At 35.2% G+C, this 107,233-nt stretch overlaps 10 protein-coding genes and 2 long non-coding RNA genes across 12 annotated transcripts; 7 read left to right on the top strand and 5 right to left on the bottom strand.

The window, feature by feature from the left end:
- Nucleotides 1–6,846: 6,846 nt before the first annotated feature.
- Nucleotides 6,847–7,578, top strand: LOC123662485. The gene has a single exon (XM_045597328.1). It carries the CDS (start codon nt 6,847–6,849, stop codon nt 7,576–7,578), a length of 732 nt encoding a protein of 243 aa, XP_045453284.1.
- Nucleotides 7,579–20,922: 13,344 nt separating this feature from the next.
- LOC123662008 lies at nt 20,923–25,805 on the top strand. The gene is made up of 3 exons (XR_006744426.1): nt 20,923–21,414; nt 25,360–25,439; nt 25,537–25,805. It is a non-coding gene; the product is annotated as an uncharacterized LOC123662008 (long non-coding RNA).
- On the top strand, nt 21,373–21,996 carry LOC123662006. The gene is made up of 2 exons (XM_045596904.1): nt 21,373–21,673; nt 21,770–21,996. The coding sequence occupies exons 1-2, from the start codon at nt 21,460–21,462 to the stop codon at nt 21,916–21,918; spliced, it is 363 nt and encodes a 120-aa protein (XP_045452860.1). The 5' UTR covers nt 21,373–21,459; the 3' UTR covers nt 21,919–21,996.
- On the bottom strand, nt 21,897–29,345 carry LOC123662007 (protein salvador homolog 1). Its single transcript, XM_045596905.1, has 10 exons — nt 29,080–29,345; nt 28,790–28,958; nt 28,512–28,593; nt 28,291–28,401; nt 28,036–28,165; nt 26,234–26,344; nt 25,531–25,708; nt 24,905–25,041; nt 24,544–24,676; nt 21,897–22,372 (listed from the first exon to the last, which is right to left on the bottom strand). The coding sequence occupies exons 1-10, from the start codon at nt 29,162–29,164 to the stop codon at nt 22,300–22,302; spliced, it is 1,209 nt and encodes a 402-aa protein (XP_045452861.1). The 5' UTR covers nt 29,165–29,345; the 3' UTR covers nt 21,897–22,299.
- An 8,907-nt stretch (nt 29,346–38,252) lies between these two features.
- On the bottom strand, nt 38,253–46,303 carry LOC123662484 (protein PFF0380w-like). The gene is made up of 6 exons (XM_045597326.1): nt 46,132–46,303; nt 44,877–45,084; nt 44,773–44,777; nt 43,120–44,240; nt 39,827–40,730; nt 38,253–38,418 (listed from the first exon to the last, which is right to left on the bottom strand). The coding sequence occupies exons 1-6, from the start codon at nt 46,301–46,303 to the stop codon at nt 38,372–38,374; spliced, it is 2,457 nt and encodes an 818-aa protein (XP_045453282.1). The 3' UTR covers nt 38,253–38,371.
- Nucleotides 46,304–47,519: 1,216 nt separating this feature from the next.
- Nucleotides 47,520–75,646, bottom strand: LOC123662387 (serine/threonine-protein phosphatase 2A 56 kDa regulatory subunit epsilon isoform). The gene is made up of 8 exons (XM_045597233.1): nt 75,002–75,646; nt 73,534–73,730; nt 69,978–70,172; nt 56,424–56,614; nt 55,090–55,303; nt 53,892–54,011; nt 53,504–53,733; nt 47,520–49,139 (listed from the first exon to the last, which is right to left on the bottom strand). Exons 1-8 carry the CDS (start codon nt 75,138–75,140, stop codon nt 49,031–49,033), a joined length of 1,395 nt encoding a protein of 464 aa, XP_045453189.1. The 5' UTR covers nt 75,141–75,646; the 3' UTR covers nt 47,520–49,030.
- LOC123662388 lies at nt 57,545–68,134 on the top strand. Its single transcript, XR_006744491.1, has 3 exons — nt 57,545–57,944; nt 61,260–61,269; nt 68,123–68,134. It is a non-coding gene; the product is annotated as an uncharacterized LOC123662388 (long non-coding RNA).
- Nucleotides 75,647–77,492: 1,846 nt separating the features above from the next.
- Nucleotides 77,493–81,218, top strand: LOC123662385 (rap guanine nucleotide exchange factor 2). The gene has a single exon (XM_045597231.1). It carries the CDS (start codon nt 77,493–77,495, stop codon nt 81,006–81,008), a length of 3,516 nt encoding a protein of 1,171 aa, XP_045453187.1. The 3' UTR covers nt 81,009–81,218.
- A 377-nt stretch (nt 81,219–81,595) lies between these two features.
- On the bottom strand, nt 81,596–84,998 carry LOC123662386 (diphthine methyl ester synthase). The gene is made up of 5 exons (XM_045597232.1): nt 84,741–84,998; nt 84,220–84,402; nt 83,596–83,767; nt 83,028–83,162; nt 81,596–81,921 (listed from the first exon to the last, which is right to left on the bottom strand). Exons 1-5 carry the CDS (start codon nt 84,873–84,875, stop codon nt 81,740–81,742), a joined length of 807 nt encoding a protein of 268 aa, XP_045453188.1. The 5' UTR covers nt 84,876–84,998; the 3' UTR covers nt 81,596–81,739.
- Nucleotides 84,999–85,223: 225 nt separating this feature from the next.
- Nucleotides 85,224–86,236, top strand: LOC123662554 (polyglutamine-binding protein 1). Its single transcript, XM_045597397.1, has one exon. It carries the CDS (start codon nt 85,329–85,331, stop codon nt 86,172–86,174), a length of 846 nt encoding a protein of 281 aa, XP_045453353.1. The 5' UTR covers nt 85,224–85,328; the 3' UTR covers nt 86,175–86,236.
- Nucleotides 86,237–88,151: 1,915 nt separating this feature from the next.
- Nucleotides 88,152–88,777, top strand: LOC123662483. Its single transcript, XM_045597325.1, has 2 exons — nt 88,152–88,348; nt 88,630–88,777. The coding sequence occupies exons 1-2, from the start codon at nt 88,152–88,154 to the stop codon at nt 88,775–88,777; spliced, it is 345 nt and encodes a 114-aa protein (XP_045453281.1).
- Nucleotides 88,778–91,103: 2,326 nt separating this feature from the next.
- LOC123662033 (cystathionine beta-synthase) lies at nt 91,104–104,849 on the bottom strand. Its single transcript, XM_045596922.1, has 11 exons — nt 104,759–104,849; nt 104,540–104,652; nt 104,356–104,462; nt 104,102–104,272; nt 103,438–103,619; nt 102,623–102,862; nt 100,388–100,520; nt 98,493–98,670; nt 95,500–95,640; nt 94,138–94,328; nt 91,104–91,648 (listed from the first exon to the last, which is right to left on the bottom strand). The coding sequence occupies exons 2-11, from the start codon at nt 104,599–104,601 to the stop codon at nt 91,554–91,556; spliced, it is 1,500 nt and encodes a 499-aa protein (XP_045452878.1). The 5' UTR covers nt 104,602–104,652; nt 104,759–104,849; the 3' UTR covers nt 91,104–91,553.
- Nucleotides 104,850–107,233: the final 2,384 nt, after the last annotated feature.

Here is a 107,233-nt window from a genome sequence, read left to right as displayed (position 1 = left end):
CATCACGGGATCTTTTCTGAGAGTAAATAAACGCTGGTCGGAGATATTGGCCATAAACTAAAAAATAAGTTTTTGTAGAATCGGTCAACTTGAATTGTATTAAACCCCCATAGCTCGAGACAGACTGGTTACTGCAGATTGTCGGACGACTAGCTCAGCGTGACGTTTTAAAAAACATGCCAAACATTACCAATGAAACTAATAAATTTAGTTAAAAACGGATAAGAAGTGAATAAAACGTCACGCGGTGCAATGTCATATCACAATTAGTTTGCCATCACGGAGTCCTTCTTTTACTCAAACAAACCACCCCTCCCGCGCAACTCATTCCGGAGATATACAGAGTGCACTCACTTAACCACTACGCACGGTTACCCCTAATTACTCCACCGAGATCTAACAGAAGATCGAAGATTATGTTTAATAGATAGAACCTGTGAACAGTATCCCGCAGTCACAGGCTAAAATCGAGCTGTGCAGTGTGAAAAAAGTATTTAAGTTTTGTTTCTTTTTTTGTATGAAAGTTTTTACCTTACAATAGAAAAAGACAGAAAACATTTACATACCTACATTTTATATTGAGGAGAAATTCTGTTATCAGCAGTCATTATCTACAGTGAAGAAGCATGGTGTTCCAATTTTTTTTCCTTAATATAAGAAGCGTTTTAACTTAGCACTGGGAAGTATGTTGGTTTTTTAAGTGCTATTGCGTTATCATCATCATCATCATCATTCCAGCCTATTGTAGTCCACTGCTGGATATAGGCCTCCACAAGTTCGCGCCAAAAATGCGTGAACTCATGTGTGTTGCCCATAGTCACCACGCTGGGCAGGTGGGTTGGTGACCGCAGGGCTGGCTTTGTCGCACCTAAAACGCTGCTGCCCGTCTTCGGCCTGCGTGCTTCAAAGCCAGCAGTTGGATGGTTATCCCGCCACCGGTCGGCTTTTTAAGTTCCAAAGTGGTAGTGGAATCTTGTTATCCCTTAGTCGCCTCTTACGACACCCACGGGAAGAGAGGGGGTGGCTATATTCTTTGGTGCCGTAGCTACACAGCACATGTTATTGCGTATCTACGTGTAATATATGTCAGGATTTTAATAAACCTTATAACTGATTAGCACATGTAACTTATATCTGTAGGTAAACATTAAAGCAAAACTTACAATATATACTTTAAGCTTGATGGACAGTAATATCGAGATCGGTGTTTCAGAAAAGACATAGTATTTATTCAGTAAAGTGTATAGAAAATGTCAAATCATTGTGACAACAATTAAGTAGATTGTATTTTAACAATCAATTTTTATTTTCCTTTTTTGTATTCAGACTAGTTAACCTGAAAATAATAGAAGGAAATAGTGTCATTTGCTCAAATTATTTTTTATACCTCTGACTTTCAAGTGTGAAACTGGCAAGATTAATAATGAAAAATATACCGGTACAAGCATTTCTTTCTTAATGAAAAAAGAAAATCCACAAAAATGTATTCGTCATATTTATAGAAAACTAATGCATTTTAAAAACCAGTAATACACTGTCACTGGTTTTTAAAATGATATAAACATTTAGTTTATTTTTAACATGATAATTATTGTAGTACATAATAAATAAAGTCTATCTTTATAATAACACCCTATCTTTGTATCACTTTAAAAACCTAATTTTATCCTAACCGAGTACTTGAATTTATCGATAATGCGTATCGACAGTTGTTACAACGACGGCTGTAAGCAACTTGTCAGTGTAGTTGCGGCATGTCATTATACTGTAATGCCACAGAATATATCTATGTGTGTGTGAAAAATGTATGTGTGTTTTTAATTTAGTATGTGTGAGGTTCGTAGTGACAGACGATTATTTTTGTGTGGAAATTAGATAAAGTGTGCGTGTGAGCGATTTCCCCCCCGCAAAAAATGACGGACAGTTTTGTATTGGCAAAAAATGCTATGGGGACTCCCCTTCGTGTTGCTCTTTTGATCAGACCCATCTAGGCTTATGTATTTCCATGTGCTGAATTCAAAGAGCAACACGAAGGGGAGTCGCCACTTGAAAGTCAGAGGTATTGAAATGATTTGTGCAAATGACACTATTTCCTTCTATTATTTCCAGGTTAGATTGTTATTACAAAAAAAATTCCACGTATGCCTTAAGTTTGGATCTTTAGTAAACTTGCAAAAATTTATATTACACATTATGGTATAATTGTAGTAAAATGTGTTAATACTCGTAAGTATTGTATTATATTTAATTAAATGCAATCTATGATCTATCTATACATCATAGATCAAGTAAAAAAAGGTAGATAACGCACCTAGAACAGAAAACTGAAGCCACTTTTTTAAAGATGTGTGAGTGAGTGAAGTGTTGACACCTTTTAAAAAAAGTCCCTAAAATTTTTATTAAACAATTAATTTAATATAGGTAAAATGGGTATGTGAAAATAAAAACATGTTTATAGTTTTAAATAAATTTAATAAAAATAAAACAAAAAATCGGTAGAATAATAAAAAAATATATTCGTAAGATAATCGTATGAATGGACACTTCCTATCCCCTCTGTTTATCTCTTTTCAGTTTGCAGTCGGTTTTTTTTAACTATTTTTCTTAAACATAGAATCCTTTATGTTGTATAAATTTTTTAAATTTTGTCGCTTAGAACTCAGAGTCATCGTCATTGTTTGCATTTTACTAATATGATGTAGTCTTATGTTCAAATATTTTTCAATCACTAATCGTATTAAATTGACTTTATGCGCATGGCCAGCATAATCGTGGTCATTTTCTTAGTCTTACAGCCGCTACCCATTCACCTCTTATTAAAATATTCGTTGGAAACCTAAAACCATGAAATTTGATAGCAAAATATGGGTACCTAGTTTACTCAAAAATTGTAAAAAGTTAAAACATAAAACAAACGAGTTAATAATTCATAAATATATTTTGATTTTTTTATTTTCAATTTATGTAACATAAAATAACACGAGAAAAAAAAAAAACAATAACTATGTCTACTTTTTACTTAATTATTTTTCTGATTGCGTACAATTTACTTACCCACATTTTGGGGTATTGAAAAAAAGAACTACTGGCAACATTCCCGTGGTACGTCATTTCGTGACATTGAAATTATAAGTTCCGAATAACCTCAATATTATTTTGGAATAGCAATAAATTTAAAGTTTTATATGTACTTACGTGTGAAACGATATTCCTTCAGATTTTTTGTTTACTTTGGTATTGTTTTTGCACCATTTAATCACACAAGACGGCATTTTATAAGCAAAGTTACTGTATGAAGCCTCGTGACATACTAACGAAAATGAGCGTAGTTTGATGCATATGTGTGCGTGAGCGCGTGTATTTACTTGAAGGAGCCGAGTTTTGTGGCTTCACTAACAACAAAGGCCGCGCATTATCTACTTTTTTTTACTATATCTATGCTATACATATATAAAAGTGAAAGGTCACTCATCACGAAATCTCCAAAACTTTAAAAGCTAAAAACTCGAAATTTGGCAGACAGGTTCCTTATAAGACGTAGGCATCCGCTGAGAACGGATTTTACGAAATTCGACCCCTAAGGGGGTTAAACGGGGGTTGGAAGTTTCTATGAAAGTCCTATGTGTTTGAAGTAAGAGACTTGAAATTTCAAATGTATGCTCTACATATAGTGAGAAGGTGTTTAAATAATACATCTTTAGAAATCAACCCCTTTTTGGGGTTAAAACGGGGGATTGTAGGTTGACTCATTGATCACGAAATCTCCGAAACTATAACACCTACAAACTTGAAATTTAGCAGGTAGGCTCCTTATAAGGCGTAAACTACCGCTAAGAATGGATTTTACGAAACTCGACCCCTAAGGGGGTAAAACGGGGGTTGGAAGTTTGTATGAAAGTCCTATGTTTTTAAAGTAAGATACTTGAAATTTACAATGTATGGTCTATAGATGGTGAGATGTCCAAATAATGTATCTTTAGAAACCAACTCCCTTTTGGGGTTAAAACGGGGGATGGTAGGTTGACTCACTCATCACGAAATCTCCGAAACTACAACACCTACATACTTGAAATTTGGCAAGTAGGTTTTGTATAGGACGTAAAAGATAAAACGGGGTCGGAAGTTTGTATGAAAGGCCTATGTTTTTAAAGTAAGAGACGAAATTTAAAATGTATGCTCTATAGATGGTGAAAAGGAGTCCAAATAATGCATCGTAATCTATATATATATAAGAGAAAGGTCACTGACTCACTCATCACGAGAACTCAAAAACCGCTGGATGGTCCATCCATCCAGGATGGACAAAGGTGAAATCTAGCAGGGAGGTAGATTATAGTTAGTAAACGTCCGCTAAGAACGGATTTTTTGATATTCCACTGCTAAGGGCGTTTGATTGGGGTTGATAGTTTGTATGAAACATATAAAGCAGTCTGATAGGTTATTTATACTCATCATCATCATCATTACAGCCTATACAGTCCACTGCTGGACTTTTTCTTTTTTTTTTTAATTAGGCCTCCATAAGTCTACGCCAAAAATAACGTGAACTCATGTGTTTTGCCCATAGTCACCACGCTGGGCAGGCGGGTTGGTGACCGCAGGGCTGGCTTTGTCGCACCGAAGACGCTGCTGCCCGTCTTCGGCCTGTGTATTACAAAGCCAGCAGTTGAAGCAGCAAGGGAAGATAGGGGGCGGCTATATATTTTATTGCCGTAACAACACAGAGATTTTGTCCAAATGAAAGTCCAGTAATAAAATAAAAAATAAATAAAACAACTACCACAGGTTAGCTGGAAGAGACTTCTTCTAGAGTTATCTCTACCGGCTTTCTACATATAAATTATATAATGTGTATAACGCCTGACTGAGCGCAGTAGTCAGTGGTCGTCGTCCGGGCTACATCTGACGCCCGTTAGCAATAGTTTTCATTCATTAGTTTTGTTTCATTGCATATTGGAAAATTACTAAAATCGGAAACATCGACATTTTTTTTATTGTCCTTATGGAGTCTTAACTTAAACACGCCAATACGCCAACACGCCAACATGCCAAAACTCCAACACGCCAACACGCCAACACGCCAATGTGCCAATACGCCAACACGCCAACACGCCAATGCGCCAACACGCCAACACGCCAACAGGTCAACACGCCAACACGCCAATGTGCCAATACGCCAACACGCCAACACGCCAACACTCCAACACGTCTACACGCCAATACGCCAATGCGCCAACACGCCAATGTGCCAATACGCCAACACGCCAACACGCCAACAGTCCAACACGCCAATACGCCAACACGCCAACACGCCAACACGCCAATAAGCCAATGCGCCAATACGCCAACACGCCAATGCGCCAACACGCCAACTCGCCAATATGCCAATACGCCAACACGCCAATGCGCCAACACGCCAACACATCAATGCGCCAACACGCTAACACGCCAATGTGCCAATACGCCAACACGCCAACACGCCAATGCGCCAACACGCCAACACGCCAACAGGTCAACACGCCAACACGCCAATGTGCCAATACGCCAACACGCCAACACGCCAACACGCCAATACGCCAATGCGCCAACACGCCAACACGCCAATGTGCCAATACGCCAACACGCCAACACGCCAACAGTCCAACACGCCAATACGCCAATATGCCAACACGCCAATACGCCAATGCGCCAATACGCCAACACGCCAATACGCCAATGCGCCAACACGCCAACACGCCAATACGCCAGCACGCCAACACGCCAATGCGCCAACACGCTAACACGCCAATGTGCCAATACGCCAACACGCCAACATGCAAATACGCCAACACGCCAATACGCTAACACGCCAACACGCCAACACACCAAAACGCCAACACACCAATGCGCCAACACGCCAACACGCCAACACGCCAATGCACCAACGTGCCAACGCACCAATGCGCAGGACGCCAACAAAAATAACAAACCTGTTTAATAACGAACCGTTATTTATGATATTATAGGTCCGGAAGAAGCCATTTCGCCATCTAAGGACATCGTGGCAGGATAGGAAATTGACTTACCCTTTTTGCGCTTGATAAAGCTCCAAAGAAGTTTAGGGTTTGAAGACAAAGTTGTTTCCAGGCTATTCAAATACAATTTATAGTTTAGATTATGAAGCTTCGCGCAACGTTCCCTGAGCAACTTAATAGTAATTAAATCCCGAGGGTTGCCTTTTTTACGATATTTAAATTTTTCATTGATGACTTTTATCAGTGCTGCAGAAAACCATACCGGAAATTTACTAGACCGTGATTTGGATTTGGGCACATATTTAGCAATGATAATTCTCAGAACAGCAATCATAACTCGACAATTTCTTCTCCCAAGAATATTATTCGGGGCACTTGTAATTTTGTCATAGTCAGCTTTGTAGAAGCGGAACCTAGCCCCAATACAAGATTCGAGCTTTTCCTGAAAGTTAATTTTAACGGAAAACTCAATAGGAGGGTGTAATGGTTCTATCCTGGAAAGAGGGTCCTTGCTTTCACTCAATTGGGAGATAACCAGAAAGCTATTCATTATTATTCATCGTTCGCACGTCGTTGGAAGTGGTAGTTGCACATCGTTGCTTAAGTTTTTCTGTTATCTTTGAGTACAATAGTAGTTCTTAGTGCCATTATCTGTGGTGCGATATTTGTTTGTGCGCAGTGGTATATATCTAATAAATAATAATTCAAAGTGAAGTAAGTGTTTGGGACCTGTTTTCGCGGTACTGTTCTCACTGCATTCGCATATACTTGGTACAGCATTTGACGAAGAGAGACAACATTATATTTTCAATTGCGTTTTGCTGCACCGACGATGTCGTTACAACTTACGCCGCCGGCCCTCTACGCATCGAGCCCGGAGCTACCTACAAACACTGAGAGAACCGACTTTGTTAATATGCGTAAGCGGAAGCAAATGGATGGTGATGACGTTGTTGTTGCATTGGAGAAGAAATTTGAGCATCAGCTGGAGGCTTTCTATAACAAGGTAACACAAAATATCAATAATGCCATTACAGAGGCGGTCAATGTGGCCCTAACTCAACAAATATCGAAAATATCATCATCATTAGAGAACTTAAATACAAATGTGCAGAAACTTTCTACAGACAACATAAATATAAGGAAAACACTGTCCAAGGTAGGTGAACGGCTGCTGGAAGCTGCAAAGTCTCTTCAATATGCGTCTGAGAATAAAAAGGAGTTTGACAAACGAATCCAGGCCATCGAAGATACTGTATCCCATTCTTCTGTCTTACAAGACCAGATACTTGAACTCGAGAATAAAATATCAGTCATGGAACAGCAGGCGAGACAGTGTAATATTGAGATATCCAATCTCCCTGAAAGGCGTGGTGAAAACCTGATAGACATTCTAGAAAGTATAAGTAATGAAATCAAGATACGAATTCAGCGTTCCGATGTAATATCCATACACCGTGTACCTCATGCGGATCAAAAGAACCCTCGGCCTAAAAACGTTATCGTTAAGTTTACTACGCGCGTAATTCACAATAATTTTGTCACGGGATGTCGTGCTATATGATATTTGAGAGCCAATTCATTGACGAAAGCAATCTATAAAATATTACGCTACAACGATTAATAAAATAAAAATATTCCAAAATCGAAAAAATGTATCTCTTTTCGTACAGATGAGATAATATAAAAAAAAATATCCCAGCTGTTATGATAATAATTTTTAACAAAAAAAAAACGACTTCAAAAAGGAAACTAAAAAGTGAAAAATAAATTTACTTAGTACAAAGTAATTCGTATTTTGATTTAGTTAATCAGAAATGATTAAATAAATAGTTTATAATTTTGAAGTCGGTGCCAAGTAAAACAATAACTACTCTAGTATCTACTCGTAAGTTGTATTCAGTTTTCTTTCATAATTTGTTTCATTGACTATTAGGTTGAATACTGTTATTATTCTGTTATTGTTTTGACATATCTAATAATATTTTTTGTACTTGTTAGTTGTGTGTGTGTTGTTTGTATTTGTTATTGTAGCCAGGTTGTTGTAGTATTTACTTGGCACCAACTTCAAAATTATAAAATATTTATTTAATCATTTCTGATTAACTAAATCAAAATACGAATTACTTTGTACTAAGTAAATTTATTTTTCACTTTTTAGTTTCCTTTTTGAAGTCGGTTTTTTTTTTGTTAAAAATTATTTTATTTTACAATTTTTAGTGATGGGTAGACCTAACAAGGATGCTTTTTCTCTTATGTCGGGGGTTTGGAAACATACACAATACACAAGCACAAACACCCAGATCATGACAAACATCTATATGGCCAATACAAATGTCTGTCGGGCGCGGGTATTGAACCCACTAACGCCAGCGCAACAGCCGGTGCTGTGACCGCTGCGCTAACGCGTCGACATACTGTGAGTAAAGTTCGCTATCAGGTGTACGTAATAACAACCGGGACTGACAGCCTAGCGTGTTCTCCGAGACTAGGTTGGGAGAACCACAAGGATTAACAACTAGACCAAAAATAAATATTTATATAAACATAAATATCCACTCCGAGCTGGAATAGAACCCGCGACCGTCGGTGTTTAGGCGCCGCCGACACGGCACATGCACCATTATATCAAAGCGGTCGTCAAACAGCAAAAGGTAACTGCTGTAAATTGTTGAGAAATTCCCTCGAGTGTTTATGGGCTCCATCATCAAACCTGGTCCTGCGACACAGATGATCACACAGCAGGTAATTGCTATAAATCGTTGAAAAGTTCCCTCGACTATCTTTCGTCTCCATCATCAGACTTTAATGGCACTTGTAACTCATATAGGTGCAAAGTTCTCATCAATAGAAACGAATTAAGTTCAAACAGCAGGTAATTGCTATAAGTCGTTGAAGAGTACCCTTGACTACCTTTCGTCTCCATCATCAGACTGAAATGGCACTTATAACTCATATATATGCAAAGTTCTCATCAATAGAAACGAATTAAGTTCAAACGGCAGGTAAATGCCATAAATCGTTAAAGAGTCCCCTCGACTAACTTTTGTCTCCATCATCAGACTGTAATGGCACTTATAACTCATACAGGTGCAAAGTTCTCATCAATAGAAACGAATTAAGTTCAAAAAGCAGGTAATTGCTATAAATTTTTGAAGACATCCCTCGACTATCTTTCTTCTCCATCATCAGATCGACTCCATTCCTTTATTAAATAGTAGTGCTTTATAGTACTTAATGAGAAACATGATTAAATTTACTAGTCACCCTTACAATTTTTGAAAGTTTCCCTCGATTTCTCTGGGATCCCATCATCAGATCCTGGTTTCCTTATCATGGTACCAAAGTATGAATATCTCCTTTCCAACAAAAAAAGAATTATCAAAATCGGTTCATAAACGAAGAAGTTATCTCCGAACATACATATATATATATATATGAGAGAACGGAGAGAACCGCTGAGAACGGATTTTACGAAACTCGACCCTTAAGGGGATAAAACGGGGGTTGGAAGTTTGTATGAAAGTCCTATGTTATTACGGTAAGAGATTTGAAATTTAAAATGTATGCTCTATAGATGGTGAAGAAGTGTCCAAATAATACACCGTAATCTATATATATAAAAGAGAAAGGTCACTGACTCACTCATCACAAGAACTCAAAAACCGCTGAATGGTCCATCCAAGCGGCTAATTGGTAATGCCAGTTTGGTGAAATCTCTTTACACTCTGGCTCACCGAAGAAAGGTTGCCAGTCTAACGGTCTTTTACAGGTTGTACTTTGGGGAGTGTGCCCTGGAGCTGCACGAGCTCATACCCCCATCTCCTTTCTTCCATCGGACTTACAGACGTACCGCAGGCTTTCATCCCTACCTGATTGATATACCTTTCATACGTAAAAAGCGCTTCGAATCATCTTTTTTAATGCGCACAGCCAAGGAATGGAATTCCCTGCCGGCGTCTGTGTTTCCGAGTTCATACAAACCGAACATGTTTAAAGCGCGAGTGAACAGGCTTCTTCTGGGCGAACTCGCTCCATCTTCGACCTCGTCTGTGCTCTAGAGCTAGACTGAGGTCAAGAGTAAGCCCATAACATTAAAAAAAAATCCATCCAAGATGGACAAAGATGAAATTTGGCAGGGAGGTAGATTATAGTTAGTAGACGTTTTCGACGTACGTCGACTGGAAGTTTGCCGGGAAAACTTTGTGACACACTAATTTCAACGCGGGCGAAGCCGCGGACACAGCTAGTTTTATTATAATATTATCTTTTAGTAAAATTGACTTGGCTTTCTTTTTTTGCAGCAAAAAACAGAACAATTCGGCATTTTTTGAAGGACGTTGATGCAATCGCGCAACTAGATTTAGTTTAGTGATCTGTGCGGCTGCAACTAGTTTTATTGTAGGCGTAGGACCATTTGTACTTATACCTTGACAGAGGGGAATGCCTGTACGTGGCTACTCTCCTCCGTGTTGCTCTATGGCTGAATTCAAATGAGACCTACTTTTTATTTATTTTATTTATTTATTTATTCTTAATGTACACCGAAATACAGACACATATAAAGAAAGATACACTAGATCTCGCTAAACAGCAATTTCTTCCAGATAACTTTTGGATACTGGACACGATACAGTAGCAGCGGTTAGAAGTGTGCACAAATTAAGAAGGAAATATCAATAATAACTAGATAAAAACTACGATATGATAGACTTACATAATTAATAAAGAAGAAAAAACATATAAATAAGTAAATATTTTGGTATATAATATATAATATACATATACACTCACCTCTAACTGCAGTGGATGGGACGGAACATAGTCGCTTAATTTTTATTACTTTCTGTAATTTTTTAAATATAGTGTGTAGTTATGTATTTTATAATGATTAATTTTTTTTAATATCAGTGTGATCCTATTTTGGCCATATTTGTACATTATATTGTAACATAACGCTGTCGGATTGCCTATAAAAAAATATACACACACATATACATACATAAACACATATATACATAAACATATAAAAATATATACATATACACACACACACAAACACATAAATATGTACATATATGTACACAAAGTAAACTACAAATCGCGACAGTTATGACTTAATGAGCGACATATAATGCTTTTTAAGGCGTTGCTTGAAACAAGCTTGAGTTGGAGCTTGTTTTATTGAAAGCGGAAGAGAGTTCCACAGACGGGCAGCATTAACAGTAAATGAATTGGAGTAGAAGGAGGTAGAATGGGGAGGAATTTTCAGAAGCAAATTGGATTCAGATCTGAGGGAGCGCTCATGGGAATCGCAAAGAAACGTAAACCGTTCTTTAAGGTAATGAGGGGCATTAGGATTAAAAAGAACACAGTAGAGTAGAGTAAGTACATGGGTATTCCTGCGAAGGCGAATTGGGAGCCACTTGAGTTTACTGCGAAAATCGGAGACGTGGTCATATTTACGAAGACCAAATATGAACCTTATACAGAGATTTTGAAGGCGCTCAAGCTTATTTAGTTGCTCCTCTTTGAGATCCAGAAAACACGTATCTGCATAGTCAAGGATTGGTAAAAGTAGTGATTGTGCCAGCGCAATTTTTGTAGGCAAGGGAAGAATGTACTGGAGTCGACGGAGTGAACCGACAGCTGCAAACAATTTCCGGCTTAGCTCAGTTAATTGAGGTGACCAAGAGAGATGACGATCGAAAGTTCTACCTAGATTTTTCACTTTATCGCTGACATTCAAAACAACTTTGTTGAAGAGTACAGGAGGTACAAGTAACCAATCAATGCTACTGACTAGTTTTGGACTACCCACGATAATCACTTGAGACTTAGAAGGATTAACGTTTAACCCGTACGCGTTACTCCATTTAAAAATAAGGTCCAAGACATTATTTAGTTGGTAAATACTCGTGGGTAGATCAGCCAGCTCGGAGTATTGGAAAAAGTGGTGCGGTCAAGTGGCTATCCGTAAAGAGGAGTTTTTGGAACCAACAACTAGTCTGCAAGCTGACAATAAAATTGTGATGACAAGCGAGCCTTCGACTTCATCTGCAGTGTCCAATGTCGAGACCGAGTCGATGGTGTCACCGGCGCCCTGTTTCATGTCTACCACTACCGAGCCTACACTTAGCCAGGAACCGACCAGCAGCAGCACCAGCTCACCGTTATCTTTACGTTCTGCTAAATTGGATGTTGGTTTCTGTGCGACTAAAGACAATATCGAGGATGAATATCTAAAGGCCCAAATTTTAAAAAAGACCTTGGACTACACCTAAAGATTACAAGTTTCCCGTTTCTACAAAACAAAATTTGCGCTTTCAAATGAAATGGATGGAAAAATTCCCCTCGTTGGCATATTCTGAATATAAAAGTAGAGCATACTGTAGAATTTGCGTCGTAATGAGACGTTCGCTTGATGAAGGTATAGGGGACTATCAGCGGGTCGGCCAGTTTGTAACCGATCCTTTTTTCAAGTGGAAAAATGCACTAGAAATATTTGAAACTCATGCAAAATCAGGATATCATAAACGAAATTCGGAACTTACAGATAACTTCCTAAAAGTAATATCTTCTCAAGCGGTTTCAGTCGATGAGCAGTTGACTTCTGAAAGAAAGAGACTGCAACAAGAAAACCGAAAGAAACTAATCCCTATTGTAAAAGGAATCATTTTTAGCGGCAAACAAGGTATACCTTTAAGAGGTAAAACTGATTCGGGACGGATCCACATTACACCTGAGCCTTCAAAATGAGGCAAAAAAGCAACCACTTCAGAATGAGGGCAATTTTCGAGCACTATTGCGGTACGCAGCTGAATCGGGGGATAAAGATCTTTCTGAGTATTTGGTCACTTCTCAAAAGAATGCCCTTTACTCGTACCTCTCCTCACAGATGCGTCAAAACATTTTGCCAATAGTAAAGTTGGAGTAGGAGTTTTCCACTTTCAATATAATATTGTGCTGTGTGGCTACGGCACTAAAGAATTTAGCCACCCCCTCTCCTCTCTTCTCCGTGGGTATCGTAAGAGGCGACTAAGGGATAACACAGTTCCGCTACCACCTTGGAACTTAAGAAGCCGACCGATGGCGGGATAACCATCCAACTGCTGGCTTTGAAATACACAGGCCGAAGACGGGCAGCAGCGTCTTCGGTGCGACAAAGTCAGTACTGCGGTCACCAACTCGCCTGCCCAGCGTGGTGACTATGGGCAAAACACATGAGTTCGCGTTGTTTTCGGCGTAAGCTCGTGGAGGCCTGTGTCCAGCAGTGGACTGTATAGGCTGTAATGATGATGATGAATATAATATTGTTCAAAAAATCAAACTTCCTCCTGAATGTACAGTATTCTCCTGGAAATGCTTAGGTATTTTTAAAGCTTTAGAATATATCAGGTTAGCTAAACTTAAAAAATCCATAGTTTTCACAGATTCATTAAGTTCTATTCAAGTTCTTGTCAAAAATCCTTTTAAAATTAAACAAAAGTATTCTTATATATTTGGTATTAGATAATTATTAACTGAGTGCACCGAGAAATATCTCTTAATAACGCTTGCCTTGATCCCTAGCCATTGTGGAATAGAGGGGAATTTCAGAGCAGATACTCTAGCTAGAGAAGCTACAATAAGTGGTGACCTTTTTCCATATAAAATTTCCTACCCAGATTTATTAACTTTGCCTAAACTTTGTATAGATGAGTCGTGGCAAGTGTCCTATGATTATAGTAGTAGACAATAATTGTGTTTGCTCGCAAAGGAAAAAAAACCGACTTCAATTACATCGACGAGTAATACAACGTAGATCGACGTTCCCCACACACCATCACATAGTGGCCGGTGACGTCAATGCCTGGAGCCACTGGTGGGGCAGCAGCTCCGAAGACCATCGAGGAGCACAACTCCATAGATTTATCACCGAGATGGACCTCCATATCCATAACAGCGGGGAAGTTCCTACGTTCGAGACTTACAGAGGAGACAGGCTATACTCGAGTTGCGTAGACCTGACTCTAACCAGTCAATCCCTTCTCGCGAGACTGGAAACCTGGCGAGTGGAACGAAATCTGATCACATCTGATCACAACGCCATTACGTTTAGTCTGCGCACTGAGGGGCCTTTGAAACCATTGGACCCAATCTCGACGCGCAGATACAACACCAAAAAGGCGCGATGGACAGATTTCTCCGCTACCCTAACAACCGGCCTCGCGGAAGAAAGCGTCACTCTGGAAGCCGTCCTAAATGTCTCGAACAAGGACGATCTCGATGGAATAATCGCAAAATACGTCGCGATCATTCACCGCACGTGCGAGAGTACCATCCCGAAGATAAAACCTTGGAAAGGCGACCCCCGACCGCCCTGGTGGTCGGTAGAGCTAGATTCCCTGAAAAGGGAGCAACTAAGAGCCAAACGTCGCATCAGAAATGCTGCACCCTGCAGAAGGGCTGGCGTCATCGAAGAATACGTACGGGCCAAGGAAAAATATAAACAGGCGGCAGACGAAGCAGCCACTCAGAGCTGGAAAGACTTCTGCACGGCACAGGACCGTGAAAGCGTGTGGGACGGCATCTACAGAGTCATCAGGAAGACCTCTCGTAGACACGAGGACGCATTGCTAAGGAACGAATCAGGCGAAACACTGTCACCAGAACAGTCGGCTAAACTCCTAGCAAAAACGTTCTACCCTGACGACTCTGTAGAGACCGAAACCGCCCATCACAAACAGATCCGAGAGGCCGTAGAAGGCAGAACTCCCGCGGAGTTAGAAGATCTGTCCGACGACGACCCGCCGTTTACGGCCGCAGAGCTGGAACAGGTTCTTTTGAGCCAAAATCCCAAAAAAGCTCCAGGCCCAGACGGGTTAACGTCGGATATATGCGCGGCGGCAATAAACTGCAACAGGGAGTTATTCCTAGCGCTGGCGAACAAATGCCTATCGCTGTCCCACTTCCCCAAGCAGTGGAAAGTCGCCCACGTACGCATCCTCCGCAAACCAGCCAAAGAGGACTACACCCACCCGAAGTCCTATAGACCTATAGGACTCCTGTCAATCCTAGGAAAGACAGTTGAGAAAATGCTTATAGGTAGACTTCAGTGGAGACTCTTCCCCACGCTGCACCGAAGCCAGTACGGATTCATGCCACAGAGGGGAACGGAAGACGCCCTCTACGATCTCGTCGAGCATATCAGGCAAGAAATTAAGTCCAAGAAGATAGTACTTCTGGTATCGCTTGACATAGAGGGCGCTTTCGACAATGCATGGTGGCCGGCTCTCAAAAAACAGCTAGTGGACAAGCATTGCCCGAGAAATCTATACGCTATGGTCGCCTCATACCTCCAGGACCGAAAGGTCATCGTAAATTACGCCAGAGCGACCAGTGAAAAGGAGACCACGAAGGGTTGTGTCCAAGGATCCATTGGCGGGCCGACCTTCTGGAACCTCATACTGGATTCGCTTCTGAGAGAGATCAGCGCGATGGGAGTTTACTGTCAGGCCTTTGCGGACGACGTTGTCCTCGTTTTCTCCAGCCAAAAAACCAGCAACCTACAGACCTCAGCCGAAACCACCTTAGCGGCCGTACAAGAGTGGGGTATACGTAATAAGCTGAGCTTCGCCGCGCACAAAACCAATGCGATGGTGCTCACTAAAAAACTCAAATACGACACCCCCATAATCCATATGTCCGGCACTCGACTGAGGCTTGTAGATAAAATAAAACTGCTGGGGCTCATTTTGGACTCAAAGCTCACTTTCAACGCGCACGTATCCGCCGTATGTAAAAAAGCGGCGGACATTTATAAACAGCTTGCGCGCGCGGCGAGAGTGAGTTGGGGTCTGAATGGGGAGATCGTACGGACCATATATGTGGCGGTGATAGAGCCCATCGTTCTGTACGCAGCGAGCGTATGGTCCCCTGCAGCAGAGAAGCTATCGATAAGGAAGCAGCTAGACTCACTGCAGAGAGGATTTGCACAAAAAATGTGCAGGGCGTACAGAACGGTGTCTCTGACATCGGCACTAGTCCTCACCGGCCTGCTCCCGTTAGACCTTCGCGTTCGAGAGGCGGCCATACTATTCAAAACCAAAAAAGGCCACAGCACGGATCTTCTTCCACCGGGAAGAGAGCTAGAGCGCAGGGTGGGACCAATGCAAAATCCCCACCCTTCCCTACTCATGACAACAGAGTACGAGCGCTTAGAGAATCTGAACCCCGAAGTCCTTGAAGAACACAACATCGTCGGGCCCCTCATCTTTACCGACGGTAGTAAAATAGAGGGTAAAGTAGGAGCTGCCCTCACATGCTGGGACCAAGGCAGGGAAGTAAGATACTCTACTTTCCGGTTAGAGCCGCACAACACTGTCTTTCAATCGGAGATGTACGCACTCTTCAGAGCCGTGGACATGGCAAAAACCTCAAAGTCACGCTCCATTAACATCCTGAGCGACTCGAGGTCATCTTTAGATCTGCTGAGGAGCCCCTCAGTGACTCACCCTCTGGCCCTGGAAATGAAGAGTCGAATCAGACAGCTCCGGGAGGAGAATAAGACAGTGCGGTTCTTTTGGTTGAGGGCCCATGTTGGAACACCGGGCAATGAGAGAGCGGACGGGTTGGCCAAAAAAGCGGCCTTGACAAAAAAGACGGCACCTGACTACGACAGAGTACCCGTCTCGTATGTCAGAAGGCAGATCAGGGAAGAGACTGTCAGGATGTGGCAGGAAAGATACAATTCTTCGGAGACGGGCTCGGTCACGAAAATATTCCTACCGGATGTAAAGACCGCTTGCAGGCTGGTAAGGAAATCGGCACCAACAGCTGTCGACACAAAAATTCTGACCGGCCACGGAGGATTTGCGGCGTATCTCCACAGATTCCACCTCACTGACAGTCCTTCGTGTATCTGCGATCCGAATTGTGAGGAGACAGTTCTGCATGTTATACTGGACTGTCCGAGATTCAGTAAGGATAGGCTGGATCTGGAACTCAAACTCCAGACCAAACTTGAGCAGACCTCGCTCCATACCATCCTGGAGAGCGAAACAAACAGAACTGTCTTCCTCACATTCGCGAGAAAGGCCGTCAATATAGCCACAAAAAGGAACAGCACGACCGCTCCACCACCTGCTGTAATACCTACGCAGAGCGCTAACACCGTCGTCCACGCAACACACACACACGCAACACACGCCCAAACATACAACGCACAACCACAAACACAACAAAACTGTGTCCAACAAGCCACCCAGAGTAACAGCTCAACGGGTCCGCGGATGACTCCTGGCCGCACCCTTCTGGGTCAAATAACAAAGGCCATGCCCTCCTCGCTGCAGAAGCTGTTCAGGAATAGAGCCGACCAAAACGCACCTCCGCAACCGACCCACAGCGGGATGACACAATCCTCGCTTAGCGAAGGGAACGGAAGCGAAGAAGTGGGAATTAAAACCAAATGCGTGGCTCTGTTCATGGACAGCGAAGTAGAGAGGATGGGAATAAGTTTCTGTCGTTCCGAAGGACGCGATCGGCTGGCGATTTCGCCGGGGCTCGCTTTACTGTTAAAGGGTAGCACGCAAAAGACAAGTATAAAGCGCACTAAAATCACAGCGCTATCGCAAGAACGGGAGGGCGACTCGACCTACCGTCTGGTGCGTTTGAACAACAAATGCATCGCGTTGTTCGAGTGGGGAGAGACGTCCCCCTTCGCGCAGTCTAGTGTGTGGCTACGCCGGTTGAGCGAGACCCCCGGTGGAGTCCCCAAAAGAATTAGCGTGGATTCGATGAGGGTCGGATATGATAGAGGTGACGTATCTGATAGGTACGGTTGCCTAATGGCCTCCAAGTACAGTGAGGTCATAGTCTACGAAGACAGGGGGGAGGATCTCGGATATCTAAGACCGAAATCCATAACACCGACACCTCCTGCATCTCCGGCTGTCGACGAGTCCACGCTCAGCGGCTCGGAGCGCCTACAGCAACGGATCGAGACCCAGAAGGCAGAGCGAATTAAGGCAAAGGCTACACCTGAACTGAGCTCGATGCCACTGGCGACCTTTATCCACGCAACCATCTCCCCAAAACCAGGCAAGCTCCCGCATCACCTCTCTCCCAAAAAGACTGGACAGGCTGAGCGGCAATCGGCGGCGCTGAGCAGGTTCACCAGAGACAGTAGTCCGAGGCACCCAGAGGCGTCACCGGCCGCTCGTACTAAGGCCGACATGGGACATGTAACACCGCCGAGACTTCGACCTGCGACCACACCGCTACAACATACGGAGAACGCCCTAATCGAGTTCCTGGCGATAATAAAGGCAAACCGCGAGGTAAGCCTTGCCACCTGCAAAAAGATCATGCAGGCCTACCAGTATGATCACCAAAGATTACTGGAGGTGGAACTCGAGGAAGCCGAAGCGGCCATATATAACAGTGAAACCCGACAAACACTCAAGGGCAAGATGTCGGGTAGGTATATGGCAGCGTATAACAGCACTGCAGGCTTCGTGAGCGCAGTCGAGTCGGAGGGGAATGACGAGGAGCCACAAACCTTCGAAACACCTGAAGGGGACCCAGTGGTGGTAGTGGCCAGATGCACGAAGGTAATGCTGGGAGACCGGATGCTACGGATGGCGAAAACCATCTCAGGCGACCGGGACGGCTTACTGACCGTGCCCTGGGAACTACCATCACTGGAGTGGATAAACGGGGTACCGGGATGCGGCAAGACAACTCGCATAGTCGGGGACTTCGATGAGGACACGGAGGTCGTGATTACGACCACAGTCGAGGCGGCCAAAGACTTGAAAGAAAAACTGGCGCACCGCTACGGCAACAAAGCCAAGCAAAAGGTGCGTACTATGGCCTCCGTACTAGTTAATGGTTTCAAAGAGGGCTCAAAAATCAACCGCCTAACGGTGGACGAGGCCCTCATGAACCACTTCGGAGCCATAGTAATGGCCGCCCGACTATCGGGAGCACAGAAGGTGGTCCTCATCGGAGACATAAACCAGCTGCCGTACATCGACAGGGACAACCTGTTCGAAATGCGGTACTTCAGACCAACCCAGATAACAACCATCTCGTGCGAGTTGTCATGCACGCATCGTAATCCCAAAGACGTCGCCCTTGCCATCAGCGAAGTTTATAAGGACGTGTACAGCTCAAGCTCAAAGATCCGATCTTTGCGAGTGGAGAGCCTCACGGGCGCGCGTATTCCTGCAGGAAGAGACCGGACCTTATACCTGGTCTTTACGCAAGAGGAGAAGAGGTTGCTGACTGACCAGGGATACGGATCCGGGGAGGGATCGCGCGTCTTAACCATCCACGAGGCGCAGGGCCAGACCTACGAGGACGTCATAGTCCTCCAGACGAAGACGAGGAGGCTCAGGATCCACGACAGCGTTTCGCACGCTGTAGTCGCGGTGACTAGACACACCAACACCTGTGTCTATTACACCGACGACAGGGACGACGCAATTGGTCGCTTTGTGGCGAGGGCAGTGGAGACCACGGACAAGGAAATACTCGAGCACAGTCTCAAGATGGCGATTCATCACAGAGACGCAGCCGTCACTGAGAGTGTGCTCGATATGTTGAAAACTTTTGGCGTGTGAAGAAATTAGTTTCAGTAAAGAAATAGGGTGTACATAAACATATAAAGTTAGTGTTAAATTAAATAGTATTAATTACATATTACAAAACGTGTGCAAAATAATTTTACATGTGTACCAAATTAATTAGGATAAATTATATAATATTGACTACAAAAAAAAAAAAAAAAAAAAAAAAAAAAAAAAAAAAAAAAAAAAAAAAAAAAAAAAAAAAAAAAAAAAAAAAATCTTACTAACAGTAACCTAGGCTAAGTGTATATTGTAAGTAGGCCAGCAGGCCATAAGTGTATATATAAGGTAACTAGGACATAAGTGTACATATACGGTAACTAGTATATAAGTGTAAATATAAACTTAGATAATAAAACTGACAGTAGGAATACAAAAAATATATAATATATAGTAATTAATATATATAGAAGTAAATTTAGTATAACTTTAAATTTTTGGTCGGTGGACTCACGTAGGATTAGAGATACTAAGTCTAGTTTAATTAGTCCTCTAAGTTGCATGTGTAAGTACCAAGTTATAGAAACTAACAAACTAATATTGGAATAATAAAAGCACGGGCATTATGAGCCCGTGGATATATATTGTTATATAAAAAAAAAAAAAAAAAAAAACGTAGATCGACGAAAAAATACTCAAGTAACTGCGCGTTATCAAAGATTACTCAAAAAGTAGTTATCAGATCTCAATGAAATTTATATGTGACCACATGACAAACATCAGCTTTCGATTAAATTATAAATTATTAAAATCGGTACACCCAGTAAAAAGTTATTGCGGATTTTCAAGAAGTTCCCTCGATTTCTCTGGGATCCCATATCAAATCCTGGTTTCCTTATCATGCTACTAAACTAGGGATATCTTCTTTCCAACAAAAAAAGAATTATCAAAATCGGTACACCCAGTAAAATGTTATTGCGGATTTTCAAGAATTTCCATCAATTTCTCTGGGATCCCATCATCAGATCCTGGTTTCCTTATCATGATACCAAACTAGGGATATCTTCTTTCCAACAAAAAAAGAATTATCAAAATCGGTACATCCAGTAGAAAGTTATGCGGTATAATAAAACGTAGGTCGACGAATAAAGCGTCAAGTAAAAACGCATTATTAGATATAGCTCGAAAAGTAGTTGTTAGATCTCAAATAAATTTAAATGGGACCAATTGGCACACACCACCTTTCGATTAAAAGAAAATTTGTCGAAATCGCTCCACCCAGTCAAAAGTTCTGAGGTAACATAAATAAAAAAAAAAAAAAAAATACAGTCGAATTGAGAACCTCCTCCTTTTTGGAAGTCGGTTAAAAAAGAACGTATTATTATAGTCTACAATCTGAAATTTTAGTATCACCATGGTTTTATAATATGGATTTCAATACAAAAGGCTGTAGCATAATATCGAGACTAAGGCTTGGTCACACTCGTTCTCCACACCATCTGGCTAGATTTAAAATTACTTCCAGTCCGTCCTGTTTTTGTGGTTATGTAATGGGGGATATTAATCATCTTTTATTCTCCTGTTCACTTTTCAACCACTCCCGCTTCCTGGCGTCACTGATTACGTATCTTTTTTATCTTCCTTTTTATCATAAAATATATTATTTTGTTTCTTCCTATCCTGTTCTGAATCCTGTCATAAATTCCTCTTGTCCCTTATCCACAATTTTTGAAGATTTTTCTTAATTCCTGCTCGTCATTGGCAATGTGCAGTCCTTAAAAAAAACGTCAAAATCACGTCAAAATTGACAGCTGACTTCTGCCAAAAAATTGTTCACTTCGATTCAGGTTTGTCTTCAGATTTTAAAATAAATTATATAACTAAATATTAACATGATACATAAATGGTTACATAAAATAATTCGCCGAAGAACAAAGCCAATACCGGAGGATGTAGCCGTCCTTTGGAAACGACGTCTTAGTTTAGCTTATGGGTTTTTTGCATGGAATGCATTCGGAATACTTTTATACAGCATATACCAAGGAAAAGCAGATTGGGCGCATTACCATGGTCTAAAATCTGACGAAGAAATGGCTTTGCCCCCTGGTAGCTATTTGATATATTATTTTATTTATTTTACGGTTTAATAAGATTTTGTTTATTCTGTTAGCATTTATATTCTGACTCATATAATTATTTTAGCACGTGCCTGGGCCAATACATTGGGAATTAAGAATGCTAAAGTTTACAAAATATCAGGTCTAACAAAAGTAGACGAATATGATATTGTTGATGGTGAGGAAGTTAGACATGATAATAAAAAAAATGATGAAAACGAGTTATATCAATAATTTATTTCAAGAAATCTGTATTGATTTATATATTAGTGTAAATAAGCATAACTTTTATTAAACAACTATTTCATTTCAGTGTTTTTTCTTTAACATTTAGAATTTAAGAAGGGGCTACCTTTGTTGTTTTAACATACACATTACATATCTAAATAAAATTGTAAACAATTATATTGTTTATTATTACAACATTAATGTATATAAATAATAATAAAAGATGTTATAAAATAGTCATAAATTTATCACTGATTATATATTTTAATTTTAGAAACGCAAAAAAGTAAGGCACTTATTATTATTATTTTATAATAATAATAATTTAAACAGTCAACTTCTTATGTACACTTTTCCTTAAATATTAAATCACAGCTTATTAAGGCATTAATTTAATAATGAAAGTGCATGATATGATTTTGCATGTCTCCTTTTTTCAATTTCTTGAAGTATCGCAGATCTGAAAATAATTGTATAATTAGTAGATAATATTTACATTATACTACTTAAAAACAATTACCTGGCACCTGTCTTAAAACAGATAGTATGGATGGATGGGTTTCTGAAGTAAGAAATTAAATTTAAATAAAAAGTGGACGTTAAATAACAGGTTTTCCTTGTGAAAATTTAAAAAAAATGTAATAAATTTAAGTGTTCAATATTTTCTTCTGTATGTTTGGCTTTGTGACAGTAAAAACATTTTTTTTTTATTAGTTGCAATACAATTAAGATCATGAATTCAAATTATACTCATTATTAATAATTATACTGCCTTAAGGGGGCGTCCATAAATTAAGTGAGGTATTTTTTTTTAAATTTTGTGTTCCCCCCACGTGAGATGTTGTGAGTTTTTATTGAACCCCCTCCCCCATCCCCCAATCTTATGTGAGATTTTTCAAAATGTGGGTTTCTTACGTAAATGCGTTGTATTGTTATTGTAAAAAGAAAAAAAAAAATTTGTGCTTTTATTTACGAATAGTTAAGACTAGTAATCAATATTGCTGAGAGTTTAATTATCTAATATATAAAATTTTCGTGTTGCGGTGTTTGTAGTTAAACTCCTCTGAAACGGCTTGACTGATTCTCATGAAATTTTGTGTCCATATCGGGTAGGTCTGAGAATCGAACAACATCTATTTTTCATCCCCTTAAATATTAAGGGTAGTCCACCAGTCCACCACCAGTTTTTAACCGACATCCAAAAAAGGAGGAGGTTCTCAATTCGACCGTATTTTTTATTTATTTTTTTATGTATGTTACCTCAGAACTTTTGACCGGGTAGACCGATTTCGACAAATCTTTTTTTAATCGATAGGTGGTGTGTGTCAATTGGTCCCATTTAAATTTATTTGCGATCTAACAACTACTTTTCGAGTTATATCTAATAATGCGTTTTTACTTGCCGCTTTTTTCGTCGACCTACGTTGTATTATACCGCATAACTTTCTACTGGATGTACCGATTTTGATAATTCTTTTTTTGTTGGAAAGGGGATATCCCTAGTTTGGTACCATGATAAAGAAACCAGGATCTGATAATGGGATCCTAGAGAAATCGAGGGAAACTCTCGAAAATCTGCAATAACTTTTTACTGGGTGTACCGATTTTGATAATTTTTAATTTAATCGAAAGCTGATGTTTATCATGTGGTCACATATAAATTTTATCGAGATCTGATAATTACTTTTTGAGTACTCTTTGATAACGCGTAGTTACTTGACTATTTTTTCGTCGATCTACGTTGTATTACTCGTCGATGTAATTGAAGTCGGTTTTTTTTTCGTTTGCGAGCAAACACAATAATTTTTTTAATTTTTAGATAAATTATCTTTTATTTTATTATGATTTGGCGTTGAAAAATACATACAACCCTAAATATTCACCCTTCTACCACTAATTTCTATTTTTAAATAGCGTTTAGCAGCAAGACAACGTTTGCCGAGTCAGCTAGTAAGTGTAATAAAAATTTAACAAGAGAATACTTTAATCGTAACTACTGTGATTAAAAAAAGAATATCTATTCTAATTCAGTCCATGGAGAATCATGCGCGGTCTCCGGAGAGACTATTGGAACCAACATGAAATTATTTTCTTTCGAACGAATTAGTGAATGATCTTAATCGGAATTAGTGAATGATCTTAATCGTATTACGATTACGCTTAAGATTAAATCTTAAGCATGTACAACCGGGATTAAATGGACCAAAATAGTAAAATATTTTTTTGTTTCAATCAAAAAAAAAAATTGCGTGACATTAGCCGAGACCCTCCCTCTGTCCAACGTAAGATTAGATGAGAATTAGATGAGATTTGACTCGACCCCTTCCCCCCTTAAACGTCTCACGTGTTTTATGAACGCCCTTAACTAATAAATAATTCAGGAAATTACTTTCAAATAAGGGCATCTGCAAATTTAACAAAACTTTCAGATGCCTCTACTGAGTATTGGAATCAATTTAATTCCTTTCAAACCAAGTCTACCAAAAATATCAATTTCTTAAATAAAATTTAATTGTTAAATAAATAACTGTAAATAATAACAGATTTTATTTAAAATGTTGGAGGAGGTGGAAATTTGGAAAAATTATGATGACTAGTTTTGAAAATTACCTCCTAAATTTTGTCTTATACCTGTACTGTTCATATTTCATAACTATAAGTTGAAGTTCCTGTTTATAAAGTCTTGTTAGCATGTCCGAGTAACAGTCAAGTTCATTCAAACGGAACATACTCCAATTCAACTTGTGATCTAGTTCTTGGTCAGCTGTATAAAAAATAAAATATTACATTCAACGATAATGATTTAGAAAAATATTAAAAGCATCGTTAGTGGAAAAAAATATTTGTTTTGATTATGTTAAAACAATCTTTCGCATTGTACAAACACTTAAAATGTAATAAATGCAAATTTTCTTTTTACTAAGCTAGTTGAAATTATACCATAACATAATCATTTAGTTAAAAAAAATAACTAATGTAAACTTAATTTTACCTTTTGAATAAACTATAAGCCAGTGTGGTATCTCTTCCAAAAGATATGGTGGCACCAGTGTAGGTACCAGAGGACTTACTAAGTAGCATCCTCCCACTAAGCAAGGATGGGCATATGTTGTCTGATGGGTTATTTCACTAAAAAAAAAAAACATTTTTTCAATATTTTACGTATATAGAGGATCATTATCATTGGCCTTAGTCTGTCTATTGCAGACGATTTAGACAGTGTCAGACAGACACTGTGTCGCCTAGGACACTCTTCAGGAAAACGCAGAGTTGCGTAAGCTCTGCGCCACCCTCTCGACCTCACTGGTTAGGCCCACAGGAACGACGAGTCGATACAAGTGGAGCCAGTTCGGCTGCAGGAGTCTTTCGCATTTTAGAACTATGCTATAGAGGATATTGATATATTTATTTTTGTATTGATCAAAACTATTTTCTGTTTCCCCATAGCACAAATCCTCCACTCTGTTGACGACAGTTTAATATCCGTGCTGATACCAATATACAACTTAAAACAGAAATTTCAATTGGTGTGTATAAAGTTATAAATATTTTTTAAGTCCACAAAAATTAGTATTATAGTAATACAAAAAATATATTAACATAATCTGAGTTATTTACTTAAAGTAATAGACTCCATGGTGTGGAGTGGATACGCGGTGCCAGGGCCGCGGTACGCTTTCAAGTGGATGTGTCCAGTGGGTAGTCTGCGTGTTATGGTCCATGTAGTAGCGCCGTCCTCGCAGTGTACGGTCAGCTGACCAGCCGGGAGGCAGTGGCAACTCACACTCATCGGAACCTGCCAGTTTTATTTTTGAAGATATTTTTTTACTACTCTTAGAGGTAAAGTTTGTAAGCTTATAGATTTTAAATAATACATATTTTTTAAAGTTAAATCATATATTTTTATTTATTACTAACTGTGCCTGCGACTTCGTCCGCATTTTGGGTATTTTTACGTGTTTAACGTGATTCTTTAAATTGGCATAACTTTTTTATTTATGAACAGATTGACATAAAATAAACACTAAATGTTAAGTGAAGTACCACAACAAATTAGAGAAAACTACAACTAAATTAAATAATCCGTTTCTGAGATTAGCATTCACAAAAGCACAGACAATCAGACAAAAATTCTAACAATCATTGTTTTGAGTGCCATTTGCAATGACAAAGGCCCTAATAATATTTTTCTCATATATCTTCCATGTACAGACAGCGATTGGTTACATTTTTATTACATGTATTGATTGGGGGGGGGGGGGGGTATGTCCAACAGTGGACTGCAACAGGCTGAACTGATTAAACTGACTGATTGATTTACCTTGGCCTGAAGTTATCATATTTCCACTATGTGGTTTATTGTGGTATGGTAGGGCTGGGGTATTTACATAATTAGAGTATATAGGCGAAGATTGGCTTGGTGTTGTATATGCTGAAACAATATCAAAATACATATCATTAAAAAGTAAACTTTAAATGGTGTAATTTTAACTAACCGGCTCTTTACATAAACATATCTTATTGGAATAACTGCATAAAAATTATGTAATACTGATGATATAAATTATAAAATAATTAGATGCGCCGAATGTAGATTTAACCGAATAAGAATGTTCGGCCGAATATTCGGTCCAATATGTGCCAAACCGAATGATTCGGCCGAATCATTCGGTTCAATTTTACGCGGTAAACAGGTTTGCATGTCGGTACGGCGCTTTAAAAGAGCCGGGCGGCGTTTGCCACCCTGCCCTTTGCTGAATGAATTGCAAAAATATGACGACGCGTTTGCGCAGCGGTCACAGTAATGACTGTTGCGCTGGCGGTCGCGGATTCGATCCCCGCTCACGGCAGATATTTTTTATTGGCCATATAGGTTGTTGTCGTGGTCTGGGCGTTTGTGCTTGTGTATTGTGTGTGTTTGCCCCCAATAAAAAAATGGGCCCCCAACACAGGAGAAAATCCTACTGGGGGCCGTTGAGTGTGAAGTGTTTATTTGAATGAGACTTTATGCGTTTATAACGCAGTCCTTTTACATGGTGGGCAAAAAATCAAGGAAAGTATGAACTCATGACTTGTTTTAGCCAGAATTTTTTTAACTTCTCCGGCTGTATATAGTGAATGGTTATCCTCGGAAGCAGGAAATGTATATGAAGAGAAAAAAAATTGATTGTTGCCTCACAGGGCTGAGTATCTAGTATTTCTACATCATTACCACTCTTAAATTTTAATTATAAAATATGTTTTTTTTTTTTTAATTTAAGTATGTTAAATTTACGATATGATTATTAAAGGATATAATAGTAATTCTGAGAATCAGATTTTATTTTGCTAACATTATCACTTGTCAAAAAAATTTAATTTGATTTTTTACAGATATATTTGTTCATTGTTGATTGAAACTACAAATTGTTATGACAATTCCTAGTTTCTATGTTGCAAATTATTATTTGTTACTAAAGTTATTTTATTTTTGATTTCATTTGACATTTATTTTAAAAAACTTAATTTAATTATATACATATTTTAATACTTGTGTTGGTTCCTAAAGATATATTAGATTATATTATGTTCTAAAAATACATTTTCTTAGAAAAGTTATTACTCAAAGCAGTGTTCTTAAAATTGTTAGTTTCATAGAAATTTAATTTAGTTTAATTTATTATTTTATGGATCAATACAACTTTCGCAATAAACCACACTTATTTAGTAATTAGTTAACCTTACTATTTAATTATTCGGTAATTATTTGGCAAATTAAGCAAATATTCGGCCGAACATTCTTTGCATCTCTAAAAATAATAGTACCATATATATAATATTATACATAGGGTTTGTTTCACCGGTTGTTGATAATGCTATTTGATGGATAACGATTTCAACAGTTAAAAGTTTTTACTGTATTATTCTTTTTCATCATTGGTTTCCACTGTATTTATGAGATATTTTTATTTGCAAGTATATATATCTAAGGCTTGTTCGCCTCCTTATGCTCGAATTCCTGCTGTCAAAGTCTATTCATAACTTATATGCAGGATCTTTAAAAAAAATTTAGAAACTTTATCCACAACTGGTCAAACAGATTCATAGTATAATATAGTATGAGTCAATCAGTGTATTACTTACAATCTGTACAATGCAGTCTGATAGAATGGGGTGACGGGGGATGAAGCCTAGCTGTCAAACTCAAGTTAGAAGATATTCTTGGCATGCTAGATTCCCTGGAACTATATTCCTGTTGTTTTTGCTGTTGCACCTAGTTTATACAAAATTTTTTTTTCATAAAAAGTTATATATCTCTATAATTATGTAGTTCAACATGTAACATATATAATTATGTTTCTTTTTCTCATTTCAAACTTTTTGATGAATTAAAAATACCTGCTGTTGGTTTTGATAGATAGGATCCTCTTGTTGAGTTTGCCTATAATATCGGTAACTTGTTTGTCGACTAAAAGACTCATCAATTTCATTTAATGTTGATTGTGATGCCTAAAAATATGTAAAATGAAATGATGAACAGATGATAGACAACACAAGTACTACAATGGAAAAAATAAATTACTGACTACATTTGGCAATAAAGTTTAATGGAAACATACCAAATTAGTATCCAAATAAAACTGGGAGTTATAGTTGCTGGAAGTACTTGCAGTATCACTGTTTGTTGATAAATTCGCAAACCTGTACAAAATATTTTACAAAATTAGTAAGTAAACAAAAAGATGCAAAACCTGATTCAAATTATGTCTTTACAAAAATGTTCAATAAATTAATACATTACTCATGTTCTTTACTTTCTCTTTTCTTCGTAATAAATATTAACTAAGCTGCTATGGTAAAAATAATTTAAATTAATTGGTCATAATAAATCTCATACCTGTGTGCTAGGTTTGGCACAGATTCACTTGGAGTATACTTTCCAGCATGACCACTTATTGTTTGAGATTTACCAAACTTATTTTCAATACTCTGAGTACTTGCATCACTGGACCCGAAGGGTTGACTGCGTGGCCGTCTATTGTTACCAGTTGTCCAAACATTAATTACTGTAGAGTCAGTTAGTTGAATGTTTTAGTTTGTTTTACCAGAATTACATTTAATTACTTTGTATGATGATGCTGATAAAATTCTTGTTGTATTTTTTTTCCTTTGTTATTATTTACTTACTTGGCAAATCCGGAGGAGTATCTTTTTTCACGTATTTACCAACAACCCCTTCATTTATAGCTTTTTGTCCTTTCCGAGAAATCATTTTAGAACCTTTAGTTTTTAAGTAGATTAATGCTTAAGTATGTATAGTTACTACACATACATACATCTGTGGGTATATACACTAGAAGGGCAAAATTTTAAAAATCTCTTTTAAATTTTATCGGAACACATCCATTTTCTATTGTTGTGCACGAGATGTCAAGTGTCATCACATAAGACATGACATTAATAGTAACATTCTAACATTAAATGGGTATATATTTTGGTACGATTCACAAATAAAATAGTAGTTCTAATAAGATAAATTACAGTAAACTAAAAAAAAAAAAATATATATATATATATATATATATATATATATATATATATATTATATACATAATATAATAACTAAAAAATATTATTAAATGGAGTCTCTTTGACAAGGTTCCGAAGATACTGGCAGCGTTCCCCCTTTGAATAGCTAGACTAATTCTTTGTTCGAAGTAGCTGTCCGCTCTTCGGTCTCCTGTGCCGTCGAATAACCTTTTTGCTATTTCCTTAAAAAGTCTTATTAGCGCTAGAACCCCACGGACCAAGGGGCTCGACACCGAATGGGACAAAATCATATTCGGAGCCTAGACCCCTGTATTTGTTTGCTTTTGTTTTTTCAGCCGCTTCACAAGCCGCACCAGCTCTGTTATTGGCTCCATGTAGATGGGAAGGGGCCGGCCCATCTTCCATGGAATCAAACTCATACTGTCCGGTCTCTTGCCATCGTCTCTTGCAATACCAGTCGGCTCAAGTAGACTTGGCACGTTGACGGTGGCAAGGGACCGGCGTATGATATCGTTAAGTGGGGCATGTCTCGAGAAGCGGCCTGCACTTTTTAGGCATGACAGACCGTGATGTCCTTGTCGACATCACTGCCACAGGGACATTTATGAGGAGTACAGACCGGAATCCCAAACCGTAGACAGGTTGCGTGTGATTCGGAGCGTGTCAGGCTCAAGAAATGTCCCTGTATTTGACGAAGGGTACGCGTGAAGCCAGTAGCCGGCCTCATACGTACCCACGGCCAAAAGCCTAGCACGCGCCGAATCTGTACTACAGCTTAAAAGATTGACATAAGTCAATTTGCAGATAATGTCGTCCCAGCTCCTCTGTGTATTTGGAGAAAATGGAAAATTTTGACCTGGGCGTGCAATTAAGAAAGTGTTTCTAACTTCTTCTAAACCAGCAATCTCAAAGTTTGAAGGGGATGCCCTTAAAATTTTACTTATGAGATTTGCTGAACTATGGACAGAAGATAGGAAGGCTGGTAAAGCAACACTGAAAATTTTGCGAATCTCTAAACCACCATAACGGATAGGTAGGGATGCATGGTTCCAAGATTGCTCGTTCAGTTGCATATTAAGAATAGATTCTAAGCTAATTTTGATTAAGTCGTCTACTTGTGTTAAAAGATCTGGGTGATTCCAAAAGGAGCAGCAACGAAGCACGTACATGAATTTTGGGACGAAAAGACTATTTTAAGGTGCAAAGTGCATAATGTGGACTAATTTCAAGGAGACAGTCAACAAAATTTTGAAATTTAGTGATTGAATTATTAATATATTCAGAAATAGATTTGTGGCTACCTACCACATCGAACTATTATTACTTAAGTAGTAATAGTAATTCAATGAGGCTACTACAATATAACTTACCTGATACCATTACCATTTAACCATACCGATACCTTTACCATAAAAATACCTTAACCGTTCATAACCTGAAACCATTACCGTTACCAAGAAACATTGACGCGTTCGTGAAACAGGAAGTACATAGCTCTGAAAAGAGCTGTTTTAATGTTCATGAAACATGACGTCTTTAGCTCTGAAAAGAACTGTTTGAAAGTAGCACAGCACACCATGCAAGCGGATGCACCAGCAATCACATGCACAGATCTTCACAGAAGTCTTCAAGCTAACTTGCACGTATACTTCATTTATATCTTCACGAAGTATAATCACGCCGCCGCGCGCCACCGAGTGAAGTGCACGTCAGAGATCCATGCGCCGCGCTGATCACCGCCGAAGAGTGAGTCGCGGGAACGTATGTTCTATTTATAATTATCGCTCTGCGCTACCCCGCCTCCGACTCGTAACGATGCGCATGAGTCATCGACAGCGGCACGCGCGAAAAAAGAGAGCCACGCGCGAGAAAGAGACGCAAGGCTTAGATATAAACATCTGTGATTGGTCATAAAACTTATCAACTATTGTTATAACTAATGTTTTGTTATTAATCCTTTTATATAAATATTACCATTTTTTATTCAAATATACGTCCTGTCATGATGACCTAAGCGAGTCCAGCCTTCGCCCACTGTCACCCCGCCTACATCCAACGGCTGCAAGCATTGCAGAACCGCTTCTTACGCACGGCCACGGCCTCACCGTGGGACGTACGTAACACTGACCTCTATAAGGACTTTACCTTTCTTCAAGGTATTTTGAGAGAGCAGTCCGACACCCCAACCCTCTTGTAGCAAAGGCCTGCTCCTACGTAGGTAGAGGAAACGTACAGACGAGACTTAGCCGTCCTAAACACGTCTTGACAGATCCCGACGATAGGATAACCGTAGCCAACGTCCCTCTCTTAGGTAACACACCCACTCACAGGACACACACGCACCGCCTTCGCCGGCGAAAACGAGGTCTCCCGCATTAGGACGGCTCGGATACGCTTGGACGCATTGACCGTCCACAACTCGCCGCAGCGCTCCGCATAGCGCCTCCTCCATCCCGACGACCTTCTAAGCCGAGGTGCGATCTCGCTAGGAAACACCCTTAGGACGAACGTCACCCCCGTGTCCTCCATATGCCCACATCTTCCTTCGCGGCCGGTGTTTACAGTACCGGAGCCCTTTCACCAGTGACGCTGTAAAGGCCAGTAACAGCAACAGTCATTTCGAAAAAAAAAATTCAAATGTATTAGACAGTAGGGTACACACGTAGGTACTCACTCGCCCCTGCCCTTCGGCAGGGGAGAAACAACATCTATTTTTATTGTTAGGAATCGACCCGCGTCCACTATGGACGCCACAAAAATTATGGAAAGGATACTTATGTTCCTAAAACGTAAATACCTTTAGGTCTACACCGACCTCACAAGCGAGTTAGCCCCTCCCTCCCACGCCTCCACAGCGGGTTTGATTCTCGATTGCCCGGCCTCTCCCAAGAGGGAAGAAGATCGCGGCGGTGAAATTTGTATGGATCTTCAAAATCACCCCTCTCGGACTCTTCGGACTCCGAAGGGTTCGAGCCGGTCCGCTGCCAGCGGAAAAAAGGAAAAGTAGCCAAAGACCCCCCTGCCGTCTAAACGCAGTGCGATCAAGAAGATAATTGCAAATAACCACCCACCAAAAACATAATAACAAAAAGTTTTATTTCTGTCAGGAGGGTACCCCTATTTACCGAATTGAAAGCATTTTTGACGTTAATTTTGAGCAACACGTCAGGCTGGCCGGAAGTTAGGAAAGAGCGTAGGGCATGAACGGCTGCCTCAAAGCCTCCTTTTAAACCGAAGCCTAACTGTATGGGTTCAAATTCCGAATTTAATTTGGGTAAAATATGTTGAACAGCAATTTTGGAGGCCAGACGTCGAAGTGTTGATCCAACAGCAATTGGTCTCACCCCTCCGTCCTTTTTGGTGAGGGCGATGAGGTTCGCGCCGAAAAGAATGGAAACAATTTCTGGATTGACATTACCGAAATACACAAAATTGATTAATTTAGTGATCGAATTTACAAGTTGCTCACCTGCATCACCCACAGGATGCGATGTTTTTCAAATGTTGGGGTGAGATTCCATCCAAACCTGCAGCCAAACCTGGTTTAAAAGATAAAATGGCTTTCCTAAAATCTTTGAATCTTTAAATCGTTTTGAATTTAAAGGCATTCTTGCCCTGCTGTTGGTGGGTCGAGAAAAAATGGGTTTACTAGAGGTGGAGGGTATTTTGACCGTAAGGCCCGAAGGGTATCAGGGGTTTCTGGTGATAGCACGTCGTTGGAGAACAAAAGGCGAGCAGCACCTTTGAGATCTCCGTCACAGATTTTGTTTTCGATGACTTTGTTGCGATTATGAGGGGTATTATGTTTGATTGGAGGTGCGGGAGAAGTTGAGGAGCTTACAGTACAGCTATTCTTGATCTTTTGTATCAACGATAAATAAATAAATAATAATAACTTGGTGTAAAGTTCCTCAAACGTTAAATTACAGTTTCCCAACATTCTCTTTAAATGAAATTTTGTTGATTTTACACCAGCCTCCCATAATCCACTGAAATGAGGTGAATACGCCGGAATGAAACAAAAATTAAGCCATCATTGGCTGCGGTTTCTAACAAGATTTTAATATTATTAATTAAAAACTGAGAAAGCTCATTATATGTACCTACAAATGAGGTACTATTGTCCGAAAACAAATTTGTAGGCTTACCTCGGCGTGCTATAAACCTACACAAACGTGACTGAAAATTGCCACTAGTCAAGTCATTCACCAGTTCAAGGTGAATCGCTTTAGTAGCAAAGCAAACAAATATAACTATGTATACCTTCATGAGCCTATAATCGCGACCCCGGCGACTAGCAGACATTATAGGTCTTGCATAGTCTACGCCTACATTTTTAAAGGGGTAATTAGGGGTAACACGTTCTTTTGGCAAGTTTCCCATTAAGGGGACAGCTACTTGACCTCTAAATCGTTTGCACCGAATGCATTGACAAAAACATGCCCTTGCTATAAAGAACGACCACCTATCGGCCAGTAGATCTCTCGGATGGAGGCTAACGATAGTTGTGGTCCTGCATGCATAAGTTTAATATGCTCAAAACGAAATAAAAATTTAATGAAATGATGAGCAGACTGTGATAATATAAGTCTTATATTATAAGATGTTTCTGAGCATAATTGACATTATTTGTGACACCCTTTTTCATTATAAAGGCCGCGTTCCACTAAGCGTCCGCAACGATCATGGTACCCATTCAATCGTTCCACCTAAGGCCCACAGTTGTCGCGAGCGGTGCTCGACGTCATAGATGACGTCACTGTTTACGACCGCATTGCGCCTACTTCGCCAACAAAATATAGGTGGGTTAAAGTTTGCTTTGATCCAAACGTGGCGGGAATTTTAAAAAACCAACTATCAATGTCAAATTTTGAATATTATCTCTCATTCGATTCAGCAAAAACGCAACGATTAATTACCGGGAATCCATGTTGAATTAAGTATAAATCCAATCCATGCGAAATATTCACTCACAATCCCCACAGCTGTATGTTTTCACCATACCGCCATATTGCGAGCACACAGCTGACACTTGACAGCGCCCAATTCGCACAAATAAGCCTTCCACTTATAAAATTCGCCCACAACGCCCGCGGCATTTTTTTTTTGTGTTAGTGGAACGGCAATTTTAGCGGTCGTGGGCGTTGGCGTATTAGGCATTAGGTGGAGCGCTCCTAAAGTATTGTCTGTGATAAACCCTTTACTGCATTGATATAATAAGGCTGGAGGACGAGCGGGAAACTTGAACGCGCGCGGTTGTGTTTTTTCTTACTACTATTAAAATTATTTTAAATATAGTTCAGAACAGGTATAAAGTGTATATATTTAGTTATTTAGTTTTATTTATGTAAAGGTATTTCAAATAGAAATATCAAAAATAAATTAAAACAACATTACTTAAATATTTTGAACTAAACATTTCCTGAAATTGTATTTTATTGTATTATTGTGTTTATTTATAAACATTACAAATTGTTTCCGTATTTTTTTGTTAATATTTTAAGTGCTGAAAAAGAATTTAAACATTGTCCGTAACCATTATAAATAATGAATGTGTATAATTAGACTAAGATAGCACAGGTTGAAACCTTTGTGGTTTTTTGTTGCTATTTTTTAATATTTCATGTATTATTAATTTTATAAACGATAATTTAAAAAATATATGTTTGTTTTTCTTCTATTTTTGGTAAGTTTATGTAAATATTTACTTTATAGAATGTTCGGACCCGGGTGGCGGGAATGATTTTAATTTACAATGTATTCCGCAACCTAGCAATTTCATCACTATAGATTACGATGAGTCGAGTATGGAAACTGACCACTCTATGACTAAAAAGCCACTTAAGAGATCTCGTCTTCATAAAATTTGCAAACATTGTTAATAATCATAAACGTGATGGGAGTAAACGACACCGTAGATGATACGAATATTCTTACGTGGTGCTTAAGCCCGAACATAACCATTTCTAAAGAATCAACTTACCAGATACACCCTTAAACATTTATGTACTCTACAATAAAATGACACATACGTCTAACAATTATCCCTTAATTGGTCAACCATATCTACCTATATATTATGTGATTGCGAGAGCTTTGCTTGTGATTGTGATTTCTTGATTAAGCTAGGGTCATTAATGTTTAAGTTAAACGTTATAGTGTGATAATATTTTTAACCAAATTTAATATTTCTAGTTTTGTAAGTGCAGGTACCTAAGTTTTGGTCATTTTATTAAATGTATGTGTAATGTTAATGGTTCCACAGTCTATTATTGACTAAAATTGTTTAAATAATATGTAACGCAGGTGACGCAAAAATTATTGAATTTATCATTGTCCCTGAATCCTATTCAGAAATTTATTTTGTTTATGCACTTATTTTTCTCATTGTAAGATAGATTTTTAATAGTAGCAGTTGTTTTATTAGCCTCACAGATTATTTGTTTATAATAAATAAGTTTGTCAAACATTCGTTATTCAAGGATGGTCAAATTTTAATGAGACTGCTGTTTTAGTAGGTAGGAATACTTAAGATTACCTTATAACTTTTACCAAAAGACTTCATAAATAATATATAATTGATCTCAAGAGTTCCTTGTATTTTCTATACGTTTTAAACAGAAGATTAGACATTAGCGCGAAATTTTGTAGCGATACCTAAGTACTTGCCATTTCAGTACAATTTAGTTTTAACCGTTCATTCTGCTTTACGTTAATAAGATGTTTCGTTACAACTGAAATTATATAAAAATAAGAGTCTTTTTCTTACTTTGTTTAATAAACAATATTTTCAATAACAAGTGAATTTTATTTATCATTTTTTTTTTTATAATAAATGAGTTTTGGAATAGGTTTTAGATAGGTTAGGCTATTAAGTATAGATAAAATCAATAATTAGGTATTTGTATAATTAATTAGTTATCTGAGTCGATAAATAGGTAATAAAATCTATAAAAAGGTTAATAAAGTATATAATTATATACAAAAGTTAATAAAGTTCATAAAAATTGCACTTAAATCGATTACCTAAATGAAGAAAACAAAGCAGCTGTCTACAAACTGATAGAAATAGTGAGAAAATTGACCGTTACAACCATAGATTATACACTTATATACGGTAACAACCATCACTAATCACATATCCATTGATTTTTCGGGCGTAAACGCCCCAATCATTCGATTTTCCGAGGCGTATAGACAAGCTATTTTTGTTACTTTTAAATTTATTTGAAATATAATTATACAAAGTTGTGCATCAAAAAAAAAAAAAAAAAACTTTTGGTCCTAGAATGGTTTATTTAGGACAAAATCGAGAAAGTTATGTCGAAAATTTATTTTTTTTTTTTAGTTTTTTGGCTCTCCTGTAAAATCGAGTTTTGGTGCTTACGCCCTTTGAGCCCCGAGGTATCGATATGTGGTCTCAATTTTTATTCAGTTTCAGTACCTACGTGATAAAAAAATTGAAAGTGTGATTGTCGGTTTACGGATAATAGCTTTACGTGATAATGCCACACAGAAACATTGATGAAAAATTGCATACTTTTATGAATTGAATTATTATCACTGAACTATTTCGAACTATTAGCTCTGACGTCACCCGAGAAAAGAGATAAATGTGTCACAAGTCAACGCTTGGGCAGATACACGGCCGACAGTACCTCTATCGCTTGTTCCATGCTCTCGCTTGTACGCTCAGGCTCAAACGGAACATCACACTTTTTCGTGCGTGCAGCCGGTGTTCATCAATTTATAAGATGTTATCACAAATATTTCAAGTTTGTTATATTTTTGTCTCAAATAAAAACCTACAAAACCATATTTTTTTTTGGTTCATTCATAATTTATGCAGTAAAGGGTTAAAATGCAGCTACTTTTAACCCGTCACTGGTGACATAGACTTGACTCACATAATCCGGAACCCCGGTGTAATCCCCCCCCCCCTCCGATGCCCCAGGTTAAAAGTATGTCAAAGTATACAGATTTTTTTAATTGGATACATATAGGTATAGTATGTTACTCTTACGAACACAAATTATTTACACAACTATTTTTTGTTAAATTGAAAACAATTAATTTATTTAATAAATAGGCTTCGTCCGCGTGAAATTGAAAAAAAAAAACATCGTTCAAAATAAATAAATTTCTAGAATAAAAGATAGACAGACTAAAATTGTAAAAAATGCAATTTTGGCATGCGTAAAGAAATTTTACTTCAAAAATATATTGTTTTACGCTTATTATTATTTTTTTAAATAAATTTTAGGGTTAATTGAATAAAATCGTAGTTTGTTAGACTTGAGATCAAGAAATCTTTAAGGGGCAACACGCATGAGTTCACGTTATTTTTGGCGTAAACTTGTGGAGGCTATGTCCGGCAGTGGACTGTATAGACTGTAATGATGAATCTTTAAGGCTCACAATTAATATTTTAAAACTCTAATCGATAGTTGTTAATCTATACAATTAAATAAAATTGGAGTGTCTGTTTGTAATATTGAAATAACGTCATGCATATCGATGTATACACGGTACTTATACTAAAATAACATTTTTTACAATTTTTGTCTGTCTGTCCATCTGTCTGTTTGTTCCGGCTAATCTCTAAAACGGCTAGACCGATTTTGACAGGAGTTTCATTGGTAGATAGCTGATGTAATAAGGAGTAACTTAGGCTACTTATATTTTAGAAATTTATTTATTTTATAACTGGGAACTGAACAATAATTTTTTTGAGTTCCACGCGGACGAAGTCGTGGGCACAGCTATTCGATAATAATCGCGCAACGAAGGTTAAATAAAAGAAGTTAAAATAATTTCAAATTGCTTTAATAAAAGTGACTAAAGTTGAATATAATTATAGATTTGAAAATGATATGCTACCACGATGATAAGTTTCAAACTACGTCTACGTCGCAACATTTTTTTATTCTTAAGAATTATTCCAAAGTATAAAATACACCAACACATTCTGGAACTCTGAAAAATAAAAAAAACAAAATATGTGTCTATAAGAATATAAATTCGGGCATACAGATTACAGTAATGCTAGAATATGTTAAAGATTGAAACTACTTTATTAGATCTGCTACAAAATTATTGTAACGATATTGTAATTATGAAATTTAATTAATTTTATATAATACCAATATATTAAATAGTTTTAAATTAAGAGCTTGTCTTTAAATTAAAAAAATAATAATAATTAATTAAATTATAGAAATATTGTACTTTTAGTTTAACACATTTTGTAGTATTAATTAACTACATTGACATTTGGTTTTAACTATCGCCGGTTTAATAGTGTATAAAATTTCATTTTCTTTGCAGAATTTTTTTCCATCCCACTGCTGGGCATAGACCTCTTTTTCCACATAGAAGAAGGAAAATTATATATGTATATAGATGTAATAAAATTCTACACTAAATTTAATCTACTAAATACTATACTATTTACTTTATTATTATTATTATTATGTTTCCGATATTTGAAGTACCAATAAATATGAAGGTGCAGACTGAAGATTAGACGAAATCCAATCAACTCGAAGGTCGTGAAATAACATAATTATAGCTTTAGGATTGCAGATTAGCGTACTATTACCAAAAAAACCAAAACTTAAAATATAAAAAAATAAATTGTTAAAAACGTAATCAAAGAAATATTTTCTTTACGTATCTAGAACACAAAATTCTTTTCATAAAAAACCAAGCTAAACGTCGGCTAGCATTCGTTATAGTAGTTATTTATGTACCTATCTTGTGAATTTATTAAAAACTAGCATCCCGCCCCGGCTTCGGACGGGTAATTAACAAAAATTCCAAAAAAAATCCCCCAATTAAAAAAAAAACATAATATAGCTATATCATCCGCGGGTAGTGTAGCTTCCCAACAGTTAAAGAATTTTTCAAATCGGTTAAGTAGTTTCGGAGTCTATTCAATTCAAACAAACAAACAATCAAATCCTCTTTATAATATTAAGTATAGATTCAATGTATTTAAAATAAAGAATTAACACCTACAAAGACAAACTTAATTGTATAGGGTAAAACAACACAAACATCAAGAAAATTTTCAAAATTGAAGCAATAAATAATTACTATAAATTATTAAGACATTTTTTTTAAAACAAATTTAAAAATAAAAGTACATAGTTTATATACTCAACTCGTGTGCTATCCGATCTAACTATATTGAAAATTCCATTGTACACATAAAATTGACACAAGAAATATCAAAAGGACTTATCTAAATAATTATATCAATTATATAAAGGCTCAAGTACGCAACCACTAACTACTTATCATAATAATTACTAAGCAGTCATGCCTTGGCCCTAAAAGAAGGGAAAGTGTTATCACCTGATAATAAGATGTCTTCACTCACCACGGACGACAGATGTATCATTACGAGACACCTTTGTTGGAAGTACCACATCATGGCATTCTCCGGAATGCATCAACTTATTTTCTACATTTTCCGATGATACTGTTTTCTCTGAAATCACAAGCGGTGTTACCACGTCTGATTCATCTGAAGCCATTTGAGACATAGATTTTAGTTGATCTGATTTATTAGCTGATTTATTATATTCTTGTGTATTCGCAGTTTCTTCAGTTTTTACGATATCAACCATAGTAGAAATATTATTGTCATTAAAGGTATCTGTTGAAGATAAAACTGTTTTCGTATTGTGGACATCAGAAGCAATTTCAGGTTCGCTTTTTGAATTATCATTGTTATCATTTATCATTACTTCCTTTACTGAATCGACATCTTCGCTTAATTTTCCACTATTACAACTGGGTGGAGATATGGATTGAATAGCGTCTTCTCTTTTTAATTTTCTTCTTTCACTCTTGTCGTAACCTAAGGGATGCAAATTGGTGGGACTAGGAGGACTCCCGTCTAAAGATAAATCCATTGAAGTGAGCATACTCTCATCCCTACTCATGAAATGGCCACCTTCTGGGACAATGTGTATATTTAAAACTGTTTTGTTCTTGTTATAATTATTATCGCATTCTAAGGAAGTCAAAGATGGTACATCTGAATCTATGCCGGATGTACTAGACACTGTTTTATTAAAATTGTAGTTGTTTCTTACTAAAAAGCCTCTAACATGAGCTTGAATTATTGTAGCTGCACTTGATATAGTAGAAGAATCGTCGGTCGATAAAGATAACGATTTCTCTTCGTTTACAGTTTGTAAAACAGTATCCATTCTATTAACACCAAGCGGTCTTCTATCTTTGTTAATATTATTATTGATAGACATTGCTTCGTCATCCTGAAAGACAATATTCTTTTTTGTTATTGAAAAACAACAAGTAGTTTCTTTTTTTCATTTTAAAATAGCTAAAATTTCTTATAGTCTAAGATCTGAACTAGACATGATTTTCACTCATCTGCTTAATGGATAAAAATTAAATAATTATCTTCTTTAGTATGTTAAAGATAAATTGCGAAAGATTATTTATTTATTTATTTACACTTTAGCACACTAATACAAGGTTTTAACAGCATAACAAATGATATATAAAAATAGAATTTGCATCAGTTGCAAGAGGCGGCCTTATCGCTGATACAGCGATCTCTTCCAGTCAACCTTTGAGCAGAGGACTAAATAAGAAGTGTGGGATGGGGCGCAAAAATGTTATGTAACATACATATGAACATGTTATAGTCACAAACGTACATGTACACCAAATACATTTATTATACTTACATATACATAATACTTACTTACATATACATACATTCAGATATACACATACATACAAAAATACATATATATCAATAATAATTAAAAAAAAAACTTGATATATTTTAAATGAAAGACAAAACATCATAGCATAAAGTACTCATTGAAATAAAATTGCTTGACATACAATAAGACGATAAATACATTTCTTTTGTGAGTTTTTTAAATTTTTCTAATGTTTGAGCATTCTTTATAGACAGTGGTAATGAGTTCCAAAGACGATAAGCTTCCACAGAAAAAGATTTAGAATAAAAGGATGTAGAATATGGAGGGATCTTCAATATCCGACTTTCTTTCGAATGGAGAGGCCGTCCGTGAGAATTACAGAGAAACTCAAATCGATTTTTTAAATAGTGCGGAGCAGGAGGATTGAAGAGGATAGTATAAAGAAGGGTCAATATGTGAGTATTCCTACGAAGTCGTATAGGAAGCCACTTGAGTTTTTTTCTAAATTCAGAAACGTGGTCATATTTGCGAAGGCCAAATATAAACCCAATACAGAGGTTTTGTAGCCGCTCAAGTTTATTTACTTGTTCCTCATTTAGATTAACAAAGCACGTATCGGCGTAATCAAGAATGGGAAGTAGAAGAGATTGCGCTATCTTTATTTTATTTTGACAAATAATAATGACTAAATATAAGATTTTGACTGAAAAATCCCTGGATAAGCTATATTATATTCGACAACAGTCATTCCAACTAGATTTTTAGCAGGTAACCATATGTCATCCTATTCGCAATGAAACAGCGCTCATTTTGATGTAAGATTTATTTTTTAAACATGTGGTGAAAGTAACTAGTATCAACCCGCCCCGACTTCGCACGAGTGCAATGCTGATACTAAATATAAAATAAATATTTGTAATGTTAGTGAAAAAAAATGTGTTTATTTACGACATCACATTAGAAACCTCTAAAACTATCAGTGATCCTCTACTATATTATGCGTATACTAGCTGACTCGGCAAACGTTGTCTTGCCGCCAAACGCTATTTAAAAATAGGGGTTGGTGGTAGAAGGGTGAAAATTTAGGGTTGTATGTATTTTTCAATGCCAAATTATAATAAAATAAAAAATAAATAATTTATCTAAAAATTAAAAAAATATATTTAGGGGTGGACTAACCTTAACATTTAGGGGGGTGAAAAATAGACGTTGTTCGATTCTTAGGCCTACCCAATATGCACAGAAAATTTCATGAGAATCGGTCAAGCCGTTTCGGAGGAGTTTAACTACAAACACCGCGACACGAGAATTTTATATATTAGATTATACATATAAACCTTCCTCTGGAATCACTCAATTTATATTAATTTTTATTTTTATTCCATCGCATAATTTGACGCGTAACGGAGATTCCCGAGCGTCGATCTTTATATTTAGCGACGTGAGAGATAATGTTATTTGTAATCTGTATCGTTACTAGGCCCTGGTGTCAACCCAGTAGTTATGCTACGAAAATTAAAACGTACCCTAAGTTTGAATCTTCTACAGTCTTCATACTAATGGTATTTAAAGTATCCTTTAAACTCTTAGGTGCATTTTTAAATAAAAATAAAATTTTCAATACTGAAATAGATAAATATAGCCTGGTCAGGAATTTTTCAGACAACCCTTTCGCGATTTATTTCTAAAAAAAGGAATAAATATAAAAATAATTTTCATCCATTAAGCAGATGGGTGAATTTCATATCTAGTTCGGATCTCACACTATTAACTTTAATCGTAAAAACAGTAAATAAGTTATTTTTATATGACTTTCAATCTAACGAACACCAATATTTTCTCTTATTTTAACATTTTTTTGTTTTATATTTTAAGTTGTAGACATTTTTATTTCCATATCGAATATTCAATTAGCTAAAAACTTTAAAAAAAATGTAATTTGCTTATGCAAAATACTAAAATTATTAACCTTTTTGTCCTTATCTTCAATCAGCAAATTTATATCAATATTCGTAGAATCATCAATGCTTAAAGTTTTATTTCTAAAAAGGAATGATCGAAATACTTTTTGTATAGTGATCGCAGCTGTTTCTAAATCCATCGAGGTGTTATGGACGTGTCCGGTTATTTGATTGTATCTATCTTTTTCTACTGGTTCTTGTTCAAGATTATTTTCAAAAGCCACCGAACCACTAATTTCCACATCATTATCAAAAGAAGCTCGTAGATTTCCATGCGTTTCATGAATAACATTATCATTATTGTCAAATGGCGTTGAGTCTGGCACAGACTGTCTTTCGCCTTTTTCTGAATTATTATCCTCGAGGCTTCTTTGAATCTCAGATATACCATATTCTTTTTTAAAATCTATATGTTGTTCATTGTTAATATTTATATTAGCAATTTCTATGTTACTCTTGTCTTCTACCTGTTTACAGTAAACTAATTCTGTAATGCTTGATGTATTAATATGTTGATTACCGTGTCTTACATTTTCGTATTCAGGTATTACGACACTGTCGTTGATATTGTTTGAATTTATTACATTCGATTCTTCTTTTTCAAGAATTTCCTGTTGTTCTAATGGATTTTTATTATTTTGAGATTCTTCAGAGATGGTAACTTTATCAAGATTTACAACATTCCATTCTTCGAGTTCCTTTTCATCAATATTTTTACTACTTATTTCAATTTCAGCAGAGTCCTTTCCTACATTTTTAGTATAATGCTCCGGATTCGATACGTTATCAATCGAATCACAATTTGGATGATAAGCTGTGTCTGTATTTGTGTCTGGTGAAGAAACAACCATTCGACCGTCGGTATCTTGAATATGTTCTGATGGGATGAAATTTTTTTTAGCCGATCCTGCAATTATTTCATGCTCTCTGTTGCTCGTCAAATGGTTTTGAGGAATTTTTACAATATTTTGTTGAATGTATTGTTCTGCCTGTTTATTATTATCACCTTGAACACTTGGAAACAATTGCATTTTTTTATCAAACTCGTCTTGCCGTTGAGCAGCTCTGTCTCTTACCTTTTTAGTAGCAAATGCTATTTTTGCCTTTAAAGTTGGAATCTTTTTTGTTGCTATAATAAAAATAAATATTATTTAAAGTATTACTTGTTAAGAATAATTTTATTTCATGTAGCCACTTAGATTTTAATGAAAACCTATGTCGTTTCTTATACTAAACTGTTTTGAGATCGTTAGTTGAAATACTATTTCAATAAGGGGTCGTCCATAAAATACGTTGGCAAAATAAGGGATCAAAGTAAATGTGATGTTTGCAGTTCACTAATAATAATTCTTGTTTCATAAATTGACGGTTCTCAGAACTTTTTTATGATTACGGAGTCATTCTCATGTTATTAAGAAGCCTTTTTATATTACACATCTAAAATTTATTTACCTATATAAATCTATACCTTCGAAATAATAAATTTTCTAGAGGGACCGAAAATTTGTCTTAACGTAATGTATTTTACGATACTAAGCAATACTCTTTAGGCATTAGAAGACAAGGAAACCCCATTTTTTAGCAATAATCTATTGATGTTAGATAATGTTTTTATTTCTTAGACCCCTGTTGTAAGACTATAATATTATATTACTACTCACACTCACTGAAATAGAAATACTAAAAATTATAATTTAGATGAAATTGTCAGGAGTCCGGAAACACATGCAATAAACGAAAGTAAACGCTCAGGCCCGGTTTCTACCAAAGCGGAGAGGAGATGCGATCTGTTAGTCGCGGAGATGTTCCGTGCATAGCAGAAATATGAGCCGTGAAGAGCTCGAAATCGATCAAGTGTTGTCTCTGAAAGTCAAAACGGGAAGCGAGAGCGAGGCCGAGGCCGTCTGCAAACATAATCGTCCACTCTACCGCGTCGCGCGCTCGCTCGCGGCACAACATTCCATAGAACAACACTGTTAGAAAACGAAAAAACGACTTTAATTACATCAACAACATAGGTACAAATACAACGTAAGTAGATAAAAAAAATTAACAAATACGCTAATCGCCACTACGATTGGCAAAGGTTCCCCCCGTTTTCTCTGGGATGCCATCATCAGATCCTAGCTACCTTATCATGGTACCACCCTTGGGATACCTCCTTTCCTACAAAAAAGAATCATCAAAATCGGTTCATAAACGACGAAGTTATTCGCGAACACATAAAATAATATAATTGTCTATACAAAAAAAAATAATTGGAGTGTCTGTTTGTAATATCAAAATGACCGCTTTTTACGAATGCATATGAATGTATACACGGTACATATATCAAAATGTTTTTTAAATTTTTGTGTGCCTGTCTTTTTGTTCCGGCAAATCTCTAAAACGGCTAGACCGATTTTGACGGGACTTTCACAAGCAGATAGCTAATGTAATAAGGAATAACTTAGGTTACTTTTAGTTTAAAAATTTATTTATTTTGTACTGTATCTATCTGCAAACGGAACAATATTTTTTTTTAATTCCACGCGGACGAAGTCGCGGGCACTGCTAGTATATATAGCCGAATTGCGAAACCGCTTCCTTTTTTTTGAAGTCGGCTAACAATGAGACATCTCTCATCTTCGCTTGATCGATCCACTGAAGCTAAGCGGCGAGATTTGGAAATAACGAAATCTAATTGGTTATTCAAAACAAATCTGTTCTTGTCTCATCAGCTTTGGTGGAAACCGGGCCTCACACCACGGGAAACATTTGTATCGCCAACATAAATATTTGCCGTGAGCGAGGATCGAACCCGCAACGGCAAGCGCAATAGTCGGTGCTGGCTTTGACCGCTGTGCCAGAACGCTGTCGTCATAAAAATAATGTAACGGTTTATCACTTATTATAAAAATTCGATTTAAAAATTAATCAAACAAATTATTGTCCACTCAGTATTTAAAATTGTTAATATACTTCCAAATTATTTTTAATTCATGTACATTATAGGGTTTTAACACAATCATTTTACTTACTCAAGCCATCTCTAATTTGTTTTAAGTTTAGCATGTGGTCAGCGCAAAATGCATAAACATCGGTGGGATTATTTTTTAAGACATCCCTAGCAAGTCCTTCCATTAATTCCACGAGACCGGGAGGCATTTTAGGCACCGGAGCAGAATAAACGCGGGAACTTCTTAGATTCATCTATAAAGTAGTAATTTTAATGGGTTTAAATCTATTTTATAAGATTAATTTAATATAAATCTTACCTTAAATTTCGAAAGATCTTACGCCGCTACGAGGAACGTTGTTCGTCTGAAGTCTGCGGTGTTTGTGCGGCACGTAGCCATGGCGATGCTATATGAATCTTGATTTTATCAGTGGTATTGATCCTTTTATTTACAAGTTCAGTGTACTGTTTATACTTGTATTTCAACACGCCATAAGTCAATAGAAACTACGTAATTGGTCTTATAATTTTATTATTCACATAAAAAAATGAAAATTAGGTACCTACTTATTTTTTTATTATATGTACTGAATTTAATTTCTTACTTTTTAACCGACTTCAAAAAAGGAGTTTATTCGACCGTGTATATATATATATATATTCGGAGACAACTTCGTCGTTTATAAACCGATTTTGATAATTCTTTTTTTTTTTTTTGTTGGAAAGGAGATATTCTTGGTGTGGTACCATGATAAGGAAACCAGGATCTGATGATGGGATCCCACAGAAATCGAGGGAAACCCTTGAAAATCCACATAACTTTTTACTGGATGTTCCGATTTTGATAATTTTTAATTTAATCGAAAGCCGATGTTTATCATGTGGTCACATTTAAATTTCATCAAAATCTGATTACAACTTTTGGAGTAATCTTTGATAATGCATATTTACTTGACTAATTTTTGGTCTACCTACGTTATATTACTTGTCGATAAAATTGAAGTCGGTTTTTTTCGTTTGCCTTCAGATTGTATAATATTCTGAAGTAACTCTAGTAAATCAGAACGTTTTATACATTCTAAAAGTTTGTATCTATATTGTCATTTAAGAGTGAAAAATTCTGTTACTGTAAAAATATGAACATTTCCTAGAACATAATTATAGGTACCAGTGTTCATTAAATATTGTGATAAAGTTAAGGTTGTTGGACACCACTACATTACCTAAGTTTGTAATGTACGTAATGTTTTTAAACATTACAATTGTAGAATTTTTTTAATTGACTGATGTTTTTGTTACCTTAACATGTTGTTACTTTTTTTTTTGATTATATCACTTTATGACGAAATAAATATTTTCATTTAATTTCAGAGTAACACATAGAATAAGTATCACAGGCTCAGTGAGAAATCACTTTACGTGTAGATGTAGGTATTAATTTTTTTAGGTGTAGTTATTTAAAATTCAAGATAGTTATTTATACCTTTAATTTATATAATAAACTCCAATGTTATTTATATTTTAACATCGACATATTTATATCTACATGTACATTTGCGTAGTAATAAAGGATTTAGGGGAAGGGGCCGTGTCTCTTCCTACATCTAATTTGTGGAATAAATAAAAACGAAAATAAGAAAAATGCAAGCTCAAGTAAGCTCAGCACTAATGGTTACGAATTAGTTTTATTTCTTTACAGATTTGTGGTACAACTGGTACAAGAATTATCAAAATTTCATAATATTTGTGTTTTTTATTTTACCCAAGTACACATATTTTACAACACAATTATTTTTTATGTTTAACCTAAATAATAGATATTCATAAAAATAACTTTTCCATTAAAAGAAAATATAATATAAAATCCGTTATCCGAATGTAAATTCGAACGGAAATGAAAAAATAAGTAATATGAAAATGACTTGTATATTCGTATGCAGTTAGCGCGTAACGTGAAGGACGCGACCGTACCGCGACCGCACCGCGACGCGGGCGAGGTTGTCGCGCCTACGCTTACATTTACTTAAACGATTCAATTTATGTGAGTTAACTTTTTATTTTCATACTGTGTACTATAATAGTAATTTATTTATAAGATCATATAATTTTTGCAATGTTAATACATTTTACATAACAAACATCTCCATAGTGTACATACATACATACGCACGGGACGCGTGTCGTACATACTATATACAGAGGCGCGGGCGGGCACCGTCCGCGCTGCTCTACTTGTGATCATAGAAAAATTAATGGCTACAGCAATATCATACAAATGAATGACTATTTTCTTAAAATTATCATATCTACTTCGACATCGTTCTACTCCAGTATGATTGACTTACCTTTTTTTGTTTAGTACTTTAGTTTCGATCGTGCCGTACGCATGTAACATTCATAGTCTCCAGTTCGCTTCATCGGTCCCGTAGCTATGTATAAAAATCACACTGCCATAAATTTATAATAAATAAATGCCTATTTACACTATGTATCTATACAAAATGATAGTACGACAAAATTACCATTAGTAGCCAGCATCTAATAAACAAAATTACGACGAACGAACTACGAGCGGGCCAGCGCCTCGCGGCCCGCGCACTAAACAAATTACATCTTTGAATTTCACTATTAATTTTTTTTTGTACAATCATTTTCAGCCGAAAGCCGGGTGCCCGAATAATACAATCATCGGTGTCTCGAAATGCGATACAATCGATCACGCATCAATAATACATACAACTTTTAACTTATCGAACGATTTAACAATATTTAAAAAAATCCTAAAGTAATCTAGTATCCTACGTAAACGAATATAAAACACTATTAAGACGACGGGGGCGCGTCCAGGACGCGACGACGAGCGGACGAATCGTTGGAGGTGTAAAAAATTAATAACGTCATTAACAAAAATGTAATCGCATTGAAAATATGAAACAGAGGTGAAAATAAGCCGCATCGCATTATCTAGCCGCGGGAGCGCATCACTTGGCCAGCGCCGCGGCCGCGCCCGCCGCCTGCCGCTTGTGGCTGATCTCCATCTCGCCCAGCCGCTTCCACAGCTCGTCGCGCTCCTTCTCGCGCTTCTTCTCTCTGCGGACAGGCGCACGTGTCAACGGGACGATAGCATATCTAGTCGTCGCGGTCGTGATATATACTTTCACTTAAATTCAAGAAAGAAAGGAAACTTGCTTATTGGCCATAAACAGAAGCAGTTACAATTTATAAAAAAGAAGTAATAAAATATAGTAATAACATGAAATAATACAATAAAAAAACGAAGGTCAGGAAACACATAACAAATGAAAAGGCCAAATAGGTTACTGCCTCGGCATTTTTTTTGACAACAAAAATTTGCTGCCAAAAATGCTGTTTTTCTGGCGGAACCTGTAGTGGTATCATAAGGATATATTATTAAAACAATAACAATGGTGACATATAGCACAATAGTTACTATATTTACGAGGATTAAGAAGTCGTCACAGACACTTATCAATATCTGTGTATCAGGTAGTGTAGGAGAAAAAAAGGTAAATATATAAATAATAATAATAATAAAAATATACAACTTGTAAAATACCAACATCCTCGCAGGACAAGATAGCTAACATCATGTACAACAACATTTGTTCTACGACTTTTGACATAACTCAATACATTAATTAAAAATGATTTTGTAAGCTTTTATTGTACTGTCCCGACATTTGTAAGTCTATGGTTTCATTCATTATCGAAACGACGACGCGACGCTCCCGCGCGCTTGCACTGCTCATAATAATAATTGTGTTTGCTCGCAATTAAAAAAAACCGACTTCAATTACATCGACGAGTAATACAACGTAGATCGACGAAAAAATAGTCAAGTAATTGCGCGTTATCAAAGATTACGCAAAAAGTAGTGATCAGATCTCAATAAAATTTATATGTGACCACATGACAAACATCAGCTTTCGATTAAATTAAAAATTATTAAAATCGGTACACCCAGTAAAAAGTAATTGCGGATTTTCAAGAGTTTCCCTCGATTTCTCTGGGATCCCATCATCAGATCCTGGTTTCCTTATCATGGTACTAAACTAGGGATATCTTCTTTCCAACAAAAAAAGAATTATAAAAATCGGTACACCCAGTAAAAAGTTATTGCGGATTTTCAAGAGTTTCCCTCGATTTCTCTGGGATCCCATTATCAGATCCTGGTTTCCTTATCATGGTACTAAACTAGGGATATCTCCTTTCCAACAAAAAAAGAATTACCAAAATCGGTACATCCAGTAGAAAGTTATGCGTTATAATACAACGTAGGTCGACGAATAAAGCGTCAAGTAAAAACGCATTATTAGATATAACTCGAAAAGTAGTTGTTAGATCTCAAATAAATTTAAATGGGACCAATTGACACACACCACCTTTCGATTAAAAAAAAAATTGTCGAAATCGGTCCACACGGTCAAAAGTTCTGATGTAACATTCATAAAAAAAATACAGTCGAATTGAGAACCTCCTCCTTTTTTGGAAGTCAGTTAATAATAAATAACACTTTCTATGCCCGATAATTCTATTTAATAAAATTAATAAAAATTGCTTGGTGGGTTTGTAGGCCGTATCACAGTATGTATGTTGCAGTGACTTAAGTGACACTGAGTCCACAATCCCTTCATATTTTATCAGGCTTATGACTGGCCATAATAAACAATAAAAAAGAAATAAATCGTACGTAACACATATGTAATAAACACGGCAACACATCTGCATAACCTCTGGTCAGTCAGGTCTGATCAACCTCTAGTCATCAAAATGCTTCGACGTTCCGTATGCCCCGTATGAATGTAGATTAGATATCTGAATTCTAAACATCCAAAATATGTAAAAATTATTAACATAGCTAATTATTCTCTAACGTTTACTAAAGTGTAAGTAAACAAATTTAATATCAAATATTGGTAGCTAGGTACTATTCACTTTTCATTGTTTAATGCCGCCCGCATTAAAAATGCATATTTATAAAGTGGAATCAGCGTATTTACAATACTTTAAAAAAAAATTGACAATAAAATAATATTTATAAACTAAATATTACCTCTGCTGTGTGCTGTGTGGCTACGGCACTAAAGAATTTAGCCACCCCCTCTCTTCCCGTGGGTGTCGTAAGAGGCGACTAAGGGATAACAAGGTTCCACAACCATCTTGGAACTTAAGAAGCCGACCGATGGCGGGATAACCATCCAACTGCTGGCTTTGAAATACACAGGCCGAAGACGGGCAGCAGCGTCTTTGGTGCGACAAAGCCAGTACTGCAGTCACCAACCCGCCTGCCCAGCGTGGTGACTATTGGCAAAACACATGAGTTCACGTTATTTTTGACGTAAACTTGTGGAGGCCTATGTATGTCCAGCAGTGGACTGTATAGGCTGTAATAATGATGAAATATTACCTCTAAGGTTAAATAAAGTATCTTGCATATCGGTGCCTATCGCGCAGATAGCGTTCAAAATAGTCACCATCATAACCAACACACAGACCACACCTAAAAATCAGCTGTTCACTAACACGTGCTAACACTTCCGAATTACTTTTAATTTGATTGAACGCACGAATTATTTTGTCAATGAGCATGTCACGGCTCGTAATTTCGCGACCACACGGTCACGGAATACTTTTGTATTTCAACACTGGCAACATTTCAGTGAAAAACTGTAAATGTGTTTCACCGTTAAGTCGATCTAAGAAAACGGGGCCAAGTAACGTGGAATTTACAATTCCCACCCAAACATTCACGCCGAATCGGTGCTGATAATTATGTGGTCTGTGGGTTCATGCGGGTTTTCGTAACACCACGAATGTTCGTTACGTGTATTGAATAAACCTATCCTACCAAATGTGGCTTCATCAGTCCAAAGAATTGTAGGCCGTTCAGCAAGCAACCAGTTACAAAAATTCACTCGTGCTGATTTGTCAGATTCGGTGAGTTCCTGAACAAGATGGAGATGTAATGGGTATTTGCCTTTATTGTGAATGACACTCCACGCGAAGTAGGTACTTTGAAACATTGAACCTTCGCGCTGCGACATTAGTGCTCGCTACGGGGTCCGCAAAAAACTCCAAGATCTCTTCGTGTTCATGTAAAGTGGGCTTAGGAGCTTAGGAGACGGCCACTATCCCTCATCCTGTGCTGGAACTGGCCGTAATCTCGTAGCCGCTGTGTGTCTGCTAACATTGTCTTACGGGTCGGTGTAGGTAAGTTCGGATACCTAGCTGCATATTGCCGACAGGCTTCCAACACACTGTCATCACACCTAACCAGCACAATAAAACAATATATCGATCAATACGAATAAAATAAACACGAATGGTACACAAAATCGTATGACTCGGGCGCATCAAAGTCACCGCGCCGACTGCCGCGGCTAGCTAAATAGTTCAAGGGCGCTAGCGCCGCTCCGGCCCTTCCTTCCGCCTCAGATTCACACCCGCAAGTGGTAACTGTTTACCTAATCTTTGGGATGCGCGTCGAGTTTATAACATTCAAAGGGAAAATTAAATTAATATTTTTATTTTTCGGAAAGTAAAATCTAACAAATTATCAAAAGTCGTAGAACAAATGTTGTTACTTATGATGTTAGCTATCTTGTCCTGCGAGGATGCTGGTGTTTTACAAGTAACCCTGTATATAAGGAAATAAATCGAATAAAACTAAACGACTACGTGACAACATAAATAGACTAATATATGTCAATTTGCATATGTCCAAGGTCACAACCCATCGCCGCGATAGTAATGTAAAATAATAATATTTGAAGTTGTATTATTTGACATTAATCGTAAGGGAACGTACCCATACTACGTGACCCGTTTTTACAATTTTTAACCCCCCCTTGGTGATCACCAGCAGTAAAGTTTTTTTAAGCATACTTCACTGTCCGGTATATTTTCTTTTTTTCAGCTGACATCATGGCATATGTGCGTCAGTATTCCCACTTGAATATAAAAAGCGTCATAGTTGAATATAGCTCGAAAAAGCGTGATTTTTCTAGAGATTATTGACAACATGACTGAAACCTAATACCACCCCCCGTCCTCGTGACCAAGCGTGATATTTTTAAAAACCCACTCACCCTAGAACTGGCCACATAGTATGGGTATGTTCCCTAACATGTTCTACTTATGTCGCTGAAACCAAAATTAATGGCTTTGGCATTTTATGTCATTTCTATAAATGTTATTAGTTTGTACTCACGGATTTAAATTAAGCTTAATAAAATTAAATTGCTATAACTTTAATGTACACACAAAACAAACAACAATATCACCCGCTACAATATGTGGTATGGTTTGATGACATGATCAAAACTAGTACTATCAAATGTCAAACAGTTGCCATAGGCATAATAATTGCTTCCATTATTCAATATTACAATTACAAAAAAAAAAAAAAAAAACAATATACGATAAATTCTTACTTTTGCCGTTCTGCCTTGTAACTTGCAGTGAGCTCGTCGAATAATTTCGAATTCATTTCCATGAAAGTCTTGAGCACGTTGTACACAAGTGTCACTATGGTCTGGTTCCAATGTTCCTTGCTCATCCTATACAGTGCAGGAAACATGATTGGCATTATCACTTGGTTGTTCTCTTCCATCAATGACAAAATATATTCGTTGTTCCAATAGTAAAGTGCTCTTTCAGCCACCTAAAATACATTTATTAAGATTAAGTTTACGTTATTGTGTAATTAGTGTTAACAATTACTGGTGATCCTAAATAAATAAATAAATAAGTAAAAACTTATAGTTAATTAATGAGGCTTTATACTCATATTAACTTGCATTAAGTTTGTCATTACTTTACCTGGAAATGTGGACTAGACACACATTTGGCTATTTGCCTAAAGAGTGGTTCTTGAATTTTAGCAAACTGTGCAGGTTCAATAACATCCAAAATCTCTTCAATCTCTCCGAGGAACATAACCTGCAATTTAAATTTACTACTATTAAAATACTGTTGCTGTTTAATATTATTATTTATTATTATTAAAGAAAAATACCACTGAGTATTTTGTGAATATTTCAAGTGCCTACCTGTTGCCATTTTTGATATCGAGCAAAAAAGGGCGAAAAATCGCATTTTTTCTATGGGAGCCCCCTTAAAATATTTATTTTATTTTTAGCATTTGTTGACTGTATAGGCTGTAATGATGATGATTTATTGTTGTAACGGCAACAGAAATATGTAAGTTGTGAAAATTTCAACTGTCTAGCTATCACCTTTCTTGAGACATAAACTTGTGAAAGATGGACGGACGGATGGACGGACAGACAGCGAAGTTTACCCTTTGGATACTGAACCCTAAGAAAGTATTATTGACAGCATTTCTGGTTTGGTGTCAGTATCATTGCTAATAAATAAGTTGCCGTTTCCTATTCCTATCACATTTTTGACATTAATTTAGTAACTTAGATGATGATGATGATGATGATGATGATGATGATGATGATGATGATGATGGGTATTTAAAAAAACAGATATTTAGTTAACTATTTGCACTTTTTAATTCACAGTGCACGGATTACACAAATAAATAACAACGGCAGTCATAACATCGGCGGTAACGGCTTTGATTCCCAGCTTAGCGAAATATTTCTAGTGGTACAAGCAAATTTCTGTTATGTTTCTACGTTTTTGTAACCCTGTCCACCACACCTCAGAGGGTACAAGCTAATCCTGACTGTATTACATTTGATATTTTAACTCGTGGTAAGGAAAAACTGCTGTAATGGAAAATTAGAAGAAAAGTAGAGCAGTGGGACATTGGACATGGGCAGGATGAATCGTGCTCAAAATCTGGAGCAGCCTGACTGTGAGCTGGGAAAGTACCTCAATCTTACAAAAGATAATACAGCTTTTAAGCAGTGTTGTGTTTCTGTACTGTATAAGGTGAGCTCTTGGGGGTAGTAATTGGGGGTTGTTTCGAAAATACCCTGGCGATGCTTCTGGTGTTGCAGGCATCTAGGCTAATGTAACCAGTTACTAAAAAAAAAGTGCCGACCTCCTTCTGCGAGCAGGTCTTCGGCCAGAACTTGAGCAAACCGCGCACGACGGGCTCGGTGAGCGTGGCGTCCTTCTCCAGGAACTGCACCACGCAGTAGGCGAGCTGCGCGTGGTACAGAGACAGGCACTTCACCTTGTGCAGCGGCAGCAACACCTTCACGAGGAACTGTTTGTGCTCGCTCTTCAGCGGCAAAGCGAACCCGTTTATTATACTGGAATCGAGACCGACACGGATTTAGTTTAATGGACGCTCATTTATAATAATCTAATATAAAAAATCTCGTGTCACAGTTTGTTATCAAATTCCTCCAAAACGGCTCGACAATTTTTATGAATTATATTTTATGATCTACTAGCTGACCTGGCGAACTTCGTATCACCTTATTTTTTTCTGAAATATAATAATAACATAATATATCAAAATAAAATATAGCCTATCTTTTAAGTTGGATCAAACTGCACACGGTGTGCAAATTTGACTAAAATCGGTTAAGTAGTTTAGGAGTCCATTGAGGACAAACATTGTGACACGAGATTTATATATATTAAGATTTGTCAGATTTGCCAAATATACATTTTGCAAGTCTGAGTATAGGTCGTGGGATATTTTTTAAATGCCCTAGATGATAATGGTGTCCCTATCCAAATGGCAGACCTACTTTTACCAGGTCAGTTAGTATTAAAAAACTCTTATATAATTATTCATGAGATCTTAATTAAAATATATGTACGCTGAGTTTTCCTGATTAGTTATCAAGGATACTAGTCATAGGGATGACTCGCAAACCGTCGTGTTTGCAAATTTACTTTTATCTACTATACAACATTATGTGAGTGAATTAAGCACTGTATATTGGTATACGGAAATAATAAGATTCAGACATTCGTTTTAATTAATTGGAACTTTAAAATTCTACATAATTGAAGTCTGAATCAAATTCCGTCCAGCTTACTCCGTAAGTAATATTATTTTAAGGAAGGTTAATAGCCATTTAAAATAGCTTTATCTCACACTATACATATTCGATAAAACTACAAAAATTTGTTGTATTATTTAAAATAATAAAATAATATTAACATTCTAAGCAATGAATGAGATCGACATTAATCGATAATCAAAAATCTCTTTTATAATGATATCGTAGATATATTAAAACAATTTTGATTTATTTAAACACACAATGTAAAACAAGTTTCAGAGATTAGATAGGTTTTAAAAGTCTACCACTACTTGGATCTACCATCCAACGAGGTAGCCAAAATTGAACATATGGATTTGCATCTTATTTGCATTTGTCTTATTAAATGTAATACAATTATAAAAAATCTTACCTTCCCAATATTTCAAGCAGTTCACCAACGCCGTTAAAGTGTTCGGTTTCATAGACGAATCTAAGGAATATGTTGTTTATCTGTTTTCGTATGAAGGCTCGCAGTCCCAAGAACTTGCCGTAGATGCGATGTAGCACAGTCTTGAGGAAGTCGCGCTCGCGTGGATCCTCAGAGTCGAACAAATCTAATAGCTGTAACAAAATATTGATCAATTATACAGGGTGACTGGTGAATTACGATCAATATTTACAGAGGATACTCAGTACATGATTCTCATTCGAATTATGTAAAAAAATAGGTACTTAATTTTTGACAAAATTCCCATAAATTTCAATTTAAATAAATGAAATGTAGACACACTAATTTTCAGCCATAATGGCGGCGCGTGCGGCCTTGGCCTTGTACTGTGCCGCTTGCCGCCGCCCGCCGCAACCCCCGCCAATTCTAATTCCCCCCTAAATTCGATTAGTAGGTCACTAGGTCAGTTGGGCAAGCGCCGCCATAAGGTTTGTATGTCGGAGTATGTCCATCTTTCCGCGCGCGCGCGCCTAGTGATCGATCTTACGCGTATACCTAATATGTCTCGTATGAATGTGACCTGTTATAAGTAATTAGGTATGGCTTATCAATACACAAATGCAGAGTACTTTAGAGTGACCCGTTCGTGTTATATCGTGTAAAAGACAATAAGTATGGTTCATTTATTACGTAAGAAGATTTAGTGGGAGAGGGGGTCGATCATGTCTTTAGTCTCGATAGTTCTTAGGTAAAATTACAAAAATGCGCAAAGTGAAAATACCTTGAAAAATCGCGGGCAACCGCGCGAGTGCCGACGAGTTGTCACTTGCTTTCGTAAACAACATTCGTTATTTCGTTGATAAATTTTAATATTGTAGTTGAATAATAATTGGATTATTGAAGTGTGTGAATAGTTTCTTTTATTTTTTAATTTTTTTGTTAAGCCTCTGGACTGATAATTTTATGTCGATAAAGATCAATAAATTAAAACCAAAGTTTATTACTACCAAAAATAAAAATTATTAGTACCTACCTAAAGTATAAATAAAAATAAACATTGAAACAAACCAAACGTGTATTCATTTTTTCGTTTAGATTCTTACGTAATAAATTAATATTTATCAAATTATCAAGGGGAAGGGGGTCGGCCTAATCTTATCTTGGTATTTTTGCCTGTCCTAAGCCAAAATTAAAGTATGAAGGGGGATTGGATCATACTGGTTTATCAAAAGTAGCCTGCTACCCTGTTAACACTTGGCGGTGTTTGGACGTAGGTAAACGACCGCGCGATAACTAAATGTACCTATACCTACACACCTGCTTTGTGACGACTGCGCAGCTAGGGCGTCCAGACGACGCGTAATTAACGAGATAACTGTTGGTTAACTTTACTTAGAAGTTTATGAATATTTATTTTATACATAATTTTTTTTCGTCATATATGATCGTCAATTAACACGTCCTCAAATATTGATAGTAATTCACCAGTCACCCTGTATATATGTTAAATTCAATAATAATATTAGAAATTTGACAACGAATTGGCGCAGCGGTCAGAGGACTGGCGCTTGCAGTTGCGGATTCGATCCTTGCTCTGGACAACATTTGTATAGACCATACAGATGTTTATTGTGTTCGGAGCGTTTGTGCTTGTCCTGTGTGTTTCCGGACCAACGACAGGAAGGAAGTTCTTGATTTGAAAGTTTTTAATTGAAAATTTTCAAAACAAAAAATACTTTTAAGATACATTACAAGATTCACATGAAAGTAATACCTATTCAGTAAATAATAACTAAATATATGTTCACAATAGCTATAAGAAGTTCTAAGCCTAAGGTCATATTCATTAGCATCTTTATTCCTAACTTTTAAACAAAAAACATTACTCATAACTTTTTAGAGTTTAGTTATCTGTTTCATTTAGTAATAAATTTATATTAGGTAAAATTAACCTGCTTTCAAAGGTTTAAATTGAATTGTGTCGTTTGTATTTTTATAACTGATTATTGTTTTAGAATTAACACGTTGAACGCCATGGGGGTAACCAGTTGGATCTCACTTATGTAGCCGATGGAGCCAGCTTAAAAACGCTTATTTACAAAATATTAATTATAAGTTGTTACCTATTGCTTTATGGTCTTGAAAAATTACACAGTAAACATTCAAGAAAATTAATTTGTGATTTTATTTTGTCAAAATACTACGGTCATTCATTAGTTGTTGCCCATGACCACGCCCGAGCGGTAAACAAATCGTAGGTTCGTTGGCGGGGGCTGCGGGGGTCAAGATGCCGGGTATCCTCGTCGCTGCGCCCGGCCGCGTGTCGCATTCTCGCGCTTAGTGATTATATTTCAAGTGCGTTAATTACAAATTTAGCATTTATTGTTTATGTAGATGTAATTGTTTCTTCTTGAATTTACTTAATTTTTATTAACAATGGATATCGTCTAGATTTCGAAATAAATCAGGATTATTTATTAGTTTGAATTAGAAGTTACTTTATTCAATATTAGTTTCCATGTAAGCTCTGATGACGAATATATCGATCCATTTCCACGTAAAAGTCGTCGTATAGTGGTAATAGAAAGTGAAGAGAATGAGTCAGAAGAGCGTCTAGTTGCAAATAACAAGAGGCGAATTCGCCTGTTAGGCCGCTGGCTCGAATCGAGGTGGCCGCGGCAGCGCAGAACGGCAGGATTTTATGCGTAAAATCAAATGGACCGGCCCTCGAAAACAGCGGAGTGGCAGCGGCGCGGTGGCGGGCTGCGTGCGGGGCACTCCAATCAAGTCGTGACCGCCCACGCGTCAGCATTGAAGTGTTGTGCAATTTATCTTTCTTATATTATTATTATTATACTGTTATATCATTTATTCCAGACTCTAAATCAACCTTGATAGCTTCAAGAATATAATAAAAAAGTTTCTACACTCATTCTGGTGTAGTCGTAGAATTTGTCGGGACGTTGTCTCTTTTCTTCATAATTTCGATAAAACTCGCCTTTTATTTTCTTTGCCCTATAGTAGGAATTCACTTCTTTTGCCCACAATAAACCGAGGGTTAGAAATAAATCTGAATCAAACAGATATTGTCGCCGTTGTTCAGACATTTTGTTCGGGAATAAAAACACATATCTCGACGACACAACAATGAAAACAACACTACGCCGCTATAGTGCCAAGCGACCTACCCGCTGGTTTCGAGAACGGGCCTGCGTTGCCCGTCACGTTGCCGCGCCGCCGCACAGTGGGACAGAACCGTGCGTACCGTCTCAAAAATAGCTTTTCGTAATGTTCTATATTAAATATTTTGTTAATGCATATGTCTAACTGAATGTTCAATGCATATTATATTGCAGTTGAAATACACTATTTCTCATTTTTTATATTAGAATAAGGCTTGCAAGTTGACGCTCAAAATTATGTCAATTATATAGAACACAATTCCACCAGTTTACATGGTCATATTTGCATTACTTTACCAGCAAATTTATAAGTGTGATATATGGTTAGAATGGTGATGAAGTACTCTATTTAAAAATAATTTAAGTGAACCATTATGTGAAACCTGGGGAGGTAAAGAATTTTTATTTCAGGACCTAATATTCTATCCTTATTAGAAACTTTGCATAGACTTTTGACAGTTAGCGCTGTCTGCCCATGTCGTAATTTTGATAGCATCGTATAGAGCAGCTAATGTAAAAGTCAGGGCAAAAAAAATTGAGTGCCCGAATCTGCCCCCCTTGAAATGAAACGAAAAATGGCTAATGGGGAGAAAATACAAAATATTCCAAAAATTATTTTAGTTCTGATTAATGAGATTTTTGGATATTTAGATCACTTTTAACCTTTTTTTCTTAAACAATTTTATCTATTTACTCAATCTTTAGGTAAAGTGGGAGTTCTGGGTAATGTATTAGTATGTAGTATATTTTTTTATCGCGCAGTCAGATGTGGTTAATGTTTTGTTATCACTGCGTGAATTACATGTTTCTCATATAGTTTTTGTATTTCTCTATCGCGGTGAAGAAAAGGGCAGCAATTGGTATCTAGTTATAGTTGTTAGTATACATTATCAGTACCCACCTACTACTAACCACCTATAGTGGTTAGGAACTTGATAATGACACTAGATAGTAATATTTTTTCACACGAAATTTCAGTATAAAAGTTATTGATTTACGTTGTCATTTACCAGTACTTTAGTGTGCTTTAACATAATATAGTCTTCACCAACCTCAGTAAAAAAAGTAGTTACAAATAAAAACAAAATGAGTGAATTTCTTGTGCCTCGACGTGTATTATGCGAATTTTTTATTGGCCATGGAACAAAATCAGAAGATATTCAAAAATACTTAGAACAACACCACCATTTGTCGTCTGAAAAAAGTGAATTAATTGTGAAACGTATTCAAAAAACGCTTATAACAGCGTTTAACGATCGGTGGACCAAATCTAACCGAACTAAAGAACATTTCTTTAGTAATAATATATCGTGGTTAGACGGTGAATTTAAGGTACAATTCGAAGAAGCACCGATTGATATTACACCTACAACATCTGAAGAACGTGGACGTCCACCAAAGTCTTGTGAAGATCTATCAGAGAAATCGAAAAAAAGAAAGAATATGGAATTGGTACAAGAATATGGACTCGAGTATATACATAATGCATACGTTCAAGGATTGCGGGCTGAAGGAGAAATCGAAGAAGCTACTGTTGTTTCAATGATGCGGAATTGTGAAAGAAATGAAAAAAGGATCATGAAGGAAAAATTATTGCATGAAAGTCGCAATGGAACAGATTTTACGGTGGATGAAGCTTTAAGTATGTTTGCAGATTTAGATCTTTCGAAATCACAATACGGATTTCTTCGAGCAAGTTTGATTAACAAAAACTTCGACATATTGCCATCATATAATATACTGACGAACGCCAAAAAACTGTGTTATCCTCCTCTATCCAGCATTCAAATAACCGATATAAGTGCTAAAGTAAATCTACAAGATTTGCTGGATCACACTTGTGCTCGCATCTTAAAGATTGAAAATGTTTACAACCCAAGAAGAAACTCTCTTAAATTGTTTACCAAGTGGGGATGTGATGGTTCATTGGGGCAAAGCGAATATAAACAAGTTTTAACAGATGAGAGTGACTTAGTCTCAGATACAAACTTATTTATAGCGTCTTTGGTACCAATAAAGCTGACTGACACAGAAACACATGAGATAATTTGGCAAAATCCGGCTTGTTCTTCTATTCGTTATTGCCGACCAATCCTGATGGAACTTGCAAAAGAAACGCCCAAGAAAACCCGATCAGTGGTTGGTGATATTCGGGGTCAAATTAATAATTTGCAAACATCAAAGATACACAAGGAGACGCAGGTAATTGAAATAAGTCACGATCTATTTCTAACTATGGTAGATGGAAAAGTTACACAAGTTCTTACTGACACAAGTTCTGGAGCTGTATGTACAGTGTGTGGGGCTAAGCCAAGTGAAATGAATAATTTGGAGAAGATTGCATCAAAGCCAGATAATACAAATGTTTACGAATACGGTTTGTCTACGTTACACGCGTGGATCAGGTGCATGGAGCTAATTTTACATATTTCATATAACGTTTTATTTCAAAAAATGGGCTGCGAGAACTTCGGAAGATATAAAAAGTAAAGAAGACAAGAAAAAGCTTGTACAAAGTATGTTTCGAAGCCGGATGGGATTGCACGTTGATAAGCCCCGACAAGGAAGTGGAAACAGTAATGACGGCAATACAGCTCGGCGTTTTTTTGAGAACTACTACTGCGCTTCAGAAATTACAAGGGTTGACGAGGAACTTATTAAAAGGTTCTATGTTATTCTGCAAACCACGGCATCCGGTATTGCTGTAAATCCAGAAAAATTTGGTGAATATACTCGTGCAACCGCACAACTGTACGTAACAAAATATATGTGGTATAATATGCCTTCTTCAGTACATAAAATCTTAACACATGGGGAAAGTATAATAAGACATTTTGCTGTTCTGCCCATTGGTCATTTATCTGAGGATGCCCAAGAATCGCGTAATAAAGATTACAAAAAATTCAGATTGCATCATGCTAGAAAATGATCTAGGTCCGCAACAAACGAAGACGTATTTCATGGTCTTCTATTTACGTCAGATCCTTATATATCAAGTATCAGAAAACCATCAGTCACTATATCCAAGAAATTGTTAGAGGAAGCTAAGAACCTCTTAGCTATTTAAATCGAAATAATTTTGTACATTATTTGTAAAACATATTTTTGTAGTGGGTTATTATATATTTGTCATTTATTTAAATGTAAGATTCATATGTAATATAAAATAACATAAAATAGGTTTATTAATATCATAAAACTGTAAAATTATAACTCAATAAGTTAACCAAACTATGGTTTAATATTAAAATAATACATTTTTATTTTGTTTTATTTTATTTTATATTATTTATTAAACATTTGACAATGATACATTCATTATTGGATTGTATGTACTCTGGTGACACTACATACCAAATTTCAGCGATTTACTTCAATCAACAAAAAAGTTACAGATTTTTGAGACGGTACGCGCGGTTCTGTCCCATTGTGCGCCGCCGCCGCCGCCCCGATGCCCGCAAGATTCGAGGCAGCAGCCTTACAGCACATGGACACTACCCACAGGTAATCAGCGTTGAATCATACCTTTCACAGAAATACCTGGTTTGGTTTCCTATCTTCGATTATCAATGGATACCAAATCGCCTGCTGATTTGTACTTCCTTTTGGTTTCGGGTTTTTAAGCAAATAGTTAATGATACGAATCAATTTGCTATTACGAGCCATTTCACAATTTTTCGCTCTACAAGTTTAGGTAAATTTGGTCGCATCGCGCGAGTCGTACGAGCCGCGCGATCTTTGTGCTACTTGGTTGTTGTGTGACAACCAAAAAACCATCTTGATCTTTTTTTTAATGTATAATAAAAATTAATAACTATGATATAAATAAAAAAAAAATACGTAATTAATTTGTTAAAAATTTCAAGTATGTTATATAAAACAACAGTCAATAAATTTAAAATAAAAATAAAAAATCAATTTTATGAAACAATTTTTTTTAAATTGATTTAGTTTTTTGAGTTTACGAATGAATCTAATATTTAAAATATAAATAAAATAGTATTTTATTATGCTCCAGAAAATCTGAGTGTGAATGTGAGTTGCAAAGTTTTGGATGCAAGCAGACCATCAAATTTTGTCAGCTTTAATTTTTTTATAAACTCAGTGACACCGACAAACATATTTATTAACAAATAACAAGATAAACAGATTTAAATGCCTATTTGTATCGATAATGTGAGAAAAAATAAATAAAATATACATTTGTTTACAGACATTATCATTTGTATTAAAAATAATTAAATATATTACTTATTTTTTTTTATGTTCCTAAATGACGTAAGTTTACTTTGGTATAGATAGTCCCTTCAAATTTCTTTGTTTTTTAAAACAATTATCGCTTTTAAAATTGTACTTATTTGAAAAATATTTGTGAATTTAAAATTTTATTACGGATTAACACAGATACAAATGGAAAAAAAATCTGCATTAAGTATCAACAAAAACATATTCCACATATTACCATATTTTTTTATACAGTTTTAAGGTAGAGGTTATTGAAAAATAGGACTTCAAAGTATAAATTTCGGCCGTTTACCCGGAGAGGCGGCTGATGTAAAGGTTAATAATTTTGTACACACAATATAAATCAAAATTCTGATCCATTATCTTACTACAACAAAGGTTTCTCTATTATATTTTAAAAATATAAATTACATTATTGCAGCCAATACTGAGATTGACGACGTCAAAATATTTCAATTTCACATATTGTTACAGATTTTCGTGAAATGGCTCTTAACAAAATCACTAAGCTTGTGGTTTCAAAGTCAGCTTAAATTCGAAACAAACCTACTAACGTGCACGAAATGAAAACCTTTTTAGGTTTAATTATATTAATGCGACTGGTCAAGCTTCCTAAGCTGTCTGATTATTGGTCAAAGGATGAAATAACAGGTCACACTTTTGCAGCAACTCAACAACAATTGTCTTGTAATCGGTTTAAGTTACATCTCCAAATGCGCCATTTTTCCTAACATGACGATGCTCACAAATTCAATAGATTACACAGAATTAAACGCTTGCTAAATGTCATGAACACCAACCAATTTTGCGAAACATTATACTCCTGGCGAGGATCTATGCATAGATGAAAGCGTTGTGCCATTCCGCGGCAGAATCATTTTCCGTCAATATATTTAAGCATAAACGCTATAAATAAGGTATAAAAGAATTTAAAACATGCACATTATCCGGGTACGTCTAAAATTAACATTTATGCAGGAAAAGAAAATGATCGAATGATCGATGATGAAAGAAACAAAGTGAATACAACACTGGCAAACGCCGCTATGTCACTTTGCAATGGCTTGTTAAAGGGCACATCTTACACATTTAAGATTTCAGAAATCTTAAATTCTGACTAGTTCTAGACTAGTAGTAGAATGGATAATTAGGAAAATTAACAAATCAGTAAAATTTCAGAAAATTTGACAGTTCGCAAGACAAGAGGTCGGTCGGGTCAGCTAGTATAAATATATGCATAACAATCTCTGCTATCAGTCGCTGTTCCTATCTAAAAGTCGTAGGATGATTTTCCTAGCGATCCTACGATGATGTGATAATAGATATGTAAATGTAACTGATAATGTACAGTAATGGTGCAAACATAATTAAAATCAGTTGTAGAGTTCATCGAATAAAAATATCTTTCGTCTTCATAATATTAACCTGGTAAAGTTTAGTTAGGACGTAACGTAAGGGCCCGGCCCCATGTCCACGGCACGGCGCCGTGGACGGTGCGCCGCGCGCAACTTGACAGTTGATATTTCGCAGTTAACAAAATAACAAGAACCGTGTGCTGTGGATATTTAACAAAATAATTTTCAGCCCTTTACATACATAAATTCAAATTCCATCAAGCCGATGTCACAGAATTTAAACAATATTCAAAAATACTCTACAAATCTATAAAAATAAATAAAATTAGAGTCTCTATTGCCATGCCCTTTCCCAAGGGGTGGCCTACACAATACGCAAGATTTCCTCGACAACTTCTACGTAGTTGTTGAGGAACATGTTCCGCAACATGTTGCATTTGCTCCCTAGTGTAACTGAACCACGCTGCTCCACTGCGGGTTGGCGTATATTTTCCTTACTATGAGTAACGATCACTATTAGTTATTTGTGATAGCAATCGGGACCGACGGCTTAACGTGCTCTCCGATTAACGGTGGCAAGACCTATAAGGATAGACATCCAAACCGGAAAGAAATATTTGTACAAATACAATTCATCCCGAGCGGAGATCGAACCCGCAAACCGTCGATGTTTTAGGCGACTACACCAGAGCGATTGTTACATTGTTACAAAACAAATATATGTACACTTTTCATAAATTAAATTAAAAACGAACCTTGTTGTTTTCTCCCAATTTTGGATAACAATAAAATAACCATGACTTAAACTGCATCATAATAATAGTATGAGCATTTGTTTAATCTTCCTGGATCTCGACTGTTTCGTGATCGCGACAAACATATTTAAACAGGTCAATGCTTACCAAGAGACAGGAAGTTGAAAGTAAAGCTATACATATTACGAACTAAGGTACATAATTTTCTTTGTACTAACAATAATCGGTTAATATCTAGAGAAACTTGAATAAGGAGAACAATTTTTTTAGATAAGTCAATTTCTTTACAATTCATACGTCGAATTAAAGTTTTCATTTCAAGAAGAAAAGTTTTCATAATTTTTTTGTAGAAGGAAAAACGGAAATCTTACGGAGTCAAATTAAGAAAATTGTGCAGTAAACTTAAAAATTGAACAAAACTTTACGACTCCTTAAATTTCAATCTTTTGACATTTATCAAGACAGGATTATGTATAATTGTTCTTTTTTTACTGTTGTAAGGCATTAAGTTTAATTTTTACATTCGTAATTATCTATGGTATAATTATTTCCTCCAAAGGAACTATCAGTGTGTGTTTGAAATAATAACAACGCTCTACCTACTCGCGTTATAAATCGTCAAATTTGCCAGCTTACTAGTACAACGATTCAATTAATATTGAGGTCAATGTATTTAAATCAATCAGTTTTGAACACGTATGCAAGTGGCACTTCTATTTAAATCGAAAATATCTACAGTTAATTTAAAAAAAAAAAGAAGTTTAAATAAACAGCAAAAAGCCGTACACAATCAAATTATTGTTATAATTTTTTTTGGCAACTATTTAATACCTACTATGATATTCACGTACATACCACTAAAGCGCTCATGAAAAAAAAAAGAAGTTTAAATAAACAGCATAAAGCCGTACACAATCAAATTATTGTTATAATTTTTTTTGGCAACTATTTAATACCTACTATGATATTCACGTACATACCACTAAAGCGCTCATGAAAAAGAGGCCATGCCCTTTCCCATTTCCTACTTATCTAGAGAGAAAAGATGTCCACAAGATCGCAACTTTTACCTTATATGTGCATAATACTGATATCCTGAAATGTTGTCCTCATTGCAGTAAAATTGTTTGTTATTAGTATTGAAGGTCATTTTCCGGTCATTGGTCAGTCCGAGTGTTTCGGAGTGATGTAATGATCCCTGTGCCTTATATAGGATTAGAAGATCAAAAAGGACTACAAATATCCTGAACTGTAGTCTCCTTAGTTCCTATATTTAATAATTGTGTTTGCTCGCAAACGAAAAAAAAACGACTTCAATTATATCGACGAGTAATAGAACGTAGATCGACGAAAAAATAGTCAACTACGCGTTATTAAAGATTACTCAAAAAGTAGTTATCAGATCTTAATAAAATTTATTTGTGACCACATGACAAACATCAGCTTTCGATTAAATTAAAAATTATTAAAATCGGTACACCCTGTAAAAAGTTATTGGGAATTTTTAAGAGTTTCCCTCGATTTCTTTGGAATCCTATCATCAGATCCTGGTTTCCTTATCATTATACTAAACTAGGGATATCTTCTTTCCAACAAAAAAAAGAATTATCAAAATCGGTACATCCAGTAAAAAGTTATTGCGGATTTTCAAGAGTTTCCCTCGATTTCTCTGGGATCCTATCATCAGATCCAGTAGAAAGTTATGCGGTATAATACAACGTAGGTCGACGAAAAAAGCGTCAAGTAAAAACGCATTATTAGATATAACTCGAAAAGTAGTTGTTAGATCGCAAATAAATTTAAATGGAACCAATTGACACACACCACCTTCGATTAAAAAAAAAATTGTCGAAATCGGTCCACACGGTCAAAAGTTCTGATGTAACATACATAAAAAAAAAATAAAAAAAAATAAATACAGTCGAATTGAGAACCTCCTCCTTTTTTGGAAGTCGGTTAAAAAACGATTCGTTTCGCGCACGAACGGTTCAGTGTCGAAAACTAAATGTTCAAAATTTTACAAAAACTACATGTTTATACTGGTCTTTTGATTGCATTAAAAACTTAAGCATCCAGTTATACTTTAGAAAATAATTGAAAACATGAATATGTCGGCACTAGCACTGTCGTACGCCGTTGGCAAGTAATTTATAAAAAACAGATGCACCGATCACGCCACCTAGCACATCGTTCGATAGTCACCTACCCTCACTTATTATATTAAGGCGGATTTATATTTGACTGATGTGTCGCATCAGAACAGAATCGGTATCATACATTTTATATGACAACGTTTACATTTATGTGTTGTGTCATGTCGTGATGGCTTCTGATGTGTCGCATCAGAACCAATCCCAATTCGCGTCAGATAAGCGGGTTGCGGGGCATGCTGAAACGGCGCCATCACGACACGTCAGATTAAAGGTGTGATATGTTACTTCATTTCAAATAGAATAACTCGCAACTCTTTTAAAAAAAGAAAGAAATAGAACGAGATTTTGGATTCATCCAATCAATAGACAAATATATTATATATTATTTTGTTTATGTTTTATATTATAAATAACATTATATTGTCGTACAATTTCATCCATTTTTAACCTATATATATACGTATGTATATTTTATGTATGTTCAGGGATAACTTCGTCAGTTATGAACCGATTTTGATTGTAATTGAAGGTTTGTTTCGTTTGCCAGCAAACACAATTACTAAGTGCCAAGTAAACTATTATTTTACAATTTACGTAAATAAACAAGCGACGCCGATGAGTCATAACACAACACTATATGTTGTACATATTAGTTTTACTATATGTGTTATCTATTTATATAAAGAAAGGTCAATCTTTCTATCACTTACGGTTCTACTCACGAAACCTGGAAAACTCCGCTAAATTTTAATTTTTGAAATATTAATTGAATTTTTACTCAGTATACGATATCAATGTTTGATTATGAAGAAAAATTATACTATACATAGTAACATGACTACAAAGTCATCGTCATTAAGCAGTACATAAAAGGATTTTTTATCAATTTCTGGTGATAGTCAAACCTTTGTAACTCAAAAAAACAAAAAGCAAAAAGTCGAAGTTTGCTTTATGTTTTAGGTTTGAAATTCGAAATTTAAAAATTTTCAACAACTAATGGTAATTTTAAAATTGAAATTCTACAATATGGTAGCCAAGAATAAATTAGTATTATTTATTATAAATATATTACGTAACGTCGTTTTTTTTTACGTAAAGTCAGCCATTAGTTCACCCGTATTAAATTTTTATACTAGTCAGACGGAGATTTTGTGACGTTTATGGTTTTATGAGACTATAAATAACTCTTCCCAATAAAAAAAAAAAATCAAATCAGAATATTAGACTCAAAGGTAAGCGTGTCCAAAACCTAGTTTAGTCCGCGGTTATATTTGTATATACCAAAAGGGATTTAAAAATATCTCAGGATAATCTCAGGATTAGTGTATTGAAACAATGTAGACAACTTATCTTGGTAGTGGCTGTGTATGTGTAACGTATTACGCGGCAGTAGACGATCGAACAAGAAGTTGTTTGTATGTGCATTTATTTAGTTTCCCACAAATGGCAAATAATAAAATAAAAATAAAACCTGATTTTTCTCTCAGGTTTTTTTGTTTGGAATTTTTAATTTGAAAAATAAGAATTTTCATATTCAACTTGCATATTTCGGACTTGATTACCTCTCGACAAGCACAAGCAACTACTGTATTTGTACAAGATTAACGCACACCTAGTACGACATTAAATGTTTATTTTTTGGTCTAGCTCTGTCCTGCCGTTTGCCCGCGTTAATTTGAAGAAAAAACATACTAAAATTTTATGTAGCCTATAGCCTTTCTTCTTCCTTATCGGTAAATAGACTATCCAACCCAAAAATAATTATGCAATTCGTATCAGTAGTTCCCGAGATTAGTGCTTTCAAACAAACAGATTTTTGAGCTTTATAATATTAATAAAGATTCACCTGCAACACAAATTTCTGATCGATGACCTTCTTGCCAATGGTCGGCTGAAAGTCAGTGGATTCGAGGAAGCGCAGGAAGAATTCATACACCAGCTGAAGGTGCGGCCACGACGCCTCGAGAGTCGGGTCGTCCTCCTCAGGGTCGAAGTCGGGATTCTCGCTTGGCGGCAGGGTACGGAACAGGTTTGCTGATATCTGTCGACAATATTTACACTTATTAATCGCTCTGTGTAGTGGTGCATGTGTCGTGTAGGCGCCTAAACAATGGCGGTTTGATTTCTGCTCGGGATGAATATTTGTATTTTTACAAATATTTGGTTCCAGTTAGGATGTCTGTCCTGATGGGTTTCTCATCATTAAGTTTGTCAATCTGCTATTAATATCTTTTATAATAAATAGGATCTGACATGCGCCAGGATTGTGTATATTTAGTATTCAGCACTGTGGAGCTACAGGAAAGATTATATAGTTACATTGTTTCCAGATAAAGTAACTTATTATACACAAATACATATAAGAAACAAAGTTTTATTAACATCATTAGTGGTTTCTTGTTCTCGCTTATAAGCAAACAAATCTTGACTGATCTTACATCTCAGATAGTAGAGGAGGGCTGAAAACCAGCTTTGTGTGGAGTCACATAGCTGTGTAGGTTAAGAAAGGTGACTTCTTGCCAATTTTTTTTATTTTTTATTTTAATGTAGAGTAACATCCCACTATTACAGTAAAGTATTTTTACAATTATTATTACTTTCTAATATTACTATAAAAATAATTATTATTTGTGTCACCATATCTGACCAATGTACTAAGTGGGGTAAATGAATAATCCTTTCTATTGAAATTTTAGCATTATTAAAAGCTTGTTAAAAACGTTACAGCCTGTAAATACCCAAAGTCTGGGTAGATATCCTCTTAAATGTAGTTAAACTATGTGTAATTGATAATTAATTGATTGGCTGATATTTGTTACAGATATAACTCAGAAAATAAAAAAATTTGAACAAAACAGATGGTTTTAAATACTGTCTGTAATACTGGAATAAAAATATCATTAAAAAACTAATATGCTTTAGTAGAGGATAGTTCATATAGAAGTACATGCATGTAATTATATACAAGCCAGTACATTGTGGACCATCCTAATTAATAATTACCAACTTTCTTTATAAAAGATGATGATGGCTCAGTTTTGTGTTTTTTGGATTGATTGATTGATAAAAGTAGAAATAATAATTGGTTTTTTTTTGCTTATATAAGACTAACGCCGAGTTGCACGAAACAAAATTAAAATTTAAGTAGAGATTAAACTAATTTAATCACAAGAATTTCATACAATTCTTGCGATTAAATTAGTTTAATCACTACTTAAATTTTAATTTCAGCTGATCTACTTAAATTTTAATTTCAGCTGATAATAACAGCTGATCTATGGGGTTTATCTGTAAAAGTCGTTAGTTCGATAATTGATGTTGTCGCACCTCATCTAGCTACTATATTTAATGGCTGTATAGAACATGGTGTGTTTCCTGATCTAATGAAACACAGTAAAGTAACTCCTATTTTTAAATCAGGCAGTACCCTAGATCCTAATAATTTCAGACCAATTTCAGTACTCCCAACATTTAGTAAAATTTTTGAAAAAATCATCCTCGGGCAAATGTTATCGCATTTTAATGCACACAATCTACTACATAAGAAACAGTTTGGTTTTACAAAAGGTCGCTCCACAACAGATGCTAGTGTTGAGCTAATTAAAAATATTTTTGAGGCATGGGAGAGGTCGCAGGATGCTCTTGGGATATTCTGTGACTTATCCAAGGCCTTTGATTGTGTGCACCATGAGACGTTGATCAGGAAACTGCATCATTATGGGATTAGAGATAAGGCACTCGACCTCCTGAATTCCTATTTGAATAATAGAATACAGAGGGTTGATATAAATGGTAAGAGATCTCCTGGGGCTCCTCTGGATATGGGGGTTCCACAGGGCTCTATCCTTGGCCCATTTCTCTTCCTTATTTACATAAATGATTTGCCATTTTTTGTACAGGACAAGCATGAGATAGTATTGTTCGCTGATGACACTTCACTTATTTTTAAGGTGAAACGTAATTTACTTATATACGACGATGTAAACGATGCTCTCTCAAAGGTTGTCTACTGGTTTGATTCAAATAATTTATTATTAAATAAAAAAAAAACAAAATTAATAAAATTCACGACACCTAATGTTAAACTTGTTGATAATGGTGTAGAATTGGGAGGAGAGATGTTAAAACCGGTGGAGTCCACTAAATTCCTAGGCATCACTATAGATTCGAAATTGCGGTGGGATCTTCATATTGAGGGGATAGCGAATAGGCTCAGCTCTGCAGCGTTCGCGGTTAAAAAAATTAGACTTATTACTGACGTAGATACAGCTCGCGTAGTATATTTTAGTTATTTCCATAGCATTATGTCATATGGAATCTTATTATGGGGAAATGCAGCTACTGTCAATACTATTTTTGTCCTGCAGAAAAGAGCTATTCGTGCAATTTATAGTTTAGGCCCTAGAGTATCATTAAGAGATAAGTTTAAAGAAATAAAAATATTGACTGTTGCTTCTCAATATGTGTACGAAAATGTTATGTATGTTCATAAAAATATACACGAATTTCCCAGGAATTGCGACATGCATAGCATTAATACTAGGAACAAACATAAACTTGCAGTGCCTGTAACTCGCTTACGCCGAGTCAGTAATTCCTTTTATGGACAATGTATACGCTTATACAACAGGCTCCCAGAAAACGTTCAAAAAGCTTCTATTGCTAAATTTAAAAAAATTGTGAAAAAACGATTGTGTAGTAAAGGATATTATTCGATTAATGATTTTCTAGAAGACAGTACGCCTTGGGAATGATGTGATCGCTTCCAGGCTATTTCAACTTATAAAATTATTGTTCAATTCGATTTGCTTTGGGAAAAAAAAAAAAAACATTACTGTAAAAAAAAAAAAAATATGATATTAGTCCCGCTGAGTTTCTTCCGCCAGTTCTTCTCAGGTCAGAGGCTTCTTCTTTCCGAACTGGTAGTAGACTCATGACGTTCAGTAAGAAATTGTAATAATTTTATGCTGAATAAAATATTTTGAATTTGAATTTGAATTTGAATTTGACTTCGATATAGGAAACTATTATATTACTGATTAGTCAGTTATTATAAATTGCACTGCATCAACATGTTAATATGTAATCTGATATAAGTAAACAAAGTAGAAATATAATGAATTTGCTTTGAAAATGTTAAAGATACCATTTCTACATTATAACCTCATTTGCCATCACTGCAAAAACCTACCCTAATCAAGTTGTAAATATGTTAGTAAAGTTAATCATGTCAAACAGAAAGATTTTTTTCACAATCTGTGGTTATCCTTGTGATTTTAGCCACATTGCCATATTTTGTCAGTAGGTTAAGCAATGATATTTATTATTCCGCTAAATATTTGTATGATCAGTCTAAGAAACTCTATCAGGTATAATATTAGGTAGTTCTTTCTGACAAATACCATTTTTATGATCTCTGGATAGACAGGTTCGGTGAGCACTCCACGGCCGGGAGTGATGTACTCTACAAGCTCATTGAGTGTGGCACGCTTGATCTCTTTCCCCTTAACATCTGCTACTGGATCCATAAAATCAAAAGCAACACAGCATTGCCGCAGTTTACGAATAAAAAGTTCCTCTTGCTCACTGCCTGGAACATCTGAAGAATAGAATGAGATTTTGTTATTTAATTATGTATTTATTTAGTAAACATACAGTATAAAATAAAACATATACATCTGTCAAAACATACTGTTTTACATAAGCCAACAATTTCCTATTTACAAGAAGTAAACTTGATAAAAGTAACAATGAATTAGATACATGTAAATAAGTATTTCAAGATTGTCATAATAATAAAAATGTTTGTGCTAGTTATTTGTAGTAAAAAACATATGCAGTAATTTAATCTTATTCTGTACATTAATGACATCACATAGAACATCTTAAGCTATATGACATCACCTGATGTCTTAAATATTAATTACAATTTTTTAAAGTGTATATTTACCACTTAATATACTTTTTTCTTTTTAATGTTCTAATTATATTTAAGGCTATTAATTGCTCACTATAAGACTATTTGTACTTAAGACCTTTTTATTATAAGCTAAATAAATTTGAAACAAATTAGAAAATAACACAAACTATCTGCTTCTATGAGATAGCGCTATAATTATCCCAATAAATTTGTCATTTAGTAACTTTAATATTCTATTGTGACATCATTCTATTCAATTAAACTACAAAATTATTATAAGTATGCATTTTGTCATTGTAAAATGAAATCCCAAAATGCTTCAATGTAATTTGTTTTTAAATATAGATGACTAAAATGGAAATACTGGTCTATATTTAAATATTCATATATACAACAAACAGAAAATAACTTACAAAACTAGGCTAAATAAACAAAAGGATAATTATTAGACAAATTTTATAATTATTCAATATTACAGTTAAAATATTTGATAGAATAACAAATGAAAAATTAAAAAAAAAAAGTGTTTCATAAGCCAGTAGGCATTACTTCTTAGAGTTCACAAAACAATGCTAATGTGTAAAGGTTCAGTAAGTGTACAAATTTCATGATTCTTTCCATGTTTAGCATAGTGTTATCACTACAAAAATATAATATAAGGCTAGGCTTTAGATTAAGAACCGTTATTTGGAAGTTAGAGAGGTTAGGGTTATTTATTTATTTATTTTTTGTAATGAAATTATGCTGATAAATGGACAAATTTTGAGCTTGGATAATTCGATGGTTCTTAATCTAAAGCCTTACCTAATGTAATTCTGAGTAGACAAAATCTTGTAAGCAGTGAATTTATTAAGCAAATTACACTAAAGTTTAACATATCACAAAATGACATTTAACTTATTTTCGTCTATCAAGTTTTGACATTGATCATAGTAAAGTAACAAACAAACCTTTTAAAAGAGGCAATGCCTGTAGTTCCACATCTTGCGTGTTGCGATAACGCGAGGATCCTTGAGACTTCTTGGTCTTTTTCTTCAACGATCGCTTGGCGAATGGGTCAATCCTATCCACAAACGTTCCCGAGGACATTTTGCTAATATAAAAGTATCCGAAATGACAATAGGTCCAGAACAATTAATGCAAAACTTGTTTTGATTCGGATAGATTCATGATCCAGCCCAATCTACGAATCAAACGAGCACTTAGGGTACAGTCGCAGCAAAATATTAGAGCCTAAATAAACATTCCTTCGTCACACATGACGGTAATGGTGTGGTCACACTCAGGCCATTCTTTAATACACTAAGATTCCACAAGTTACGTAATTTTAAAACGTCTTTATCACAAAAACGACACAATAACAAAATATAATAAGTCCATTCACAAAATTAAGTTTTATTTTCTGAGGCGTGTCACTAATACCTGAAGGCAGAAGTCACATATACATACAAGCCTCGTGTAATATCAGCCGGTCAGTCGATGACAATTTAATTTTCTCACAATAATCGTTGAAATATTTAAAGATTTCGAAATATTAACACGAAAAACGTCAAAATCAATCAAGTATAATCCTTTTAAGAGTAGTAGAAAACTAAAACGGCGATGACACAGAGCAAATTTTTAACACCAAAAATCTATCACCGTACTCTCGCCATCGCTCACCATCCGTTTTGATTCAGACAGTGAAACAAGACGCATTTTAATGTTAGGCACGAGAATATTTGGATAGTTTGCACTTTCACAAGAAAAAATACTTTTTCCTGCGACTTTTTCCGCTAGGACAAACGATCAATTTACAAAGGCTATCTAGCTAAAAGATAATCATCACTAGTTTTGCTGTGAAAACGCCAGCACTCATAAGTACCTATTTCTGAAAATAGATGGAGATATAAAAATGTTCAGATAGTCAGTTGAAGTACTTTTAATACTCAAATGATGTAATACAAAGAAATGAGCCATAAAAGAATGTTAATTTTTTTTTTAATTATATTATTAAAATATCTGAAGATCATTGTTCTCTAAACAATACGAGGTAAATACAATTAAAAACAACTTACGTTTTCATACGGAAACAGTTTTTTTTTGTTCTACGGGTATTAAACTGGAAGCGTTCTTATAACATAATACAGATAATTCCTACACAATATAATTTTAAAAATTATAAAACAGTAAATAACATGAGAGTAAATTGTTTTTATAATTTTTGTGATTTCATTTAAATTATATTAAAAATCTGTATATCTGTATTTTTTACAACTTTAACTAAAATAAAATATATGTTTGTAAAAGGAGCCTTCCCCTTTCTTAGTCTTAAATTTCTAAATAATATCACAAGTAATATTATTTACAAATGATTTTTTTCCTTGAAATGAAATAAACATTTCATAATGTTATTTATTTTTAATTTTTATCAAATGATCTTTTACATCTGTATTTCGTAAAAACAATTTAATTTTTATTCTGTATCTTGTGGGTACTTACGTTGAGAAAGTAGCTTTCTAAATTTTTAGGCGTCTTACTTGCTTTCGAAATACTTAATATCCTTGCATTTATGTTTTTTTTAATCTTTTGTCGTTGAAATATTTATTTATGTGAACAGTGATACGGAACTGAAGTGTATAAGATGCTGGAAGACTAATTAGAAAGCAACATGGAAGCCCTGACAGTTCCGCCATGAATGCAAAATAAATAGAAATTGTGAAGGTTCAATAAAATGCTATTTATACCTTTTTATTCTATGACATATATTATGTTAACCACACTTTTAGTAAAGGTTACAACTAATATTAAAAGTAACTTATCCTATCGAGGGAATTATACACCAAATTTTGTTTAGAAGTTTTCACTTGCGCACGACGCACTTGAGGAAGCTATTAGCATTCAATAATATATAAAATTTGGTTGTATGAATAATTATCTATAGAAACCAATCGTTATTTATTAAAATAATTCCCCAATTAAAATAATTAAATTGGTAGCTTTAAGTTTTATTGCCTTTTTTAATATGTATTGGTGCAGTGGAATAATGCTAAACCTTATCCAAATAACACAAATATCAATTAAAATTTATATATTTATATAAATATACAATAATATTATTCTATATTTTATAAGTACACCTATTCCTGTCTGTTCACTGGTCATAATATCCTCCACAACACCTGCTTGCCTGTTAGAGATTGTAGAAGCTTTTTAGCAATAAGGCCGCTTATTTTACAAAGCTAAGACTAATCTTAATATATTGTATTTTTCTCTGGTTTACAATAAAGAATATTTATTATTATCACTAATATAACCTTTACTTAATAAATTATTTAAATCTAATTTAATTCAATTTTAATTTTTATAGCTTTCAGTTGTGCTATTGAAATCTAATACCGCAATTTTATTGTTTCAGAGCTAGAAGCTAGAAGTCAAGAAGAACTGGTTAGAAACTTCACAATGTTGAGAAGTGGGCGCGGTGGCCGTCACAGTCCAGAGCTGTATCCCCACACACTCAAGTGCTCTAATGCCAGTGACACTAGCTCTGCATACAGTGGCAGTGACACTATGACTTCAGTACACAGTTCTTTAGATATGGATATGGAGGTTGACCTGTCGGGACTCTTAGAGTCCATTGTTGATTCTGATGAGGAGGAGGATTTAGAGGAAAGCATGGACAGCCTGACTGTTCGTGATGCAGTAAGAGAGTGTCTTGAAAAAGATCCAAGTGAAAGAACAGATGATGACATAGAAATCCTTCTTGAATTTACACAGCATTTGAAAGCTTTTACTAACATGACACTAACTGTAAGAAGAGCTCTTTGTGCTGTTATGGTTTTTGCAGTTGTAGAAAAGGCTGAAACTGTTGTTATGAATGATGGTGAAGAACATGATTCATGGTCAGTTCTCATAAATGGCCAAGTCGGTATCGAACATCAGAACGGGGAAATAGAATATCTAAATGTTGGAGACAGTTTTGGTATGGCAGAAGCTACTTTAGAAAAATTGTATCATAGAGGTGTTATGACTACTAGATGTGATGACTGTCAATTTGTTTGTGTAACTCAAACTGATTATTATCGTATTTTGCATCAAGGTGAAGAAAATATAAGACGTCATGAAAATGAGAATGGTGTAGTAGTCTTAGTAACCGAGTATAGGGGAGCTGCAGGAGAACAAGGACATGTAGTCATTAGAGGCACACCTGAACATTTAATGTTACAGCTCATTGAAGACAACTCGCGTGATTCTACTTATGTTGAAGATTTTTTGTTGACTCACAGAACTTTTATAGAAAGTCCTCTGGTTGTTGCCAAACAATTGCTTGCCTGGTTTGTTGAACCATCAGTCCGTGATAAAGTTACACGGGTTGTGTTATTGTGGGTAAATAATCATTTTACAGACTTTGAAACTGATCCTAATATGATGGAGTTTTTAGAAAATTTTGAAACAGCTTTGGAACGTGAAAAAATGGAAAGCCAACTGAATTTGTTGAATATAGCTTGTTCTGCTAAGGCGAGAACTCGAAATGTTACATTGTCACGCCCTTCAAGAGATGAACCTCTTAACTTCACCATATTGGGTGGCTATGAGAGAAGATTTGGAATATTTGTTTTAAAAGTAGAAAAACACTCTAAGGCTGAAGATGTAGGATTAAAAAGGGGAGATCAAATTATAGAGGTAAATTGTCAATCCTTTCAACATGTCAGTCACGCAAAAGCAATGGAAATTTTAACAGGATCAACACACTTAAGCATCACAGTAAAAAGTAATTTATTAGCTTTTAAACATATGCTATCAATGCCTGAAAACTCTCCTAGGCAGAGAGGATGTGCCAACATGGTTCGTTGGCAAACAGATCCTAGAGTAAGATTATCCACTGCTGAGTTACTAAGTGATGATCCTATTACCCTTACACCAGTCTTTCAATCTCCTACCAAAAAACCTCAACAACTTAATATTAAGAAAGAAACACAAAAAGGTTTTATGACCCTAGGTCCTAAAAGAAGACTACAAAAAGCTTTAATGAAAATGAACATTCTACCAAAAAATACTATTACTGATGGAATTCACAGTGATGATAGTATCCTCTCGAATTCAGAATCTTTAAATAAAGCTACTGGCACCTCATTCTATAATTCTCATAGTAATCCTGACTTAATATCTATATGTTATGACGATTACCAATCATCAGATTATCCGGAACATGTACTAAAAGTATATAGAGGTGATCAAACTTGCAAATATTTACTGGTTCATAAGGAAACAACAGCTAGGGAAGTTGTAATGCTTACTTTACAGGAATTTGGCATAACTGAACCCAGTTCAAACTTTTCTCTTTGTGAAGTGTCCGTAGCACAAGGAGGTATCATAAAGCAACATAGGCTGCCCGATCAGCTACAAAATCTTGCTGAGCGTATTGGTCTTAGTTCCAGATACTATTTGAAAACAAATGGTGTGAGTGAAACTTTAGTACTTGATGAAATGGCACCAGAACTACTTAGAGAAAGTGTAGTACATTTTTTACAACTGAATGCAGTTGAAGTTGCTGTTCAATTAACTTTGCAAGATTTTTGTATATTTCGACAAATAGAAAGCACAGAATATGTTGATGATCTCTTTGAATTAAAAAGTAGGTATGGTACACCTATGTTGTCACAGTTTTCAGGACTGGTAAACAAAGAAATGTTTTGGGTAGTCACTGAAGTAGTCAACGAGCAGAATATTGTCAGAAGGTCAAAAATCATAAAACAGTTCATAAAAGTAGCTCGGCATTGTAAAGAATGCAAAAATTTTAATTCAATGTTTGCTATTATATCTGGTTTAGGACATGGTGCCGTATCTAGACTCAGAATGACTTGGGAAAAATTACCTACAAAATATAACAAACTTTTCTTTGATTTGCAAAGTCTTATGGACCCTTCACGAAATATGTCTAAGTACCGACAATTAGTTACAACTGAACAGGGAAGATCTCCAGTTATTCCATTTTATCCTGTTGTAAGGAAAGATTTAACATTTATACACCTCGGTAATGATACAAAAGTTGAAGGAATGGTTAATTTCGAGAAACTGCGAATGATAGCTAAGGAGGTGAGGACACTCACAAATATGTGTAATGCTCCATATGATCTTCTCACACTTTTAGAATTAGGAAAACAACCACCTTCAAATGCCATGGTAGCATTGAATCAACTCACAACAGGTGTGCAGCAAGGTCAAGTAACTGTGAAAAGAAGGAAAAAGTCATCAAATGTTCCCAATCCTAAAAAAATGTTTGAAGAAGCACAAATGGTACGTCGCGTCAAAGCATATCTCAATCGGATGCATGTTGAAACGGATGAAGAACGACTTCATGCTTTGTCGTTAGAATGCGAAGGTTCTGGACCGGCGCCAACAGTACCACGCCGCCGACATCCTTCGCCGTCTTTGTCAACAACCAGCAGTGCCTCTTCAGCTAGTGAAAGTAAGAAGAGCTTTGCTGGTAATAAATTTGGAGCTGCTTCCCCTCAAGCAGTTCGAAAATTGTTAGCTTTATCCGAGCCTGCTAAAACTAGGCCTCATCAACCTAGACCACCGCCGCCAGGTCCGTCTCCATGTTCGCACCGACGCGATGGGCCTGGAACTGGTATATGCTGTTCGCGTGCGGCACATGAGAGATCACACTCTGATACACCGACCCCATTACCAGTCGATTTATCAGCAGAAAGTAGTAGTGTGACATCTTTAGTAAACTTGCCATTAAGAAAAACTGGTTCGGCTACTTCAAGTGACAGCGGACACGGATCATGTACGACGGCTCATTGCGTAAGGCCGGTTCCCCCGCCTCGAATGCCCTATACTCTAGCGGCACAGGTAGCGCGTCTTGAACGGCTAAGTCGTGCACATTCACACGAAGGCGTCACTCGGCCTTATGATTATTATCACGATGCGCCAGATGACGAAGATGACGATCAGCAGGTTTCTGCTGTTTGAAGTTTTAAATACTCTTTATCAATATCTATTTATATAGAAGATTTGTAATCTCACTTGAAGAATAGAAAGCACGAATTACATACATTTTTATTATACATTAATATTTAAATCATGTATGTACCCTTTACAATTAAGTTTAAAGACTGTATAATTTTAACATTTTATTAAACCTATCCTAGTGTTATATAGAGTAAAATTAATATGCTATAAGCCATGCCTCTTAATTATAATTTTTAAAATTATTATTGTGACCCACCATGTTCCAGTTATATTATCTAGATAATATGTTTGTTGTATAGCATTAACGGTGATTTGTTCATACGCGTCTTTGTTATTTATACATTCCGCTATTTGTATATTTTTATAATTTTCATTATTTATAATACGCAACTTAGACCAAATAATAATTAATGTACCTTTTAATATTTACGACTCAAGATTGATTATGAAATATTCGTACGTGTTAGTATTTTGGTAGCTTTGAGGACCAATGAGTTTGAATGGTATTTCTTACGGTAGCAGTTTATAATTTGTTTATATTATAATTTTAACTAATTATTGTAAATGTAAATAATAAAAGTATATCATTAAAATACTTCAAATAATGTTTATTTAAAGTTTATAAATATCTTATTCAACAATTTATGTTGTTGTCAGTAATTTTGGCATTCATAGCCAAATAAAAATATGATAAAAAAAAATTCTTTTAATATACACTGTTTTCGTACAATTTATCTGAATTGCGCCAGGTAATCAAGTTCAAGCGGGTGTAAATTACGCGCGGGAATGACAAGGCTGTGTAGAGGCGGACCAAGTTCTAAGTTCTGCATATCTTTCAAAGCCATTGCCCTAATTTTTTGATCAGGCGCTCCAACTCTTGATAAGCCGATTGCTAAACTTTCAATTGTTATATCTGTAAAAAATATTGCTTATTCAAATATAATGGAAAGCAAGAAAATTGTATTTAGTCACTGCAAACGATTATGATTAATCATGTTTATTTAAGTAAATTTGTGATTAGATTAGGGAATCCAATCCCTTAGTATCCCGCAAGTATGTGGGATTAAGGCCATAGATTACGCGGATTCTCGGGATTCAAGGCCTGGAGACAAGTAAATTAATAATTGTGTTGGCTAGCAAACGAAGTTAAGTATGTTCGCGGGATACCTTCGTCGTTTATGAACCGATTTTGATAATTCTTTTTTTGTTGGAAAGGAGATACCCTAAGTGTGGTACCAGATAAGGAAACCAGGATCTGATGATAAAGTCCTAGAGAAATCGAGAAATTTAATCGAAAGCCGATGCTTATCATGTAGTCACATTTAAATTTCATCGAGATTTGATTACAACTTTCAAAGTAATCTTTGATAATGCGTATTTACTTGACTATTTTTTCGTTTGCCAGCAAACACAATTATATATACACACTCAAATTGAGTAACCTCCTTTTTTGAAGTCGGTTAAAAATATATATAATATAATTTTAAGAAGATAATGTAGCTTTTCTCTAAAATTAATCGGCTTCTTTTAAGGAAAAATATTATGCAATATTTATGTTAAATCTCATAGATATGTGCTGACAAATAAACATATCTACATACAAAGTTTGCTACTATTAAACTTCCACTACTCATCTCCTTTTATCACTTCAGCCTAATACAGTCCACTGCCGGACGTAGGCCTCCACAAGTTCACGCCAAAAATGGCATGAACTGGTGTGTTTTGCCCAAAGTCACCACGCTGGGCAGGCGGGTTGGTGACTGCAGGGCTGGCTTTGTCGCACCGAAGGCGCTGCTGCCAGTCTTCAGCCTGTGTATTTCAAAGCCAGCAGTTGGATGGTTATCCCGCCATTGGTCGGCTTTTTAAGTTCCAAGGTGGTAGTGGAACTGTGTTATCACTTATGACACCTATGGGAAGAGAGGGAGTGGCTATATCTTTTTGCCGTAACCACACAGCTACTACTACTCATCTCCTTTTACTATAGTGAAAAATAATAAAATTTTTACTAGAAAATTTTACCTGTTTCATTTGTAAGATTTTCAACTATTTGAACTATTTGTCTAGAAGCTTCTTTGACAGACATGAACTTTGGATCCATATATTGGCGTATCTTTTTTGTAAGTGACTCTTCAGTAGGCTCCTTGACTTTTATGTCTATAAAAATAAAGTTAAATTTATTTAATAGAATATTATATAAAAAATATTGAACGTCTTAATTTCAGAATCTACTAGAAAGGTTACAAATTTACAACAAATGCAGAATCAAACATGCACTAAAAATTGTGTTGTTAAACATGTTCTAAGTTATAAAGTGCTAATAATAACATTTAAGTTAATTTGTTGTGTATATTACATTGAATATATAGAGGGACAAATAATAAAATAGTATATTAAAAATTTAGAATATTCTCAGTAGTCTGTGATTTATTTTTAATAAACTATAGTAGATATAAAATTATTTTTATCTATTAAATGAAAGGGGTAAAAATTGTGTCTAGTATGGATTTTGGACAATAACGAAAAATTTATTTTTTATTCTATGTCAAGAAAAGTTTCAATTTAATAAATACAAACAGACTAATCATACCTAAAAGGCAGAGGGTATGCAAATTTCTTTTGTAGTTTCCAAGTATTTTTTCAAAGAAACTATCTGGCTTCCAAGTTTCTGTCCAGTAGGGTATTGAAACTGTTTCGCCAAAGTTGTAGAGCTGCAGGCCACAGCAGCTTACAGCATTCATAATTGATGCATTATGAACAATCTTGATATAAAAATGAACTTTAATTGAAAGAACAATTTTATAAATAAATAAAAAAACTTATATTTTAAGACATGATTAAATTGTACACAATGTTGTAAACATTGGATTCGTAGTTTTCAATAGTTCCAAAAAAGCATTTGAGCATAAGCAATGTCAAGTGAGATTAGATATATATTTGTGCAGGGTATGTTATATCAAAACAATATTATTACATCTGGATTTTTAATTATGATCAAAACTATGTTCTAATCATTACCGGTACTGAGATTTTCCCCCTTCTAATGAAAAATATGTTCAAGTGAAATTATTATCCTTTATTCATGGAAAAGTTATATGATAACATTTTGATAACCTTAAGAAAGTAATTTTCATATAGTGGAGCACTACATATTAAGTGGTCCTATAAAAGTTGATATTCTCAGTTGTAGGGCGTATATATATATATTATTTACCTGTGTTTTTACTTCAAATTCTTTAGCACGGAGAAGCATGTCAGTGTGTGTGGTTGCACCTAAGGGGTCTCCGACTACTAAGAGTGCAATGTCCTTTAGTTTTGCTTCTTTTAATATATCATCTATATTGGCCTCACAAAGTTCTCGATCAGCTATTATTAAAGGTCGACCATAAAAGTTTTCCTTAAAAAAAAGTAAAAAAAAAAAAAAATAATATAACCAATTTTTTTTTAAATATTCAATTTAGGTTTTATTATGGTGTCTGTAAAGGAAATATATAGTCTCGTCTACTGTTATTTTTATATGTAGGTTCATGGATTTTTTTATAAGTTTGAAAAGATAGAATTATTTTTTCAGACTTAAATTTCAGAAGATATAAAGAGCAGAAGGTATAACAAAGTTTGTATATATTTGAAGTTTTACAGAAAGCAGTTACCGTTTGTGCTCGAATAGATTCACGAATACACTTGACTATTATACAAGTCAGCAAAAAAAATAAATATGAAACTAAACAAACATACCAAAACCTCTTTTCCTACAGTCAATATAGAAGTATAAGCTTCTAAAAAAACTTTATCACATTTTTTTACAATTTCTAAACCTTTAACGGTAATATCTTTTGCATCACCTAAACCTAACCCAATTAAATAAAACATATTGCGATATAAAATATAGTTATGTTTTAATGTAACAATTGAGAAAGTTAGGTTAAAACACGCTTTTATTTACAAGTATCGTAAATCAATCGTAAATGTAAATCGTTAGCGTTTAAAGTTATTTAGAAAAAGAACTTTATGTGAACGTGGTAAGGCATATTTATGTAAAAGCCGCACGCAATTGTCATTCACTCATTCAAATGGCTTTATGGAGTTTATGGCATATTCTTTCATTCGATAATCGTGACATGACATGCGTATTGCGTTATACACATGTTATACACATTTATACAAGGGAAAATTGAATCGAAAAATCGATTTCTGTTCCCCTTATTTATACTGAAGGTGGTTGATTATTAATCTGTGCACTTTTGACATCACAAATGCTTTTGAGTTTGACATAATCGAAAGCCATTGAAAAATTATTTACAAGAGGATTAAATATTTAGTAGAATGCCGTTACCACCTGCTCTTGCTGCTCGTTTAGCTAAACGAGGCCTTTTAAGACCTAACTTAAACAAGGATGCGTCAAATGAAACAGTTCAAATACAAGCAAATGAAGAAATTATTGCAGAAGACTACGATAATAAACCCGATGACGTAAATTCTAAAGAACATTTTTGGGAAGGAATCGAAGGTGTTAATGTAGACCCGATAAAAGGACACAAAGGTTGCCCCAACAAGTACAATATTTACCACGAATGTTCAAAATTTTGTGTTAAAACTTGGAAGCAGGGAAAAATAACACCAAGTGAGGATTATGTGGAACTCAAAATAAAAGTATTAGACATATGGCCTTTACCCCCGGGCTGGGAAACAGTGTATGATGAAGGAACAGGCCACTTTTACTTTTGGAATGTTCATAACAATCTCGTTTCTTGGTTACCGCCAAGCCATCCTCGTGCCGTACCTAGTGAATCTGCTGCACATTTACGTGAGGAACGTTTGTTAAAAGAAGGAGATGAAAGTGACGACAGTAGTGAGGCATCCGATCAAGAAGTACCACAACAATATCATAAAGAAAAAAGACCTGATCGTAAAGAGCGAGATAGGGAAATGGTGCATCATAGAGATAAGAGGAGACTTAGAGTAAAGGATAACGATTTAGATCCAATGGATCCCGCTTCGTACTCAGACATACCTAGAGGTAATTGGACAGCAGGCCTGGACGCTCATGCCAAAACTGGTGTTGATTCTACTGCTTCGGGTTCTTTATATCAGATGAGGCCATATCCAGCACCAGGAGCAATACTTGCTGCTAATGCTAAGCAAACTTCTCCACCACCATCGCCACATTAAAATCAATTTATTGCAAATTTAGGTTTTTAAGTGTAACTATTAAATTATATTGAGTTGGATTAGTTAATTAGTTTTATTTGTTTCCCGCATAACCCAATTTTTCATTTATCATTTACTATGTGATTTTCTCCATGTTAATATAATAGAAATAATTAATAATGACCATGACAATTTAAAACCTTATATTGCATAACATGGTGTGAAAACAACAATTAAGACTTGCCTGTTTCACCGGTCGTGGATTACACTATTTGACAGATGGTGTTATCCAACAATTAAGTTTTTGATTCATTATTCTTTTTTTACCATCGAATTCCACCTATACTTATGAGATATTTCAATTTGCTTATATTAATCTTAAACTTGTATTAATTGAGGTGAAACTGGTCCTAATGGCCTATTCTACCTCCCACTTTCAATGTATTTGCAGGATAAACTTAATCTGCAACTGGTGAAACTGGCCCTTATTGTTAGTCTAAAACTTTATTAACACGTTGAACGCCATGAGGGACACCAGTTGGTCTCACTTGTTAAGACCAGGGGCCAGCTTAAAAGTATATAAGTTTTTGCATTATCATACCCATCCTTAAAGGGCTTTTGTTTTTCCATACACTATATGACATGTTTATAAAGTTGTCTGGCTTGAGGTCATGTGGTGTCCCCCGCGGCACTAACGGAACGAGTGTGTTGACTACATGGTGTCCCCCATGGCCCAAACAAAAAAAAACTAAAAAATCAAGTCGGCGTTTAACGTGTAAATATTAGAAAACAGTGGTGCTGCGTTTAATCATTCAGTTTATTGTTTTTAGGGCTACACTAGAGTGAATTATTCTTCTTTGAAGTGATTACTTCTCGAAAGCATTATGCATGTCATAATTTTTTAAATATTTTAGTTTTATTGTTTATAATTTGATATTTTTGTATTCTAAAAATTTAGACATCCTAAATAATAAGCTGGACATAGTATTTTGTTTTAACGGAATATCTAAATGCTATAACATAAGACTATAACTTCAACTTTTATTCATTTATATTTTTGACCGACTTCAAAAAACGGAGGAGGTTACTCAATTCGACCGTATATATTTTTGTTAATTTTTTTATGTATGTTCGGGGTTAACTCCGTCGTTAATGAACCGATTTAGATAATTCTTTTTTTGTTGGAAAGGAGATATCCCTAGTTTGGTACCATGCTAAGAAAACCAGGATCTGATGATGGGATCCCAAAGAAATCGAGGGAAACTCTCGAAAATCTGCATAACTTTTTACTGGGTGTACCGATTTTAATGATTTTTAATTTAATCGCAAGCCGATGTTTATCAATTTCATCGAGATCTGATTACAGCTTTTGGAGTAATCTTTGATAATGCGTATTAACTTGACTATTTTTTCGACTACCTACGTTGTACTTATTACTTGCCGATATAATTGAAGTCGGTTTTTCTTAGTTTGCCTGCAAACACAATTATTAATTCTTGTTATAAGTCATTTACGGCTTGATAATATTGTAGCTTGAAGACAAAAGTCTTCGAGTAATGTGTCCTGGCTGTGTGCCCAGACGTGCATACTGATGAACACTGGTACACAAGTTTAAGCGTTCAACGTGCAATGAAACGGGCTATGCTTGGGGTTTCTCTCAAAGATAGGATCAGAAATGAGACCATCCGCGAAAGAACTAAAGTAACGTGCAATGGAATGGGTTATGTTTGGGGTTTCCCTCAAAGATAGCATTAGAAATGAGACCATCCGCGAGAGAACCAAAGTAACCGACATAGCCTACAAAATTAGTAAGTTGAAGTGGCAGTGAGCTGGTCACCTCTGTCACAGGACCGATGACCGATGGCCGATGGAGCACAAGTGTTCTGGAGTGAAGACCATGTCTTGGCAAACGCAGTGTGGGACGACCTCCGGCCCGCTGGACCGACGATTTATATATGATTACCAGTGTAGGCTAGATGAAGATTGCGGAAAACCGGCATGTCTGACGAGAGCTTGGAGAGACCTATGTCCAGCAGTGGACTGCAAGAGGCTGAACTAACTAATGCTTTAATTAGTATTAAAACTGCCAAGTCTCAGACAGTTTCAGTCAACATGTACAAGTACATAGGTTGCATTGTCAACGGACAAAATGATCATAACGTAGAAATTAAGTGCCGGATAGAGCAGGCAGTAAAGTATATAATATCTGCATTTTACCATGCTTAACATATGGTTGCCAAACATGGGCCTTAACAGAAAAATTAATGAACAAAGTAAACGTATGTCAAAACGGAATAGAGAGAAGTGTAATTGGGGTAAAAAGATTGGATAAAATAACATTAGAAGAAATAAAAAATATTACTAAATTTAAGGAGGCAAAAAAGACATGCAAGACTTTAAAATGGAGATAGACGGGACATATGATAAGAGAGACAAACGAGAAATGGACAAAAATGATAACGGAGTGGTATCCTAGGAATGGAAAAAGAAATAAAGGGCGACAAATGAAACGTTGGGAAGATGACCTGAAGAAGGTGGCTGGTCCAGTGTGGATGAGAATAGCGAGAGACAGATCAATGTGGAAAAAATTAGAGGAGGCCTATGTCGAAGGACAAGCTGTTTGAAACCGATTGTTAATAACAAACTAATATAAAATTTGTAATTTTTCTATAAATTGTGAAACAGTAATAAAGGCTTATTTTATTTTTATTTTATTTTTAGAGCAGGCACGCAAGGCATTGATGAAGTTGCGCCACTCAGTGCAACCTATCCTTAAAGATCTCTACCAGGGTGCGTTTGCCTCGATGCTATGTTTTTTCGGTTCTTCTGTACGGTGTCGAATCATGGACCTTAACTCACAATAGGAGCAATCGATTAGAGGCATTTGAAATGTGGGTGTACAGAAGAATTCTAAGAATATCATGGACGAATAGTTTCTAATGAAAGGCTTTTGCAGATGGTCAACAAAGGGGCAGAAGTTTTAAAGATAATAAAGCAACGAAAACTGTAATATCAGGGACATATAATAGGTGGGGATAAGTACAAATTGCTCCAACTAATAATACAGGGGAAGACCCAAGGAAAGTGACCACCTGGAAGAAGACGGACCTCTTGGCTTAAGAATCTCGGTTCAGACTGAGTACTCGATCCTTATTCCGCGCAGTTGTGTGTAAGGTCCGAATAGCCAATATGATAGCTGTCCTCCGGTATGAGATGGCACCTCAAGAAGGAAAAGTCTCAGATAATTGTGTTTGCTGGTAAACGAAAAAAACCGACTTCAATTACATCGACAAGTAATACCTCTACCTACGTTGAGACGAAAAAATAGTCAATAAATAAGCATTATCAAAGATTACTCCAAGTTGTAATCAGGTCTCGATGAAATTTAAATGTGACCACATGATAAACATCGGCTTTCGATTAAATTAAAAATTATCAAAATCGATACACCCAGTAAAAAGTTGTGCGGATTTTCAAGGGTTTCCCTCGATTAATCTGGGATCCCGTCATCAGATCCTGGTTTCCTTATCAAGGTACCACACCTTACCATACCTTCTTTCCAACAAAAAACAAATAATAAAATCGGTTTATAAATGACGAAGGTATCCCCCAGACATGCATATATATATATATATATATATATATATATATATATATATATAACAGGTTGGAAAGTCAAAACTGTACATTAAAATTTTTTTTTTAAATAATACTTGGGGGTGTGATCTACAATCGACATCGCCAAAAATATAGTTTTTAGAATTTTTGTCTGTTTGTCTGTATGTATGTCCGGGATAAACACAAAAAGTACTGCATGGATTTACTTTAAATTTGCCACGAATATTATGAAGAAGTCGGGTCAACATATAGGCTACATATTATCACGCTATCACCTACGGGGAACGAGCAGTGAACCTTTATTTCTTCAACGCATTCTGTAAAAACGTGTAATCTAACGACGCATATTTGAATGTTGTTGTTATTATGTTAATAACCATGCTATAAGCTAGTTTCTCCCCCCTCTTACCGTGGGTGTCGTAAGAGGCGACTAAGAGATAACACAGTTCCACTAACACCTTGGAACTTAAAAAGCCGACCGATGGCGGGATAACCATCCAACTGCTGGCTTTGAAATACACAGTCCGAAGACGAGCAGCAACGTTTTCGGTGCGACAAAGCCAGCCCTGCGGTCACCTACCCGCCTGCCCAGCGCGGTGACTATGGGCAAAACACATGAGTTTACGCCATTTTTTGGCACGAACTTGTGGAGGCCTATATGTCCAGCAGTGGACTGTAATAGGCTGAAATGATGATGATGATGATAATAATGAAGCTAGCTTCACACTATAAATAAAAACATTCTGTAGTTTATTTAGTATCAGCATTGCATCCGTGCGAAGCCGAGGCGGGTCGCTAGTATATATATATATATATATATATATATGTGTGATCAAATTGAGTAACATCCTCCTTTTTGAAGTCGGATAAAAACATGATTAACTTTTCACAATATTGTTACAAACAGAACACGTTGACGCAACTGTCACAGCACTGGTTTGTGGCTGTTGCGGGTTTTATCCCCACACATGGCAAACCTTTGTATTGGCCATACAGATGTTTGCTGTGGTCTAGTCCTTATGTATTGTATTTGTTTCCGCATCCCCGACACAGGAGATAATCCTAGTGGGGGCCGTTGAGTGTGAGGCCTTTATATTATATAAGACAGTTGAAATTATATCAGCATTTGCTAAATATCTTCCTTATCATTTCTAAATCTAAAATTGCTTACATACTATTTTTTTCTAATGTTTACGCGAATTTCACTATCTATAATGAAACTACCTCCTCTCGTGACCATGGTTGTAATTGACCTGTAAACTATCCAAAACGTTGGGCATGTTAAAAACCTAATAAAATTCTTAAACAATTTTTACCAAGAAAAAAAGTACATTTTCTTTAGCACAGTGTATAATTATTTATAACGATAATTACAGAATGAGTACATAATATACAGAATGAGAACATAATAAACTTTTAATCTTCATTTATTTATATTTGTAACAAGTTTTGCTAGTATATTTAATAATCATACATGATTATCATTTAGTGCACCATGGAATGATTTGGTATTAAATGCTTCAAAAAAACTAGTCTGTTATATTTCTATTAAAGTATTGAAAATTAAGTACATTAAAAAAAATTTTATACTTCCACACTAATTGAGTTATTAATTTATTGTATGAATACAAACATTTTGTGCCCTAAACATACAGAAATATTTCTTTATAATATTCTAAGCTAGTACAATAAAATAAATGCCAACGTAAATTTGTTATTATTTTGAGTAAATAATATAATTTTAAAAATATAACTTATTCTAGACATAACATAGGGAAGAGTTCATTTTCCATTCACTTGGTTGCCTTTGCTGGTAATATATGAGAATAGATCTTCTGATGTTATTACACCAATAGGTTTCTGGATATTTGATGAGTCTGAAAAAAAAAAACAATTTTACAACACATATCTAAGATATAAATAAAAAGGAATGTCGCTAAGCATATAAACTCGAGAATAACTTGACCAATTCGGTTAATTTATTTTTTGTATTTTCCTTAAGGCCCACGGAAGGTTTCAATACCATATATATAATTATGTTAGCTTTTATAGAATAAAGTCTGTCCCAGGCAACTGGTTCAAAATTTAATTATTTTTGAAGTGAAAACTTCTTTTGGCGCACCACACACACATTTATTCGTAGGTAGTAAGTTAGGCTGATCCGTCACGCTCCGAGATGAATGGTTCGATCGGGTGAACCCGGGACCGCCGAGTGTACCCGAGCGAGAAAGATACAATCAGCTGCTCTTCGCTGTGTTTAGTATATTTCATTAACACGTAATAATTGTCATTATTAATGTAATAGTTATTATTGGTACGTAATAAAATTATTTTAGCAATTATTTGATTTACATTGTGAGGTTAGTTTGTGTAGTTATATTGTATATACAAAATTTTTTTTTCCAGCGCGTCAGAGTTTGATAACGCGTAAAGTCTACAAACGTCTGTTTACAGAGAGATATTAATCTGCCGGATTGCTCGTTGTGGCAAGGTGTACAAAGAGGTAGAATATTTGATAAAAAAAATGTTCTCGGTCGTGTCAGTAATTGAAGAGATTTGGACGTTACCAAAAATAGGTAGTTTATTTTTGCATATGCAAAAAAAAATCGTTACAAGAAAATACTCAAGTGCATCAGATTTTTATACAGACGTTTCAACTCGATATACTAGTGGTACCCACCCTTAATCAGACAATTTTGTAAAGGATTTTTTTAATCTGACAAATAAAAAAATTAACTTAATTTTTATTTTTGTTGTTAATTTTTTCATGTAAAAAAAACTCATCAGAAAAAATATATTATAAAATACGTATATTCTTCATCTCATTTTAAGTGAACTTGTATATTGTTATTATCCCTACTGATATAATAAATGTGAATGTAAGTTTGTTTGTTACGCTTTCACGCAAAAACTACTTAACCTATCATTATGAAACTTTGTAATAGTATTCTTGGAGGTATTAGAAGTATACTTTTTACTTTACACAGAATACTTTTTATTAAAAACGTCAAACTCAACTCTTTAAATTCAATATTCGTCTGACGAATAATAAATAATATATAAATAATAATATATATGATAATCAATCTCATTATAGTTTGCTAAATGATTTTCTTTGAGCTGGTTTAGTTCGACGATACTCCATAACCACTTAACGTTTTTTCAATGTTTCAGGAGTAAATTTTATAGTTTTGTTAAAAACTTCTTGTGCACAAAATACACAGTTCTTTTTATTATCACTATCACTCATTATTATGAATATATATATATATATATTAAATTCACTGCATTTAATTCATAAAATACTTGTAAAAATATAATAAAAATTTTGAAAAGTATTTTATTAATACTACAACATAATGCGTTGGATACAAATAAACACAGTCACGTTGTTGCGATCATCTGTTATGACATCGTGGCGGCAGTGAGTAGTGTGGAGCAGAGCGAGAGAGTAAGACATAAAAAAGAGTGAGAAGGAAAGAGAGGCGTGGAGCGGGAAATACATAATATTAGGTAGTTGTACGTATTACACTCTATTGATAATTTTAGATACTTCGGCCTATGGAAATCGGCAGAATTTATTAATTCTATAATTTTTAAGTCATTTTCTCCAAAAAAAAAAAAAAAAAAAACAAAGTAAAATAAATAAATATAATTAACAGCACTCGAATATTTCGATGTAAACATTTTTTTTTCCAACTTTGTGACTCAGGGAAACAGGTAGTAATACTATAATATAATACATAATAAACACTACTTACTACTTAAGACTTTGAAATCACTGTCGCCCAGTTAGTTATTAGTTACTGCTATTTGTATATATTATTTATATATTCTTGTTCTACGACTGTTGCTTAATAGTATTTAATATATAATATCATGTATATATGTGTCTATGTATGTATGTATTTATGTGTGTCTATATGTTTCTATGTATTTATATGCGTAGTGTATTTACATCTTATTATGTAAAACGTTATGTAATTTTTTGTATAGTTAATATAGTTTATAATATGTGTATGTTTGTATGCACGTATGTATGTATATTTGGTTTTCTTCCATTTTAATTCTGTACATCATTTCCGCTTTTTTTTACATTATCTCCTCCAAGCTGGTTGTCTGGAAGAGATCGCTGTTTACCAATAAGACCGCCTGTTGTACATTTCTTTTTGTGAATTGTTTTATAAATTGTAAACTTCTTTTTGTGTGTACATTAAAGAGTAAATTAAATTAATATTATTTATTACTATATGTATATATAAATTAATTGCGTTTGCCAATGAAGTTTTCACTTCTGCCGTGCGGTCTTAAGCACACACTATTTTTTTTGTTTACTATTAAAGTAATACAAAGAATACGATCTTACCTGTTTTGACAATAACTACAAATCGAGCAATATCAAGTGTTCGAGAGACAGCACCTAAAGTAGGAGAGTTTAAGAGATCAAGTTTGTAGTACTTTTTCACAATGAATTTTTCTATGCCTTCGTTGAAACTTCCAGATAAGTTTGCCAATCGCATTCTCGTATTGTCAGCAGATAAAACACCTATTATTGTTCTAAAAGAAAAAATAATGTCTTTTAGGATAAAGGGAAATTAAATTGCAGAAATCGAAACAATAGACAATTTCTTTATACATTTGATAAAATTTGTAAAATTTATTTTACATTTTAATTTTACTTTAAATTTCTTTCGTGTTTCATTGTAAACTTCAGTCATAAAGTCAATTACATGTAATGTTCTGATGTTTGGTCAAGAAATATTACAACTATATATATGAACAGTATTAGAAACACGAGTAAGAACAACATTAGTACATATTATGACTATTGTAATTATCTGAAATTGTTAAAGATTATTTAAAATTAAAGCGCATTTTAGCGATAATTCGGAAGTATTAAATTAATTTATAGATATCATATTTATAACAAAATATCATTTGCAATAAATCAGTGTCACTTATGTCACATGTTATGATAAACAATTTGAGGCCAATATATTTTTAAATGTAGTTTTTATAGACGTTTTTAAGTATAAAATAACTATACGAGTTTTTTTTTAATTAAATTTTATTAACATAACATATTTCATCAAATCACGACTGATCAAACATCACCTAATTGAAAATAATAATTAATATTTTTAACTTTCAAAATCAATAATGAAAAGTTTTACCATAAAACAGAATAAGTTTCAGAACAGTTGTAGAACGAGTGCAACTATTTTTTGATAATTTATATTAAATTAATTGTGTATGTTCGAAAAATATTTTTTTAATAATACAGAAAAAATATATTAAATTTTCGTATTTTTAGTCATTATTTGTGGCTCATATTTGGACAAATATTTGTAACAATCTGTAAGTGTCCTAATACTGGAGAAAAAGAAATTATACTTCACAATTTTTTTATTTAATTACCAAGCAATTTTATTTTATTAATTATCAATAAGTTTTATTAAATATCAAGCAATTTTATTAATTACTAAGCAATACTCAAGCAATTAAAAAGTCAGTTGTCACTTTGTGTAGAATAGTTTTCTTTCATAATTACATTAAAAAATTACGCTTATTAAAATTTGCACAACTTATTTGAAAGTGTATTTCTGGCTAGCTCCCTCAGGTTTGTAGTATATTAATAAAATTACAGTCAATCACTTTAAGAAAAACTCAATGACTTGTATTGTGTGATGCGTTGAACACATTTTATTTAGAATACGTAGAAACTTACCCTTTATTGTCAACAATGCTTACAACAGATGCTTTATTTTCCCGTAGTACCGAAATTGCTTCATCAGTCGATGTGTTACTTGGCAGAGATTTAATTGGCTGTATCAGATTATCGTCTTCATTTAATGTCTTGTTCCACCACCTGTAATCAATTAATTAATACAACTACCCTATGGAAAAAATTTAATAAAACATGGACAAGTGCAATCAGATCTCATACTCTCATAACCCTGTATGAGAATTTGGTCTGCATTTGTCCATATTTTATGAGATTTTTTCCATTCTGTAGTAGTCGACCCGGTGGTCGAAATTCGGTCATAATTCATTTAAATTATAAGTTTGAACATTATTAAGGTTCTGTTCATCATCATCATTACAGCCTATACAGTCCACTGCTGGACATAGGCCTCCACAAGTTTACGTCAAAAATAACGTGAACTCATGTGTTTTGCCCATAGTCACCACGCTGGGCAGGCGGGTTGGTGACCGCAGTACTGACTTTGTCGCACCGAAGACGCTGCTGCCCGTCTTCGGCCTGTTTATTTCAAAGCCAGCAGTTGGATGGTTATCCCGCCATCGGTCGGCTTCTTAAGTTCCAAGGTGGTTGTGGAACCTTGTTATCCCTTAGTCGCCTCTTACGACACCCACGGGAAGAGAGGGGGTGGCTAAATTCTTTAGTGCCGTAGCCACACAGCACTGTTCAAGGTTCTGTTGCCAAAGACTTATACTTCATTAATAATAAACAAAAGAGTATATGTGCGCGTGTGTGTCAAATACATGGTAGTGTATGTAATGTTATTTTTATTGATTTAATGTATTTAAAAAAAATAGTATTCTGCACTCCTTCTGTATATAGACTACAAATGTACGAAATTTCATACTCCTCCGTCCGCGCAGTTTTCGGGTACAAAGTTTTTGCTTCACGTATTAATATGTATATGATGATAATGATGATGAATGATGATGATATATGTGATGCATAGGTTCTATTGTTGTAATTTTTTTTATGCGCCAGTCTAGATTGCGATTACGCCATTCTTATAACAACGTACTTCTTCGTCACTTCGTCAATGTAGTTTATGTCTTCGTAATTACCTATACCTAATATGTAGGTACGCATTTTTATTCATATGCTTATGTATGTACGTAAGTAGACGTTAATGTTCACATTATACCAATTTACGAATTTGTCTCATTTTATTGACTGTTTCTTTTATTTATTTTTTATTTTGTACGTCAACCTTAACTATCTTTTTTCAACGTCTGAAGGCTTTAACTCCGCCTTTTGTTTATTCTTACCAAATTTAAAGTGTATACTAAACAACAAGAAAAAAAACAACAACAAAGCAAACAACATCGATTGTGCGCAATAAATAATTTAGTACAGCTGAAAAAACAAGTTATATAGAAATTATTTTCATACTGTCAGACCAAAGTTCGGTCAGACAAGAAATTGTACAACGTATGTGAATTCCATTTGTTAATATGAACGGTCGAGTACTAACTCTTGTAACACAATGTCATCTATTAGCGGTAAATTTCACTTGCTTTGTTTGATAATTTAATTTTTTATTAAAATTTAACTTTAGTACTATAGCAATTATTATTGATATGCGTTATTTTACTAAATGTATTTTTTATAAATGCTTGAACCCGATGGTTATATTAAAAAACAATTCCAAGTATTGCGGAATTGTTGTTTATTACGTAAACGATACTGTGACGTTTGAATAAATACTGACGTGTGTATTATTATTAAATATAAACTTATCTTACTCCATTAAAAGTTCAAAATGTCGTCTCATAAATGTCGATGTTTGGATTAAAATTAAATTAAATATTTCGATAAAATCGTATTACTTAATAATAACTCTTTATTGCATTTTATCGAAGCTTAATTATTACAAACAGTTGTACAATAATTTAAATAGGAATTGATTGCGAGACCGTTATTTGTGATATCTGTGAATAACTAGTTGCCTCCAAACCTGATGTTGTGGAAGGTTTTGGGATAAATAGTCAATATTTTTCTGATTCAGTGTTTATTCCTTATTTCATTAAACTGAAACAGTTATCGGTAAACAACTCATTGCAATTTCGTTGAACAGCTAACTGATGTAGAAAATTATGTGGTGTCATGAGACACCAGGTAGGAACGAAGTTCCTTCGGATAGCATAGAAGCAACACAATTTGAAAAAAAAAATGTTTAATTTTATATATATTTTCTAGTTCTTGATTTTTTTTTATTTCTGTTGTTTGGTCTTTTATAGTAGTGTTTTTTTGTAAAGGTTTTATTTTATATTATGAATATTTCTGAATATCAATTTCACCCTGAACACTTTTAACGCTATCCCATTTAATATAAAATAGCTTTGCCTTTTATAAAGATGATCGATTATTTATTTATTTTTTTTTCATAATTCTGTACCTCTTCCAATTATTAACAAAATTATTCAATATATTATCATGTTTTGAAATAATTTCAACAATATTTGAATATCAAATGAATCTTACTCTCATCTATGGCTTATTAGTATTGTTCATTCATTTGCTCTTTGTGTCACTTTACTATTTACACTATCTAATTTTCTGTGGTCGACTTCCGTACTCACGCCATATTTGTTTACCATATAGGAGACTTCTAAAAAAAGGAATATACAAATAGACACTACACCCCAACGATAGCTATTTTAATTCATTATTTTACCAAAAAACGCCAAACATTTTATAGCGTTAATGTTAAATGAGTTCGGTTTTACATACGTCATATTATACAGTTGTGTGACTGATATTACGTCACTTCCGTTATATATTTTCTTACGGTTTTACTCTCACATTTTTCTCAGTTCGGTCGCCCAGCCAAATGTCAAGCCTGCCGTAAGGAACTTCGTTCCAATATATATTTTTAATAACAAGTATAGCGGCACACATTTTTTATTATTTTTTGATGCTTTTGTAACGGTCAATACAATATTCTGTTATTGTTCGCTTACCATAACTTGTCATTTGTTGGATAAGGTTTAAAGTTCAGTGCTTCCATCCATTGATCAGAAATGAATTTTGTCATATAGTTCCGTATATTGTCTGGTAAAAGCACTACGCATTTTTGTCCAGCTTTTAGGCTCTTCGCGGCTTGCACCGCTGCGTACATAGCAGCACCACTACTGCCACCTGTTATAAAATATTGAATAATAAGCTACGTCTGTTTCATTTGCGCCATCAAGTAAACAAATTATAATAATTTGTTTGCTAGTAAACGAAAAAAACCGACTTCAATTACATCGACAAGTAATACAACGTAGGTAGACGAATAAATAGTCAAGTAAATAAGCATTATCAAAGATTACTCCAAAAGTTGTAATCGGATATCGATGAAATTTACATGTGACCACATGATAAGCACCGGCTTTCGATTAAATTAAAAATAATCAAAATCGGTACACCCAGTAAGAAGTTATGTGGATTTTCGAGGGTTTCCCTCGATTTCTCTGGGATCCCATCATCAGATCCTGATTTCCTTATCATGGTACCACACTTAGGATATCTCCTTTCCAACAAAAAAAAAAGAGTTATCAGAATCGGTTCATAAACGACGAAGTTATCCCCGGACATTAAAATATGTATATATTAGCTGTGCCCGCAGCTTCGCCCGCGTTGAAATTAGTGTGTCACAAAGTTTTCCCGGAAAACTTCCAGTGAAACTATCATCAAAATCGGCTTAGCCGTTCCGTAAACCTTCCTCTTGAAGCCCTCTCTCCATTGGTGAAACCGCATGAAAAGCCGTTCAGTAGATTTTGAGGGAATCGATCACATACATTTTTGGGTACTTTGTTTTATAATACACTAACTATTGCCCGCGACTACGTTCGTGTGGTTATGAAGATATGCATTACCATTAAGATGTTTAATGCAAATTATTTTTTTATTTCAGTCACTTGAAATGCTTATCACACTGAGTAACTTTTCAAAAGGCACAATTTAGTATAATTGATAGCGATCGTTACCCATAGTAGGGAATATATCCGCCAACCCGCATTGTAGCAGCGTGGTGGATTAAGCTCTGATCCTTCTCCTACATGGGGAAAGAGGACTATGTCCAGTAGTGGGATATCACAAGCGTTACACGGTCGAATTGAGTAACCTCCTCCTTTTTTGAAGTCGGTTAAAAAGGTGTTATGGCAATTTAATCTACATCACATAGTGCTTAAATGTGCCTGTTCCATAAAAAAGTATATTTGACATTTAACAATCTATCAGCGAGAGGTCGATTACGGTGGTTTCAAAACAAATCAGAATTTAGATATTCATTGAAAAAAATCGCGACACGATTCTAAATTTATTATAGAACTACTGGCCTACACTGAAAGGTATCAAGTATCGATTTAAATAGTGCTTACAAAGAGGCAATATCTTATTCTATGAATAATTACTTAGTTTTTTTTTTTTCTTTCAAATGTTAAAATATAATAATTCTGTTTGTATAACAAGAAATACATATAATTTATTTTAGAAAAAATATTGCAAAAACTTTTATAATGAATTATTTAAGTAATTTGAAATATTTAAATGGCTAATTGTATACGGTAATTCTGTTTGGTAAAGTTATCGCGAAGTAATAACTACATGTACCTCATGTTGTTTAACTGCGTACAGTACATGTAATGATTAATGTTTTACATAACTTTTATAAAATAGCTCGTGGATATTAATGAGATATTACGCATGTACAGAGTTGTAAATAGAGTAATAATAGATTAATAAACGACATATTTTATCAGGTAATCATTTAACAAGGCCAATAGTATAAAATATACTGTCAAAGGTCCAAGTAACTGATTATTATTATTTTTTATAAGAATGTTATAATGTATAATGTTTTAAAACATACCACATAGTAATCCTTCCTCTTTAATAAGTCTTCGAGACATTTCCAAAGAAGACTTGTCGTCCGTTTTGATCCATTTGTCTATTATTTTTCTGTCCAAAGTACGAGGTAAAAAGTCGTAGCCGATTCCCTCAATCTGGTAAACAAAGTTTATATTTTATTAAAGGTATTAATAGTTCAAGTTCATCATTCCAGCCTATTGCAGTCCACTGCTGGACATAGGCCTCCACAAGTTCGCGCCAAAAATGCGTGAACTCATGTGTGTTGCCCATAGTCACCACGCTGGGCAGGCGGGTTGGTGACCGCAGGGCTGGCTTTTTCGCACCTAAGACGCTGCTGCCCGTCTTCGGCCTGTTGTTTCAAAGCCAGCGGTTAGATGGTTATCCCGCCATCGGTCGGCTTCTTAAGTTCCAAGGTGGTAGTGGAACTTTGTTATCCCTTAGTCGCCTCTTACGACACCCACGGGAAGAAAGGGGGTGGCTATATTCTTTTTTTGTGCCGTAGCCACACAGCGTAGTATAGTAGTAGTAGTAGCAGCATAGTTCAAGTTATTGGACGACAATCAATTGCATATTTTTACTTTTTACTAACTCTAAAAAATGATAAAGCATTCAATATAGTTTTTTGAGTTAAGTCTAGAAAGGAATTTTTGTTTGGGGATTAAAAAAAAAACCATTAATACTTTGTAAAAAGCAAAGTCTTGATAAATTACTTAGATTAAAATTGAAGCAATTTATTTTTAAATTTAATAATATTCAGTTCTTGTAAACGACAACATATTCATCTATACATATAATAAAATGGTAAGAAAGTCAAAACTGTAGATTGAATATTTTTTTTAAAGAATACCTGGGGTGTGATCTACAATCGATACCGAAGCCAAAAATATGGTTTTTAGAATTTTTGTCTGTTTGTCTGTATGTATGTCCGAGATAAACTCAAAAAGTACTGCATGGATTTACTTCAAATTTGACACGAATATTATTAAGAAGTCGGGTCAACATTATAGGCTACATATTATCACGCTATCACCTACGGGGAACGAGCAGTGAACCTTTATTTCTTCAACGCATTCTGTAACAACGTGTAATCTAATGACGCATATTTGTGAATGAATGTTGTTGTTATTATGTTATAATAACCATGCTATAAGCCAGATTCACACTAAATAAAGACATTCTGTAGTATATTTAGTATCAGCATTGCACCCGTGCGAAGCCGGGGCGCTAGTATTTTTATAAATGATTAAAGTACAAACAAACATGCATACACTGCATGCACAACGTAGTAGTAATCAAAATGCGCTTGTGTTTCCTATACGATAACAATTGTGCAACATAAACTCGCGAACCGTGAACAACAAAAGGTATCAGAAAAGTTTATCTAAGTGAGCAAAAGTTTCATAATTATAATATGTTAGCTAATGCATGGTATGCCTTAAACATATCTTTTGTTGCACATAGCCTTTGTTGGTGTTTAGTGCTGTTTTTAGTTTATAAAGGTATTATCTACTGATAATATTATTAGGACATAAAGAGCCCAACGACGTGTAGAGAATACAAACTTATATAAAAATCACCTATATGCATTTTTTCCCTATCTGTGTAATTTAATTCAAATATTAAGTACAAAATGAATTAATTTTAATAATTAATTTTCAATGTTATCAGTTGATAATAAAAATAATTATTATTATCTAGGCCAACTTAAAAAAAGTATTATCAATGATTGACACAATCAGTGACTATGCTATATAATGTAACTAGATATAAAATATAGAATAAATATGAAATGAAAGAAATATAATATATAACATATGCGCAAAAAAATGTGTTTATTAGAAACCTCTAAAAGTATCAGTGTTCCTCTACTGTATTATGCATATACATAAACCTTCCTCTGGAATCACTTTATTTACTAAAGAAAACCGCATGAAAATCCGTTGCGAGGTTTTAAAAATCTAAGCATACAGACAGCAGAAAGCGACTTTGTTTTATACTATGTAGTGATTATGTAATATTGTTCTGGTAGTACGAGCTGTTCACCTGATTGCAATAATTTTAAATATTTTATTTGTCATTTGTGCATGATAAGGCATAGATGATTTATTTCTTTCCATACAGCACAACAAATTTTGGGTTAGTGTTATTTTATATTAAGGGTAAAATTAAAGATCAAAGTATGTACATTAATAAAAACCTACTAAAACATAATTTTTTTTTAATAAAGTAATGTTACCTGATATATTTCAACATCAGATTTGTTGAGTTCTTCAGGTTCAGCAAGAATCGAGCCATGGGGGTCAACAGCAACTACTACACATTTGGGGCAGCGTTCTTTAATCTTATGTCCAACACCAGACACAGTCCCACATGTACCAGCACCAATGACCACCATATCTACATCATCATCCAAAGACCAAAGAATCTCTTCAGCTGTTCCGTCATAATGAGCAAGGGGATTGCACGGGTTGTTGTACTGTTTAACAAAGTTTTAAAACCACTTTGATGTAAAACTTCAGAAAGCTTGAATTTATCTTTAAAACTCATTAAGTCTGGATGAGTTTTGAATGTAAATTTGATGTAGAAATTATATTTAATACTTACCAAATTCTTTTGAAATTGGTGTTTACCTAAATAAGTTGTGTACTAAGATTAAGCATTACACTGTTTGCTTTTTTTGCAATGACTGTTTCAGTGTAATAACTGCTGGTAAACCAATAAATAAGTTAATAAATATAATAAGTAAATCGGATAACATAACATAAACATAATTTGTGAAGTAACACACATATTTTCACAGACATTCTGAAATGCTTTTTGGTCAACAGCAGAATGCTAACAATTTGTTACAGTGCTGAACCCTATGCTATGTAAACTTAACAAGTGAATTACAAATAGAGTTATATAAATGCATAACATACTTCAATAACAATTTTATTAAGTATTATTATTGTTTAATGTCCAAGTGGATGACGTGGAAGACTTTAATATACACTTAAATAGATTTATTTTAACAATGCTGTATTTTTTTAACTTTCTTTGGATTTTTACCTGATCCAATACAACTGCATCAGGAATTTCTTTAGATAAACGCCAAGCAACATTAATGTTACTATCTGGTGAAGAAGATGCAGCCTCTGTGGGTGTTCTTACAATTTCTGCACCTAATGCCTTTAAAGTATTAACTTTTTCATCAGACATCTTCTCAGGCAGTACAATAATACATCTGTATCCTATAAAAGTTAATTACTTACATTTAAATTAACTATCATATAAATTAGTGGAAATATTTTTACAATAAGTAAAATTTATATGCATATTTATCTGCGCAATTATATATTTTAAATAAAACGCTGAGTCATTGTTTTGTCCTTTTATCATTTAACTAACTGATTTAACTGCGGTAGGCTAGAGGAGTAAATTTCCTGCTCAAAAACTGGAGCACCCCAACTGGGGAAGTACGTCGACCTTACAGAAGATCACAGCTAACACTACTTTCAAGCAGTGTTGTGTTCCTGTGGTTAGTGAGGTGACCAGAAATCCTGAGAGGATTGGGTCGGCAATGCACTTCCAATAATTCTGGTATTGCAGGTGTCTAAGCTATGCTAATTACTGATTATCAAGTGAGCCATACAGAGGTGAGTCACTTGATTGCCGACCGTTTAATAAAAATATATTAAAAACTTAAAAGACACAATTTAGTTAAAATATATACCTCTTACAGCCGATGCCAGAGCTAGTCCTATTCCAGTATTTCCTGATGTAGGTTCTATAATCACCGATTTACCAGGAATAAGTGTGCCTTTTTGTTCAGCTTCTAATACCATTCTGTATGCAATTCTATCTTTCACAGAACCACCAGGGTTTAAAAATTCACATTTAGCGTCTAAAAAAAGTTTAATAATTTTTTATATTTGTATATTCATGTGTTTGTTTATTGTTTTACCAATAAATGAGAAGTTTACTTACACATATCACACTGAATACCTTCTTGCTTAGGTATTTTATTTAGTTTAACAAGTGGAGTGTTACCAATGACATTCAATACATTTTCTTGTACTTTAAGATTTCTGTCTCTAAAATTTTAAACAATGTTTAGGTACCCTGATTAAAAGTTTTTAAACACAATTGAATAAAATATATTAAAACTTACAAAGCTCTAACAACATGTGGCAATTCCTTGAGGTTAAAAAAATCCGATGAACCGTTTTCCATTTTCACGAATTTTATATACCTATAGTTAACTTCTATTTATAAATAATCAAACTGAAACACACGATTTTTATTACATGTTTTCAAATATTTTGAGAAAAATATCATATTTATTCAAATACACTTGTAAATTATGTTAGGGTTTGGATTTTAAAAATACCTTTTTAAATATTTTTTCCTCGGAAAAAATATGTAACAAAATGATTAGCTTACACGTCAATCTACTCAAGTTTATTGAATTGAACTGAACTTTACAAGCGATGTTCGGTGTAGCATGAAGCGCTTTTTATTATAACCTCAATTAGTCTTATCAATATCAATCATACACTGATTTACGATAACATTTTCCAAAATGTGTTCTACTCATAATAAAGTAAAACAAATAAACTTACTATCGATAGCTACCTGTTTACGGTTAGCGGTACAATCTAACTATTTAATTATTACGCGTATTTTAAAATATGAAGGTCGATCAGTAGTTGTTGATAATAACGTAGTAGTTAACAAAACACGAATGAGTCAAATCCCTTGATCAAATCAATCTTTACAATAGAAGTTATTAAATGTTATTCAATATTTTAATTGCTTTAAACTTATAGAGTAGCTATTTAAAATTTAAATTTAAACGAGCCATAAACACCTAAAATTGTTTTCGGCATTAGTTTTAAACTTAAGAGCGTGTCAAGATTCTTAACACTCGTGTTGCGTTGCTTTGGTCATTTTTTAACCGACTTCCAAAAAAGGAAGAGGTTCTCAATTCGACTGTTTTTTTTTTAAATATATGTTACATCAGAACTTTTGACCGGGTGGACCGATTTCGACAATTTTTTTTAATCGAAAGGTGGTGTGTGTCAATTGGTCCCATTTAAATTTATTTGAGATCTAACAACTACTTTTCGAGTTATATCTAATAATGCGTTTTTACTTGACGCTTTTTTCGTCGACCTACGTTGCATTTACTTCATAACTTTTTACTGGATGTACCGATTTTGATAATTCTTTTTTTGTTGGAAAGGTGATATCCCTAGTTTTGTACCATGATAAGGAAACCAGGATTTGATGATGGGATCCCAGAGAAATCGAGGGAAACTGTCGAAAATCCGCATAACTTTTTACTAGGTGTACCGATTTTGATAATTTTTAATTTAATGAAAAGCTGACGTTCATCATGTGGTCACATTTAAATTTTATCGAGATCTGATAACTACTTTTTGAGTAATCTTTGATAACGCGTAGTTACTTGACTATTTTTTCGTAGATCTACGTTGTATTACTTGTCGATGTAATTGAAGTGGTTTTTTTTTTCGTTTGTCTGCAAACACAATTATTGAAAAATTGTTTAGTAAGTATATATATATATATATATATATATATATATATATATATATATATATATATATATATATATATATATATATAATGGCATCTTTAAGGAAAATAAAATAGCAAAACGGTAGAGGAAGGTATTTCGAACGTGGGGCACATTCGGAAAAACGGAAACTACTTAAGTGTATATTGCCTATAGGTAGCGCTAGAGAATTCTTTGCTTGGGCACACGTACTTTTGCGGACTCGGCTCGCAGGGTGAAGAGACAGTGTAGGAATCATTCACATACACACCTGCGTCCACTTAAACACACACACACACACACACACACACACACACGCACACGCACACACACAAGCACACACACACGCACACGCACATAGGCACGCACACGCACACGCACACGCACGCACACGCACACACACACACACACACACACGCAAACACACACACACATACACACACACACACACACACACAGATAGTCAAACACACAACTTACGCTTCAGCCTGTAATAGTGCTGGAAGACATCTCTTATAAGGATAAGTACACCCATTATACGTGAGTCTAGTCTTCATGACAAATATGTATATAGTTTTATACGTATAAAAATTGTTAAAAAATCCCACTGCTGGGCATAGGCTTCTTTCTACATGTAGCGGAAGGATCAGAGCTTAATCCACCACTCTGCTCCGATGCGGGTTGGCGGATATATTCTCTATTTTGAGGAACGATCGCTATCAGGTGTACATGATAACATCCGGGACCGACGGTTTAACGTACTCTCCAAGGCACGGTGGGGAGGACTAACAGCAAGACCGGAAATAAATATTTGTATAAACACAAATATCCACTCCGAGCGGGAATCCAACCCGCGATTTTCGGTATTTAGGGGCCGCTGACACGGCCCACGCACCATTACACCAGAGCGGTCGTCACTTTACAAACATATTGAATACGTATATATACATAACATAGGTATTAAACATAAATTATCTATTTATCATTTCAGCCTATCGCAGTCCACTGCTGGACATAGGCCTCCCCAAGTTCGCGCCAGACATCCCGGTCTTCCGCAATCCTCATCCAGCCTACACCGGCAATTTTACGTAGATCGTCGGTCCAACGGGCCGGAGGACGTCCCACACTGCGTTTGCCAAGACGCGGTCTCCACTCCAGGACCCGTCTACTCCAACGGCCATCGATCTTGCGACACAGATGACCAGCCCACTGCCACTTCAACTTGCTAATTCTGAGGGCTACGTCGGTTACTTTCGTTATCTCGCGGATAGTCTCATTTTTAATCCT

This window comes from Melitaea cinxia, chromosome 18, assembly GCF_905220565.1.
Source record: "Melitaea cinxia chromosome 18, ilMelCinx1.1, whole genome shotgun sequence".
Taxonomy (NCBI): domain Eukaryota; kingdom Metazoa; phylum Arthropoda; class Insecta; order Lepidoptera; family Nymphalidae; genus Melitaea; species Melitaea cinxia.
This window is presented reverse-complemented; position numbering and strand designations above follow the sequence as displayed.

Bases quoted from the DNA above. Each gene is read 5' to 3' on its own strand.
- LOC123662554 (XM_045597397.1), top strand. From the start codon at position 85,329: ATGCCGTTACCACCTGCTCTTGCTGCTCGTTTAGCTAAACGAGGCCTT.
- LOC123662484 (XM_045597326.1), bottom strand. From the start codon at position 46,303: ATGAATCTAAGAAGTTCCCGCGTTTATTCTGCTCCGGTGCCTAAAATG. The intron at 45,085-46,131 runs GTAAGTAAAATG...GTTTTCTAACAG, and splicing joins ACAAATTAGAGATGGCTTGA to TGTTGTTCTATGGAATGTTG. The intron at 38,419-39,826 runs GTGAGTGAAGAC...TTTATTTTTCAG, and splicing joins TGATACATCTGTCGTCCGTG to AGTTCCAGAATGTGTTGGTG.
- LOC123662006 (XM_045596904.1), top strand. From the start codon at position 21,460: ATGATACATAAATGGTTACATAAAATAATTCGCCGAAGAACAAAGCCA. The intron at 21,674-21,769 runs GTAGCTATTTGA...TAATTATTTTAG, and splicing joins AGAAATGGCTTTGCCCCCTG to CACGTGCCTGGGCCAATACA.
- LOC123662485 (XM_045597328.1), top strand. From the start codon at position 6,847: ATGTCGTTACAACTTACGCCGCCGGCCCTCTACGCATCGAGCCCGGAG.
- LOC123662386 (XM_045597232.1), bottom strand. From the start codon at position 84,875: ATGTTTTATTTAATTGGGTTAGGTTTAGGTGATGCAAAAGATATTACC. The intron at 83,768-84,219 runs GTAAATAATATA...TTTTATATCAAG, and splicing joins AATTTGAAGTAAAAACACAG to ATTGTTCATAATGCATCAAT. The intron at 83,163-83,595 runs GTATGATTAGTC...TTATTTTTATAG, and splicing joins GCATACCCTCTGCCTTTTAG to ACATAAAAGTCAAGGAGCCT.
- LOC123662387 (XM_045597233.1), bottom strand. From the start codon at position 75,140: ATGTCCTCGGGAACGTTTGTGGATAGGATTGACCCATTCGCCAAGCGA. The intron at 70,173-73,533 runs GTATTTGTCAGA...TATTGTCGACAG, and splicing joins ATCCAGAGATCATAAAAATG to ATATCAGCAAACCTGTTCCG. The intron at 53,734-53,891 runs GTAAAGTAATGA...AATGTATTTTAG, and splicing joins TGTCTAGTCCACATTTCCAG to GTGGCTGAAAGAGCACTTTA.
- LOC123662483 (XM_045597325.1), top strand. From the start codon at position 88,152: ATGTCTGACGAGAGCTTGGAGAGACCTATGTCCAGCAGTGGACTGCAA. The intron at 88,349-88,629 runs GTATATAATATC...GTGGTATCCTAG, and splicing joins CGGATAGAGCAGGCAGTAAA to GAATGGAAAAAGAAATAAAG.
- LOC123662385 (XM_045597231.1), top strand. From the start codon at position 77,493: ATGTTGAGAAGTGGGCGCGGTGGCCGTCACAGTCCAGAGCTGTATCCC.
- LOC123662007 (XM_045596905.1), bottom strand. From the start codon at position 29,164: ATGATTTCTCGGAAAGGACAAAAAGCTATAAATGAAGGGGTTGTTGGT. The intron at 26,345-28,035 runs GTAAGTAATACA...ATATTGTTTCAG, and splicing joins CAGACTGCATTGTACAGATT to CATATACAACACCAAGCCAA. The intron at 25,042-25,530 runs GTAAATAACTCA...TTTTTTTTTTAG, and splicing joins CATGGAGTCTATTACTTTAA to TGAAATAACCCATCAGACAA.
- LOC123662033 (XM_045596922.1), bottom strand. From the start codon at position 104,601: ATGGAAAACGGTTCATCGGATTTTTTTAACCTCAAGGAATTGCCACAT. The intron at 104,463-104,539 runs GTAAGTTTTAAT...TTAAAATTTTAG, and splicing joins CCACATGTTGTTAGAGCTTT to AGACAGAAATCTTAAAGTAC. The intron at 104,273-104,355 runs GTAAGTAAACTT...AACTTTTTTTAG, and splicing joins AGGTATTCAGTGTGATATGT to ACGCTAAATGTGAATTTTTA.